Source organism: Gasterosteus aculeatus, chromosome 20 (assembly GCF_964276395.1).
Source record: "Gasterosteus aculeatus chromosome 20, fGasAcu3.hap1.1, whole genome shotgun sequence".
Taxonomy (NCBI): Eukaryota; Metazoa; Chordata; class Actinopteri; order Perciformes; family Gasterosteidae; genus Gasterosteus; species Gasterosteus aculeatus.
The window spans coordinates 16056093-16179565 of NC_135707.1; the positions used below are offsets into that span (position 1 = coordinate 16056093).

At 45.9% G+C, this 123473-nt stretch overlaps 1 protein-coding gene and 1 long non-coding RNA gene across 47 annotated transcripts; one reads left to right on the top strand and one right to left on the bottom strand.

The window, feature by feature from the left end:
* Positions 1 to 12591: 12591 nt before the first annotated feature.
* On the bottom strand, positions 12592 to 109872 carry plecb (plectin b). Of its 46 annotated transcripts, none has more exons than XM_078095375.1 (37): positions 109374 to 109872; positions 107794 to 107995; positions 44902 to 44963; positions 43217 to 43234; positions 42426 to 42515; positions 40990 to 41067; positions 40812 to 40904; positions 39710 to 39876; positions 37305 to 37420; positions 37078 to 37181; positions 36340 to 36459; positions 35612 to 35707; positions 35385 to 35512; positions 34804 to 34897; positions 32994 to 33148; positions 32540 to 32840; positions 32366 to 32443; positions 32104 to 32265; positions 31867 to 31971; positions 31671 to 31766; positions 31423 to 31548; positions 31171 to 31323; positions 30922 to 31076; positions 30519 to 30645; positions 30029 to 30212; positions 29904 to 29927; positions 29330 to 29487; positions 28618 to 28796; positions 28386 to 28524; positions 27917 to 28273; positions 27727 to 27810; positions 27531 to 27635; positions 27340 to 27438; positions 22232 to 25585; positions 13767 to 20819; positions 13471 to 13587; positions 12592 to 13304 (listed from the first exon to the last, which is right to left on the bottom strand). In XM_078095375.1, the coding sequence occupies exons 2-35, from the start codon at positions 107981 to 107983 to the stop codon at positions 14667 to 14669; spliced, it is 13650 nt and encodes a 4549-aa protein (XP_077951501.1). In that variant the 5' UTR covers positions 107984 to 107995; positions 109374 to 109872; the 3' UTR covers positions 12592 to 13304; positions 13471 to 13587; positions 13767 to 14666. The 46 variants fall into 46 exon arrangements, with proteins under 46 accessions (XP_077951501.1, XP_077951500.1, XP_077951494.1 ...); XM_078095374.1 differs by having other exon boundaries at positions 40800 to 40904; XM_078095368.1 differs by lacking the exons at positions 107794 to 107995; positions 109374 to 109872 and adding exons at positions 62883 to 66227; positions 66365 to 66892.
* On the top strand, positions 50964 to 51845 carry LOC144389746 (uncharacterized). Its single transcript, XR_013453897.1, has 2 exons — positions 50964 to 51100; positions 51223 to 51845. It is a non-coding gene; the product is annotated as an uncharacterized LOC144389746 (long non-coding RNA).
* Positions 109873 to 123473: the final 13601 nt, after the last annotated feature.

Sequence of the window (123473 nt, forward strand, 5' to 3'; positions counted from 1 at the left end):
TACGTTTATGTGCCTTTCTACTGGGATTCCTGTCACGTATTGCCTCCACTGGAAAAGACCCAAACGCAGATTTGTTAGTCACCATGTATTTTATTCGTGAAAAGGAGGCACCGGACTAGGAGGTGGCGGGGTGGTGACGGCGGTCCCGGATTCCAGAGGTGGGGGAAAAACAGTGAGCGGGATTCCCGGGGAGGTGCGTGGGCCATGCGGCCCGTTCAGGTGCCTGGGTGAAAAGAGGAAGACAGGACACTGGTTAGTTTTAGAACAGCGGCCTCTGACTTCTTGCTGTTCTTCGACCTGAGTTATCGGTCTGACTCACAAACAAGACTAACAATCCGGCGGGGAAGAGGCTTCGGGGCCGCTCCTAAATACCTCCCCTGATTGGAAGGCAGCAACAGGTGGGTGATTGTGGATGAGACGCAGCTGGGCCCTGCTCTCACCTCCGTGCTGACGTCCGGCCCCCTCGAGTGCTGGTTGGTGCCAACACACCGACGCCTCCTGAGGGTGGCGACCTGACAGTACCCCCTCTCCGACGGGTGTCTCCAGACACCCCACCAGGCCTGTCTGGCCGACGGCGATGGTAGTCCCTCACCATGACGGCGTCCAGGATCTGGCGGCGGGGAATCCAGCACCGCTCCTCTGGACCAAAACCCTCCCAATCCACTAGGTATTGGGTTCCCCGGCCCCGGCGTCTGGAGTCCAGAATCCTACGCACTGTGTAAGCCGGAGCACCGTCAATGATCCGTGGTGGGGGGGGTCGCGGGGGAGGGGGCAGGAGGGGGCTGAGGAGGACCGGTTTAAGACGGGACACGTGGAAAGTGGGGTGAACACGAAGGGACCTAGGTAACTTCAATCGGACCGCAACCGGGTTGATGACCCCTTCAATTACGAACGGGCCAATGAATCTCTGAGACAGTTTTCTAGACTCCGTCCTCAGTGGAAGGTCTTTAGTGGACAGCCAGACCTTGTCACCTACTTTGTAGGTCGGGGCGGCCGTCCGGTGGCGGTTGGCATGCCGTTGGTAATGCTCAGAGGAGCGGAGCAAGGCCGCGCGGACTCGATGCCAGGTTCGGTGACAGCGACGGATGTGACTGTGTACGGAGGGCACGGCGATGTCTCTCTCCTGGGATGGGAAAAGGGGAGGTTGATAGCCGTACAAACATTGAAAAGGGGACATACCTGTTGCGGAAGAGGGCAAGGTGTTGTGCGCATATTCTGCCCAGTAGATTTGGGAGGCCCAGGACCCGGGATTAGCAGACACTAGACATCGAAGAGATATCTCCAGTTTCTGGTTAGCTCTCTCTGCCTGACCATTGGTCTGTGGATGGTATCCCGAGCACAGACTGACTGTGGCCCCAATGGCCCTACAGAAGGCTCTCCAGACAGCCGAGGAAAATTGGGGCCCCCGATCCGAGACCAGGTCACAAGGCAACCCATGTATGCGAAACACCTCCTTGACAAGGATAGAGGCCGTCTCCTTTGCTGACGGGAGCTTGGGGAGTGGAACGAAATGGGCATACTTGCTGAAACGATCAACCACGGTGAGTACAACTGTGTTACCTTCTGACGGGGGTAGTCCGGTCACGAAGTCCAGTGCCACATGAGACCATGGGCGTCGTGGTATGGGCAGGGGGCGTAAAAATCCGGCGCTAGGTCTATTAGATACCTTATTTTGTGCGCACACTTGGCAAGCTGCGACGTATCCCTTTGTGTCGTCAGCCATGGTTGGCCACCAGAACCGTCTCCTTAGAAATGCCATGGTCCGAGCCACTCCGGGATGGCACGTCAGCCTTGAGCCATGAGCCCACTGCAGGACATTAGTTCTCACATTATCTGGCACAAATAGCCGGCCCGGAGGCCCATTACCTGGCCCCGGGTTGACTCTGAGGGCAGAGGTTACCTCGTCTTCTATTCTCCACAGGGCTGCCCCGACCAAGCAGTGTTTGGGGACGATGGTGTCCGGCTCTCGCCCCTCCTCCTCTCTGGAAAACACTCTAGATAGGGCGTCTGGTTTGGTGTTACGTGATCCAGGTCTGTAAGTCAGGGAGAAGGAAAAACGTCCAAAAAACAGGGCCCACCTGGCTTGACGTGAGTTGAGGCGTTTCGCTGACCGGATGTACTCGAGATTCTTATGGTCTGTCCAAACCACAAACGGTAGTTCCGCACCCTCCAACCAATGACGCCATTCCTCCAGGGCGACCTTGACGGCCAGTAGCTCACGGTTGCCCACATCGTAATTGCGCTCGGCCGGGGACAACCGACGCGACAAGTAAGCACAGGGGTGGAGCTTACCGTCCGTCGCGGTGCGTTGGGATAACACCGCTCCCAGCCCCACGTCAGAGGCATCCACCTCGACAACAAACTGCCGGCACGGATCAGGTTGGGCAAGGATGGGAGCAGACGTGAACCGCCTCTTGAGTTCCCCAAACGCCCCCTCTGCTTCTGGGGTCCACACGTAGGGTTTGCTACAGGAGGTAAGTGCAGTAAGGGGAGCGGCGACACTACTGTAATCCCGAATAAACCGTCGGTAAAAGTTAGCAAACCCTAAGAACCTCTGAAGTTGCTTTCTCGTGTCGGGCCTAGGCCATCCAAGTACTGCCTCCACCTTAGCTGGATCCATCCTCACCTGTCCCTCAGAAATGACGTAGCCCAGGAATGAAACAGTGTCGGCATGAAATTCACATTTCTCCGCTTTGGCATATAATTTGTTCTCCAGGAGACGTTGTAGCACCAGGCGGACATGTTGAATGTGTTCGGTGGGGTCTCTAGAAAATATGAGGATGTCATCAAGATACACAAATACGAAACGTCCCAACATGTCTCTGAGCACGTCGTTAACCAGCCCCTGAAATACCGCTGGGGCATTAGTCAATCCAAACGGCATGACTTGATATTCAAAATGCCCCAACGGTGTGTTAAATCCTGTCAACCACTCGTCTCCCTTACGAATTCTCACCAAGTGGTATGCATTACGCAAGTCTAACTTAGTGAAGATTGTGGACCCTTGAAGTGCATCAAAGGCCTCGTTCATGAGTGGTAACGGATACTTATTCTTGATGGTTATCTCGTTTAAACCGCGATAGTCAATACATGGCCGGAGGGAACCGTCCTTCTTGGTGACAAAAAAAAAAACCTGCTCCCAATGGAGACGAAGAGGGACGGATGAGCTCGGCGGCGAGCGACTCCTTAATGTATTTCTCCATGGCTACCCGTTCCGGTTTAGAGATGCTGTACAGACGACTACTGGGGAACGTGGAACCAGACTTTAATTCAATCGCGCAGTCGTACGGGCGGTGAGGTGGAAGTGATGAGGCCCGATTCTTACTGAAAACCTCCCCCAGGTCATGGTAGTCAGTGGGGACGAGGGATAGGTCAGCCGCGCATTGGGTGGATCCCTGGCTGTTCTCTAGTCTCGGACTTGCAGACCGCAGGCAATGAGCATGACAAAACTTACTCCAGTTGGTTATCCTAGCCTCTGGCCAGTCGATTACCGGATTGTGTTTAACCAACCACGTAAGTCCTAGAACGATCGGAATCTTAGGGGAGGAAATAATTAACAGGCTGATCTCTTCCTGGTGGTTACCTGAAATAAATAGCTTAACGGGCTCGGTTCGGCTGGTGATCCTGGCCAGCAGCCTGCCGTCAAGAGTAGCAGCCTCAACCGCCCCCTCCAGAGGAGTGGTGTTGAGGCCCAGTTGTCTCACCACATCAGCATCAATAAAACTGTCGTCTGCCCCAGAATCGATTAAAACTTGAAATCGAAAAGACTGACCTTTTGTTGAGAGCGTGGCGTGCAGTGGTGCTCTGGGCCGGGGGTTGGGAGATATGGGTACTTGGCTCGCTAGTATTCTCTCCACATCTAGCGAGCCCTCCTGTTTGATGAGCGCCGAGGACAGGAGGAACGGTAGTGTCCTTGTAGCCCGCAGAAAAGACAGCTGTTGTTGTCAAACCGGCGCCGCCGCTCCTCTTCGTCAAGGTGATATCGGCCTAGTTGCATGGGCTCATGCTCGGGCCTCTCTTCATTGTTGGTCCCCGCTGGTGATCTGGCGTTGTACCTGGGAGGTCCCCCTCCAACAGAATATGAGGTTGCTACCCTTCGGGGGAGGGGTGACTCGCTGCGCCTCCTTTCTCTCTGTCGCTCCCGGCATCGGTTATCTACCCGAATCGCCAATTGAACCAGATCCTCTAAAGTCTCTGGTTCAGGGTATGAAACCAATTCGTCCTTGATCTGGCTACTTAATCCGTTATAAAAAACAGATTCTAAGGCCTCATCGTTCCATCCGCTTTCAACGGCTAGCGTCCGGAACTCAATGGCGTAGTCTGCGACGCCTCGGGTACCTTGCCGCAGCGCGTGTAGTCTCTTGGATGCGTCTCTACCACGCACTGGGTGGTCAAATAATTTACGCATCTCTGAGGTGAACATTGGGTAGGTACTTGCCACATTACTCTGTGTCTCCCATACCGCTGAGGCCCACTCTAAGGCTTTTCCACGTAGCAGTCCAATCACAAAAGCAATCCTTTGACCCGTCCGTGGCGAATGAAGTTGGTTGTTGGTCGAAGACCAACCCACATTGTAGTAGGAAGGCTCGACAGCTGCCGAGGTCGCCATCGTACCTCTCCGGGGTAGGAACCTGTGGCTCCCGATGGTAGGGAGGGACTGGCACTGGCGGTGTTTGAGCAGGATCTGGAGCCGGAGCCGGAGGACCAACCGGGGCGCTGAGTCGGTGTTGTATCCCGGCGACACTGGTTGAGAGCTCCTGTAGTCCCTTCATGATCTCCTGAAGTGCTAGGCTGTGTTGATCTAGCAGGGCTCCTTGATTGGTGACGGCCCCGCGGACAGATTGTAGATCTGCTGGGTCCATGTCTTTGGCCGGATTGTTCTGTCACGTATTGCCTCCACTGGAAAAGACCCAAACGCAGATTTGTTAGTCACCATGTATTTTATTCGTGAAAAGGAGGCACCGGACTAGGAGGTGGCGGGGTGGTGACGGCGGTCCCGGATTCCAGAGGTGGGGGAAAAACAGTGAGCGGGATTCCCGGGGAGGTGCGTGGGCCATGCGGCCCGTTCAGGTGCCTGGGTGAAAAGAGGAAGACAGGACACTGGTTAGTTTTAGAACAGCGGCCTCTGACTTCTTGCTGTTCTTCGACCTGAGTTATCGGTCTGACTCACAAACAAGACTAACAATCCGGCGGGGAAGAGGCTTCGGGGCCGCTCCTAAATACCTCCCCTGATTGGAAGGCAGCAACAGGTGGGTGATTGTGGATGAGACGCAGCTGGGCCCTGCTCTCACCTCCGTGCTGACGTCCGGCCCCCTCGAGTGCTGGTTGGTGCCAACACACCGACGCCTCCTGAGGGTGGCGACCTGACAATTCCACCATGCAAGTAGATATTTCATCTCATAAAATATAATATAATCAATACCACCCACTCCAGTGTAAAGTGCCTTCTGTGTTACATGTGAGGGGAAAGATCTTTAAACATGTCAATGCAAACACGGTTTATTGAGCAGGAAATGTGTGCAGAGTCCGGATTTATTCGTTTTTGGTCTGCAGGATAATGATGTAACTCCATTAACAAAGTCTTAAGTTCACTATATTCAACAGGAGCTTCATGCAAGGTTTGTAGCTTTCAGGATTCCAAATACAGTATACTGTTTAATTCAAATACAAATGTTGGTATGACATCAGTGAAGATTGAATACTGAAGATTGTATTGTGTCACAAAAACAAGCAAATAAAATGTTTCAGATCGCAGAAAAAAGTCACAAAATGAATCACGATACTGTCCTCTAGCTAGACAGTTAACAACATATAGAACTTCAGTGAGCGCCTTGCAGCTGCTTCAAGTATCCAGAACGACCCTCAGCCCCCTTTCTCTTACCGTCCCATTTCTAACCCCCCCACACACACCCGCCAACCCACAGCCTTAATTTATACAAATAGTGGCCAAAAAAAAAAGAAAAAGGGAAGCAAACTGAAAATAGCCGTGACTGTGGCTGAAGAGAGAGAGAGACAGAGAGTGGACAGAAAAGACCCCTGTGGGGTCAAGTTATTTAACCCCGGAGTACTCCAGTGCTGACGTCTCTTCCTGATCACACCGACATCTCTTGCATCTCACAATAGTACCGCGACCAGGCGATGAGGATCATATCAATATATAACCAGCACTGCCTGCTGAAAACACACAGCTCCACACACACAAACTCAGGCAGAGTTTGTTCAGGTCACTTGGAGAGCCAATGTCTTTAGCTGTTTAATGAGAGTAAATTCCTGCACCCCCCCCGTCTTTATCTAAAAGCAGCTGGCTTCACCACTATTCCAGAAACAACAACGCTGTCAAAACCACGACACCTGATCCCGGCTTTCAGCAAACCTCCAGCTCCCTCTGTACTAACGAAATGATTTAGCCAAATATCTCTCATTTCACGGTCGGTGCACACATAGAGTTCTTAGAAAGAGCTGAAGAGAAGCTGGCACGCTGAGCTATGCGCTGATGCAATGAGCAGCTAGCTACTGGTGGGCCGAAAGAGAGCTCATCCTTCAGTCAGCGGCCTTCATCTTCCTCCCAAAGAGCATGCGTCAATGGAGAGGACACAGGTCGGGAAATAAAGTGATTCCAAATTACTGCCTTTACAGGCTTGTTTTCCGCCTCCTCTGCTTTCCCAAACTCTCTGCTACCGTAAATAAGACCTCAACGGCTCCTCTGCGGATCATGGTAATTAGCCCTCTTCATGAGGAATGAAAAAAAGAAGGAGGGGTCCCTTTTGAGCGCCATTCAGAGTGCACACGGTCATTTATTACCCGAAGAGGTTGCTTTGGGATGAAAGGCCGATGGGCTCCCCCGCTGGGTCGCCCAAGGCCCTGCTGGGCGGCATGGATGCTGGAAATCACAGTCGGATTTTGCCACTCGGGTGTAGAGGAGCTCGACTCATCATCGACGCCGTGTTTGATTCGTGCGAAGACGGGATTTACTGCCGTGGGTCCGCATTTAGCGCTGAGCACAGGAAGCCGAGTGCAATAAAGCAAGAGGCCCTGCGTTGAACCATTAACCCTGATAAACTGTGTGAATCAAAACACCTCTCAACGGAGAGATTTCCTCAAGTGCTACGAGACGAAAATCAATTTGACACGCCGCAAGAAGTTAGGTCCGCGGGAGAGAAAAGTTGACTTGGCCGCCACCTCTGCATTCTTCACTCGTCATCCTCTTGTAGGTGATTCACAGCGTTGACAATAAGCAGCCTTCTTTCCCAAAGGTTATGACGGCATCAGAGAGCGGGGATGCTGTTTGCTAGCTTGTCAGGAGCAGAGAGGAGAGGATAACAGACTGTGACCTCTCACCCCTCTTTCCAAGGCCTGTTTTCAACTTGTGTGTACAAGACGTATTTGGGATGCAGCATCTGCCGCAGGCTGAGGAGGGAGAGACCTTTCAGACACAGAGAGCCTTTATGCAGAAGAGCCTCACAGGCAAACAGGAAGAAGAACTTTTCACCTCCAACTAACTGTCCAAGTGAACTAACATATATTTTACTATCACTCAGGAACATGAGGACTTTCTTTTCACAAAAATTGGCAGGTGCATGATCATTTCATGAAGTTAAGTTTACAAACAATTGGCAACAGAGTCTTGGTCATTGCCATGGATTGGTTAAGGCGAGGTAAAAACACTCGACACACATTAGTCTGAGTCCATTGTTCGTATTTTAGATTTTATTAATTAAACGGCGATTGAATCAAAGGTACTGCAACGTCCATCCAGATGCTATTTTGGAGTTTCTTTAAATACATTCTCAAAGGGCAACTCTATCAGCTGAGGAATGATGTGTGATACCATTGGAAGCTCCAGCGTGGAATGGCTACTTTCAAATCAACTTAAATATGAAGTATTCTGTGAGCCTGATCAGTTGGTGTTCTAATATCATCTTAGCATAAGCTTGCTTCACAGTTAACAAATGATGCAAACATGCACAATTGGTGAAGTAATGACTTGTTTTCTGAGTTCCTGCTCTATTAATACTGTTGGATTTTTTTCATATTTATCCTAGTGCTCAATCCTAAAAAAAAGTTGTCCGGTGCACGCCTTGTGTTAAGAAGCAGGTGTGTGCCTCTCTCCTGTGTATTGTAGACGTCGTATGGGTGGGTGGGGGGCTGCTGCTGAGGGACGTCCTCATTCATGCAGCTAGCTAACGAGTCCCTCAGGCCTAGACTGAAACCAGCAGTGCAGCAGACTCAGAGGATTACCATGACAAAGGTCTGTGGTCGGATGCAGTGTGATGAAGGCATGGTTAAGATGAAAAAGACACTCGCTGTATTCACACACTCTCGTTGGGGGTCAGACGACGGCTCTCCAAAGCATCTGAGCTTTCACGACGTGGTAGGACATGCCTGTGCATCTTAGACGTCGGTCCCCAGGGAAACGGTGGCTTTATTCAGACGGAGACTAAATGTGACACAGACTCGTTTTTTTTTTTTTTCTGAGAACATTCCCTGTTGAGTGTTTTCTCTTGGCAATCAGTGGATTCCTTCAACGGTCATGCAGTTCAAACACACAACGTATGTTGTCAATTTATACCATAAAATCAATTCAGCTCGTTCCGTTAGGACGATGGAACGCATCTACATCAATGGACCACATAAACCAAAATCAATTCTTACTGTCACAATAAAAACTTTGTGACCCTTTTATCAAAACTGATTCCCAGCTCATTGAAGAAAGTGCAGACACCCTTCACTAAGAATATTTGAATAAAGATTACCGTACCAACTTGCTGCACTACGGAGGAGTGACAGGTTGGTGTTTTTGTGCGTTTGTGTGTTTTTGTTTTTGTGCATGAGCATGAGATGAGACATATTAGTGGCCTTTTATTGTACTGATTAGCAATTACCAATCAAAATCTCTTTAGTAATCCAAACGTTTAGAAAACATTTCTCAGATTACGTGTGCTTTGGGAAATACGTAATCTGATTCGTGCCGTCAAAGCTGAGGAACCTAATCACAACAGGTTTAATCAATCAATCACGAACGGTGCCTGACAATAGCGACGCCACTGCTACGGTTAACTTGTTGGCAAACCTGCTGACCTGCCGACACCACAATTACATAAATATAAGTAATCAAGCTATTTCGTTGTAATTAAAGCCTGTCGTTAAGTACTTGCCCAAACAGTTGTTTTGACCTAGCTGGTAATATAATTTCTGGCTGAAGCTTTGAACGACAAATCTTTGTTCAAATATTGCTGTAAATGGTACATGAACAAATCAAAAGTTAGCGATCAATAAAAGCCTCCGTAGTCTCACCCCAACGATCCTGCCTTTTTTTTTTTCCCCTGCCCTCTTGGCCCTTCCACCCATCTGAGTGTAATGTCTTTTATGCGTGTGTGCTCATGTGTGCAGAGGGCCTCCAGCGCCGAGCCCTTCGCTAGACCGGCCGTCCAGCCGAGGCACAAAGGAGCCTGGTTCCTCGGCCCCTCTGTGGTCTAAAGAAGTCTCCCTGCACGAGCAAAGGAGGACCACCTCAGTATCAGTCTGACTATGTCGGACATTGAAAAAAAACTCCACAGTCCCTTTCTGCTTTTTAGCGATGCTCAATTAAGTTCAGTGTTTGTTCCCTCACCAGCGTGACTCGGTGGTTCACTTTGCTGTTTAGGTTTTGAACCTGTTACTTTACTGGGCCCATGTTTTACTGTTGAGACAATCTCAGTCAATCTGCATGGATCTCCACAAAGGAGTTATGATGTTGCTCTATGGAAAATGGCAAGATGCTGGAAACCATGCTAGATGGTGGAAAATACTTATAACAATACAATAATTGTTTAATGTTTGTCATTTAATACTGATCTGTATCTGTTTATCATTTTCTTCTTTTTTATTTAGTTGGGATTATTTAAAGTTACAGAGAACTATTTTAAATGTATTGGTTGACAAATAACCAACAACTCAAAAAATGTGAGGCTGCAAGTAGCGTTCATCTTGATCTTAATGGCAGTGTCAATATTACTGTCAACAACATTAACTCAAATGTATCAGGAAACTTTTGTCGTGTTTCAATTTAATGTGGAGTCATTAACTATATTTCCTTTATTTCAAAATCCTATACGATGATTCATCTTTTAGCCTTGTTTTTGTGTGTGTGGCTGGAACACTAAAGGCATATCACAGAATCCACTCATCAACATTGGAGAAGGCAGCTCGTGGATTGGATCAAGTGCAGGGGACTTTGACTCAACCAGAGGAGAGGCAGGAGAGCCTGGAAGGAAGGAAAGAAAACCCAGCTAGAACCTGAGGGCCACTCACTACCCAGCCCGGTGCCGGCTGTACCGTCGGTGTCGCGCAGTTGGATCGATGCGACGAGATGTTTGCCTTAGAAGGAGGCAAACATCTCCTGTTGGAGGAGACTGAGAAAGAGAAAATGCCTCCGCTTGAAAATAAAGAAGAAGGAGACAACATCTTTGGAGCTGCCCTCTGGAAAGCTGGCCAGCAGCTTGAGGGACACGGCGTCCAGGAGCAGGAGCGGGAAAAGACCACACAGGTTCCGGCTGGAATTTCTGAATAGATTGGGAAATGGTGATGAAGGCCGAGAGACAACAGAAGGCAGCTAACTCAACTAACCCTTTGGTCCAGAGGAGGCAGCCTCATCTCCATACTCGTCAGCCACTCTCTCAGTGCTGTGATTTGACCCCTGAACTCACACCGCCATTCACTCAAGTCTTCCGCGTTCCTCCTAAAACAGAAAACAAATCAGATGTATTAAATAGTAACTTCAAAAGTAACAATGTAGTTACAAGAAAATCAAACCAAACAATCTATGAACATTGTCTTATTATTACTCCATTTAAAAAGAGATAGCTTAATGTTTTTCTTTTTTTGAACTGTCTTTTGGTTTGGTTGTCTATTTGGAGAATAACAGTAGGACTCTGAATGCAAATTCCTACTCGTGACGACAGGAAGTAACAGAATTCAGGGAGACGGGACAAGCAGCAAAGCCGAGGCCTTGAACTACAGCAGGCGGAGGTAAAAGAAAACCTTTGAGAATACAATCAGGGCTTGGAAAAACATCTCGTTAGGGAGACATGTGCTCTCTCTCTGCCCACTGGTTAGGAACCTACGCTTTTTGTATCAGTATGTTTCAACTGGATGGTTTACACTCTGCTCCCTTCACAATTCATACCAGCTATGTCTTTGTGTTGTTGGCAAAAGACTCACCGGTCTACAAAGCCGATACAATTGAGCTACTGTCGTCATGAGCTGTGAATTTATTTTAATCTGACTGTTGGTGGCCACTTTCAAAAGTCAAGTTGTATTGCAATACTTTCTTAAAAAGTATCCACATGTGCGATGGGACATTAGTGCTGATAATTCACATAATAAGTATTTATTTCAGGTTGGCCATTTAAAATACAAATGATTTAATTCATGAAATAATCATGGATGAAAGTAAGATATCATGACAAGGATGAATGTTCATTTCATAAATAAGCCTACCCATATCTCATATCCTGTGATGTGGGTGATAGCGGTCCAGACAAAGTACTTCTTCCATCCTGCAGGAGAGAATTCAGACAAAATCATCTTTGCTTCTGTGTTTTACTTACTGGTATTTCCAGCTGCTTGAGCTGACACTGTTTGTCCAACAGTTCGTTGATATGATGATGCACGTGTTTGTACGCTGGTCTCTGTGTTCTTACCTCCCCGTCTCCAACCCCCGACGCAGGCAGCGCTGGGAGGGACAGGGTCAGATCAGAGTAGTCAAGGGAGCTGGTCGAAGAATTCTGGGAGGTGAATGGTCCATTTCTTGTGTTGGGAGGCTCCGCCATCGAACCCAGCGGCTAATGTCGGCACATAGAGCAAAAAGCGTTTCTGCTTCTGATCTTAATTTACATTGGCTGTAAATCCACGTGCATTCCAGCAATGTCCAATGGAGAGGTGATTTCAAATTATTATCAGAATAATGTGCTTATTTTAAAGCGAGACACACTTAAATTTAACTGGGTTCAAAATATGATCACTTGGATAGCAGGTGTTGGACTAAGCTCAGACCTGATTCACGGCCTCCTTAGAGAAGTGTTGGTTGGTGTAACATTGCCCTCATGTGGTCAACTACTGCTTTCCCCCGAAGGACTGTTTAGACTGATGCAGCGTAGTAAAGAAGGCAAACATAAGGTAAAAGATAGTGTCCTTCTAAATTCAGTATGTGAAAGAAGGTCACCTGTAACTTCTCTTTGCATAATTATCCTATAACAAAGCTGGATTCACACTGTTGACTAAATAGCCTGAACAACAATAAATTAGTTCATATTACCATACTTTTGCTGATGCGGATCACATTTGCTGTGAGGTACTTCAAACAGAAATGTTTTTTTTCCCCAAAACAGCCGTAGAAACCCTAATGTTAGCTATGCTACAACTACTGTGCTCTAACGTTGTCATTTAGGTTTTGGAAATACGCATTACGACAAGTGTCTTACTTTGGTTTTCTAGTGATCATTAGGGCTCTTATATGTTATTTAAGAGAGCAGCACTAAAAAAGCATATTTTACTCTGAAATGCATTGAGTATAGAGTATGCATTGATGATGATGTATGAATGACACGAGGGCCTCTTCAGAGCATATTTATTTACAACGTAGTGTTAATAGTCAGAACTTAAAACATAATCCACTCCCCACACCATTCAAAGTGCAACCCATAAGCATAACAAACCCGTTGGTTCGAGAATTAAGCACAGCTACATCTGCAGTTGTCTTTATTTTTCATTATCATCCCAAACAATCCTTGCTAAAGTTGGTAAAACATGCAAAACAAATTCATGAGCTATCCAAAACGTGATGAAAACACATGTAAAAGATTTGAAGAGGTAAAACATACAAAACAGAAGTATTTTTAAGGCAAAATATAGCATCAAGCGCTTTTCAGTTTGCAAAGAAAATCAGAGGTTAATTTGATATAATACATACATTCATGCAAATTGCTGCAGTATTAAACATGTCAGTGTATCTTTTGAGCACTTTGGTAGGACTGGATTTACAGAGAAATAATACAAAAATATACTCAGCGGACCCACTTCAGTTAATGCCAATTTAACAGAAATAGTACACATGCAGATGTGTTTATGGTTTGGGAGTGTTCTCTAAAAAAGAAAAAAAATCAGGACATGACCACACAAAAATCACTATCAGCATCTAAGTAATAAATATATGAAAAAAACAATGAATAGTGCTCCTAGAAAGGTATCCCAGGATGGTTTCATGTTGACTCAGCTCTCATCAAATGGGACGTGCAATGAAAGAAAGGATTTACACTATGGCAGATCTAGAAATAAAAGAAAATAGCCATGAATTAAAATCAAAAGAAACTGAACCATGCAGCAGGAAAAATAGAAATAAAATGAAAATTGCAACACAAATACTGATGAAACTTCAACTTTTGTAAAATAAACTAAAATAGCTACATTTTCAAAAACAGCTATAGACTGTACCTGTGTAACTGCGTGAGGATGACATGCGCTCACAAATCCTTCCAAGTTGAGAGGAGTGTTTGCTGCGGCCAACTCAGTGTACGTGCTCGTATGTTGGAGGCTGTGGGACTGAGGCAGCTGTAAAAAACCAAGATGACAAATAAACTGTCAATCAGCAGTATTAAGAACATCATAGCAGTTCCCTAGTGACGTCATTATGTGTGGGATGGGAAAAAGAATAGCATAAATAAATGACGTCATATTGGCTACGGAATGCAAAATCAGACAACAAAAATTAAAACAAAAAATCAACTTACAAGAAGCAAAAGGACAGGACGCAGGTCTGTATGGGAGAGCAGGGTGAAGTCTGACATCATCTTGGGATTACCCAGGAACACTTGACTGATGGTTACTATATATATATATCATCTTGGAGTGTGTAAAACAATGAAACCCAAGGGATGTAAAAGTCCACTAAATATAAATGGGCATGGCAACAAAAAAATGACGGCTGTAAAATAATTTGAATTTTGTTATGTTTTATTTTTGTATTCTTGTAGCGACCTATAATGTGGCGTCTCACAGGTGTATTCTTACCGGGTATATTATTTAGTTACCCAGTTAAGTCTCAAATAAAAACATTACACATAATTTGTCTATTCTCTAAACAAACATGAGAAATATGTATTTTAGAATCTGTTAAAAATGTTAGCACTATATCGACATACAGCCTCTCATTAAGTAGTGTGTCGAGAAAGATAAAAAATAGACAAATATCCTTAAATTTTAAAGGAATACTGGAAAAATATCTCTCTCTGACATACATGTACTATATATTAGTTTCAGAAAGCACAAGTGTACAACTTTTTAACAAGTGTAGAATGAAAACTATAAAGTCACTTAAAAAACAGCAGAAATGTCATGCTTTGCTCTGAATAATATAAACTGGCTTAGTAATTAGTACTGAGGAAAAAAAACATGGTATGCATATCTATCAATTTTTGCTTTTATCTCCATGTATGAGGCGTGTTTTCTGCTATATGAAAAAAACAATAGCTTTGTCGATTCTTGTGATCTCATACGGGAAAGAATGAATAAATAAATGATATTTGCTTTGTTACTGTAACTTTGTTTCCTATGAAAAATACAACTGTAAAGTACATTATTGCTGTTAATTCTTAGACACCTCGGCTATTGTTAGGAACAGATCTAGATAATCAGAATCTGCGGGTGTAGCCAGTTGAAGAGGATGAGAAGGAGGAGGAGGAGATGCTCAGGCCGAAGCCAGCATCAATGCTGCCTCTCCTGGAGCCTGATCGGGATCCGGTCCTCGAGCCAGTCCGGGAGCCATATGCAGATCCAGGTTGGCTGGCATTGTAGGGACTGTAGAGGCCTTTGCTGGATTGGGAGGAGGCTTCCAGAAGTCTCAGGCCAGATTCTTCCTCGACCATGCTCTTGTCCATCGCATCCTTGAAGGAGATTTTCAGTTTGGTTTTTGGACATGTTAGGTATTTAGAATATGCACCGACATCTCTCAGTTTCTGGGCTGTGCGAGCATCAATTGTGCCCTTCCTGATAGATTCATCTAGTGTCACTCTGCTCTCGACATCAGGCTCAATAAGTCCACCGGTCAGATATTGGACTTCAAGAAAACGCTGCCCAGCTTCATAATACAACCAGCCTTTCTTAAGAGCCTGGGAGGCAGACATCTTTACTTTAGTTCTGGGATCCTCAAATCCATTAAAGGCTTTTTGAGCCAGGTTGAGGCGATCAACCATGATTTTATCCAGGAGGCCTTTTTCAGTCGCATCAGTGAGTGAGAATTTCTCTCCAGTTGTAGGATCAATTATTCCGCCTGTGCAGGCTTGGGCCTCCAACAATCTTTGGCCACTGATGTTGTCTATCAGGTTTCTGTGTATGGCCTCGGTAATAGACACCTTCTCCAGTGTGTCTATATCCAATATTCCAGCTATAGGGCCAGTCTCCTCTGCTGGGTCATTCCATATGACTGCAGGGGGTTTTATGGAAGGTATGGGGCTCATAGGAGAGGAGTAGGTAGAACCGGTGGTGGAACCAAAAGAGGATGTGCGCGAGCGGAAGCCTCCCGCGTTCCCACAAAGCATATCGGCAAATTCTGTGATGGACAAGTTTCCAGATCTGTACGTATCAAGGGAATTCTGGTCAATGAGGCCACGTAAAAGAGCATCGTCAACATCGTACTGTCTGCCGGACCGCCTGTCAATAATAAGTGATTTGACAGTACCATCAGAGGAGGTCATTGTGATCTCTTCCCATTCACACTCCTGCTCAGCAAGCTCCAGGTAGGTTTGGTTGTCAATGAGTCCCTTCCTGTAGGCCTCGTACACAGTCATTTCTTTACCAGTCTCAGGATCTACGATGACAATTCTGCGTTTGCGGACTGAAGATTTCGATGAGGTTTTCGTTTCCCGCTTCTTTTCTTTCAAAAGCAGGAGCACCAGGCCAGTGTCGGGATCAGTGATGCACCTTTCCATGAGCTGTAGGTACGTTAGGTTTTCTTCAGTGTTGGGATCAAAGAAGCCTTTGGTGTCATCAGATGGATCTGTCAAGATCTCATTCATTTCCTCATCAAAGAAGCCACGGTTGTAGGCGACCTCCACTGGCAGACGGTGACTTTCCTCTGGGTCAATGATTCCACCGGTTGCAATCTGGGCTTCCAGGAGACGGATTCCATGATCTTTCAAGATGAGCCCCTTTTTCATGGCCTGGAACAGGGAGATTGTCTTGCCTGAATAAGGATCTCTGTATCCTGTGACTGCACGTTCAGCAGAAAGGAGCTTGTCTTTGAATTCGGGTCCTACGATGCCCATTTTCACTGCATCGTTGACAGTCAGTTTAAGGTTTTTGATGGGATCAATAACATATCCAGTGGATGCCTGTGCCTCAAGGAGTTCAAATGCTGTGCCTGGTCTAATCATGTTCTTCTTCATGGCCTGGTAAATTGATAGACGATCCTTGGTGGACTCTAAAAACACACCAGCAATACAGCTTGTGCCCTCAAGGTACCTTGATAGTCTATTGCTAACCTCCTCCACTGAAATACGACCTTCATTCAGTTCAGTGACAGTCTGCTGGTCAATGATTTTGGAGCGGAGCAGCTCTTCCATTGTGATCTTTTTCCTCAGACCCTGGAACATCACTCTCTTGTCTCCCAGGGAGAGTAGGCGCAACCCATCACGCAACTTGCATCTCTTGAGCAGCTCTGCATATGACAGGTTCTCATCATTGACAGGGTCAATGAATCCCTTAACTGTTTCAGTCAGCTTCTCATTGGTTTCCTTGTTGATGTAACCTCGCTGCATGGCAATGTCTGTTGGCAGGTGGAACTGGAATTCTGGATCAATAATACCACCAGTGGCGTTTTGTGCCTCTAACATCTTTAGCGCATAATCCTCCAGAACAAGATCCTTTTTCATGGCCTGGAAAAGAGATATGATTTTCCCACTGTACGGATCTTTGTATCCTGTGACTGCTCTCTCAGCTGAAAGAAGTTTATCATGCAGCTCAGGGCCGACAACTCCCTTACGGACAGCTTCGTCAACCGTGAGTGTTTCATTTTTGACTGGATCAATAATGAATCCTGTAGCAGCTTGTGCTTCTAGGAGGCTCAGGGCTAGTTCTGGCTTGATGAAATCTTGTTTCATTGCTTGGTATAGGCTTATCTTTGAGTTTGAGTCTGTTGTGACCCCAGCAACACAGCCTGTGCCATAGAGATACTGTTTCACAGTGGTCATCTCCATTATATCGCGGATGTCCCTTTTGCCCTTTTTAAGGAGGTTGTAAGTCTCCAAGTCAATGATGCGAGCATTGTACAGCTCCTCAATTGTTATCCGTCTCCTTATAGTCTTACATGAAAATGGATCATTCCTGACGATCTCTCTCTGCTCCATGATCTCGATAATAATGATGATCATCCGCTCTTTAGTGATTTTACCAGAGCGATATTCGTCCAAGAGCTTCTGCCTCTCTTGCTCTGGAAGCAAATTTGAGTTCATGATTTCCCACAAGTTCACTGGTTTATCAGCAAAGCCCTCGATTGGAATGTCAATCTGGGTGTCGTTCAGGTCACTCTCCGTTTGCTCCTCTGTGTAGAGATATGTCTTTTCCACAACAGTTGGAGACTGAGGCTTGGAGAGGGGAAGGATGAACAGCCCTGTCTCTGGGTCCCTGCGGCATTTGTCTCTAAGCTGTCTGTAGGTAACCTTCTCATCCGTTTCTGGATATGAGAAAGCCTTGTTATCATCAGATGGTTCAGACAGGGTCTTGGCCATTTCTTTGCTGAAAATGTTCTTTTGATATGCAACATCTGTTGGGACACGGTGGCTCTTTACAGGGTCAATAATTCCTCCACTAACCATCTGTGCCTCCATCAAAGGCAGGGCGTGTTCTTTCAGGAGGAGATCTTTTTGCACCGCCTCAAAGAGGGAGATTTTTTTGCCTGTGAATGGATCTTTATAGCCAGTGACAGCTTTTTCTGCAGAGAGAAGTTTTTCATGTAGCTCTGGACCGACAAGGCCTGACTTCACTGCCTCGTCGACCGTTAGGCACTGATTCCTCACTGGATCTACAAGGAAGCCAGTAGCAGCCTGGGCCTCAAGAAGTGAAAGACCTGTGTTGTGTCTAAGAAGCTTTTTCTTCATAGCCTGATATATGCTAACTTTCTCTTTGGTTGGCTCCAGGTAGATGCCAGCAATGCTGTCAGAGCCCTGGAGATATTTATTCACGTCAGGATTCTCACTGACTTGTTTAGGTGTCGTTTTGCCTTGTTGAAGGAGGTCAAAGGTTGGTTTGTCGATGATTTTGGAATCATACAGCGAGGCTGCTGGAACGGGAGCTCTGAGGCCCTTGAAGCTGGACTGTTCTCGTTTCTTGTCCTCTTTCTCATCTACAATTGTGATGATAATAGTGATTATCTTTTCAATTGTAATCTTTCCTGACCTAAACTGTCTGAGCAGCTCAAGCCTTTGCTCCTCAGTGAGATATTCAGAGTTGATGATTTCCCAGATGGTCATCTTCCTGCCCTTAAATGGCCCAGAGTCCAGCTCCACTGTTGCCTGAGTCATAGCCTCTTTAGTCTGGGCATCAGTGTATGTTGGCTCCTCCTTTGCATTAATTGCTTCTTTAGAAAGAGGCAGAAGCTGGAGACCTGTTTTCTTGTCAGTGACACATCTCTTGAAGAGCTGTGAGTACGTGACATTTTCCCTCGTGTTGGGGTCAAAGAAGCACTTTGTTTCATCGGTGGGACTGTTCAGCATTTGTTTCATTTCGTCATCAAAATAGTTTCTCTTGCAGGCCACCTCATGGGGAATGTAATAGCTCTTTACTGGATCAATGATACCGCCAGTGGTCATTTGGGCATCAAGCAGTCGGATTCCTTGTTCTTTAGGTATGAGATCTTTTTTCATTGCTTGGAACAGAGATACGGTCTTTCCAGTGTAAGGATCCTTGTAACCTGTAACAGCTCGCTCTGCCGACAGGAGTTTTTCATGCAGCTCAGGACCAACAACACCTGCTTTGACAGCTTCATCGACAGTGTGCTTCTTGTTGTTAACAGGGTCGACCACGTAGCCTGTCCCTGCTTGGGCTTCAAGCATATTCAAGGCGAGCCCTGTCCTCATCATTTCTTTCTTCATAGCTTGATAGAACGACATTGTCTCCTTGGATGAGTCAATAACTACACCTGCAATGCAATTTGTACCCTTCAGTGCTTTGCGGACAGGCTCAATTTCAGACACCTCTTTGACTGTCTTATTGCCCTTGTGCAGTTTATTGTAGAGGTCTTTGTCAATGATTTGGGATTCCAGGAGTTCAGTGGCAGGGACGGGTGCTCTCAGACCATCGAAGGTAATCTCATTCTTCTTTTCTTTCTCCTCTACCACGGTAATGACAATCTTAATGATCTTTTCGATTGTGATTTTTCCTGTCTTGTATTGACGGAGAAGGTCCTTCTTCTGGTCCTCGGTGAAGTACTCAGAATTGATTATTTCCCAAATGGTGACAGTCTTCCCCTTGAATTGTCCGAATGGCACCGACACGGTCGTTTTGCTGAACACATCCTTCGTCTCCTCCTCCGTGTAAATACTTGAGCAGTGGGCGGCTTTGTCTGTGATCGGCAGGAGTAGCAAATTGGTGTCAGGGTCTGTTTTGCATCTCGCCATTAGCTCAGAATACGTCAATGGTTCCTGAGTGCTGGGGTCAAAGTATCCCTTTGCGTCATCTAAAGGTTTCTCCATAATCGTATTCATTTCACGATCAAACTGTCCCTGTTCGTAGGCAATTTCCTTGGGCACACGGTGACTATTGTTGGGATCGACGATGCCACCAGTTGCAAGCTGAGCCTCAAGGACTCTGAGCGCATGATCACGTTCAATCAGACCCTTCTTCATGGCCTCGAAGACAGAGATCTTTCCACCAGTGTATGGATCTTTGTAGCCAATAACCGCCCTCTCTGCGGAGAGCATTTTGTTGTGCAGTTCGGGGCCAATCAAGTCTTCCTTGACAGCCTCATTTACAGAAAGCTTTTGATTCTTGATGGGATCTAAAATGTAACCTGTGGCTGCTTGAGCTTCAAGAAGGATCATGGCTGTGCCGGGAGTAATCTTCTTCTCCTTTGATGCTTGATAGATGGACATTTTTTGGTCAGATGGTGTCAAAATTCCAGCAATGCAATTCTTTCCTCTAAGAGCTGTTTTAAGTTTGTCAGTCTCACCAAGCTCCTGAACGGTTTTCTTGCCTTTTTGTAGCTGTTCAAACTCCTTCTTGGACAAGAGGCCAACCTGACGAAGTCTGCTTGCTGGTACCTTGTCACGTATGCCGTCGAAAGCCAAGGGATCTGGTCTCTTCTCGACATTGTCTACTGCATCACCGGCATTTTGTCCATTAGGAACCGTTGTTGTGACTGTTGTGACACTGATGAGGTGTCTCTCAGGGAATTTATCAGTCTGTGCTTCCTCCAGCTGCTTCAACTTGTTGCGCAACTTCTGGTTTTCTTCTTCGAGGATCCTCTCTTGTTCGAGTCTCTTCTTCTCCAGTTCCTGCATTTCTTTTTGCTGGTTAAGCATATCTTTCTCAGCCTCTTTTTGCTTGCTGAGGGCCATAGTCATGTTGATGTGGAGTTCATTCTTCTCCTCTTCCATCAGTTTTCTCTGGCGTTCCTGTTCATCTTTGAGAGCTTTGGCCTTTTTGACTTCTTCTTCAAACTGGCTCTCCAGCCTTTTCTTCTCATCTTCAATGAGCTTCTCCTTCTTCAAAAGCATCTCCTTTTCTGTCAGGAAGGTCTGCTGCAGCACTGTCTTCTCATGTTCAATTTGTTTCTGCTGTGCATCAGCCATCTGATGAGAAAAGAGAAAAAGTAAGTCACAATTTTTGTATAGGTGAGGAACACATGTTATTCTTCTTTATGTAAATTATTTAATTTTTTCATGTTAAATCTGTACAATGCACTCTGCTTATGCATATGGAGATAAGAAATTGGTAAAATTTTGCTGTGCAGTTTGCTTCTATGTACTTTTAAAACATATATGTACACCCAGAAGACCCATAATAACGACTTTCCTCAACAAATTAATTTATTTGATTAAATCCCATTTTACAAGACATTTAATGTAAATGTCTTGCCTGGAATCATTTGAACGGAAATGTATCTGCATGGATGTTAAATTTATGGGATTGATAGTGACTTTCAATTATTTATGAATGTAATGTATGTAGAGATATAGACACAGTTCAGCATCTTGCACAATTCACAACTACTTGTTGTAGACTGTATAACCTCATAAAATCTGCAAAGTAAATAAAAAAATAAATAAAGGAATTTGTAGGTTGCTACATTTTATCTGATTTTCTGACTCGATTGACCAATGACAATAACTGTCAATAACTCCACAAGCCTAGAACCATGGCAACTACAAGCGTCCCCAGGCAATATTATTACATTTTTGGTGTTTCCAAATCTGGTTGCTTTCTCCACTTACAGTGGGTTTCTGTTTTTGGTTCTCTTTAAATATTTTCTCTTTTTGCAGTGCGTTGAGCTCTCAGGCTTGTTACAGATCAGCTGAGAAAAGTCACTCACATCACGTCAATTTTGATAATGATGAACTAGATGTGATGGGTTCTAGTGTTTGTATATATCTAGAAAGATTTTAAAACTGCCAATGAAATAATACGTTGTTTCAAATTGAATTGAACAAATTTTGTATTATTACATATAATAAAATATATAAGATTCTCTCATCTTTCACCAGAGGATATGGATAAACTGAGGGGTTTGGAATGTGAGGCCTACGTGTCTATTGATGCATTTCGCTGCACAAATGAGGTGATTTTCTTAGCCACTAATGGATTGGTCTTTTCATCCTGCAACTACAGCTAATACACAAAGATGTGGCTATCATCAATGATGGATGCAGTGGAACATTCCTTTAATACCCATTGCCCCCCCTCTAACCTCCCTTGAGGCTTTCTCGCTAATCACAGTAAGGTTTTGAAGCATTTTATTGCTTTTTTTTTTAAGCATGTCTCAAAATGAAGAAAACATCCAGGATATGTGGGGACATTCGGGATATGATCTGCATGAGAAAAGTGCACTGTAAAAAAAAACATATATTTAAAATCAAAGATGTGGTTTGATGATTAGTATGATCAGAGAACGGAGGAGAGGAAATATGAAGGAAGAAGGGTGTTAGTTTCAGAAAGAGTTAACAATGACATAAGCTGCTCGTTTATGCCATTTTTGACACAATACCTCTTTAGATTTATTTTGAAGCTCTTCTGCCTCCTTTTTCAGTCTAGCCTTCTCCATCTTTAGGCCTGCGATTGCCTGGTGTAAATCGTTAGCCTCTTTGCTGGTATGTAGTTTTTCCAACTCCAGTTTTTCCATCGAAGTCATTTTTTCTTGAGTGTCAATTTCAGTCCTTTGAAGACGAGCAGCAATACTATCAGCTTGTTTTTTGAATTTCTTAGCCTCCTCCTCGGCTTTGGCCTGGGCTTCACTCAGCCGAGAAACCTGAAGCTTGAGTTTTTCCGATTCAGCTACAATCTCCAGTTGCCTCTTCCTCTCCGCCTCGAGTGACTTCTGGTATTCCTGCGTCTCGTCTTGCAGCCGTTGCTGCATCAGCTGTTTGTCCTCCAGCAGCTTTTGTGCCTGCTCCTGAGCCAAGTCCTTCTGTCTCTGGAGCATCTCGGCCTCAGCTCGAAGTCGAGAGGCCTCCTGTATGGCCTGCATTTTCTCTTTGAGCATTTTCTCTGCGAGAACTCGCTGCTGACTGAGGTCTTCTTCTGCGATCTGTCTCAAGCGTGCAGCCTCCTGAGATTCTACACTGAGTCTGGCGGCATCCTCCGCGAGCCTTTTCATGATTTCCGCCTCCTCGGCGAGGAATTTCTGCGTGTTGTCTTTGTCTTTCTTGATGAGGCGTTGATTTTCGTCCTCGATTCGGAGTTTCAGTTTGAGCAGCTCCTCCATCTGAACCTTGACTTTGAAGAGCTCCTCCTCGACCTGGCCCCTTTGCTTGACGGCATCATCCACCTCGTCCTTCAAGCGCTGCAGCTCTTCATCCAGGACCGATTTCTGTTTATCGGTATCATCGAGCTTGAGCTTAACCTTTGTGAGTTCCTGCTCCACTTGGAACTTCTGTTTTAATGTCTGCTCCGCCAGTTTTTTGTGCTTTGCCATTTCAGCATCGGCCTGTTGCTTCTGCTTGAGTGCTGAGGTCTCCGCTTGTGCTCGCTTGGCAGCTTCAAATTCGGCCTCCTTCCTCAGCCTTTCGGCATCCTCCTGAGCTTTGGCTTGAATTGCAGCTTCTTGCTCAGCCGCCACCTTCTGCCGTTCTGCTTCCTCCGCTTGTTGACGAAGCAGAGCTGCCTCCTTCTCGGCCTTCTCCTTAGCAGCCTCTGCCTCCTTGGCCAGCTTCTGGGCTTTCTTGAACTCCTCCCTGAGCGTCTTCTGCATGATGCTGTCTTCCTTCTGTTGGGCAAGGACACTTTGGGCTTGCTGCTCAGCCGCACTGCACTTGAGGGAGGCTTGTTCGGCCGCAACGACCTGCTTTTCCGCTTCGATGTCGGCCAGTTCTTTCTGCCTCCTGGCCTCTTCTGCCTTTTTCTTGAGACGAGCGAGCTCCTCTTGGGCGGCTTTGCATTGCCTGGCTGCCTCTTCCTCTGCAGCGGTGATCTTCTTAACCTTCTCCTCCGCTTCCCTCCTCCTCCTCTCCTCCTCAAGGGCGAGCTTCCTTAGTTTCTCTGCCTCCTCCTCTGTTCTAAGTTTGCTCTGTTGAGTTTCCTCGGCAATGTTCTTCAGTTTGTTCAGTTCCAGCTCCAGGTCAAGTTTTCCAGACGAGGCCTTCTCAAAGTTGAGCTTCAGAATTCGGATTTCTTCTTCGACAACGCGCCTCTGTTTCAGGGTGTCATCCACTATGGCTTTTTGTCTTTCCATTTCGACCTCGGAGGACTTTTTGAGTTGGACGATCTTTTCCTCAATCTCTTGCTTGTGCTGGCTAGCCTGGTCTTCAAGAGCCTTCCTCTGGTAAGCCTCGTCCTCAGCCTGCCGGCGGAGCCTTTCGTTTTCCGCCTCTTTCTCTTTCAGGGCAATTTCCGCCTCCGTTTTCGAGCGAGTGGCGTCGCTGATGGCGGCCAGCTTCTCTTTGAGAATCCTCTCGGCCTCCGCCCGCTGACGAGCCGCCTCTTCCTCGGCAACCTGCCTCTGATGCTTGGCCTCCTCGGCGATGGCTCTGAGCTTGCTTGCCTCCTCAGCCACGTCCCGCATCTTGCTGGCCTCGGCCTCAAGAAGCTGCTTGCTCTTCTCCGTGTTGGACATGGTCTCCTTCTCGGCTTTGGACTTGAGTTGAATGAGTATGTCCATTTCGCTCCTCACTTTGGCCAGCTCATCCTCCAGCTGTTTCCTCTGTTGTTGCGCGGCAACGACTTCATTCTTCAGGCGGTAGAGTTCGTCCTCGAGGAGGGACCTCTGCTGTTCTGCGTTGTCAAAGTCGGCCCGAAGGCGAATGAGCTCGTGTTCTGCGGTGAGTTTCTGCTGAGCTGTGCTCTCAGCGACCTTCCGCTGCCTCTCGAGCTCTTTCTCGGCCATGTCCTTCTGCTTGAGGGCGGACTCTTCAGCTTTGGTTCTCTTCCTAGCCTCACGCTCGGCCTCCTCCTTTTGTTTCTCAGCGTCTTCTTGGGCGAGGCTCTTTTTGTGAGCTTCCTCCTCAGCCTGGAGTCTGAGACGGAGGGCCTCGTTGGCTTTTTGCCTCCACTTCTCGAGCTCCTTCTCCGCCTCTTCTCGGGCATTCACGGCGTCCTCCTGTTGTTTCTTGAGTTGGGCTGCTTGTTGTTGCAGCTGAAGGACGGCGCCGTGCTCTTGTTTGAGGGATTCTTCCAGCTTCGAGGTCTTTTCAACAAAGGAGGTCTGCTTGCTCTGGAGCTCGGCCGCGGCGCTCTTCTGGGCCGCCACGTGGGCGACCTTGATTTGTCTCTCCTTTTCAATCTCGGCTTGCTTCACTTGCCTTTCAGCCTCCTCGGCCTGCATCTTGAGATTTTCCAGGTCTTCCAGAGCTTTTTGCTTCTGCTTCGCAGCTTCTTTCTCCGCTTCAGATTTGCGTTTCAGCTCCTCCTCCGCCGCACGCTTTTTCTGGGTCTCCTCGTTGACTTGTCTGTGGAGCTTCTCGGCTTCCTCCTGGGCGACCTTTCGGAGTCTCTCAGCTTCGGCTGCTCTTTCGCGAAGTTGATTTAGTTCAGATTCGGCGGAGGACTTTTGTTTGACTGTTGTCTCCAGTTGGATCCGGATGAGGTGGATTTCCTCCTCAATCTTGGTCCTGCTATGAAGAGCCTCGTCCACCTGTTGGCTTTTGGACTTGATCTGCTGCTCCGACAGATTTTTGAGCTCATGTAGTTCCAGCTGGATGTTGTGCTTTTGCTTCTCTGCGTCTACAGCAGCAATCTCTCTCCTGCTAACTTCTTCCTGCATCCGGAGCTTCAGCTCTTGAGCCTCTTTCTCAGCTTCGGCAATGGCCTTTGCATGAGCTGCAGCTAACTGCTTCTGTTTGTCTAACTCAGCCTGCATCTCGGCCATTTTTTTCTGCTCTTCTGCTTTGAGTTTCTTTGCAGCTTTCTGCATTAGTGGAGGCAAATGGTAAAGAAAAGATTATAATCAAGCATGATTTGTTAAAGGTAGGACTGTACATTAACCAGCTCAAAGGGTGTGGATTAAAATTGTAATTGCTACGGTAATCACAGCCTAATCACACCGGAATGAGAGCGGTTCAATGTACTGTATTACCTGGGCAATGTTAATGTTAAGGTTAGCTCAAAGGTCAAGGCAAAAGGTCAATCACTGGACACAAATTAGATGCACATTAATCAAAGTGATTGTTAATTCAAGATGCGATTAAAAAATGAATGACAAGACAATTTTACGAAAACAACGGATGACGGGGATGAATGAATGAATGTATGGAAACAAAACATCACTTCACAACACAGCAAGAAAAGCATATGGCATGCGACTGTAGCTGCTTCTAACTTTCAAAACGGCCTCATAATTGTTATTCCAATACAATATTCTATATGTACAATTTAGTTTCAATTGAAAATTGTTTGATGAAGTACTTTTTTTCAAGATGTATTGCATAAATAAAGGGACAAGCCATTTCTATGTAAGTAGGGCTATTTTCAACACGTAGTTTATGTCGCTATTTCATTTTTGTATATTTTTATTCTAAATCTATTGTGTTTTTTAAGTGGGTTTCTGTTGTTTCAGATAAAACTGTATTTTAAAAACAACAACTGACTGCTTCACCTCATTCACTTGAGGTGAGATTTTAAAAAACGTCTCATCCGGGCACTCTTGGGTTCTTTAATTCACCATAAAGCCAGGGAGGCCAGGTTCAAACAACGGAACCCTTTTATAGAGGCAGGAAGTGCAAGAAGCCCTGTGACGTGGGTTTAAAAGATCACTAAGTACACAGCGAGAGTAAGGAAGTCTGGAAGCTCCTAGTTCAAGAAAAGGCTGCAGTGAAAGCAAGGAAATAAATATGCCACAAAAAGCCAAAGTGTGGTTTGAGAGACACAGATGTTAGGATAACAGAGGGAATAGTAGAAACACTGAATAATTTACCTCTTTAATGCTCAAACAAGTTAAGCATTCATCATGGCAAAGCACTGGCAAGCAGTTAAGAGAAGCAAGAGCAAAAAAAAAACAAAAAAAACATTGGGGTTAGAAAATAATGTGAAACTTGAAAACGTGTGTTAATTTAGGGGGTAGGAGGGCTGACGACCATGAACAATAGTCTGAAACACCTTGGTTTTAACCCCAGGAAGAGAAGTGGCCAGAAGGATACGAAAGGAAAGGAGAATCTTAGTGAAAGAAAGAACCCGTAACTCCTAATCCTCAAAATGCACAGCATGAATGGAGATGGGGCAGCGAGCGAAGCGCTCTGTATTTGTTTGGTCTAGTTTCACACTGATATTCAGAATCAATGTCAACGTCTCAATGAAGCAGAATAAGTAATCTTAATAAAACACTGTTTTCACTTGAATGAGACGACACTCAAACCTCATGAAGATTATTGCAGTTTGCAATTCTTAACTTGGGTGTCTCATCAATCCCGTATAGAAGTCCTTCTCAAGCCTATAGATCAGCTACAGCGCGCCAATGTTTCAAGCGTAACCAGTGCAAAGGAACTGTTTGTCACCCGTACATTCATGGGAAATGTGTGCGTGTGCTTGTGTGTGACACACAGTGCGCGCATGCGTTCGTTTCGGGAATCGGCGGGGAATTTTGTTGGTCGGTTGATTATTTGGCCGGCTGGTCGGGTGAAAGTTAGAATTGAGTTTGTTTGGGATCCTCAGCCAGTTGCCACGCACCTCCTCGTCCTCCAGGCGCCGCTGAGAGTCGGTGATGAACTTGATGTACTGACTAGTCAGAGTCATCAGCTCACTGTAGCGCGTCCTCAGCGTTACATACTGATTCAGGGAGAGACGAGCAGAACATCGGTCATTTACAATGAAACGAGTTAATGCTGCAGCCAACGGGTTTTTTTTTTCGGGAAACACACCTCCTGAATAATGTTGTCAGAGGCAGAGTCCATTTTGGATTTCTTCAAGGGAGAAGCAAGGGGATCCACCTGGGCTTGGTAGGCAACCACCTGGAGTTCATAGTCCTGATGGTGAAAAGGTCAATTCTCCATTATTGATGCTTCCAATTACAATATTCACAACAATGAATGAATGATGTTGTTTTTTCATGCTCACCTTGATAGTATTAATGTACGCTTTAGCATACTTTTGACACTCATCGACTTTGCCTTGGTTGCTCTCAATCTCCTCCAGCAGTTTCTGTTTAGAATATGGGTTTGAATTTAGTTACTTGAGCTCAATAGTTCCATAGGAAATTAATTTGAAAATAAACACTAGTGCCAAGAAATACCGGCACTGGATTTACCTTCTCCTGGCTCAGTTGTTCATTGAGCGTTTTGCTGTCGGTGATGAGCACGGCCTGGATCTTGTCCTGCCTTTGCTTGGCGTCAGCGATCCAGTGGATCAGCCAGTCGTAGCTCTCGCGATAGTAGCCCAGCTGGCGGCCGAGCTGCTCCAGCTCTCTCTGCCGGACGTCCGTCTGGGCGAACACGGCCTTCCAGCGCTCCTGAAGGCCGGACAGGAGCTGGCGGTAGTGGTCCAGCTCGACGTCCCGCTCGCTGTGCACCCGTGACATCTTGTCGCTCACTGCCTTGGCCTTCTTCAGTTCTTCTTCCAGGCAATCGAACACTGGCTGTTCGCCCTCAGCCTCCTCTCGCATTGTCTGCAAAATCACAGTGAGCAAACACGGTCGAGATCACCGCTCAGGCTCAATATGCTGATTTGAAGATGCTTTGTATTGTACACAGAAGTTGACGCCTTAAACAGATCTTTACCTTAAGCATTTTTCTGTAGGTCTCTACTTCTTTGCAATCGCTGGGCACGGTGTGAACCTCCCGCAGAATGTTCTCATACTGCTTGAGAACTCCCTCTGCACCCTGTGTGTTACGGATCACCATTTCCACGGTCTTCAGCCTGGGAAAAGCATTATTAGGTTACGTGCATTAGCGGGGCAAAGGGGGGTGGGTGCATTTTACTCATTCCCACTTTGCTGCACTGGGGACTCACTTCTCGAGGTAAACGGAGGAGAGCACGCTGGCATGATCCATCTTCTGCACGGTGAGTTCAAGCTCTGAGCGCAGAACAGGAGCTGAGACAGACTGCTGAGGGGAAGCCAAGACCTCTTGTGTCCTCGAAGAAACCTTATCAAGGTCCTTCTTGAGGCTCTTCAGCTTCGCCTCGACTTTCTGCACAACACAAGAAGACAACATGTCAGAGGGGAGTAAAACTTGTTCAACATGAGGACAAAGAAATCCCAAGCAAAGTGTTATAAGGGAGCAGGTTGCTAAGACGCGCTCGAAGGCACCTTTAACATTTAAATGCACAGTCTCACATCAGCAGGAGCCTGAGCAGCTGCTGTTGGAAAGCAGCCAGAAGTCCTACTGTAAAATTCTGCAACTCTCTCTTAACGGCTACAAATGTAAGACCTGAAGCGATTACAATTCTCTGCGGCGTGTGCACACCCAGAGCTACACTGAGTGCGGTACTACCACTTCCATTACCCATTGCCCGTTATGGAATTAGTAATTTCCCTCTTTCCTCTATGTGGCTGGATATGTTTGGCCTCCAGGGCTCGTGGGTTGCTAAGAGCCTTGCTCGACGTCTGTAGATGTTGCCATGCAGGCTCAATTGACGCCCAAAGCTTAAGCCCTTGGCCATCGGATTCCAGCCCGTGTGCATTGGTGTCTAACTAATCCGGTCCCATTGATGTGTGCAGTACCTGCTGGTCTGCTGTCTTCTCAGCGCATTCTTTCAGAGGCTCCGTCTCCATAGGTTTGCGTATGCGAGCCACGGTGCCGGCCTCGCAGGCCTCTATGATCACACGCAGGTCCTTGATCTCAGATATGTAGTTCTTACAAAGGGTCTCATCCTGTTGACCTGTGTAGCAAAATACGTATTACTTGAGGACAGCAAAATAGGATGAGGATAATAATAATACGTTTTGGTGCATTCGAGGGCTGAGAACTAAGAAATACTGAATACTGTAGATAAAAAAAAAGTACGTAAGTCACAGTGTGTTGTTGATGTTAATGGGAAACTGCATGTATATTTCACACTCAAATCATAAGCAGGGTGATACGTGCAGCTCATTATGCGTCGGGACACACGCAGCTCTACATAAGCTACAATCCTAACGGCAAATAGCAGGAATGTTCTACCCAAATAAAGAAGTGCAACCAAACCAACATGCAGTCACTTAGAACTCTAATCACACTGATGTCTTTGAGCAGCTCATTCAAAGCTCAAAAAGCGTGTTTATACACTTGCTTGGTGACGGCTTGCCATCAACTCACCTTTGAGCCTAACAACCATTACTCCTGAAAGGTGATGCATTACAGTCTGTGAAGTTGGGAGTAACGTGTTGTACGCTCCCTTCCATGAATCTTTTGTTGTTAAGATGAAGATGAATCAAAGTTACCTTTCTCCATGGAGCGGATCAGGTGGTCGAAATGCTGGGTGGACTTGGAGTAGTCTTCCTCGACCTGCATGCGGTCACCGGGGCCAAAGAGCTGCGAGTCCTGGCTTTCGCGCATGTAGTCCTGGTAGTGGAGCTCCAGGTTCCTCATTATCAGCCTGTATTCCTCTGATTTCATGGTCTTCAACTGCAAAGGATGGAGAAGAATGAGGGATTTGACATTTTAGTCAGACAAAAGATAGAGAGAGAAAAATTGCTCATTTTAATAGCACACTATTCAGAGCTATAACATGATCGTACAGCAACTGGATGTGAGACCAAACACTTAACGTAATCAGACCCTTCCCTGTATCGCCTGCTCTTAAAACAACAGATGAGTTTGAATATGAATATTTATTAATACAAAAAACGATTAATATGCTTTGTGTATTTATCTCTTTTTGTCACATAAAGATCTAATTTACAACTTTCATGCAAAAGTGTTCACGCCCACCGTTGTGATGTTCCAGGAGTGTATCTGGGTGAAGTCTTTCATCAGGTACTGCCAGGATAGCAAGCTCTTCATGTCTATGTGGAGCGTCTGCCACATGGACACCATCTGCTGATAACCTGAATCCAGACTGGAGAAGGAGAGGAACACAGCAGGAAGTAAGAAACGGAGGTTTAACCTCTCCAGGCCACGTTCAGTTTATCTTTAAACTCATTGTGTATTTGCTGTAATTGGATTGGACCGGTTCACGGAATGAAGCACAATTTGCATTCCTTAATTAGTTAACAGATGAAATTTATCGTTATCATTTTATCATTGGCCAAATAGATCCGGACACCCGGCTCCCTGACCCCAAAAAAGAAATATTAATATATAAACCCTGCTGGGTGTCGGCATGTGTTCTCACCTGGAGACACTGTCCACGGCCTCCTTGTTGACGGGAGGCACCATGAAGCAGACGGAGGGCACCACCGCCTCGTGTCCAGAGTGGTTCAGCACCTTCCACTTGAAGGGCTGCGAGTTGTTGAGCAGCGCGCACTCGTCTCCTTTGTGGACGGTGATCTGAAAGACCATCGCCGATCGCTCGATTACACACCCATTCAAGAGGGTCCTGCAATACGTCGGAAGCCCTGTGGGCGAATCACAAGCGACTGACCTCCTGCTGCTTGAAGTCACAGACGGCCTGGACGGGCAGTTTTCCTTTGATGGGGGTGGTGGGGTTGCGGGGTTTCAGCTGGATGATGGACTTGGCTCTCTTGTTCAGGCCGGTCGCAATGGTCTTGAATTCATTCAGCTGTTCTTTCTCCTCCTGGTGGAAAATAAACACATTCAATTGAAATGCATATATATATATATATATATATATATTGACGTACATTTTATGAAGCTCCTCTGACATAAAACTCACCACAGTATCCTGCAGCAGATCCTCCAGCCGCGTGGCCGTGGTGGAGCGATCGCAGCTGTATTTCTTTTTCATGTTCTCTTGCATTTTGTTCATCTTATCTTGAGCCTCTTTCACATCTGCAAAGAACTGAAAGGGAAGGACACGATGGGGGACAGGACATTTGAGTCTTTGCTCTATGGCCGATGGATGCACGTACAGTGTTATTGGAATGCCGCAGATCAGTTTTAATTCCCATAGCCGACCCATACCTGGTAGTAGGCTGTGTTTTCTTTGAGATGAGCCTCGATGCAACAGCACAGCTGGAGGATCCAGCTCCACTGGGTCTGCAGGGCGGCTGTGAAGGACTGAAAGAGACAGAGGAGACATGATGACGGTGCATTGGTGGAGGCCGCACTCTGTAAGCTTTTACACAGCATGTGGACTTTGGCTGTTTAAAGTAATTACTTCAACGGTCTTCTTGCCGGGATGGCCGTCCCTGACAAGCCTGTCCCCCATGACCTGGAGATCACTGACTTTCTTCTCCCTCAGCTCCAGCTCTCGCATCAGACCCTGGATGATCAAAATAAGGCTATTAATGGCAATCTTGGTAGGAAAAACAAAATACTGGTTACTTTTTATGTCATTATTGGAGACCAGATGTAAGAGCTGGTACGTGAAGGCGGGATTTGCCGTAAAACGCACCGAGTAGTTGTCTTTCTTAGCCGTCATGTTGGCGTTCCTGTCGCTCCAGTCGAAGTTGACCTCCTCTTCTTCTTTGTCATTTAACCACATCATTTCCTTAGTGGCAGCGCCGATGAAGGTGTGGAGTGAATCCAAGTTCTTCAGGCGGGACTTGGAAGAGTTCTGAGTAAAAAAACAAAAAACAAACAAACAAACAGCTTTCGAATACCTACAACTTCAACTTGAGGTGAATTTGTTCAGTTTGAAATGCAACGTCTCTTACCAGTAGCTTGCCGTACTGCAGATCCAGTTTACCCATGTACTCCCTGTACGAGCCCTTGCCGATAGGAGAGAGCTGACTCTGCAGTAAATGAAAGATGCAACGGGGGTTAACTTTTTTAAAAATCAGCAGCACAGCGTCGGACATTGCACGATCCTCCGCCCACGACGGTGCTACCTCGTCGGCCCTGGCGCGTTCGATCTTGGAGCGGAAGTCCTCCACAGTTTTGTGCAGGCCTCTGTGGCTGCCCAGCTGGGACTCCACAGAGGGCAGATCGGAGCCCCACTCCGCCCCGTCGATGCGAAGCTGGTTCTCCTCCACCCAGGCCAGGAGGTCTTTGACGTAGCGGATGGTCACGTCGTCCTGCTCAGGTCGCACAGACTGCGTCTGAGGAACCTGGGTAATCTTCATAGAGGACTTCAGGCGGAGGTTGTAATCGGTGCGCAAGTTGACCAGGCGCTCGTGGAGGCAGTAAACCCTGTGGGGACGAGAAACACGGCACTCTTATACTGATGAGCTTTTTTTTTTTTTTTCTTCTTTTAGATTCAGACCTGCGCCTTTTAACTGTTTTTGTAGAAGATGTGATGTTTATGTCCGAGGTTCCCCTGGATGCAGGACGCGTCGAACCCACCTGCGGTACATCTGTTCCGCCTGAGGGTGGCGCCCATCTTTGAGTATCTGCACATCGTTGAAGAGCAGGCGGATGGCGTTGTCGGCCTTGTCCAGCTCCCGCTCCACTTCTGCTGTGTGCTGAGCTGGTTTCCCCGCTTTCAGGAGACGGATGTCCTACAGCAGGGGTGTCAAACTCAATTGAACAGGGGGCCAAAATTCAAAACACACTTCAGGTCACGGGCCGAACAGAATAAACATTTATTGAACACACTAAAACTAAAAGTTTCTTTTAACATAAATATAAATACAAACAGACAGGAATGTTATTCTGCAATAAATAAACTTAAACTTAACTTAACTTAAAATATCTTGCTCTCCATAAAAATATATCCAGTCAAAATTATACAAGTTAGAAATATGAACATGCTGCAAAAAAACGCCTGAAAAAATAAAATAAAAATTGTGACAGTGCTTGCGCTTTAAGTAAACTTTAAAATAACAAATCAAAACATTTGAGTTTCTTTGCTTTTGTCATTTTATTTAAAAAAAACTGATTTTACTCTCCATAAAAATATCTCCTGTCAAAATTATACAAGTTAGAAATATGAACATGCTGCAAAACAAAACAAAACCTGGAAATATAAATAAAATTTGTGCTTTTCAGAAATAACAAATAACGATGCAAAACATTCAGTTTTCTTTGCTCTTATGCCATTTTATCGGAGCTGGATGCTTTGCATCTTTTTCTGGCAACAAGTTGGTTTATGTTTGGCGCGAGGTCCTGTGTTGTGGAGACTCAGGATGGACTGAAGGTTCATCAGTGAGACGACTCCTGTGTGCTGTTTTGTTTGTCTTCACTGAGAACAGCTTCTCACGCAGATATGTGCTACCAAACATGCACAAGGTTCGATGTAGACGGAGCTGGGACATTGCTGCGGGACTGGAGTGAATAAACAGTGTCGGACTTTGTCTTTAGTGTCCCATTACACTGCAGCTAAATCAGCTGAATCTGCACAGGTGCAGTTTCCACGTCGACGGCAAATGGGTTGCGAAACCACTCAAAATATTTTTTTTGTTCCTCAAAATCACCAAAGCGCCGCGCGAACTCCGCGCGCAATGCGCTCAGTTTATCAGCAACGTGCGTATTTGGGAACACCGCTGTGCCGCATTAGTTGGCAACAGGGAAAGTGGGGCAAGTTGCACTGGTGCATTTGTGTCTCCCATGAAATCAGCTTCACTGGAAATGCCTTCACTGCGTCATACATGTCAGTGATCATGCGGTCACGTCCCTGGAGCTGGAGGTTTAAGGCGTTGAGACGAGCGGTTATGTCAGCCAGAAACGCCAGGGAAAGCGCTCGGCAAGGCAGCTGAAGGGCTGCATTATGGGATCTGTAGTTTATTTTGTTATCAGCGCTTCATATCGTCGGGCCATTAGTAACAATAATATAAAATGATCTCGCGGGCCAGATATAATTGCATGCCGGGCCGGATATGGCCCGCGGGCCTTGAGTTTGACATATATGTCCTACAGGGTGGACAATCAATATTTTTTTACTTTTCTGTAGCTTTTCATGATATAGTTGGTGGATAACCTTAAAGGCAGTATTCTCTTCGGTGGTTGTAAGATGTCCATAGTTAGTTTTTGTTTCTTTTTGTTTACTTGAGACATAAAAAGAGCAAATTTATCATTTTTCTTTATATCGAAAAACGTTTTGGTCACAATGAAAACTAATTACAAGGATGGTCTCTAAACTGTTGTATGGATTCTTTTGTTTTGTGAACACCAGCAAAGAGCAGTATTTCTAAGGTGAGACATGAACAGCACTCACTGTCTGCAGAAGGGTCTCCAGGTGGCTGAGCTGGCCGTCGTACGTCCCCGACTCCATCTGGACTTTACTGAAGATCCTCTGGAGTCTCTCGAGTCTGGATGAGAAGACAATAGACCAGTAAGACATCGACAAGACCAACAGAAGCTGCATTGCAGCAACTGCTCCGATTCATGAGGGCCACTGACAAATGTCACTCCTCAACGCTTTAGGGAAAGACCACGAGAGAGACGGTTCTCATCGTGTCTTCTGAAAATAATCTGCCCACGTAGTCGAAAATGTCCTACGACAAAGACATCCTGTCTGCTCCTTCGCTCATTCAGTCAGTTCAGATGACCGCAGCATCTCATGAAACCGTCCCATTATCCAGGCGCGACACGCCGCCGCTCTACATTATGAGGAACGCAGGAGCTATTACCAGGCCTCCATGGGATCAGCGCAGTGGTGTTGCAGGTAACACAATAACACCCCCTCGGACTAAAGCTGGGACACGAGCTAATATTTGAACCTTTATTCCTCAACTCTCGTTTTCACAACAAAATGAATCAAATAATATACTGCGGCACATGGCGCGCTGTCCGAACCTCTCAAACTCTATCCTGAGCAGCCGTTCTCTCTCCAGGATGGCCACGTGAAGTCGACCCCATTCTTTCTCCACATCAATGGGGTGGTACCCTGGAGGGACCTTCACCTGACCAGCATGCACGGCACTCTGCGGGCAGGAGGGAGCGACATCTGTGAGCCGGCGCTCGACACAACGGAGCGCAGTGAAACAAACAAACGAACGGAGAGAACGTCGGGGTCAGCTCGCCTCAAAGGACTGGTAGATGTGCTTGGACCGGTTCTTGTCGGACTCTTTCGCCGGCAGCTCGGTCTCTTTGAACTTCAAGAACTGCCGCCAAAGAATCTAAAGGAAATATGAGGAAAAGAAAGATTGAAGGAGCATTTCTTCATTTGATTTATCTCCTGAATGACGTACTGTTTTGCACATTGAAATTGATTTAAAATCCTACTTTCCGAAATAGCATAAGCGCATTAGCACGTTAGCAAATCAGGTTACAGTTTTAAAGTCTCTACACAATGAGGGGCATTCACATGACTGGTGTAATATTGTGACTTAAACAACCTCACTGCCTGTTACTCGCTCTCTAAACAGACTTTAAAAAGTAATATCTGACCTTTGCATAATACTCTGATTTCAGAGAGAATTAAGGAAAATGCTGAAGTCACGCTATGCTTTTGTTCTGCGGCGCGGACAGGGAGTGGCACAGTGATCATGCTTCTCGGGATTAGGTCCAGCATGTCCTCAGCACCCACCCTGCCCCACCTACAGCACAACAATGCCAGGGGACACAGTTCTGTCCCTAGTTAGACATTGTCTAGGCGCGTTCCTCGATCCAACGATAGAACACTTTGATGATTAGGACACGCGATCTGTATTAATTGTGCATTAAGATGCTCTTGAGTGCTGCTCAACTCCGAGCCTAAACAAAAGACTGATATTTAATAGAGCGGCGTCGGACCAGCGCATCGTCTCACCTCTATCTCCTCGTAGCTGGCGGGGAACTTCCTCTCCTGGAAGATGGTGACATGGTGGCGGTTCCACTGGAGCAGAAGAGTCACCAGCTCGTAGTACTCCTGCCAGCGCAGCTCCAGCTCCTGCAGCCGCCACAGCAGAGAAGGCCAGTCGGGAGTTTAACAAGGACACACGGGAGCGCGCTTATTCTCCCTCGTCGCACAGCACGCTAAACTCAATTAGGCACCAAACAGCCCAGGCTTTGTGTGTGTGTGGAGGGGGGCGGGGCTAAGGAGCCAGAGTGTGCAGCAGGTCGCGTCATTAAGTAAGTAATATCTGACCAATGGCTGGATATGAATATATGGATATTATATTGAGAGAATTTCTGTATTTTGCATTTGATATATATATATATATATATATATATCGACTTTCATTTGTTATGTTTGAATTGTTTGAAATAACAAGTGTATAACCTACTACACTGTATTTATGCATGAACATATGTTACGTGTCGACAACACCGGTTGCTAATTTCCTGTGACAATTGGTTTCACGAGACGTCTCGCGGAAAGCAGGAGTAAATTTAGCTGAAAACAATAAAGCGCTAATTGAAAAGCAGTCACAAGACCCGCAAGTCGTCAAGCATTAAATCACATCCAATCAGAGCAAACGCTCGCGTCCACTGAAGCACATCCATTGATTTCTGTCATCAGTTAAGCGTCAAAGAAGAGTCGTGCGATGGGAGGAGATCTGCTCACGTTCGCTCTGGCGCCGTCGTGTGCATCGAGCCGCGGCATAGCGTCGTACAGGGATGACACGTAGGTGATGATGGACTTCTCATCAGGGTGTGGGACATCGACGTCTGAAAGGACATCTCGTTAGTTCTTGTTGCAAATGAATGCTTGCGAGCCAAGAACTGGGAATAACGCTGCAAAACACAATATGCAATATAATTACGATTAAATTGTCTCTGCGCCAGCCTTACCCTCGGGGTCCAGCAGGCGGGTCACCCCCAGGTCGCTCTCTGCCACGTGGAAGGCGTGTTCCAGGTTCTGCAGGTTGGTCTGTCGGTACACTTGGCCCATGTCGATGAGCCTGGGACTAAGGGAGCACAAAACATGGACAATTAATCTCCAGCCGATAAATTCAGTGACTATAATGCATTTTGAGTCTTTATAACAAAACGTACATAATATATTTGATAACAGCAAATTAGAGCAGCTGTAAAGCTGTAATTAAAAGCAGAAGCGTCACAAATTGTGTTGTATTTTCAGCCTCACAAAGTAAAAATGTATTTAGAATTGAGGGCTAAGTGCAAACAACATTAACATTTTCTGCCACCGGCTTTATCAAACTCGTCCCACTTTCTGACAGACGTGTATGAGCAACTGCATTTATGTCCTCTGGCTGTTTGACTCTACCCGGCAGATGTCAAAGAGTCCACAGCTGGAATGACTCCCCGGGCATTGAAACGTCTTAAAACTGCAGAACTGAATGTTTGAATACATCTGCCGCGCACGCATACCTGACTGAATTTCTTCATAATATAATTTAGCCGTTTTAAATGCACGTATATCCCCGCCGTGCTGATTCGGATACTTAGTTTGCAAATCCCTAATGTGCAGCGAGCAACAGATGCAGCAGGTTCATACAGCTCTCTGATGCATAGCGTGGAGCGGCCTCCCGTCGGTCCGCGGGCAGGCGAAGCCTCCGTTCGGCGGATTCCTCGCACCGAGCTCTGGTTCGCCGGCCTCGAGGAGCTGCTCACGCTCCGTCCTCTTTTTTCCTGAAAGCTACGGGAACTACACCCGTGGCACAGTTTGTCCCCACCGGCCAGGGCCCCTGAGCTCGTGGAGCCCCGCCCGGAGTCCCCGGACGATCCCTCTGATGGGACATCCTCGCACACCATGACCACCCGGTCGGCCGAGTCGCTGAGAGATCGTGACGCGCTTCCCTTCTTCTTCTTGGAGTTCTTCCTCATGCTGAGCATCTGGAAATCCGCCCAGAGGGTCCTGGTCCAGTCGCTACTGGATGGCCTTCCGGCTTCACAGGTCTGTCGGTGGCTCGATGGTTGCATGTGAATCAGTCCATCGCATTGTCTCAGTTGCCTATCGTCAGGTGAAGATCCACTTAATAGTTCCGCAGGGTTTCTGGGACGCAAAAGCCTCCTACTGGTAAAGCTCAGTCACTGCTCCTTTCCACATGACGACCAAGTCGACCGTTGCAAAGTCAATTCGTGACCCTTCACACGGCTCTACATGAACCCTGGTCAATTATCTGAATCGATGCAGATTCTGCAGCCGGCTGCTCTGAACTGTGCCGACACACCGAGCAGCGACGCGGTTTTCATGTAGCGGCACAAGAGCGCCACAGTTACGCCCACACACCACACCCCCGGCCGCTATGAAAGGCAGAACTAATCCAGCCTCAGGTGTCTCCAATAACAGGGCGAGAGAGAGAGAGTAAGATTTCAGCTGCATGTTCCAGTTTAAAAAAAAAAAACGTGTCCCCGCCGGCCTTCCTTTATTTCGGTGCATAATGGCTCTGATGCACTTTGCATTTAACTTCTCTCTCTGGACTCATCTGCACGAATCCTTTTGTTAGAACTTAAAAGGAACCAACCAACAGCAAATGCCTTCACAAATCTTCCTGAGAAATAAACGTTTATTCATTTCCCAGGATGCTCCCACACAAAGCGATCCTTAACCACTAATTATATGACATAGACACACAACAACTGTAGAGGAATTTACATATTTGGTAGTGAGCCCTAAGGACTTTATTATCTATTAAGCTCATCATCTTTAATAGAGGAATTATCGTCTTTAGCTGGTAGACTGACTCATTGCCACCGCTATTAGTGGTATTTGTAGCCCGAAGGCTTGAAATGGAGAACCATCAATGCAAAGCAGCATTACTAGCAGGAGCAGTAAGTAGAAAATAGGTCCAAATAAGAAAATAAGATAATCACGTTTTAGTACCTGATTAAACAGATAAAGGTAAATTATTAATTTGGGCATTGTGATCTAGACAGTTAAAAATTGTATTTTAATTTAATGGACATCTGACATAATTTAGACTGGAATAGACACTTGCTGTATGTGATTTAATAACATAGTTATGCTCAATCTGGCCTTATGAAGTGTAATTTGACACTTGGAAGCTTAGCAAAGGGGCCACTCCTGCTGCGCTGCAGTTAATATATTTTAATCAAAACTCCCGATTGATGACATGTCATGACAAGACACAGAACCTCTAGTCCTATTACATAGTCCCGGGCTTTTTATAAAACGTATTTCTATTTGACAGTGAACACATTCTAACGGATTCCCCTGCCAGTGCTATCGTTTCACATTCCAATAAATAACCAGCAACAAAAGACCCACTCACTGGTGTTTGTGTATGACGGCGTTGAAGAGCTTGCCGTCCCTCCAGCTGGTGGTGAAGTTATCACAGCGGATGCCCTGGTAGCCGTTGGTCATCCTCTGGGACCAGATCAGCAGCTTCTCCTTGGCTGTCATGTCTTCTGACTGGCCGTTGATCTGGATATCAGAGATCTGTGAAAATATGTAAGTATATATATGAATATATATGTAAATACAAATACATACATTTGAGAAAATGTGGAATAGTCTTTATTGGAAACCGTAGGATGTAATTTGAATCGAATCACCAGACCCCCATAGTTCATTTTAGAATAAAACATCCAGAAGTCTGTGCTGGTTCGTCTACTCAACTAGCAGGTTCTTCAAATGAGGAATTTTCAAATAAAGTGATGGGATGTCACCTCTTTTGCAGATTTCTTTTCACATTCTTCTATGAAAAGCACTTAGGCTAAATGGACCACTCATCCGGGTGTTTTGATCATGCCTATTTTTGGGCAACTATTTCATTTCTGTTTTTGAACCATTAATTGCTTTAGAGCATTTCCTTCTCATTTCCGCAGTAAATTAAATGAATCAGGAGATTTAACTTGACTGGAACTTTCCTCTCTCCCCACTCGACTCTGACTCACCAGCGGACTGAGCCCAGACATTTTACCTCTCTTTTGTATGAAAGTATAAAGACTCATTATGTGGATCTACAGCGTCACCAGATCACCACTCTCACCACCAACAACATCTGAATCATTTTGGATACGAGAAGGTGTGGCTCTGCCAGGGATTTCCGCCGGGAGAGAAGCAGGACAACAGGCTGTACACTCGGCCTGACACCCCCTCCGTTGGGAGTGACTCATACGTACACGCCCTGATTGGCTTTTATTCCCTGTGTGCTGCCCATAAATCAGCCGAAGCACACCAGACTTGTTAGAACTGTTGACATTTAGCGGTGAAAGCTTCTGGAATTTAAGTTTGGAACGCGTTCTGTTTTGATTAGAGAGAGAATTTGGAGAGCAGAATCCATTCCGATTGGTCCCAGGAAACCGCAGATCCCACAGGCGGTGGTACGGGGCGATAAAATAACGGAACAAAGCACTGACAGAGGAGGAGACCTGGAAGTGAAGGATGATGGTCCATATTAACCCCAGCGTGAGCTTGGGGTTCCCATCTGCTATGTCATCGTTTCTGATGTTGACCAGCTTGACCTGAGAAGACAAACGGGAGTGGGATTATTTTCCTGACTACAGCATCTCGTGAACGCACAAGCATCGACCCTCATGTGTGTCTTACCTGCCGGTGTCTGAGGAAGTCCAGGGCTATCTGTACATTCTGCAGCTTGTGGAATCGCATGCGTCCCTTCTCTCTGGGCTGGAGAGAGGAAGAGGGGTTTAGTAACATCTAGTAATCGCTTGAGGAAAACTATAAGCATTCAATCAAAACAGAGACATGAAGGGACGTAAAACAGAAAAGCATATAGACAGACATTTAAACAGAAAGAAGGGAGGGAGAGAAGGGAAACAACTGCTAAATTTTGGATGCTTCTAGGATTTCTTGTGACTCATTATTTTGATTTAGTCCTGTTGTTCCCAAATATGGGGGAAAAAAAAAGAAAATATGCTGTAAATAACAATAAGCGAGGCCGTTCGTAGTTTTTGTATGATTTAAATCAGCAAGCAATGAAGAACTCATAATGAATAACGTTAAGTTATATTAGTTCTCTTTGAATTTAAAATGTAAATACGACATTAAAAAGCTATATAAATAGTTCCCAACCAAATGTCACCAGTCAAAATACTGCTGTGCAAAGTACAGCCCCAAACAGCCAAGTTGGTTAATGCAAGTGTCAGCAGCACTTATTCATAACTAAACATGTTCCAACAGCCAAAATGCTCAATGCAAGCAGGTCAATGAATGAAAGAATGGAAAGAGCAAACAAAACACTTCGCCAACGGTAATGAAGGGTCTGGCTACCATGCACAGCGACTCCCTGAGTGAGTACAGATGAATGATAACAATTATAATCCTAATAACAAATAGAACTAAAAGTTATTGACCCACTCACCAACCGAGCGCTGCTGACCACGTCTCGCTCCCTCGGCTAACCCCAGCAAGAGCAGTGCAAAGAGAGGAGGCCGAGATCCCCACACAGACAGACAGGGGTCACAGCGAGGAAAAGAGGAGGCCAGGGGGTTAGGAAGAGTGTGAGGAGGAGGAGGAGGAGTAGAGAAGTGGATAGGTACGTCAGATAGCAGTATAGTGCGCGCGCACACACACACACACACACACAGGCCAAAGTGGTGTTAATGTATCAAGGCTATGGAGGCGTTCAGAAGCAGAGCTGGTGGAGGGAGCAGTGCACTACAGCAGCAGAGCAGCTTCAGTACGGAGCCTGTTTGTAAACCCTGAGAAAGGGTAACGTCCCAGCTGAATACAATGGTTATGCATCAGACAGACGGCTGGGAGAACGGAGAAAGGGATCCTGGACCCGAGTTGCTAAATGAGGCTTTTGTTTGGCAAGTAAAGCCCATAATAAGCTCCTGACTGACAACGTGGCTGCGACTGGTCACGACTTGTTGCCACGGGGACGACATTTTTACCAACCGACTGAAGACTGAAGTGCTGGATTAGGTTTTGGTTTGCAGGACGTCTGGGAGCTTAAAGAGACAGGCCCCCCGTTTTGCGCCCCCCTCGCCTCGGCCTCACGTCAGACACCGGGCGACACTTACCAGCGTGTCCCCGGAGAGCACCTCCAACAGCGAGATCAGGTTGTGTCCATCTCGAAGGTCTTCATACAGGTCGGTCACGTGCCGCTGCGACTGCCGAGACAAAGTAAACGAGCACGTCACAAGGATTCAAGAGGCAAGCACTGCTAATAACAGTTATTCAGGACTAACAGCTGGGACATTTGTTTGAGTGACTGAAGTGGAACACTAAGTCAGGACGTATTTAACACATATTCAATGGTCTTCCATCAAATCCAGAGACCGGTTTGTTATTTTCATTTGGGCTGTTTTGCCGATGGACTTAAAAGGCCCTTTAAGTCGATGGCAACAACCTGCGGCGATAGAAGTGCTTTTCGCCGATGTGATATACGTGTGCAGTTGCTCAGAGCGTTCTCTGCACTGGCACAATTCCACCCAGGTCAGGAATGCATCGCCCTGAGCGCGCAAGCCTGACTCCAAACTCCAAATGTCTGCTGTCATCCCTGACAAGTGATAGATTGGACCGCATAAAAGCCAGAGCAGTGCAGGGGGAAAAAAAAAAAAAAACACACACACAATAAAACACAAAAGAACCCTCATGGATCCTGTGAGAAGTGCAGTCTCTGGTTAAAAAAGTGAGGTGTGGTGTACAGGCAACCAGACAAAGAGGGAGGATGTTGTGGCAATGCCAGAAAACACAGGATTCAAAAAGGTGGGGTGGGGGGGAATAATCATTTGAGGGACTTCCATGCAAAGTCATCCCCCAAGACCAGACACATTGAGTAGACTCCCCGCTGGAAGGTGGCGGTACCTACCTCTGCCCTCCGATGATGCTGGGTGAAGAGGGACGCAAGACGGAGGAGTGAGAAAAAGACGGATGAGCGACGGACAAACAGAGAAGATGGAAACGAAGGGAGAGAAAGACAAGCAGAAATAAATGACCACTAAATGAAGGGCAAAGTGTTTGGTGTGGTATGTAGGTGGACGGGCGGATGAACCCATCTGGCTGCGTTCAGTCACGTTGCCGAAGGAGGCCACGGCCCTCGAATGGAATGAAAGCGCATCTCCCTTGCAAGTTACAACACTGGCTCTTTTCATGCGAGCAACAATTTATGACACAGTTCTCCGAACCTCCGACGCGCTCCGCCCTTCCGGCGGGGCCGAGGTGAACGCGTCTCGATCCGACGCCGTCGCCACTAGGGTTCACTGTCTACTCATTCTCAGCAGGCCACGGCGCCTGCTTTGATCCACCTTAGCAGAGTACTGACATACAAACATCTGTATTCTTGTTTGCACACCATTGCATGACACTTTTAACACATTAATCAAATTGCTGTTAAGTTCCTTGGATCGAATAGAGGATTTTTTACGGATATCTTGTGGTGGATCCCTTTAGTGTTTACTCAATAGCCAGCTGTCATCACCCCTCGATTACTCGAGGCCCTGCATTCTGCCTCGGCTGAAAGGTAGGTGCTATGCTACTAATCGCCCTCCGAGACGTACAAAAAAAAAAAAAAAGCTGCTCTGTAAACTTGTCACGGTGAAATTGGTTGTAACACATGGCTGACAGCACGTCATCGCGCAGCTTAACATGCTTCGGCTTTGATGCTTTAACATCATTCATCTAGAACTCCTAAGGGGATACTTTAAATAATAGTTAGGTATGATGATCAAAACAACCTACAACATTTTTCAACTAGTATTTTTGCAGCTGGTGTGGCTGTATAAGTATAAATAGTACTATTTACTGCGCTGGGGAAGCCCCTCAGTGGCCCTTTGCATGGCTACACCCAACCTGCGACTTACCAAGCCTTCCATTCAGCCCCTAAATCCGTTCAACTTCACGCTGACTTGTTTAGCGGCTTAATGTAGGTGGAGATGATGATTCTTTTCTTGTTATTTGTCTTCTAATTAAAAGGCTGAGTTACGTGATCGGCTCTCTTATAGTCTACGCGACTCCCCCGTGCATCGACAAACACATGTGCTACCGTTGGCCACGGGCTTTGGGCCGAGACCAGAATTGGCCTTTTTCAGGAGGAACTAAGTGAGTCCAGATGTCTGTGACTCCCCCTTCCAACATTCACAGTGATCGCTTGAACAAGAGGAACTACAGACTACTACTATGTTCTCATAACGAGGCAGTAGAGTATTCTACCATTCAACTAGCGTGTTGAAGCGTGGTGTACACAGTCTCCCAGGCGAAGAGGGACAGGACTTTTTATAAGCCGTGTTAAAGACCAGGTGTGAATGAGCAACTGCCAAGCTAATGAGGGGGTTAAAAGCTCATCATTTCCAATGCACAAGTAAGGGATGAATAATTTCACTGCAAAAGAAATCCTAATTATAGCATAATTATATGCTATGATTATTACCAGAGGAGAAAGTGAAACTTTTGTGTGCCCCTTGGCAGTGTGTAAATGGCGCCGTAGGCATGCGAGAGCTTTAAAGTGCCGTCAGGGTTTAGAATAAGAAATAGAAACAGTCAAGGACGGGTCCTCACCTTTATCAAGTGCTTGTTCACCCATTTGGTGAAGGTCTTTTTCTGAACTCGATCCCGTTCATCTGCAAAACAAAGGGTGCAGTTAATCATCAGACAAGTGTGAGAAGGAAAAAAAATCAACATTATTTTTGTGACTGCAGTCAATACAGACAAGACTTTGTGATGATGGATGCATTGGCGGGTTGAAGCTTCATATATTTGGCATAAAAACAGCAAAGGAAAGAGGAAACCCCCAGAATGGCAGACGTGTATGATGTCTGTAAGAAAAGCTGATTCATCAGCAGGTAAAAATGCCTCTTCGGGCCGCATCAGATCACAGTCACTGGCAGCAGATGATGCTCCAAATGTCTGGGTCACGTCTGGACCCAAACATTCATCAAAGGATCCCATTGTGAAGGACGGATGTGTGCTGCTCCGCATGAGTACAACAGGACATGGCGTATCTATAAGGTTTTCCTACAAGAAACAACAAGATCTTGGCAGGTAGGCCGCCCACTGAGGCAACCGACCTGCATAAACCCGATTGTTATTGGAGTTAAGGGGAAACCCACGAGGTGTGGTGTGGTGCTGCAGCATTTGTGGTGGAAGAAGTGGAAGGATCGGGTCCGTTTTTGTCCAACACCTTTCCTTTCAAAGCATCACAAGTTAAAAAAAATCAGGTATTTGTCTTTCAATGCATTTTTACTGTGACTCATGCAGGAAATTAGATCCATTAATTATGGTTAGGGATACAAAGTCTCCCGTCTTATCAGTTTAAAGGGAGTGATTTTAACAGTCTACCTTACAGAGACGCGCCCGGGGAAAGAAAAGCAAAGGGCAGTGATTCAACCTTTAAAATAGGCGCCCACGGGCTGCCTTTGCTCACGACGGTGCCAGCATGACTTCCGCAAGCATGTTATGGAACTACGTCTCCATGGAAACCGTGTAAAGACAACGCAGACATTTAACCCCCTCATTTATCATTGAAGCCCAGCTCATAACGGAGTGACCTTGGTGGCTGTGCTTCGTGTGTGGGTGGGATAGTGGCTCACACGCAGGCGCCCGTGGACCGGAGACGTTCACCGGCGGGACCTGCACCTTGACCTGTTCGGTGCCCGCATTAAGGTCACGTTAGCAAAACCGGTTTGAGCTGCTGTTAGGGGACTCATTGCTCCTCATTGCTCCTCATGAGTGCAGGAGATAGAGTGAACTTCAAGGATCAGATGTCAGCAGACACAAACAGGTTTCCGTGAGGTGTGAAGTTTGCAACCAAAAACAGCAACCGGCCAACAGTATTGGTAGAAAGTGCATTTACTGTAATTTTCCAAGTAGCTCAGATGATTCATCTCAAGATTGCACACGCGAAACATACTGTACAACAAACATATGAAGCATTATCCAATGTTATCAAGGGAATGTACAAGCAGCTCCAACATCACACGTTAATAATGATGCAATTAAACAAGTTAGTTTTCTCCGTGAGACGAAAGCTAGATTTAATGGATGGAACTCAAACTTTACAACTTTTACTTGAAATAAAGTTTATTTTTTCATGGCTGTTTGATTCCTATTCTCCCAGAAATACTTTGTCCAAAGCTCAGGGAACCGGGATAGAATCAAAGTGTGTAGATTTGGAGAATATTTGACTCTGGTCAACTATGGTAAAACAGGGCATTCCTTTTAAGGAAAAAAAAAGGGGAACACAGCGATGTTGAGGGTGGGGGAGAAGAGATAGAAATTGTGACACCACCATTCATCCGGTCTCCAGCGCCAGTTAAGGCAAACAGACTACAGCTGCAGTGACTCATTCACCCCCCCAACACATGCATTCTACCCAACACAAGTTGTGAATGGGCCTTGCTGACCAATAGGCAGAGAGAAAGCTGCTGATGCAGCAGAAAAGTACCCTCCTTTAGTCCCGAAGGTGAAGATCCACTGGACACGTCAGTCAAATCGGAATAACCGTTTCCATTGAAACTGGCCTGTGACAACACTGGACACCGTGGCAACCATTCGTTAAACAACACGCCAAGCCCAGTCGAGCTCCATCACATGAACCTCTTCAAGCTCATAGTCAGAAACGCATGACACCTGAACAATGACCAACCTCCCCATCACATCTTCACGTTGAAAGCACTTCACTTCAGCCCGGCGCTGCCTCACACACACACACACACACACACACACACACAGGAACAAATACATTCCCGCAAACAGAGCCGTTTCACCGACGACTGCCACCACACTGGTACCTTTCCTGCCGTCCGTAGCCTTTAGCATCCCCCGGTTGTAGCCGTCGTCAGAGGGCATCCTCTCCCTGCCCTCAATGTCAGGCGAGAAATTCCTGTACCTCTGCTGCTGAGAGTTCATCGTCACGGTTTGTCGGAGCGCAGAATAATATTCCTAAAAATGAAATATCCTCGGCGGCCTTTTCTGCCGTGTATCTGGCCTTCGGGTTGGTCCCGGAGCGTGCAGTGCTGCTGTCACAATCCTCTCAGCACTTCCCAAACCTGCGATTGCTCTCCCTCTCACACGGCTCACTCCCTCTTTTCGGCCTGACCCGGCCCCTCTTTTATTTTTTCCCCTCCCTTCTTTCTTTTTGTCTGCTGCTCACTCCTTTCATAGCGAATGGTGCCTGTGGGCTATGAAGTCTGGGCCTGTCCGGGTGTGTGCCATGAGCGAGTGTGTATTGAGCGGAGGACACGGTGGGCGGGGCTCTAAACGCGCCCTTTCCTCTTGCAGAGCGCCCTGCCTCGCCGGGGTGTGGTAACCTGGACTATCACTTAATCGCTTCGTTTGCGCAATGCATCACTCTCTCACACACACACACACACACACAGTGGGTGAGTCTCGAGGTGTAACAAAACAAACACTACAAATCCACGCTGTTCGGTTGTTAAGAATGTATGTTCTTAATGAATGATGCAATACAGACCTAAAAAAGTAAAAAGTAGTTAGAGAGTCAGACTCTCATATACACACATCTTTAAGTTAGTCACTACTTATTCAGAGCTTTCCTCAAACATCTCACATTTCGGAGAAGAACGAGAATCAAAAAGAGGAAGAGACGGGGGATGAGATAGTTTTGGGAAGGGCGGCTTTGGATTCCAGAGAGGGATGAATCACCACGCCCCGAACGCCACGGGAGCACTGAGCGCGTGCGTAGAGACAGACTGTGTCGACACACGCATTGAGGCATTGGCGTTTAAGTTATTATAATAATAATAATACATTTTATTTTATAAAGCACTCTTCATCAACAGATCTGAGTGTGACAGAGCCGGTAAAATAAGTTAAAGTAAATTGTAATGCACGCACTCAAAATAACAGGTTAGATTTTGCGCGACCGTTGACATTTCAGCTTTTAGCTCGGTGGCGATCGCCGAAAAGAGGCCGGAAACACCAGAAATGATCGGTTTGGGGCAATGGGAGCCTTCGACAATTAAGGTGGACGTCATGAGAATGAATGAGGTGGTGTGAGATCTTGCAAGGAGACCCAATGCAGTTTACAAGCACGTACGGGGACGGGGTTTTTCTCTAGACTAGTGAAATGCGATACACGTTTGGTGGCTACAACTATTTTGTGCTGAAAGGCAGCTATTCAAGCACTTTAATTTAGCTGGCAACCGTAATATAAAAGCAAAGAGGTACTTGAGGCAGTACTTTATCTTCAATAACGCAACAGCTCGAGGGTTGCCAGCAACGCCCTCAAACTGTTTATTGTACTGTTAGATATGTACATATATGAAGATAAAGTACAGCCTCTTATATCTTATTGCTTAAGAAAAAGCTAGAAATCACATGGAGGGAAAAAAAAACACTTACATAAAACATAAAATAGAGTAAAAAACGCCTTAAGTCGGTTTAGAGTTCCTTTCTTAGGCTGTTGATTCGCGCCGCCATTATTCATGAGCCCAACTGCACATTTCCTGCTTTGTGGTGGCCAATTCTAACAAATTGGGGAACCACAAATGCATCACTTCCTTGCTTTTGGGATGATGGATTCATGATGGTTTGAAGCTACATATATTTGGACGGAATAAATTGGCAAAGGAAAGAGGAAACCCCTAAAATACCAGACTTGCTTGATATCTGTAAGAAAACTGATTCATTACCATGTTCATCAAAATTCAGAAATAGTCATAATATTCAGTCAGCAATGCACACAGCAATGGAGATGTAGCTCATTTTAGTATAAACCAGAGAGGCTGTTGAAGCATGGTGCAACGTACAGTTGATTACTTCAACTGCTCTTGTAAGGAACATCGTGTTTCATTTGACACGGTAACTCTCGCTTTGAAGCTTCTCGCCAGCATTCGGTGTCGGTATTTATTTAGTGTATCCGAGGAGTCTGGGGCTTAGTTACACAACTTCCCCTATAACTGTCTCCTATACGGCCAGTGCTGGCGGATGAGCCTGAGGGTGGGTCCCGGGCCTCTAGCAGTAAGGATCCCATATCCCATTCGCCCTCGCTGACTGACTAGATTTAAATCAGGCATCCAAAAGCACTTTTTTTTTTCCAGAGCTCGGGGCGCTGAACACGACCTGTAGGAACATGAAGGTGCCTCATGTGTCACTGTGTGAGTATGCGAGTGCGATAACTCATTTACTGCCACGTTAGCACATTGTGGAGGCACACCTTTGTAGGTCCATACAGTGTCTAGGCAGGCCAGGGAATTAAGGAGTGGTATGTGGGCAATTAAAGGAACCGAATCATACCGAGCACAGAACTCTCATTTCTCCTCGCTGTTAAAACTATAAACGTTGTAATTTGAATCAAATAGTTGCAGCATGTAAGACTTTAAGGAATGCAAATGTAATAAAAATGAAACAGAACGGTAGACGTGAACTGAGAACTCTGGCGTTCTGGCAGTAAAACGCGTGCGGACACCTTGAGCTTCCTTAGCCTCATGGGAAACACTAGAAAGAGGCCGAAGTGGGAACAGGAAAAAAAAAAAACGGAAAAAATAAGCGTGGAACATCTCAGTCATGAGATCTTTCCCCCCGAAGAGGGGACATATCATTAAGGTCTCAACATGCTTATTACTCTGTTGCCTCATCTGGCCTCATCAAAACCAGATGGGACAATTTGGGCTTTTTATATGAGCCGAGAGAAACTTGGTAAAAGAAAGAAGAGAAAGTATTTCCTCTCTTAATGACGAGTTTGACCATTGAGTTCCAATGATACTGATACTATTTATTTATACGTTGGGACATCTAACAGTGCTTTTATAAAAGATGGCGCTTTGGTGGAGAATTGGCTTTTTATCAGCCTCATTGTGTGAGCGTTACCTCCTTAAAATCTGCATGACAGCATTGTGTTTGAGCATGTTAGCATGCTGACGTTAACATTTAGCTCAAAGCAGTGCTGCTAGCGTGGCTGTAGACAAAAATACCTGTAAAACAAAAACAAAAAAAGGATTTGGTAGAATTACAACAAAACAGTGCTGCAAAAGTACGTTAGAAATAGAGGCTGTGGATTCGGCGAGCTAAACCCACTTAGCGTTAGCTCTCTCTCCTTCAGCGCGAGCCGGGTTGAATCAGACTACATGAAGCTGAACTATGTTGTTGGTGAAGTACAGTTTGCCTTCAACACTGACACACGCGTGGCCGAGCGTGCTGCCTTTTACCGCTCACCTCAAACAACCTGAGGACGCAAACGCCAAACCAAGCAAACACATCGCAGGACAGTCTAAGAATACGTCATCGCAGCTTTTGAAAGCGCCGAACCGCAGAGCAATTTCAAGGGTTTACTCAGCGGTTTAGACGGACAACACCTTTCATTGTAGGGGGGGGAGCAGCAGAAAGGATTTGCCTCCTTTCCTTTAATCTCCCAGTCGCTCATGGTCAACTTGGGTGAACATGTACGAGAATTTACTGCGAAAATATGGCCACCACACCCCGCAGGGAAAGGAATGTTAATAAAACTAAACACACCCTGTATTAACACCTCAGTTGCTCTGGTGAAGGAGGAGGTGGAGGAGGGGGTGAAGGAGGTGGAGGAGGCGGAGGCAGGGCATTAGTGCAAGCCGGATCGGATTTCAGATCAGAAGCAGTATGATCCGCCCCGATCTGCTCAGGATATGAGACACTCGCTTGAAGTGCGGTGAATTTCCAACATGTCAAGGCCTCTTTCATGAACCTCTTGATGAATGAATTGTTTTTATTGAAAAAAAAAACTCCCCGGAAATAAATTGTGATGGTGGCCTTTTCTTTCTAGGTGAGTAGCAAACAGCTAATGAGCTATTACATTTCACCAGATTAATTTCAATCAATATTGTATTTCTAATCATGTCCTATAATAGGATGCGTGTCAGATGCGATGTGTATTATTATCCACAGGGAAGTCCGGCCTGTCGGCGGACTCTAGATAACGTCGTCAGAATTGGAGCTCACGATGAAGCTTCAAAAGCCGGTTAAACTAACGGGCCCTAACGGGAGTTTTAAAACAAGCTCAGGGGTGAGCTGAGGATTTTAGAACTGCATGTGTCTCCCTCTGCAGGTGAAAGCAGGTCAAGGTAATGTCCCTGGGCTGAAAATGTAAATGCAAAAAATAACACATGAAAAAGGCAACTTTTGGGAATAATTTATCAAAATAGGTCAAATGTAATAAAAAAAAGGGCACTAGGTTTCTTTTTTCTCTGTATTAGAGAACATGTTTTAACACTATTTAAGTGGTTCACAATACAAAAGAGCCTAAATTATTTTACAATAGGATTGGTGGTGTTTGGAGTGAAAGCGGTATTTTCAATGACGAAACATACATGTGAAATAGATGTGACTACAGGTGTGGACTTTCATTGCCTTGTTTACTTCAGTCCATAAAGGGAAATATCTGATCTCAATAAAAAGCCTAAATACACACGTCGTCGTTGTCCTTTGCGTCCTGCTGTTCCGCCATGGGCTATCACTGCTCTACTTCTCCTTTTCAAAGACAAACTAGAAACCGCAAACCTGAAGTAGATCACCTCACTATGTACAGTCCATAGAAGCATTTCCTGGTAGAAGCTATAAGTTTGGAAAATGACAATAAAAGCATTTAATTGCAGATTTCATTTTCTGTAATAAGGCTACTTATTCAAAACTAACTAAACATGTGTCAAAAAGAGAGAAATGAACAAAAGTACACAAAAAGCTACTTGACTTGAACGGTTGACATTTGCAACAATATCAAACCTTTGAATAAACTGAGTTCCCCCTTTTCTCATGTGTTTGATGAATCCATCATTCTGACGTGCGGTATTTCCACACGTCGCCTTACCGTTGCAGATGTGGAAAAGGGGGAAACTTGAGCATGTTGCTATGACAACAGCTATAAACACAACGAAGCACATGCAGTGGGAGCTGTGAATGACTCTTACTCATAGCTGTATTTTTAGACACGGGGGTTTCTCTTAACCGACGGAGGAAAAGAAAACTCCATTTTCCAGCCGCTACGCCACTCTCCCCACTGGCAGAATGCTGTACATCGTCTCCGCCACTTGGTGGCACCAGCGGGCAACCACGCCCTAACTCTCCCCCAGTAGAGTCTGCAACTAATGAACTTGAGGGAAAACAATCTGCAGACATGACGACGGACAGCTAAGCAAATATTGTTCCCTCAATAACACCGTAAGCTCATCCAGTCAAAATTCCTCTTTGTGTAACATAGGTGGGATTACATGCTTTATAATTCAGATTCTTATATGGCTGTCTAAGAAAGATAAACTAAAAATAAAATAGTAGTAAAATAGATTTTCTAAATATAGATTGTAACAGACAGTAATAGCTGTACAATAGCACCAAAAGCTCCAAGCAGAGGAGTTTTGTGGCTGTGATCTTTATCGGGAGACACAACTTCACAAGTCAAATATTGCTATTTGAATTTCACCTCAGAGAAGTGAAAACTTTTGCATAACTTGTAAATCAGTTTGAGAGAGGGGCTCCATCAGGACTGAAATAAATGAAAAGCATAGGCAAACCATGATATTTCTGTCTATGTGTGTTTGGGGTGTATAAAGTATATTAAATATATATTTATTTGTGTTATGTTAAGTTCTTTCCAGCTGCTGAGCAAGTATAGCGCCAGGACTACTACACGTTAAACGGCGCCGTCAAAAGTAACGCAATGACTGACAAACACATACAAGTGAGTCAGTTATATACAGATACACGGACAGCATAATCCCTTCTTCAAATTAACATGAAGGAAGACACACACGCTGGCGACACACACGCTGCTCAAACCTTTTTGTGTCCAAACCAGAGTACACACCAACTCTAAGCACGTTTGGGGTGTGTCGAGAACAACAACACTGGGGTTACAATAATTGCAATTTACAGATAATTTCTTAATCTGCTGTGAAACAACAGTTTAATGTAAATTATTTTATTTATAGATGCTATTATAATTGCACTTAAATATATGAGTAATAATGAAAATGGTAACTAAAATAATGCAAGCCATAATTACCACAACAATCATAATCATTAGTATAATTATTATTATTAGAAGCAGAATAAACTAGAATTGCACTTTCTAGTAATGCATAACCAAATACTGGAATACAGGTAGATTGACCATAAAACGTTGAACCTCTGTTCGGTCTCTCTGAATGTGTCGCTGTCAGTAACAACCATGTGGTTTCACCACACTGAAAACACTACAGAAGAACAAAGCCACTCCCTCTCCACCATCCTCCACCTACGGCCCGTCGGGTCTCTCCACTCACCGACACAACACATCTTACTGTGCAAATATCTGCGTCGTTCTCCGTACGAGCCCATCTCATGCAGATAAGTCCCTCGCTCATGATTCCACATCGTTGCTACTACGAGCCCGACTTTTGTTCCGGGCGCGCTGTGCCAGCTAGTATGATGGGAACAGGAAACACTGCGACAGATGAAGGGCGGACAGGTGGCCCTGCCCACAGGTATTCAACATTACTTTCCCTTTGCTTTGTCCTATTATCCTCCATGCTACACAGCCATGCACGGAAGCTCGTTGCTTTAATTATTCTTAATTATTTTCAGAAGAACATACGATTAAACAGCAGGATGGAAATGTACTTTATTATGAAACCTGAAACTGGACAATTGTTTGGTCCTGTATGAACCTCAATGGAAATATCTTTCTGAGGCCTGTAAGTGCTTCTCTCATCTGGGCTTCAGTACAACCAATCGCAAAACACAGCAGCGCAGCTTTCATGAGAAGTGATATATTTCAATAAGACGAACACTTTTACTGGGTTACAACAAGTGATGATTTGGTTTGCGTTTGAAAGCAGCAGTGCGTCAGCATCTCCGGCTCACACGCACCTACCGCCGCCCGTCAATTTCAGCATGCAACAATTTACGACAGGCCACAGCTGAGCTCTTCCCAGGTCACATTTGGATGGGAAAGTGACCTGAACGTGCTGATCTCATAAGACGCCGACCTCTGACCATAGACCACACTGGAGGCTCCTGGATCTCCTTAAATGTTGACACTGGCAGAGCAGCATTTTTGGAAGATCTCCATTGTCTTTTTACAATTACATTTTATCATCGGTTATCACTTATTTTTCAAAAACAAATGCAATTCAACTGTATCCAAGAATTCCAAATTTAAGACTTTCAAGGTTGTCTTAATAGTGTCTAGAATTAGTTTGACGAGGCATCGTATTCCTGCAACCTCCAAATGTATAACTGCAATTTAAATAATAGCATAAATATCAAGGGATAGATATCAATGCTATAAATCATAAAGTCATACAAGTCCGTCAAAACCAGACGAGTGGTCGGAACAATTTCTTTGCCTTTAAGCTTCAACATTCAGGGAACTATTGATGGAATAGTTTGATGTTTTATACACGTATTTGCTTCCTTGCTAAGAGTGAGATAAGAAAATTCACACCACACTCCTTTCTTATAATTCAATATGAAGATACATTGCCAGCAGCTGGTTCGGTTAGCTTAGCATAAACACAGAGGAAAAAATGTGCGGGACTATTTCTTGGCCAGGCACGATTACTCAGTGCGCAGAATCTCGGCTGGTTACAAACCTCACGGTGACGGCACTCAAGAAAAACACAGTTTCCCGGCCAACGTCTTATTTCTTTTGGACAGAGTGGAGCGAGCTTCGCGTCTTTATGCTAGCAAGCTGACTTGCTGTAGCTTCAGCAGAAAGGAGAGTGGTGTCAGTCGTTGCTCTTCCAACTCTCAGCAAGAGAACAAATTATATTTTCAGAATCACGCTTTTGTGACAGCACTGACTGAACAGAACACATATTTTGGTGATCTAGAGAACGGGCCAAGAAGTCATAAAATTGACTCAGAACTGATGTTTTCGCTCACATTAAATCACTATAACTGCATACAAACACTGTAGTATTAAAGTGACATAATAGTCTTTAAGTGTTGATGAAGAAAGAAATGATGGAGAGCACAAGAGGTCTAAATTAAGTCCCAGTGCAGGACCGGATGTGTATCTACGGTCCCTGTGCTGCTCATGGAGAGTGATTCCATGTGTCTTTCTGTCTCTTTTGAGTTTGTTTACTACACCCAGAGGATGTACAAGTATTCACAGTCCTTTTGGGTTCCTATGAGGCACAAGTCCACTGTTTATCTTATGACTCATGGACACTAGTTTGTCAGTGCTAATCACGGTGGTGTAGTCCATCCAGGCTGTTTTATATCCTTAGAATAGCACACACACACACACACACACACACACACACACACACACAGTGGTGTACTGTAAAGTTGCTCCACAGTGGGATTTGTGGCTGTTTCCAGGAAGAATGCTGACTTTTCCAAAAACTAGGCCAAAGCCTAGTCAAAGCTCAACCACCACAGCTCTGTGTGTGTGTGTCTGTGTGTGTGTGTGTTTGTGTGTGTGTGTGTGTGAAGAAATGGCATTCGTGGCCTTAGCCACCCTTTAATAGCATTGTAAAAGAAGAACGTTGACACATTCTCAATTCTCAGTAAAGAGAGATGGAGTGCAAGCTTACTTTAGATAAAAAGAGCCTCCTGTTAAAGCTAGGAGGGTGAAACAAACAGTAGAATGGTCAATGTTCAGCAAGGTGATGCACATTGGGTGTGACACATGTGAGTATTTACAGTCCAACTCAGCTGTGCCCCCCCACATCCTGGTGACCTTTCAGCTCACCTCATTCCCACGTGCTCCGAGGGGCATGTTATGATCCGTGTTCCCACCCATGCGCACAAACCGCAGAATCTGAAGCTGTTCTCACCCTCGTTGCGTGCGATAGCTCGGGCCGAGGGTCTCACTAGAGGACAGAGTTGGCCATCGTGTTTAACGGATGCCAGTGAGCAGAGGACAGCTAAGACCAGAACGCCCCAAGAGCACAGATTAACCAGGGGCAGCAGCTGCATTCTACTCTTCAGCATCAGACAATAACACATTAGCGAACGGAGCGCACTAATGTTGGGGTCATGGAAAAACTGTGAAATTGATTGGATGTTAAGTATATCAAGGCACTGTTCACTCTTTTCAGCACTGTTTAGAACATCTTTATTCATCTATAGTTAAGTGATAGCATATTTAAGTAGTATCAATGATCCCAGCATTGGCTTTACCAACAGTTTGGCAAATATGCCCAACCAATTACCCCCACATTCCGATACAGGCTTATTGTTACCCCACTCATACTAAATCCAGAGTGACAGTCTCCTTCCATTGAACTATAACTATCTCAGATTAGATACGATTATAACCACGCTTACGTGACACACCTGCTCATTTGATAAATGCTCTCAGAGACAGCTTACATTCTGAGGTTTTGAAAGTGTCAAGCACATCCACGTCTTGCTACCATTTGACAATTAGCCAAGACTGATGTAAATGGAATTAGTTCAGCAGAGTTGGACCAATTCAAAAGTTGACCTTACAGCTAAAGGAATGGTCAGGACATGATTAATCCTCTGGGGACCGTGAATGTCTGTACAAAATTCCAATGGCAACGGACCATTTAGTTGTGGAGATATTCCAGGTAGAAGCAGACGGACTACGCAAACAACGCTACCGTGGGTAAAAACTCAAGATGACTCATTGAGTAATACGTCAAACAACGGCTGGATCGAGCAGCTAATTGTTTATCTACAGTGTGGTGCAAGATATCTTTTAGGGAGTGGTGGTTCAAAGGCTGGCATCCATCTGGAGAGACCAGAGGACACCGACAGAGCCGCACCCAACCTTGGATCAATCACCCAACTTGACTAGACAGGTTTGGGACGAGCCCAATGAGCAGCTGTCCCACCAGCACTTCCGTTCAGCAGCGCAACAAGTGAGCAAGTGAGCTAAGTTACATTACATTTATTGTAATGTAATTTAGCTCACGCTTTCATCCAAAGCAACTTACATTAATTGCATTTCAACCATAAGGATACAAACTCAAAAGAACAAGAAACAAGAAAGTGCAACTTCATCAAAGTTCAGCTTGACGCACTCCAAACTGGTTTGTATCAATACGCCGCGACATGTCAGGAGCCAGACCCGGGACACCGACTACAACCGCCAAGTAGAGACGGCCTCCAACCTTGTGTGAGTGTAAAGGGGGCTAATCTCTTTGCCTTGGCAAGACTGGCACGTAAAGGCCTGGTGCCAACTCGGACCGGTCCCAGTAGCCCACGGCCGGCCGGTCTCAAGGTTACACGTCAACGTGACTAATGCACAGGGTAAAGATGCCCCATGTGATGTGTGTGAAGCATTAGAAATATGACCCGTGAACATCAAAAAAATCATAATAATAAAGAAACAGGCGGAGATCCAGTAAATAATACAGTGTCTTGGTTAAACTTCATTTAGACTGAGAGAGCCAGAGATAAAGCAACACTGCTCTTGCATTCAAGACTTTCACGTTACTCTCAATGCCTTCTGAACCTTAACCTTTAATCAACTCTTGTACTTTTCCTTGTGTTGCCACAAGCGGCAGATTAAAAGTCAGGGTGAACTATGTGCCTTAACACCACTACGGCAGGGAGGGTACATCTATTTGTTTGGCAAGAGGGAGATAAACAACAGGGGTTCGGGCGATGAGCCCGGACTGCGTTGACAGGTGGGTCTTTGCTGGGAGGGAGGAGGGGGGGGTGGATTGGTGTGGGCGTGGCAGGGACGTTTAAAAAGAAAAAAAAGGACGCATTCCTGCTGCTCTCGTCTGCAGCCATTACTGGTCTGCTGCTCCTGATATGCTCAAATATCTGGTGTTTTTTATGTTTTTCTTAAAACAGCAAATAATTGCCCTTAATCCATTCTTCTTAACTCTCTACGTCAATAAACATGAAGAACTAGGGTGGATCTTTGTTGCCCATCAGATGCACCTTGGTGACCCCCTCCATCTTTCAACAGCTACCTCAGGTCATCCGCCAGCATGGGCTCGTCATGTGCATTCTTGGCGGATTACCAGTTGCTGGAGAATTGGGTCCAACCCATTGGAGCAATGACAGGTGTTGACGCAGTCCGCCTACAGGGACTATTACTACACACATCAAAGGCATCCCTATTGACTCTGTATAGACAGTAACAGAGAAAATAAATAGGTAAGAACCACTACAAATTCAAATAACACCCCTCCTCTGTGTAGGTCACCCATGCGTGTTGACGTCCATCAGATGTCCGGATCTGATGGTGCACCTCACAAGGACACAACAAGGCTGTCCATCAGATGTCCTGATGGACAGAAAAGACACCTCCGGAAGGAAGTAAGGCGGAAGGAGACGGGCACATTTCTGTCCTCGGCCCCTGCCCTCACCCACTTCTATCTATGTGCCAAATATCAATATCAAATGAAGGAAATACAGAAGCCAGCAAGCCTTGTGAGTCAGGTCATCCACGTTGTAAACATGTTTAAATTTGGCATAGAAACTGTGCTGAAGGTTGCTCTTCCTTAAAAGTGTTTTGCCCACCTCCGGAGAACTGAGCGAGACTTCACACGGGGGCATTTGCCAAGAAGAACTCCCCCAGCGGTGAGCGCCACGGACGGACCAACGCATTTAGACACAGACGGACACGCCACGGCAACTCAACTCGATGGACCTACCAGGTATGATCTTCATCTAAAGAGACGGTACAGGCGGGAAGAGGAAGACGAGGCCGGAGAAAAGGAGCTTTAACAGAGGGGGGACGAAGAGGACAGGAGAGGCTCCCGTTTGTTTGCTCCGAGCCGCCTCGCTTGGCCGTTGTGTTGGATTTCGACAGGCTGCGCCTGCTGCTCGGATCCGTCAGCCTGCTCTCCCCTGGCCCGGGGGAGGAGGGACGACACGCCAGGACAGGGGCGAGGGGGGGGGGGGGGGGTGTGAGGGTCTGACTGAGGGTTATAAATACCCACCAAAGCCAGATGATCACACAGTGTCGCAGTTAGTAACTGATGGGAAAGCTCTGGCGGGACACTTGGCTGCACTCGGCCCATGGAGACGACCTCCACAAAAACAAGCCGCCCCCCCCCCCGTCCCTCCCACCCCGTTTCTCTTCTACGATGATTATGACGGCTGGATTATTTCGGCCAAATCACGTCGCGGCTGTCAAGCAGAAAAATGCTAGACCATGATTTTGTCGATGAGTTTGATCCTGTTATTATGTTAAACTTCTAACAATATAACTGAGAAATGAGGTGGGTTGACTGGATATATAAAGTGCCTTTACAGAAAAAGGCACCAGCAATGACACCAAGTGGACAAAAATAAGCCGGTAAATATAAAATCTGAGAATTAGGACAGATGAAACAATTAGCGATGCAGAGTTTAGTGATGGACAGAGTGAACAGAGTCTAGCTCTCAATGTTCATCCCCAATTGCCTTTGGGATGACGGCAATGCACAACATTCTCTAAGTATAGTGGCTTCTAATATATGCACACGGCTCAGTGATGACAACTGGTTCCATTTCTCTGTAACGCTAAAAGCAATTCCACCCAGTGTCTGGAGAGCAGAGGTGGGATTGTCTCCACTCATGAAAGCATGGCCACTATAGACGGATGTCCTGCGCTATACTGAGAAACCACACATGGGGGCCTTATGGAGCCTTGCAGGGAATTCCTCCGTGGAACATCCTCATTGCCGCCACAAACTCCTGAACTCATCATTCACGTTCGGCCACATGGCCCCGAAGCTATTTGAAGCCCGCGTTTAAAGGGGAATAAACAGCACCTCTTATCTCAAACTACACTCATATACCCCTGAAGCTGTCTTTGTGCAATGAAAATTGTCAAAATTAGATGAGGCTAAAAAAACAGAACTGAAGCAGAGTTAGTCAGCCTCTTTAACACGGCCAATCATGTGTTCAGGGAAATGACTAACCTCAGAACCATCCTGACCAAACCCTCCATATATTCCACATGTTATCTTTCCCTCGTGTTTCAAGGGCTTGGCCCAGAGTAAGTTGTCTTGCTGTAACCGATTTCTTATTCTCTTAGTCACCGTCACGCCTCAACTCCTTGTGTTGCAATGGACTGCTATTTCATTTGATCACACTTTGTGCTCGCCAATGTGGAACATTAAACTCCAGAGTTGGAGGATCGCAAACAACCCGCCCATAAGACCCGGGGGGGGGGGGGGCACTTTGGTTTCTAATTACTTTTTGTCAGCACACTTAATTTGCTTCTTCCAATAAACTTCTCCATTCTATTCTGACACCACGAGGGATTCTTGTTTTTTTTATTTAAATTCTGAATCAACCGGAGCATTACAGCCGCCTGTCGAGGTTACATTCTCACTGTGTATTTTGTTTGCTTGGTATGCTTCTGTCGCGGTTTGTGAACGCTGGGCCGGTATGTTCTGACACCTACGCGGGCAAAAGCATATCAAGTGATTCAAGTGATTCAGCAGTAAAAGAAAGTAAGTGACCTTGGCTGTCGTGTCCTTCGCTGGCGTTCGACAGACCAAATCAGCAGACTCTTAAGCCTCACAACACAGACTATTGATAGATAGCATGAGATTGAGCATTAATAATGTCCCCATGCGTTCCTTTTTTTTTTTTTTTCCTAACTCAAAGGTCAGGCTCATCGCCCGAGCTTTGGGACATGAGCGCGGCCCGGGTGAGTCATAACATCAAAATGACGTGCCGCCATAATGAGAGGCACAGAGCTTCTGCTGTTCATTTAACCAATCACACAAGAATGCGTCGGGCATGATTTCAGAGGTAGAAGAAAAAGGCAACATGGAGGACCCCAGTGCTATGTCTGGGATATGATTTAGTCTAATTGCCGCTGGTGCCATGAGTGGGCAGACTTCAAACCGCGTCTCGTGAAGGTCATTTCCTTTCAAAGCACGTACAGCTCCCTCCATTCAAGAAAATCAAATTGTGCCCTTTGAATCAAAACCAGTCTTTTTTTTTCCTTTAAACAAGCAAAATGAAATGTTTGTTGCGCAAGATTTTTTTCAAATCCTTTCCTTTTTCCGGGTTTCCACATCAATGTAATGAAAGACAGATTGTAGCAAGACAAAAGCAGACGTGCCTTACGTGCTCTCCCTGCGTGTAACTGCGTCTGCTGACAGCTATTTGGTTAGCTAAAATACCTAGAATACCACACTCAGGAGGATCAGGAAGATGGTACAAATAAACCACCACCGTGTCTTACATCACAAACTGCTTGGACAACAGTGCAAAGAAGGCAAAGCTACTTGATGTGAAATGTGCTGGTGGTGCAATAATCAGGACTGATTTTAGGACTATTATATATGATCAATGACGGATGACACTGGTGTGTCATGGACAGCAGATGTCAGCAGTGGGTCACTCAACGCTGTGGTCATCTGATAGACTGGCATCGCTCTGTCCAAGGTCTGATAGCACCGTAGAACTCCATAATTCAAAATAAAGATGTTCCTCATAATATTTCTTTGTGTGTTGTGTAGTACCACAGATTGGATCCCGGGTCCAGGCTGCTAATTGAATCCACATTGGCTGTCACGTGTGGAACCAAACCCTGAGACCTGTGAGGAAACTATTCCATCTCCCAGACATCCATTTCTCACGCCCACAGAAGACAACGCCCAAGTCTCTGCTATGCACCCAAACACAAATGATAGTCACCATGACACGCGTATCACTTTTTAAAAGTGGGGACACGTTAGACATCATCCAAAACCACAGAGTCACGTGAACGTGCTGGAGAATGGTGATTCACTAGTTTCACTTCAGCAAAGCCAACATCAAATGGCACCGTTTCCAAGGAGGTAATCTCCAGATGCAGCAGAGGAATCCATTGCATGCTGCTGTTATCACATTGTCTTCATAACTCCCATATCCCACCAAGGGAAAGGCCCTACCGCTTATAGACAAGACAAGCTGAAAAGAGAAATGGAGATGCAACCACATAATATAAACCACATCATATGAAACAGTGCCAAGAACACAGTACTATTGGGGCAAAGGGAACAAATGTTCCCAAAAGCACCACACCTCCCTGCCTCTGGCTTTCGCTCGCACACAAGCGTCTCTGCAGTGAACGGGCGAGGCAAAGAGCCCCACCTTGCTGGAATGACTTTAAGTCTGCACAATATCATCATCAGGATGACACTGTCTTCTATGACACGTGTGCATAGTTCAGTGTATCACCATTTCCCCAAACTTTTTGATGATTTTGTGGGTTTGTTATATAAAATTATTAAATTCAGTTTGTACGTAATGCATAGTTTACAGATTTTTAAAAAAGATTTTAAGTATAACTTTTCCATGTTAAAATGTCTGCGTGAAATCTAACAATGTCTCGAACACTAGTGACACTCGATCCATATAAATACACAGATAATTTACACCAAGACACATTTTCAACTGAACCACTCCTAAAGAGAGAAAGTGGAGACTGAGCTCCATAGCATGTATGCAGCTTCAAGCCATGAACTGTGATCAAATCACCCCAAATAACACAGTGGAAGAGACGTCAGCTTTAAGCATATGACAATGTGAAGAATAGCCCCCTTTAAACACCCAACGTAAGATCTTCATTGTGAGAGCAATCACGTCCCATGCAAAGTGAAAGTAAGATAAGGCGGGAGGTAGGCTAATTGGCAGGCATTCCAACAAACCTTCAATGAAGTGCGGCCATGTCTTCTCTTCTGGGTCCTCCAGAGAGTGGTCCCAGGTTCCCTCAGGCGAGGCTCCTTGCACCCTGGCCCCCGGCGGCAAAGACAAAAGTGCCCGCTCTAAGGCGATTTGTTCCAGCACATCCAGGTCCAGTTCCTCGCCGTCGGGTTGCACAGGTGGAGGAGGCGATTGGTCCTCGGTGCCCTCCGGACTAAGAACCTGCTTCACCTCAACGATTTCCTCAACCACTACGATTTTCCTCTTCATGGCGTCTCCGTCTGTGTCGGGGCTTATGCGCTCGCCGTTGTCCCCAAGGTGAAGCTGGTCGAGCTGGGCCGCTGCGGGCGTGGCAGGGGCAGAGGGTGTGTCCTCCTCAGAGTCCCTCTTCTTCGCTTCCTCCTGCTTTAAAGCGCCACCGAAGGAGAGCCTTTTCTCTGTGCTGCGCTCTGTTGCCTGACTGGCCAAGTGTTGTGCAACTCCGGGAGGCTCCTCTCGCTTGACGAGGGGGCCGGCCTGTGCCTGAGCTGCAGCTGCCTCTGGTTTCGCCGCTGGTGCTGCTGACGCTAATTCTCCGGCTGCGGGTTCTCCCCTCACAGAGGAGGATGTTTTTGCTTTTGGAACCTCCCGCTTGATTTTTCCAGCAGAGAGCCCCGATGGCTCCACCTCCCCTTTGTCTGCCGGGGCCTCACAGAGCACAGCTGCCGCTGGCCTCGCTTCCTCGCTGCACATTCTTTGAGGGGTGTTTTTTGCAGAAACGTTCAGTTCGGTCTCTTCAGAGGTTGCAACAGCCCTTTCTTTAACTAGCGCCTTGGGCAATGATGTAATGTTAGAGGAGGGCGATGCCTCTGCTTCAGGCAAAAGCACAGGATTTATGGCGTCTGATACTGTTGCTTGAACCTGCTTTTTCCCCCTGCCTTTCTTTTTACCTTTTGAAGACTCCTCTGCAGGTTTCCCTGTATTATTAAGGGATTTGGTGCCTGTGGTTGTCTGAGATTCTGACGCTGCTTCAGGGCTTCTGTCCTCAGGGTTATAACTTGATTGGATGAGTTCCACTTGAGTTATTTTCTGTACTGTCACTTTTTCCACTTTAGTAACAGTCATTCCCTCAGTTTTAACTGGATCCGTGTGGGGCAGTTTAGCTTTTGTCTTGTCCTGTGAGCATGACTGTTCATGTACTGCATCACCAACAAGGTCCACTGGGGGCACTGCTGGAATCTCATCGATTGGTAGGGACGGTCCTTCAGAAATCTGGTCCTCAGTTTTTCTAGGGATTTCCATTATTGGCTTCCCTGTAATTTCTTTGGAGAGTTCCTTTTTGTCTGTGCGAGGTTTTTCCTTCACCAACTTCAAGTCAGGCAGTTCCTCAGGGTTGATAATCTTAGGACTGTCCCCTGGAGATTTGTTTTTCTTCCTTTTTGATTTAGAGCTTCCTTCAACTATTTGTTTGGCTTCCACAACCACCTCTGTGGTGGTTTTCATTTGACTGAATTCAGGTTGTTTGACATCATGTAGTGGAACTTTAAGCGTTTCTTCTGGTGCATTTTTTACCTCTTTCTGGACATGAGGAGTCACCTTTACATCAGTTTTCTCATGTTTTGCAGTACTCTCGGTTTCTGTAGCCCGCCCCTTGATGGGTTTTGCGTCTTCAGAACAGACCAAGGGTGCTGAGAGAGTTGTTTTAGTAATGGTAGTTTTAACTTCAAGTACTGAGGACTCGGTCACTTCAGTAGTTTTCTGGGTAGTTTCATCGGTTTTGGGCTCGCCTGAGAGATTCACTGTGGTCACTTTGGCATCAATGGCCGCCTGAGTGACTTTTACAACAGAGATCTCCTTTTCGGGTTTGCTGGTGGTACTGTTGGGCTTTGGTTTGCTGGTCTCCTCACTGACAGATTTCTTGACCTTCTCACAATGCATTTTGGATTCGACTGGGGTCTTTGCTTCGGCCAGTTTAACAGGCTCCTCATTAACCTTTGTTCTTTTAGCTTTCGGTTCATTGACAGGTTTTTGGATGACAGAGGCGGAAGCGGCGGTGTCAGCCGGGCGTTTGGAGGTTTCCTGAGCAGCAGAGACTGCGATAACCGTCCGGGCCTTCGTGTTATCAGTTACTGTTTGAGCCGTAGCCTTGACTTCTGCAGACTTAACTGGATCCACTGTCACCTTTTTTGTCATCTCTTCCTTGACATTTTCATAGGCGGGTTTTGTGTTTATAGAGGCAGCAGTGGCAGGCGGGAGACTGCTGTTTTTTCCAGCACCGGTTATTTTAATAACTGTTTGGGGCTGTGCTTTATAATTTGCCGTTCCAGCTGTAGCCTTAACCTCTGCAGTCGTAGGATCCACAATCACCTTTTTAGTCTTCTCCTCTTTAATCTTTGTATCAGGAAGCCTTGTGATAGCTGAACTGCTTGTTGTAACATAACCAGTTGAAGCTTTTTCATCAGTGGTCTTGAGCTTCTCCTTTTTGTGTGAAGAGGGTTCAGCTGGAATCTTTGATGTTGCAGCACCTGAAGCCACAATTAATGGTAGGGCTGTCTTGGTGGAGCCTGATGGCAGAGTGGTCTGCGGCGCATCCTGTCTCACAGCTGCTCTCTGATTCTGGACGGACATCGGCGCCTTCTCCTTTTGGACCTCAGACACTCGTCTCTCCTGTGATGTTGCTGCTGGCTTCTCACTGCTCACCTCAGGCTGCTGATGAGAGACTCTTCTCACCTTGGTCTCCTCCATCATCCCCGCCTCACGGTCGTTCCCTCTCCAAGACCGTTCCTCTCTTTCCTCATATGATGCTTTTGGCCTGACTGGTTCTCCGGCTGGTGGACGACCCCTAAACCTGGGGGTCCGATCCGAGTAGCTCTCTTTTTCTCCGGGAACCATCATCTTATGCCGGTAGCCTTGGCGCTCAGTCATCGCCTCCTGGCTCTCTGCTTCGCCCCAGCGGCCCGGCTTGGGAACATAGGATGTAGGACCTTCTACAGATTGGACCCGTGGAACCCGGTGGCCGATGGCCAGTGGCTTCCTGGTCCTCTGCAGGGAGGCGGGGACAATCTCAGCGGGCAGGCGGAGGTAGTCGCGTAGGTAAACGATTCCCTCATTGGTCAGGTACCAGTAGAAGTGTCTCCAGGCAAATGTCTCCTTCACGTATCCCCGAGACTTAAGAGACCCCATGGCGCGGATCACTTGCAGGTTGCTCACACATTCTAGCTCAGGGTGCTTGATCTGAGGCCTCTTGTCCTTCTTGGCCACCATGACACCATCTTTAAACAGGAGCTCATAGATGGCCCTCAGTTCCCTCAAAGGCATCAGCATTCCAGCAACCATTGTGCTTTATGTCAGTGTGCTCTCTCAAAGCAAAACTGAAAATCACAACATGAAAGGACCGTAAATAAGACAATCTGACCTGTCAAAGAATCGCATGGCAAAACCTCACATGCTTCTGAATTCAATTAGAAAGCAAACGAAAGAAAGAATCCTTGAAATCCTTTTATCTTACTTTCTTTTTCTTGACGATCCTTTGGATTTTGTGAAGAAAAACAGGAATATTCCTCTCTGAAATCGGACTTCAGCAAAACTAAGCGTATGCTGTTCCCCCCCACCACCTTTACGTACAGCGTGGCTGGGAATGAACAGTCGCCGCTCTGCCGAGATGGCAATGACAGAATGGAAGAGGGCGCGTGGTGTGTGAGCGAGTGTGAGAGAGAGAGAGAGAGAGAGAGGCAACCTTCGCAGTCGGGCTCCTCCTCCCTCCTCACTCTATTTCTTGTGAAAAAAAACCTGGCATGGAAAAAAAGTCTCACTAAAGTAAATAGTTCTGCAGGAAGAAGGAAGCAAGCAAATTAAGATCAGGCAGTAACGATTGGAATCGAGGAAGCAGAGTCAAAGGAACGGAGAAAAAACGCCTATGAAGAATGTTTCAGCACAGGCTCTGCAGCTCTGTGACTTACACAGAAACACCCAACCCCACAGGAACCCACACGCCTCCTTCATCGTGTGCGCACACCTCCAAACACACACTTTGACTGGCAAACAAACACCCTTTGGAGTGTCACACACACATAGTAAATGGGCTGTTCTAAAGAGAGATTAGTTTAGAGAAAGGCAGCCCCCCCCCCCCCTTGGCATGAATCAATCGAGTATGGTGTCTAGTCTTGCACATATGCCGATCAGGTATCACTGGGGAGCTCTTGCCCTACGCACAAGGTGTGGCTTTTCGGACCACATGTCACGCAGTCCTTTGCATGTCTAATGTTGAAGATGCCATTTGAGGGAAACATGTGCAAATCAGCAGCAGAGTGTCAGGAGAATTACTGCCATGATAGTTTGACTCACACACTGGCAGTTTGAAATGAACCATTAAATATTCAAATATATTCTAACAGAGAGAGTGAGAGAGAGAGAGAGAGATTCATATCTGCGTTTGTTGTAATGTTACCAAAACACCAAGTGAAAGAAAAATACATGAACTAATCTTTCCCGTTTTCATTAATCAGGAAACATTTAAAGTGATGCAACAGGCTGTAAAGCCCCCTAAAATTGTGTTGTTGCTTCAGACGGCTAACATTCAGCCTGGACTTGGCTGGAAAGATTCTGTCTCGCAAAACTATATAAAGAGCCTCGCATTATAGCTAACCTTTTCAGTGCTCCCAGGAACATGATATCACATTTCTATTCCAGAGATCACTTCTCCCTTCTGGACATCTGTCTCCCATTCGTCTCTCTGTGTCAGGGTGAGTGTCCTCTCAAGCCCAGTGTCCCGAGACAAACTGAAAGGAAAACTAACCATTGTTGAAAAAAAAAGAGCAGGAGTTCTTGTTCCCTCTTTCCATTGGAAAGAAAAGAAGCGTGTACTGAGAAGTAGAGTAAGTACATGGTTTCACGCTGCGGGAACACAGCTATCCAGTTGCGAAATTGTGGCGGCGATGAAATGATGCATTCCGCCTGCTGGTTGAAACCACACGCGCTTTTACACATCCAAACACTGGCACAACTGTTTTCACTTTCTTTGCCATGGCAACAGACAAAAGTAGTAAGGCAGTTCTGAGTCAGACACATATCTGTTTAATTCTGAGTCAGACACATATCTGTTTAAGTTTAATTAAGGGCTGCAGCAGGGCAGAAGTGGGTACAGCTGGACAGTTGGAAGTTGGACAGAAGTTGGACTTGACTGTCATCAATCAGACATCTTAATCAGTGCTGTTTGCAAAGAGACACTGGGATCTAAACAAAAAAACTATTAGCAAATTGTCAAATGCTTTTGATAGCAATCAAAATTACATTCTTATGTGCGTAAAACCACAGACACGTGTTAAAGATGAAAATGATAAAAACAGTTTTTGGCTCCTGTGGTGACACGTACAGTACCAGTCAAACGTTTGGACACATTTTCTCCTTAAATTGAATGAGAAAATGCGTCCAAATCTTTGACTGGTACTGTGTGTCTACTAATAGTGTCATAAAAAGAAGTCATTTAACAGTTGGTTAACAGTCAGACTAGTCGACCATGTACTCCACCTATAGCAGGTATGCTGCTGTACATGTTGTGAAATATTTGGTTGTCTAAGGTTAAGGACTCAGGCTGACAGTTTGAAGGCGTTTTCAGTAGAGGAACTATCCTCAGGCTCATTGTATAAGACGGCATTCCTTTGTATTGCAAAACGTTTTATGATTGACTTGGGGCAGTTATGTGACATTGGAACAGAGGCGGTGGTGGAGGTGGTGTGAATGTGTGAATCTGCAGACGTGGGCTTATCTAGGAAGGGAGTGGTACGGGGATGTATATGAAGGATTTTATTACTCAATCCATTTGGTAGCTTGTGGCAGTTACAAAGATCATGCAAAACAGTTTAAGGAACTTATTAAAAAAGTAACACAAATACATCAGTCCCAATTATACGACAGTCCACTAAGTGTTAACATCGGGGTAACCTGCATCGCCATGCATGGCGTTCTGATCTCCTAGCCCCGTACCAGTGTGATTTCATGCACTGTTTGTGCACAAAGTGTTCAGTGAACTTCAAACTTCCCTCCGTGACCCGTATTCTGGCTCGGGGCCCAGTCCCCTTCAGCCCTGCACATATTAACTATGCCCGACTTCCAGAGAAATACAGTATTCTGACGAAGCCTGGCTATGAACACGGCGGCCGCCGCTTTTAACGGCGACCCGGTGGCCACAATAGATGTGTGAAGGCTGGACGGTAGCAAGATAATAAATCATTAGGGAACGCTCAATATAGAACTAATACGGTCCGATGTCATTATGTCTATAAACAGCAGCAGGCAGCTGCAGATGGAAACATGATCTGATTGATTGAAGCAGATAAAGGAGTAATACGACTTTGGGGAAGCATAGTTTCCTGGTTAAGAGTCTACTGCCGCTTTGACGATGTCCCAGAATAGACTTGTCCCCGCCAAACTGTGGAGGCCTGCCGCTCCGTGGTCCATTGGTCCTGCACCCTTGCCCTCCATTCTGTTATCAGATCCAAGCCACCTCGGCCACTTCCAGGGAAAGCAGGTGTCAGCAGAGCCCTTCTTGCCCACTGATGTGTGCGCTGACACTAACAGAAGTTAGTGAGAATTTAAAACTGAAGACGCATGTCAGAATGGTGAGTCCTCCTAAAGAATGGAACATGTAACTCCAGTGTAAGCGTCAGCTTTACATATGCACGTCCCTGCCGTCTCCCAGCCATTGAAACCTTCAGGCTGAGCAGCAGAAACTGATTCTTTGAAGTGCAGCACGCTGCCCTGAAAGTACGGTCCCAACTGTTAAGCACTTATTGTAAGAGCTAATGAGGTGGATAAAAACACAGAGAGGTGCTTCAACAGCTTCTTTTGAACGGTTGGCACCAACATACCTGCCCTTCATCCTGCAATGCAAGAGACTTATCTTTTTATCGGCGCATTATTCATTTGGGAAGCTTGTCCCCTGGCTGGATAGAGAGCCGCGAGTGACCCGCTCAGGGAGCAAGTGACCCCCCTCGGGGAGGGACAGCTGTGGCCCCTGACAGGGCTGACCACAAGGATTGTGCTAAAGATAGACATGCTTGTAAGCGGCTTTAAATGGAGCCGGGGGTTCTCCCCAAAGCAATAATTGGCCCGTCTTTCCCGTACCTATTTATTTTTTCACTCCTCGCTGCGCACGGCAGTTCCGCCTACACACGTGCGCGCACACAGGGACGCCATGGGGTCCGTTCGCCCTAAGTAGACCCGACTCACCTCCCCGTCGACCGGTCCGTTGGCCCCTGCAGGGTGGTGAACCTATAGGGAAACGCTGATCGGCCGCCCGCTTTGTCAATTCTCCTTAATTAATAAATGAATGCCTCGGCTTATTATGAAGTAATGAATCAAATGTAGCTACTGCAATACAAACACCTACACTAAACCAGTGGGACCTCACAATAGACCAAAAGAGCACTATGGTGGCAAATAAGAATCTAATCAACACCGTGCCTGATTACGGCACCAGCGAGCTGTTCCTTTTTAAATCCACAAAACTCGTCCTCTTTTATTTTATACTTTGAATTGTCCAGGACCTTGAAACAGCCCTGACTGGTCCCCGGCCACTCTGTGGGTAATTGGGTTGATCTAGTGGTTAAACATTAGTGATCCGTGGGGACCCGTGAGTTGCATTCAGAGCCAAAGAGACTTGAGCTTATTTAGGAGGTGGCAAGTACAAAACAAATGTTACTGTTTAAACAAACAGAAAACAGACAGAAGTGTCTCAAACCACAGAATGGCCTGAGACAAAGAAGCTCTGTGTGTTAGAGGCTACGGCGCATGAAAGGAGACTGAGAGGTGTCTTTGGCATCCTTTGCGCTGCTGAGAGTTTAAGTAATCAACTGTTCCTGGATGGTAAGAACGAGGGCCGAGTCACAGCAGAAGGAGGAACATTCTGAGCTGTGGTCAGAGCGGAGAGGCAAGAACAATAGACAGAGTAATGGTCTGAAATCAATCAAGGCGCTGTGGCAACAGCTCTTGCGCCTTTGCCAACACTTTTTCCTTCCCCGTAAATATCTTTTGGAGTTATATAAGACTTGTTAAAAGCAATTGCAGATCAAGACTTCTTTGTTTCATAAAATAAAGTCCGTGTAACTGCGTAAAAGTCTGACCAGTACACTCATAACTGCACATGGAAAATCTATCAACTGGTAAATATAGAAATGTGCTCTCAACTCCTTCGAGTCCCGGTTCACACCGACTTCTCCTTTTCCAGAGTGGAAAAGAAACCAAGTCACAGATTATGCGTCATTTCCCCCACTTTACCGACCAAAAGCAAGCAGGAGCAGCCGAACTGCGTGCCAAGTCCCTTTCGCTCTTACCCACACTCTCATGTGTTAGCGCCGGCGCCCCCACCTCACGACCCCCCCGGCCCCAGCCTCTCAGCCTTGGACGTGTGCCCAATCCGAGAGGGGGCGAACGAGGACGGACCGGAAGTAGGAGCGGCGACATGACCGATGTGGCACGTCCAACACTGGGCAGGACATTGTCCGCGGGTTAATGATGTTCCCTATGACGGATGCGGAGGATGCCAAAGTGTTCCTCCCTCCAACCGTCAACATCTACGCTTTCAAAAAGCACAATATGTTTTATTTTCCATTCGGAATTAAAAATCAGCCTTTTGTGCGGCGGCGCGCTGCAAACAGGCTGCACAGCAGTGGGATTTGAACAGAAAATTCAAACCAGCCCTCGACTCTCTTGTTCCTCCTCCTCTGGGAGAGACGTGCGCCAGCTCGGCTAAAAGGCGGCCAGGGATCCGAATCAGCATGCAAGAGAGGTGTAACACAATTTAGGCGCAAGAAAAGACTTAACCGTCGCGGAATGAGCCGGATCGTCCCGATTTAAACCCCCCACGTGTGAAAGATGAGTTGCTGCCTTGACGTGTGCCACACATGGTGGGGACAAAATCCTCCCTTCACTGCCCCCTGCTTCCTTTTCCCCCTGTAGCCGTTTCTCCGTATTTGCCACATACCTTTCTTTGGGCTGAGCCAGAACCGATCTCCCAGAAGATCTCCTCCGTCCATGCCGCTTTTATCCGATTGCACAAAGGCCTCAGTGGCTCCAGCAGAAACCAACACCTTGTTTTCTGCTTCCACCACCCAGTCCACCCCACACTGCTACTCCTTATTTTCACCCCTGTGAGACCCGCTGCCTGGCCAGCGGAGTAAGATGGGTCTGAGGGAGAGGAGGAACGGGAGTTGAGGGGTGCCTTCAGTGCAGGGAGGGTGTTTGTGGGAAAAGAACAAGGGCATCTTTTCATCTGTGGCCCATAAATGCAGAGGAACATCTAAACCATAAATTTTAAAGGCCCTGCCAGCCTGGATACATCCTCTGTGCTGCCCCGGATACCCTTCCCCACGTCCCATACATCTAAGGACGCCCACGCTTCAATCTGACAACAGCTAACTGGGAGACACACACTGGGCGCCTTGTTCCCAGATACCACACAAATCACAGCCCCAGACGTTACAATGAAGTGGACCAGGGGAAAAAAAAGAACTAAATAACTACTATTCGGACCGCCAAAATTCACTTCCAAGACATCCACAAAGAAGCCCAACAACAACTTTTTCTTATTCCTTTCTTTATGGGGAGCAATTAAGCTATTTAAGACTACTGAACGCTCCAATGGAAATTAATGTTGCCACATTTCAAGAGCCAAAAGTTCACAGGTGACAGCTGACACTGTTGAGTGTTGTCAGGGCTGACTTGACTTCAAGAGGTGGACTGGCCTTCAGAGGAGACGCTGCAACACGATGTTCAGACTCATTTGGGGGGCGCTGAACCTGACAAATCGTAACCATCCTTGTGTTAAAAAGGCAATCCCCTTGAGGTGAAGCGTTTTGAAACACAGATCTTGACTAGATAAGCAAAGGAGGGTTTGAAACAAATAAGCGGCACTTCACGCACCGATGTCTTGAAAAATAGATTCAGCACAGAAAGAAAAGTTTAGTAATTAAAGACTGATATGATCCAGAGTTAGGACGGTGGATTTTGTGTCATCTTATCACATTTGAATCAAACAGTTTAACTTTAATTACGACTGTTATATTGTAGTATTATATTATTTAAAATATGCTCCGCTCATGGAAAACCCTACAGCAGCGGCCTGTGAACATTTTTCTGTGAAAAGTAATATACTGTATATTAATGAGCAAAATAAAAAATGAACTGAATTTTTGTGAAGAGGGTGCTTATTTCAAGTCTCCAGGAATGAAATAATAGTGATTAATAATAATGATTTTGATTATTATTATGCCCATAATTGTGCAGGCTTTGCTAGGAATAAGAAAATACAGATACAAACATGTGAGTTTTGTAGTTTATGTGAACCTATCCATTAAGTATTAGTTATTTGGAGTTATAATATACTATAAATGGAGGTGGACCTTCACAAAATGGAGGTCCAGTCTGGTTAGTGAGGAGGGTTTAAATTGGCTGCAGCAACAGGTCTGGCAGTGCCGGCCGGGGAAAACCAGTTTGTGCCATACAGACACACAGACTTATGACGGAGCCCAGTCACACTTCCTTTAATCTGCGTTTGTGTGCAAAAAGCACAGTAGAGGAAACATCTGCTTAAAGACAACATACATATCCGAAACAACGTCTTCAACTGTTTAATCAATGACTCAGCGTCTGCAAAGCACACATGGGTGTGGCCATGCCATGCTTTGGTTGCTGTAGCAACGCAGCCCACAGGTTAGTCAAATACCATGTGCCCATCCGCGGTTGAGGTCTCTGGGAAACGTGGGGCCGGCTGCCGTTGCCACGGGCGACCCGGCAGTCAAACAACAAAACCTGACACAGGATCCGGGCTGCGACTCTCCTCGCTGCCACAACGTGAGGATTTGCATTGTAACCTGAAGAGGGTGAGATGTATTTATAGACAGGCACCCTGACGGTCAGCTTCTAATCGCACCCACACACACAAACACAACACAGGTGACTACTCGCGTACGAACACCAGCATGCGTGTCGCTACGCACGTACACACACAGCGACAGGTTTATTGTATATTATTTATTATCCTCTCCACCATTAAACGGCTCCATCTGGAGAGAATGAATCAGTTGCATTCTTTCTTTCCTCAGAGGGAAGAGGGCGACGTCTGTTCGTGGCTGAGAGAAGAAAAGGCCCCTTCTCCCATAGGCAGCTTTTTTTTCAGATTGAAGTTGCACCCGCCGCTGACTCACCGTCGTTATAATCTGTGACATTCGTGAAATGAGTTGAACCACCCACAAGAGGGCTCGTGCGACTCCAGCGTGGGGGAGACCATGACGGTTTGCAATCAATGCTGCTGCTCACTGAAGCGCTGGAACATAACCGGGAAGTGTGTCTTATCCGTTGATCCTAAATCAAGATTTACTTTCCTGAAATCCTGCCGCCTGACAGAGGCGAGGACACACTGGGCCCGCGGTACAATTGCAGACAGGTATGCAGGAAAAAAAAAAAGTTGCTGAAAAAGGGGCAGAAATGAAACTTAATAAATCCTCAACACTCCCCTGACGATTCTTTCTGACTAAATGCTTGTGTGTTTCACAGGAACTCATGAACTAAAGGAACTGCTCTTGTTGTGTGTGATTGACGGCCCCTTGTGCAGCAGAGTATAATTAAATTGGGTGAACAACAAAAAAGCAAACTAACGTGTTCTTCTTCAGTTTGAGTCGGTGCTGGACGCGAACCCGCAACACCACCAGGATGTTTGCTTTTTACCTTGAAGTTCTAATTCCAAGCAACAGGGCTGAACTTTCATTTCAGAGAGCGTTGTCTGTGAGACTGGCAGGAGTCCAACGGGAATGAATACGGCACACCCAGAGCGGCTCCGCTGCTGGAACAATGCGCTCTGTTAAGGTGCATGATCAGAGTACAACAGCCTGCAGGCATGGACAAACTAAGGCGTCGGCAAGGCCTAACGATCGAGTTGCCGTGTCAATTGTTATAAATTTTCTATCAAATTTAGTCTCATCGAGTTTCCATTCAAGTGTCCTCAGTGCCGCGGGAGATGGCTTTTTGCTTTTCCTTTCTTTTCTTACTCTCGTGAGCATTGCTGAGCTGACTCCACATCCTGTTTTTCCACCGTGACACCTACAAAAAAAACTCCTGCCTTTGGCAGAAAAATAAAAGCCCGAACAATGGGAAGCTTATTTTCCCAAATATTAACTAGGAGCCAGTGAGCAGGAGCTGCTCCAACACTGAACAATACAGTTGAGTCATTTAGCATGAATAGTACCAATAAAAAAACATAAAAACCCTCCTATAATGAAAACCCTGACAGGTAACAGTCAGTAGTAACAGTTTGGCCAAGTGTGTGTGGGGACTAAACAGGAGAAACACGCATTTGGATCCATCAGTGAACGCACCCATGAAAGGATCTGTGGGGACGGTTGAGCTGCGTCCACTCATACGCATCCAACGCACATCAGAACAAACAGTTCACCCTGAGGGCAAAGCCAAAGCCCGACGGCGCGCTGCAGGGGAGTTACACCCCGCGCAGGCGGCGGACGGGCTCTAATGGCCGCCTGCTCTCTGAATAGAAAGCCAAACCAGTCGGATCAGCTGGAATGATGATCCATCTCGCTTCCTGAAGAGCGCCGGGGGCAGAGGGAGATATCTGCACCATCACATGGCCCGCCCTCGTTCCAACCACCCACAGCGAGACCGCCGACACGAGTTTGCCGACTTTGAACACCACACGCACTCACACGCACGCGCACGTGCACACACACGCGCACACGTTGTTGGCATTTCTACTTTATGAATAACGTATCTGAGCGGGCATTGTCCCCCCCCTCTTCAGCAACATTCACGTTCACTGCAGCAGTATATGAAGGCATTTCTCCTGTAGATATTTACACAGAGACTCCCCCCGGGGATTAAGATGCTTCCTTAAACACCGTGAGAAAACACACTGTCGTACGGGGTAAGCTACACCCGGGTTATCACAGATCACCGCTGGTTTATCAAGACTTCTAGATAGATGTACTAATGAGAAAAACCATGGCCTGTGAGTGAAGGTCTGGACCGAGCTCTGCTCAGCAATTAAAGCAGGTGTTGAAGTGAACGAATGATGGAATGATGGTTTAAAGTGGTCGGCACAGAACACATGTCACTGACCTGGTGATGCAACCATGTCATTAAGGGAAATGTGACATTCAAAGCTTAAACAAGAGTCTTAAATTTGAGCGGAAGTTCACATTCCGGATCATCCTCCGACAACGCAGACACCACAGGAGGAGGAGAGGCACTCACCTGAAAGACAGAAAGAGAAACAGGTATGAGTACACGCCCAGTGAAGAATAAAAATAGGAGTATGCCATGTCACATAACAGAAAGTATGGGTAAAGTTACTACATCTCTCATGGACACATGTGCTGAACTGCAACCTGCAGGGTTGAATCATAGGCCGAGTGTTTTGCATTAGCAGAGGCCTTTGCAAAGACGCTGGAACACTGAATGGCCGTCCGACAAAGAGCTCAGTTACACATTCATCACCACGCTCTTGGACCCTCGGGGGACCTCCGCGGCAGATGAAGCGATTTTTGCAACAAAGTGAGGAGAGACCTTGATCTCTGGGAATTTGGCTGCACAGAACATTACGTGAGAATAATCCCTGGATACGAATAACACGCCCAGGAGGCAAAGTCAAGTTTCCTGGGTAATATCACCATCTACTGGGCATGCAGAGCAAAAGCAAGTTGGGTCCTGCAAAGCATGATGGTAAAAACTATTCCAGCAGGGTCACCGTACTCACAGCTATTCCAAAGTCCTTAGCACTATACCTTTCAGACTCACCTATGGTATGCAGAATAATTCATGCAGACAAACTGACACATTGATATCTTATCAAATATGATTCAAGCTCTCATCAAGCTCGGTTAGAGGTAACATTGGTGCCAAATATATTCACAGCTCGACCCGCTGTGCGAATCAATTCTAATGGAGCCGTCATTGGAGGAATGTAACGAAGGTAATTTAATAATATTAATTGTACAAAATGTATTTGTACACCTTGGTATTTACATTTTAAAATATATTACACTTTCAGATTCAGGTTCATCATCCCCGCCCTGTCCAGTGAAAAACCTCTATCTCCAAGTGAAGATGCTGCCAACATGAAATGATTATTTTGATTACACTCTGTAAGCATATAAAAGGAGTTCAACCAATATCTGAGCAGCGATATCTATATAGATATCTATAAAGATATACCGATCACACTTTTACACAATGCAGAGCTTGTAGTGGATCTTCCGCTACCACATTTTAAACGATGAGAAAATGATTACGAGTGCAACGCAGGAAAAACAATAAAAATCATCCGCAAGCTTAAACACTCGGACAGTATTTCTAAAGAAAGGCTCCGATTTTACTGCTGTCCTTCACACTGGGGTCATTCCACTCGGCCCCCCCGAGCACTTACCACCCACCTCGCTGCACTACTGTGTGGAACATTCCCAACATGAACACCAGTACGGTTTCCTGTGCACGTGAGACTCATGTGTGCACCATCAGCGCTATAGTGTTTCTCCTCAGTAACCAACACGGAGTTAAATCTTCACCTCACGACATGGGCCTTCTAAAAAAAGGGCCGCACGAGCAGCTGACTGTCCCAAGTGTTTATGGTGAATACTCGAGGTAGATATTTGACACATTAAACTTCTAAGTTATGGTGAGGATCATTACATTTTAGCGGCCCTCTTTAAAGGTTAGATGGATTTAATTTAAGCCCCTCGTGCCTCACATTTTGCAGCTCGTTTTATACGGTTATGTCTTCTTCAGGATCTACTGAACAAGAGTCCAATCATTTTACTACTTCATTCAAGACGTACTCGATGACCAATAGGAGCAGGAAAACAACTCTCAACACTAGCTGCTAATGGTTTGCAAGTGCAAGTGATTCACCCGATGCTTTTATTGATGTATTAATTAATTTGGTTTAAGATGACGATCAGAGGCTCTAAATAAAATTTACTGTTAATCAATTGATTTATTATCCAGCCCCATTCCTATTAATATCACAAACCATATATGCATTAGATAGTGTGTATGGTAGGACATTATTCCATAAAGGCGGCATTTTAAAGTGAGGAGAATCGATTAAAAAGTTTTATTTAAAGAAGCTGGACTCTGACGACGGCACTTTAGCATCTTCACCACGAAGGATAGAGAGGAATCTACAGTAGTTATGTAACATGTCACATTATTTCCAGGTAACAAAGCTGCTTAGTGTTGCTCGTATGACACGTTACATGTGATACCAAATCGTGTTGTTAGCTTGGGGATGATAATCGAATGAATACACAGAACAACGGGGTGTGAGAGGGAGCATCCTAAAAGAGCAGCGGCCAGGGTCCCATTTCCCGGATGGACGCTCTGCTGTCGGATAGTGATGTCTTCAAAATATGTGTATCAAGGACAACGTCGTGGGACAGGAAAGCACTATTTTGTTAGGAAAGGGACGGCCATTTATTAGTCACGCCATGGCGGCCAGAGGTCAAAGGTCGGGCTTTCGGTTCATTGAGAGGACATGTCTACCACAAAGTCGGACCAAGCAGTGCATTCTGTTCTGTTCTGTCAGTCCATTGTGCTGATTGTTAAAGTATACGATTGTTTGGTGATGTCGCTGCGTTTCTAGAGGGACTCCGCTCTGCTTCATTAAAGTCAGGTAGAGGTAGTAAAAATCTGTATGAAGATAAAAAAGCAATTGCACTTAAACAAAGTTGGATGTCTTGCAAATCACAGAGGCAAATGCCTCTGATAGTCACTAGTCCTGTCCCGAGTGTCGAGCATGAAAACCACTGGATCCACCAACGCAGCTCAGGACAGTCAGTCTATGGATCCTCCCCCATCCCGTCCCTTTCCCATCTCCACACTCAATTTACAACACGGGACCTCTCATAAATATTTGGTGTCGACCAGAAGTCAAGAAAGAGGACTTGATGACTATCATCGGCAATGACAAACCCCGGCGATACCCTCAAAACACGTTATTTTCACGGACTGACCAACTAACTGAAAATGAAAAGGCCGTCATCCGTAAAATAGTCTCAGTGCCGCTTCGACAGTATTTCGGCAATGGCCAATAATTGCTCCGAAATGATGGAACGAGCTCTCTGAAGACAGCAGGAGCGCAGAGAGCCTTCACATCTTCCGCCGCAAACTAAAGACACACCTCTCCAGACTCTACCTCCACTAAAACACTAACAAATTGTAGCACTTAAAAATTGTACTTATGCCACTTATCTTTAGCACACTTTAAATTGGCTTATTTGAGGAGATTGCACTTTCTTGCTTCATGCTCCCCTGAGTTTGTATCCCTATGGTTGCACTTATTTTAAGTCGCTTTGGATAAAAGCGTCAGCTAAATGACATGTAATGTAATTCTACAGTGAGTAGTGACATTTTGCAGCGATGTGGACTCGTGGGAATCTATTTCGACCAAGTCTGGGGACAGACTGCACCTAACACACGTTCCAGCAGTCCACACTGTGCTTTAACACCTCAGTTCAGCAGTCACCGGCAGACGGACAAACCTCCATGGGCCAGACACAGACATTAACTGACAGCGCCCGACTTCTTCCTCGCTCTGTGGGACGTCTTTGAATCGTGCTGCGGCCTGATGGAAGCCCAGTGGGAATTTCTTTCACGTTAAATCGCAGAGAGTGTGACGGCAAAACGCCTTTGAGCGAGAGGTAGAATCGCTTCCCCCGTGGTCTCTGGACTGAGAGTCTGCAGCATGGCAACATCGCACGCGGCAGAGAGCACGCGGCATGATGCGCGTTAGTGCATAAACTGGCCATTTAGGGAGCCGCTGGAGAAGAGAAGCGGCCGCAGTCAGCATCCATTGACCTCGAAAGCTTTAACTCATCTTTGATGCTGCATTATGAGAACAGACATTAATGCAGAACGGGGACACGGGGGAAACGCTCTCGGGCGCGGTGGGGGGGAAATATGTTGGGTCAAAATGCCATCTGTTTATTTCCATCTCTTAATGTATTATCAGGACCGTGAACCGTGTACAGAGTAGAAGGTTTTCTGTAGGAGGTTCAGGGTCACGATAATACTGAGATAATGATAAGTGCTGAATGTACAGCAGGATGGCCATGTTACTACCAGCTAAGGTGCTACGCCCAATACATGCTTTCATGATTATTAAAATTATCATCTAATTTGGTCAATTGTATATTATATTTTGGGCTGCAAATTGATGAATTGATTGATTCTCGAAATGAAATGAAAAAAATTATAAATTGTACTTCTCAAAATATTCAAATGGCTTGCTTTGCTTTATCCAACAAACCGTTCTAAATATTCAATTCACTCTGATTATATAAAAAGGGATCTGTCATGATTGAACAAGCAAATATTTAGGACTTATTCCTTGAGAAATTGCTCAAACTTATGTTGTCGACGCTCATCAGTTAATTTTTTCAGTGCTGGTTATACAAATGTCAAGACAGCAGGTACAGTATACCCCGAGGGTACCCTGGCACGTATGTCAGTGTTGCTGCAAGAATATCTTCTGTTACACTAGCATAACATACTCTCAATCATACTGTCAATGTATGATGTCATGACCCATGCTGACCCCATTCTGACAAAGTTACATTGGCAACAATAAAAAGGTTCCGGCTAACACAACAGAAGTGAAAATCAACGACGGAAGAGTCTTCCCAGATATTCTCCATCACGTGCACACATGCAAACATCCGCTACGCATTACCTTTTTATCTCAGATTCTGTATAACTATAATCTATATGTTTTTGTCTTTAAAGGTCCTGATCTTAACAGATTTAAATCATATTAGAGGTCAAATTGCTTTTGTCTAATCGAGGTGCAAAAATGAGTCAGTCCAACGCTGCCGGGAAGCCGTCCAGATTAGTGATTTGCGAGTTACAACTCTGGCCAGTGACCCTTTTCCGTCGGGCACACAATGTGCCGTTTCCCGGCACGTTTCCCGAGCCGACAGGTAATGGTAGATTCAGACGGACCCCTGCTAGGCGCTTCATGCAGCTGTGTAGCTCTGTGCAGTCCCACCCACAGCCTACTGCGAACGCTCTCCACCTGTATCACTTTACCTGTTCGCTCCTTTTCAGTTGCACTTCTGCTCACTGTCAAAGTGCACACGACGGCTCGCTTACCTTTGCTCGAGCAGAAGGACTCCATGCTGAACATCAAAAGTGAAGAACTTTGCCCCCCCACCCTCTTTCCGACAGCTTTTTCTCTACTCCCTCCCTTTTTTGATCAGAGTGTGTCACGCCGGATCCCTAACTCCCTCTCTCTCCTTCAAACACGTCCCACTGTGTAGATCAACCGATCCCACAGACCCACCCCACCCATTGCTTCTTCCCAGGTCACGTCCATAATGACACTCCCGTTTGTGTGTGTGGTTGTACCAGTGCATGTGTGTGTGCACACGGCTGAAGTCTTTGAAACAAAGAGTTAACATTTTTGAAGCTTCAACAAAGGCAAACAAGGGCGTCAGGTTGAAAGGGAACATGAGAGAACATGAGCGCAAGGATCAAGTTAAATGTGACACCAGCACCGACTAAATGTCGGATAGAGCGATTAAAGTCACTTGCCGATTGTACCTGGAGGCTAAATGCAAGGTTTGTGTGCAGCTTTCTGCGTGCGGAACATAAAAGCATGACGGATGACCAGAGTCCTGCAAGAGTCCTACACAAGACTGAATGTGCGGGTTAATGATTAACACGTGTTCTTTAACTGCAGCATAGCACCACACACATTAACCCAACCTGGAGACTTCAAGTGGACCCAGGAGACAGAGAGCTGTGCACGAAGACCCGTTTTCAAGTTGCTAGCGGCCATATTAATTAATTTAGTAAAGATGGTGCACGAGTGAATGCTTTTAAAGGATGATGGCCCTTCTCTGTTTAAATAGTACTTAAATAGTCGGACGTGAAGGTTTCAAAAATAATAAACTAATGCTTTCTGCAGAGGTTGATGCCTAACAATTTTGTTGATACCTGTCTTTTCTTTATTGGCAAAATGATTGCATGTTGTGCATAGTGTAAGATGCTGATATTAAACATGTAAACCTGCTCTAGACATTATCTTCACATTGACAATGGAGCGAATGGCTGTGTTATATGGTGATGAGCCCACAAGGAACCCTCTCTGGTCTACAAAGTGCGTTTCTTCATCCTTCAGCTGCCTGCTTTGGTTCACTCTTACCATCACTACCAAGTTTAAGATGAACCCACTTTGCACTAAAGTCAACAGCCAGCTTGTAAACAAAGCTAAAGAAACAGGAGTAGAAAGTAAATTGTAATCATATCCAAGTCCCCAAAAAACAAGCTCTTCCATATTATCATATTATCGCTATTGTTGCATTAGTGTGTTTGTTGTGTGTATCTCGCCAACTGTTTGCTAATAATGTCGCGTTGACAGATTGTTTGGAACCGTGCAGGTTCCTCGCGGCCTCCGTCTGGTGGTGCTCGGCACAAGGGAGACACTTATTGGAATCACAGCTGTGTGGTCAGCCCAACTTTAAGGTCTCCTGCGTGTCTCACAATCACCAAAAATAGCTCGAAAACAGAGAGGGGAAACTACCCATGATGCATTTCCTCGCAGGGATGTCGGGATGACGGCGTCAGAGGAATGTCCTGAATTGTGTGCAGATCGCCGAAGGGACTTTGGAGAAGCGGGTGAAACGGGATACATCGAGCATGTGCTGATGTGCAGTAGTGAGAATAACAAGGTGGGAGTTTTCAACGCGGGAAAAATGCATCACAACAGCAGGAGAGATTCAGCTACAACAGTACAGCTGTAACGTGATTCCCTTGGGACGGACTACCAGGAAAAAAAGGGAGCTGCGGTGCCAAAACTCAACAATAAGTCGCACAATCCTTTGTCCCGCCCTATTTTCAGATCTTCAACACTCCCCACACAGTTCAGACCTCACAGAAGCCAACAGCCGGGTGACAATCAGACATTATTCCGGTGCCAAAAATTGTTTTCTAATTGCCTACTTTAAAGCGGTTGCTAGCATGACAAACCGATAAGAGATTTATCCCTCCATCCCGGCAGGTTTGCTCATCTAAACGGAGATTAGCACCTTTTTTGAGCTAAAGATTTATTTTTCCATCCGGAAACTTTGGGATTTTTGGACATGCTGCGGTATTTAGCAGCCATAATATCTCCCTCAGTCGCTCAGGAGGAGAGTGAATATTCACCATGTTGACACAATCCAGATTCAAATGAACGAATTGCTCTTTGTGAAAAAACTTTTCTTTTTTTTTTAAACTTCTCTCGTATAGTTGTTATCGACTTGATTAGCGAGCTAAAAGTGTAAAACATAGACGGCAAGTTATTTTAAATACGTCCCTGATGAATTGATGCTGTGTTGAAGCATTGCGACATCACTCGATTGAGATGCCGGCAGCAGAAAAGCCCTCAGGATTACAACAAATATTCTTCTCTTTTCAGAAGGGCAAGAGAAAAGATGAGTGCTGGTGTATAGAACCTATCCAGTTCACCCAACCTGGCAATCATTGCGCTGGTAATCAGTGAGTCCGTTTAGTAGGTATTATTAAGTATTTGATTATGGTAAAAAAAATGTTGTCTTTGATTCAATAATAGATAATGTTTCATAAAGAAATGTAAATAAATAAACTTAAGCCAGCCAATCACTTCCTATCTGAACAAACATCTATGAAGCAGTTCCTGGGAAAGTCAAACACTGGAATGGATGCAGACTGCGTCGGACTTGTTTAACAATCACACCAGCGACTTGTACAACAGTGACTTTTGTTCACACTTCAAGTGGCCGGCTGCCTCTAAGGTCAGTGAAATAATGAACTCTCCCTTCCGAACTCGTTTCTTATTCTCACCCGAGGCTCAGTTAACCCGAGACTCATTCCATTCCCATCACACGCTGCTTTTGTCAAACAGTCTGTTGCCTTTTTTGGCATTTTGGGCAGCTGGATGTCTCTGATCAAAGACAAGAAAATAACATCACGTCTTACACCGGAACTGCAGCCAAGTTGGATTATTTTGATTTTATGCAGGCTACTGTAACAAACGTTTCCATCTCAACGCAAATGAGCAGTAGTATTAAACTTTATTTAATTTCAAGTAATATTGAGATGTACTTGTACAAACTATTTTCATTCTATTGACCTTTACCAATGATGCTCAGAGGGTTATTTTCATGCATATTTATTTTGAAGCTTTAATTAGCGTCTTTGTTTGTTATTATATTGTGTGTGAATCTTAATCTTAATCTTAATCTTATTCCACAAATGCATTTCGATGTATTTACATTTAACAGCTGCAATATCAAAGTAATACAAATCAAATTGAATGAATAATTATTATTCTAGAAATTTTCACCACTCTGATTTTGGTCATTCACCACAATGAACAAAAAAATGTTGGTATTTTAAGAACATAATGCGAGTGATTTTTTACTTTCATTACTAAGTAATCGGTCTCCATTAAAGCAACCACAACTCTTCCAAAGCCTGCTGCAACTTTTCCTTCCTTTCTAAGAGATGAGACGTGGATCCAATGTAGCAGCACTTACAAGAAACAAAGATTTTACAACAGCATCTGGATATAATGTTAATCACAAGATATTGACTACTGGCTGTGGACTAAATAAACTCGTCATTTTGAGAAAAAACACTGAATGCTTCTATTCAAAAACATTCACAAATGATTCTAAATTCCTAAATTATTATTCATGTTCAGATGGGGTACATTGCCGTACAGCACATAACAGGAGAAAGGAACTCAATAATAATTTTACATGGTCCAACACGTTGGTTCATCATGAAATCCCTGCAAAAGCCCCTTCAGCCCCACTCTGTTTAGAGCCATTTAGCTGGTGTTGACATGCTAACACAGCGATAGGGAACAATAAGACTCCTTTACGTCACATGTCCTCCTCAGGTCCAGGAACCGTCCTGAATGCAAACCCCGTTAATCAGCAAACTGCTAACAAAGTGGCTGCGCGGTTGGTTACTGGCACTTCTCGTAGCTCACATGAACGCACCATCGCTGCACAGCAGCAGAGAAGGACTCTTCAGCCCTTTAAACGCTGACACAACGACATTCTGGGAAAATGGCTTTTGGGAAAACAGTTTGACCCTTTGTCATCCCTGATTGCATCGCTACCTACAGCGTCTACTCTCGTCTACCATTGTCCCTCGCTTCAGGCACAGAATGGCACCTTTGCCCCCGAGTTGTTCTGGTCAGGAAACAGAGGTGCAGCAGAGTCTGACATGAGGAAACAGAGTCGACTCGGGCTGGACCGACGGGCAGGTCAGTGACCGACGTCGTCTGGCACAAAAAGGTGAGGGAATTCCCTCTGACTGTGACGTGTGTGTTGACGGCACAAAGCGTGCTGTATGTGTGCGTGCAGTGTATGTGATGGAGCATAGGTTTAATGTAGGCTGTAAGGGATAACGTTGTCTTTCCAATGCGTACAGCTGGATGGTTTGTGTAATCACGCAATCAGTCACTTAAAGTAAGAAATAGCACGAGTTCACACAGCGGTGTTTTAGCAGGCTGCTGGACAAATGGTCAAATAGAAGTCAGACCTAACATCCAGTTTTCTTTCCAAACATGCTGGAATTCAGACATACACCATCCAAAGAGCCCGTCCTGCATAATAAAAGGGATTTCCTTCAGACGGCGGTGGAGGGGAGGGGGCACGCACGTGACCCCACGTCCTCACTCATGGGCAGTAAATATATTATATATATACACACACACACACACACACACACACACACACACAGTGTAAAATTGCAATGGCAAATATCTTTTGAGAGGAGAAGTAAAATTATCATTATTATATATACACTCACAAGTTTTGCCCATTTTCACGGCTGTTGTCTGAACCCTGGAAGGAAACTGGTGCTCCATCAAACACAGCTCAAATGAGAAAGGGCATTTCTACTTGAAGGAAAGGTATAATGTTTTTTAATCACATATTTCACCTGAAGCCAAAAGGCCAAAGGAAACGTACACGTCTGCAGATCCCACCCAGAAACTGAGACTGAAATCGATACCAGGACGAGACACACACGCAGAGACAGAGATAACATCATTATTTAGACACGCGGTACGATTGACAGCTTCCTGGAATCGTACCCCCCCCCCCCCCCCCCCCGCCTGCTTCTTCTTTGGGTTGTTGTCCGACTATTGCACCGTGGTGAGATGTAATAAATAGTTTGCTATTAGCGTGCCGGTGTGAGAGACGCCGACTACGGAGAGAGAACCAGAGCGCCAGACGGTGACACGGCTGTAATTACAGGAGATTCATTCCGGTGCACCGATGGGACCCGACAAGCTCGACTTATGCGGCCGCCTCTGATGTTTCGGTCGGAAATGCTGTTGGGCTTTCAATCAATTCATTACGTGATTTGATATCGCCCTCATATTTGAGCCTGCGTGTTTAGTCAGCATTCAATCCTCCACAGGATATCCATGTAACCACCTCGATCCTCCGCCCATTATTAGAACCACTACATCTCCCGGACAGCCACCACCACCACCACCACCACCCAGGCCCTGAGGAGCATTCCATCTTCCTTTGCTTCTCCATTATTTGGGACTTCCTTTGGAGTTTTTCAATTTCATGCAGAAACGCAGCTGATGATCCTGTTGATGGAGGCAGTGCTCCACTGGCTGCCCGAGAAGGCAACGTCTCCGTTAAAACACCCTCTCCTGGGGGTTCTGCTGGGTTTTTTCTTCTTCTTCTTTTGACTTGATGCTAATAGCTACGAGGAATGTTTTGACCCATCACAGGGAACGTTTGATGCGACCCACCTTGTGCCCTTCCTCGCGGCTAAACTGACTCAAGCTTCTTGGTCCATTCACCCGGTAGTGTAAGAAGGGTAGGTTGCTAAGCGATACACCTCTCAACTCAGACATGTCACACCTACGCAACACCCTCCACCCCCACCCCACCACCCCCCATCATCACAGGCAACAGTGCACTCTGATGATGTAATTCTTAGCATTCCCTTGTTGAGAGAGCAGAAAGTGGTGCGGCGCCGGCACATAACTTGGTCTAAGAGGTAGAACCTGAAAGACCACGTAAGTGACTGTCACTATGGGAGACTGTGATGAAACAAAGAAAACAAAAACAACGGATCGCAAAACCAGCACGCCTCTCCTCGTCATTGATGCACACGCTGAAACACACTCGCAGATGAGTTGCTCATTCATTTATTAGGCAAAGCTCCACTGCTAATTTCAGGTGAGGCGCTATGAGGTTTGAATTTGCACGGTGGGGTTTTTGCATAACAAATGTGAGGCCAAGGTGGACATTGCTCCTCCTCTGCTTTACTATTTGTCTGCTGCGTTTACACAAGCCGGGATGCCGTGCGACACTTTCCTGTGTCAACAGCACAAAAGCCATTTGACGGCGATGGAACACAGACGTTTATTCTCTGCTTGTATCCACCTAAATTCTTGGGTTTCAGTTCAGAATGTCGTTGTTATAAAGCACAATTAGAAGTGTCTGAGCTTAGTGGATATTTTGAGCTTCCGCTGCTTTTCGAACAATGCCTGTGACACCCCTCCCCGCCTGCTTTTCTACTTGGGCACAAAAAAAATCTGCTTCCCGCTCTGTACGGTTCAGCCTGTTCACGTCCTTTCAATCCGCCCCCGTGCAGGCAGTAAAGTACCCAAATGTTTGATTCTTAATGTAGAAATACCTTTGAGAGACGCAATCTCGTTTTGGATAGACCGGGTGTAGTCCATGCTCCCTCCCTGGCCTCCTTGTGACCAACGCTGACAGTGAATGTTGCAAATCCAGATGTTTAGCTGAAGTGAGAGCTGAGGTCTTCTCTGAGTGGATTCCTGTGTCTCAAGTGGCAGAGCTGCAAAGTCACTTCAGTAGCTGTTTGGTCACTTTTCTCCTCTGCTGACCGGCAGTCTGCTCTGTTTTGGTTCCTGTGATACATCATGTGTACACACACACACACACACACACACACACTCTCACAAACATTGTGTGTGTCCAAGCATCAGAAGAAGCTCCTCCCTTGTCCCCTCCTCTTTTCCATTCCACCTTCGTTCCCACCTAAAAACTCTTTTCAGTCCCGAACACACAGATTCAGTAAGTCAAACAGCCACCTGCTTTGCCACAAACCAGCCAATCAGGATAGAGAGAAGTTTACCTGTAGAACAACCGTCACAGGAGCCGAGGATACAGATATATTAGATATATAAAGAGAAAGTTTGGTTCACTTGTTGAACAAAACAGAGAAAAAGATAAACCGTGTGTGTGTGTGTGTGTGTGTGTGTGTGCGCTCATGCAGGGGAACAGAATTGCAGAGCCACACCCAGATCCCTGCAGTAAAGCCCAGGATGAGCCTGCTGCTCACCCGGGCCGAGCACAGACATAAAGGGGGGATGCAGCCGCTGTCTCGCTTGAATTCCTGACCAAACTCGCTCAGTGCTTATTAAACTTTTACCAGTTGTCTCTTTCCCAGCAGCACGGTAAAAAAACTTGGAGAAATGCAAAGAAGCTTACACTCTTGGGTAACATCGTACAATATGATGCAAATCAAATATTGCGTTGGTAGTACTGGTGAAAGAAAGAAGAAAAATAAAATCTTACCATATATTTTACGAAATGCCTGCAACAGACTTGACTGTTGTGACATTACGATATCCAATATTTAAAACAAACAATGTCTTGTCTCTTATTACAATATTACATGGATGCATCCCAGCTCTACCGTGAATGTTAAATATATTATGTCTGCATATGTAATGTTAACATATATGCTATGGCTCAATATGTATCTAGAAAACACAAGAAATTATATAACAAATTCACGTTGAGCCTCAAAAAAAATCTGCGTCATTTTCATCCTATAGCAGAGTAGAGATCCTCACTGATTATCTACTAGCTAGACTGAGATGTAAAAAAAACTACCATAAAACAGCAGGAGAGGCAGCTTCAATATAATAGTGACCTCCAGAGGCATTCCAGACATTCAGTATAAAAAGTACCAAAGGAGAGGAATCACATCTGGCTTTACCTTTTCTGCTGCTATGATAAAAATCTATTAAACAAGTGTCCAACCTGTAGGTACCATCAAGGCTCCTTGTGCTCTGTCGTAGGGAACACACACACACACACACACACACACACATACACACACAGACCTGCTGTTATTTCTTGTAGCCTTAGAATTGACTGTGCTCAATGAGAACAATCAGACGACTAAAAGTAAAATCTTTAAACGGGAATCCTTTACATCTCCAGTTTGTTGGCCAAACTATAAACCTCCTATTGTTCCGTGCAGCCGAAAGCATTAATTATTCCCTAAAAACCTGCTGAAAAGCTTTTAATGTGGGAATGGCTTGAGGGACTAACGTGGCTCTGTCGACAAACAATCTGTGCCCAGTGCGCACAAATCCCCAGAGTCAATAAACTACTGAGCATTAACATCAGCTGCTAGTGGAGGCCCCTGACATCACGCAGCCAGCAGCACAGCAGACTAGAATGGACCAGATCAAATAATATATAACAAAGAAGTAATGGCAAACCAACCAGTTACCGCCCCCTTTGTTCTTTGCTTGTTATTTGGATTCAGCTCTTTCGTGGCCCGTTGTACATAATGGACGTCTGGAGGAAATGACTGACACATTTTTGGCAGCGGGGGAAGTCGGGCTGTTCTTCACAGTGAAGGAGGATTCCATCCTGTGTGTTTGTATGCGTTTGTAAATTGATGCTTGGATCTGAGTACTTCTTGGAGGTTTTGTTAAACAACAAGCAATACTTATACAACAGGATGTCGCGCACGCACCCGCACACACACACACACACACACACACACACCCACACACACACACACACACACACACCCGCACACCCGCACACACACACACACACACACACACACACATACCAGCTTTCAGGCTTTCAGGTTTTAGCTGACATCAGCAAGCCTCTGGACCCGTGTCCATCCTTCTCCACCACGGAACAAGCGCCATTAGTGAAGGCCAGACAACATAACCAGCGATGTACTGTGTATGTAATTAGTTATTAGCAATAGGCAGGACAAGTACTTCACGCATCTCATTGTAAAGGTTTTTTTTCCTCCTCAGCCATAGAAGCTTTCCTCAAAAGAAGGTGATGATTCAACTGGCAACATAATGTGAAGAATATTAAAAGTAAATAGAAAGCAACCAGTAGGTATCCAGTCTTACAATTATTATCAATAATTAATGAAATAATTAATGCAGAATTAACAGATGCATCTTTAAAACAACACATCACATGCTCCTGTTCTTGAAAGGAGTAATTAATATCTTTAGAGACCAAATTCATTAGTAATCCCAGAGGAAATTAAGCCAGAGGGCTCCGGAACCGAGGAGCAAAGAACGCTGACACTGAGCACATTTGGGCTGATGGAATTCCAATATTATCATGAAGCGTCGAGGATCCTTCACTCACCTTTTGTGTTACCATCTGGAAGAAAGAACTGAGGCTTAATATGACAACAAAACAAATGACAACGTCTTAAGGGAATGCTTTGTGTGTATGAGTGCTGGGACAATAATAAAAGATAAACTTATGCAATAACACGCCATGCAACCATAGAAAAAACATGTAAGTTATAAACTGTTGTTGCTAATCCAAAGACTAAAATGTAGCTAAATGATCCTTTTTTTGTCACAAAAATGACAACAACACAAAAGAAATGGATAAAAATGTAATTCCAAAAATATATTTTTGAACAAGATGGCAGTTATTTTTGTTTATGATCATTTGTGGTGCATTCGTCACACATTCAAAGAATACCAAACTGAGTCAGAAAACCAAAATGAAAACATTAATAAAAGCATTAGGTGCCCTGAAGGGGGAACAATACTCTTTATCACATCAGGAAATGAGCAATATGCCGTTGCTCCTGTCTCGCGTTGAATTGTTTAGTAATGAAATGATTTTGCTGTGTCGTGGTCGACAAACACCACCCGCAGTGATGCGTCGCCTGCAGCTGATATTCAGCCGCAAATAAAGACTCTAATCGAGGAGTAAATTCCCCGGTTTACAGCGGGGATCTAATAGTGGGATTCACCGGCAATCGTTGGACGCAATAAACGCTGTGAGTGAGTTGAGCCTTCATTTATTTCAGATTTATTTCATAATGCGTAAAATGTTCAAAGACAATGTTGAGATTTTCATCATCTAACGCTACCTCATCCTAACATGACATCATCATTCTACTTCAGCATCCATCACCCAAACTATCCCTTTTATCGCCGTGCACGCAATTTGGATTGCACCAACTGTCCTCCGTCACCCTTCGTCAAATACAAAACCACCACGGCCGGTCAACGTTATAAGGTCACGTCTTACGAGGTCACGTCTTCCACCGGGCAGCGTCTCATGTGGGTCTCGTGAGGAGTGGGAGTGATTTATTTGCTTCTGTTGCCGTTTGCGAGGAAGCCGCCAACCTACACGAGAGGTCACCGGCGGCCGGAGTGAATTGCTGAGGTTCTATTTGCCGAAGGCCCGCTATGGAAATCTTCTCCGAGCCTCCGACTAAGCCACCTTCCTCCGCATCCGTGATGAGCGTATCGCTGCACAGCCAGACGACTAGAACCCTGAGGGGTTTTTTTTTTTTTCCCCCAGTGTCCCACGGACACACACATGACAACATGACACGTACTGTTGACCCGCTGATGGTTTCACGCTATTCCACTGACAAAACAGCTGGTGGCAACGTGCCGAGCCAGTGAAGATGAAAACTGTGAAAAAACTCAGCTCTGCGATGCATCTTGTGGGGGAAAACAGCAAATGTCTGATCCAATCGTTGATGAAGATACTAGTAACTAAAGAACTCAGCATCATAGGGATCAATGTCAATTTCTCAGATTATCGGTTGTTCGCTTTCTTCCAATCACTGAGCTGCTGTCAGATTTAGTCATCATTTTTGCACATGGACAATCGTTATAAGTGGCTAAACCACAGTACTGGGCTTACTGGCCCTGTTTGCTACCCAGTACCAGTGTCCAGGGACGCAAACTGGCTCACAGAATTTGCAGCATTTCTAATGACTCGATTTCGATCCGTTTCTTTCTCCGTGTAGTCGTTCAGGACGAAGCCTCACTGACCCTCCTCATTGATTCCTTCACCTGCAGACTCTCGCTGGCCCCACAGGCCCCGCTGTGCGCATCCAGACAAAACATTCCTTCTGTCTGGAGTCACCCGGCCACTCAAAGCCCCGGCCCGACGCGCCGGCTTAGAGCCAGGAGAGCGGCCTCCGCGGCGAGAGAGGAGCGCACGCCACGTTAGCCTGGGATAGAAAAGTTAATCCGACGCATTCAACGCAGCAGGTCACAGGCTTTGTGCTGCGCTGAAAACAAGTTTTGTTAGACATCAGCTATGTCAGCTAGAATTTACCGAGAGCCACCTGACGGTTTGTTAAATAATCATTTGATCTGCTTGTAATGTGGTGTAAGTGCACGCAAAGATAAAAAAAAAAAAACACAATCCATCCGCGTAAACTGCCAAACACGCAGCTGTTCAAACCCTGACGGGGGAGCTGACCTTCCGCCCGTACTGATGGAAGCGTGACTGCTGAGGAATTCTGGGAGTTCGGACGAGTGGGAAACAGGGCACGAAGCAAATGACCCCCTGTGGGTTTCCTCCCATGCTCCACCCAGAAAAAAACACCCAAGAACAGGTCCCGCTGGGGGCTTTTAAGTCGTGTGAAGTCACTCCCTATAAACAGCCTCCCGTTGTGAGTTTTTGATGAATCACAGCAGAGAGGGGAGGCGCTGGAAGGTTCTGCTCCGACTCACATCCTATTTGCAGAAAGGGGGAGATGGACGGTGCGATCTAGAGATTTCTGCGGTGGATAAGCAGCAAGTTACGGCCCCAAAGGTCCCCACCGGGCCCCTCCCAAGCTGTGACTCATTGGCTCCTACTGACAACCAGCTGCCGGACCAACACCATTACAGGAGAGATGCTGTCATTTCATCTTTATTTAGATTCAGCTACCGGGGGGGAGAAGAGAGGAGGTTAATCCACCTTGAACGGAATTTAATAATTGAATTAACTGTCAGTACAGTAAATGTTCCGACAAGTTATTCTGCTTTTTCTGATGGTCAGGTCTGGTGTTGTGAGGACAATGATCCACTAGGGGCTGTGCTTACCCTGTGAAGCCCAAAAAAACTCAACCAGGAGTTATCAGCAAGCTTAACACCTCAGCACCAGAACGTACAGTCATAGAAAGCTCACGAACAATCACGAGAAGAGCTGTGGTGAAGCTCAATGGCAGTTGAAGGCTTCCGTCTAATATGAACGTCACACTAAGTAATGCTCCTACAACGAGAAGCCTCGAGAGGCCGGTGACCTGCAAGCGCTCACGAAGCTGGAAACGCGGTCTTTGCCAAGCGATGCCTCCCGTGGGCCTTGGAGGGGGAAGTACGGGCGGCTGCCAGTGGGCGGGGATGGAAAAGCGTGACACTGCTGCTGGCTCTCGTCACCATTCGAACCAGTCCGAATGCACTGGCGGGGCATGCCGCTGGCGCTTTGTTTAATGCTGCAGGTACAGCGGGGGGAGGATGACCTCGAGAGCCGAAAGCTCAAACCGCTTCTGGGAAGGGCACCGGATGAGAGGCGGCTCGTGATGTGTTCCATGTGGTAGAAGTGAAAGGGAAAATGATCAACATGAATATCAGGCGGCGTGTCCTTGAATTCGCACAGGCCGCCTTCGAAAGCCACCGTGGATCCACTCACGGCAGGAGAAAAGAAGCCCACTGTGAGAACGGCCCTAAAAAAAAAAAAAACTTTTCCAGTCCAGTCTATCCTCATAGCTAGAGGAGTTTTATAGGACTTTCAACTGGAAGAGTACTGCCACTTTGAACTCAGTATTCAGCTCCACGTTTGTATTTGGGGGATTTCTCGGCCTTTTTGAGTCTTCTTGGGAAACACTCCGTAATAAGGGAGGCGAATGTTGTCAGAAGCCCCCGCGTGTCTCCATGTCACTGTGGGAAATCCCTGTGGGAGTACTTTACGTCAGCTGAGCGGGTGGAGTCATGTCGTTACCAAGAGGCCATCGCGTGAAGTCCAGCGATTGCTGATTCATACCGACGGTCACGGCTTTCCGGCCCCCCCCCCCCTTCTCACGCGAGCTCCTTCTCGTGCCTTCTAGTGCCTTCGCTGTGACAACAGCTGCAGCGACAAAGTGAGAGCAGGGTTCACACGTCGCACACCCTGGTTTCATTCCAGGCAACCGCACTTTTCAAACGCAGAACCTTGACGGGATGAAAGGTTTCACGGGGCTACATACTTTGCTCGTGTCGTAGTGCAGCTACGGCACCACAGGAAGGCCACAATTAACAGTGATTTGAACTTTGGGATAGGAAAGCAAACATGGGGCATATTTATACGGTTGTCTTTTTTTTTTTTTCCAGGGTTGTATTTTGACCCTCTGTCTGCTCTGAGACCCACCGACGCACCGGAGGCCCTGCTTGGATTCCTCTCCTCTCAGGAGCTGCTTTGTCTCTCACACAGATCATCCCTTTTATGTAACGCCAGTTTGCGCAGCCCTTTTTAGCGAAACCATGGAGGCGGCCACGCCATCTAGGGTAGTTTTTCACCAACTGCATCTTCTATCAGAGCCGGGGAGAACCTGTCTGCGGAAGGTATTCGGAGCTGCTAACAAGCTTTGGTATCTCGGACCCCAAAGAGATCAAGTGATGTGCCAACAGAGTAGAATGTAACAAGTTGTTCCTCATGACGTGTCTACAGTCCCCGAGTGTGTGTGTGTGTGTGTGAATTTCAGTTGTAAGAAACTTCAAGTAGAGACTGTCAGTGTGTTTTCGCAAGTGTGTGTGCGTGTGCTTGTGGGGGTCAATCCCCCCCCGCTGTCAGCTGTGTGGGGCGACCTGCCGGGACATTCCCGGCCTGTGTGGTGACGGTCACGGCGAGCGGCTCCAGTTGCCCTGAATGCCACCGACCAGCAATAAACTCATTGGCCGTCAGTGTCAGGAAGTGACAGCAGGATGACTAAGGAACAGGCCGGCACCACCGTAAGTCATTAGCAGGTAATTCGGCGCGTCAGAGCGCGCCATCGGGGTGTTTCCATTAGAACTCGTGGTGAATGTAATAACTCAGAAGTCTATTTAAGTACCGGGGGTAATAATGCGGAAATGTTTTCCACTTCTTCTGGCTTCCAGAATTCCAGAATTCAATTTAAATGAAAATTACTTCAGCAATCAAAAAGGTTCTTGTCTCCTCTCAACAGTGTGGTCCTTCACAGCGGAGACAGTGGTTTCTATCAACTCGAGCTCCAGTGGGACGGATTTACTATCATCCCTCTAAAAGTGTTTCAGACAGCTTGGCCACTGTCCACTTTCACAGAACCCGGCCCTTATTCGTCTGCTTTCTTTCAAACCGAAAGATTGCTGGGTGTTTACATGGAGGCAGATCCCTCTCTGACCAGACACACTGTACGCACATCGTTTTCCAAAATAAGGGGATGGGACGGAACTAGATTCATGGTCGTTTTGAAAGCATCAAATGTTGGCAAAACAGCTACAAAGAAAATCTACACGGACGGCCTCGGGATGAAGCCTGAACACGGGGAGAAATCGCTGTAGTCTGTGGTTTGAGACACTCGGATCTCTTATTCACAACATACACGACTTTGTTTGTTGGAGATACAACAGTAAGCTTGTAGATGCCGGTTGGGAGATGTCTTTAAACTTTGGCCACGATTGTGTTCAAGCACACGCATTTGCAGCCACTTCAGTCCACTTCCATGTGTTATCTGCGTGGGGAGGGGTGAGGAACGTGGGGGAGGGAATGTTCTCCAAGCTTTGGAGCTGGGGACTCCTCCGGCTTTTTGAAAAGACCTCTCCATCTACAGTAGTATGCTACACCAACGGGTGCGCGTGCGTTAGGCTTGAAGCAACCGACCCAGACTAACGCTGGACTTGGAGCACCGTGCAGCAGAGAGCGAGCACACAGAGAGTCTTTGTATTTTCAACGCAAATTGGTTTTTCCAAACCGAAGTTCCAGCCCTTGTGCGAGTCGAGTGGAGACTCCACGGGGCTTTTCGGTTTCTGTTTTTACAGGTCCAACGTTGGCAAGTTGCGGGGCGGACGCTTCGGTGCCCCAATGTGATGCATTACGATGATTTCACGAAACAAAAAGCTGCCTCTCGTTCTGCTGGTTGGGCATTTTGTCGCGCGGCTCAAAAGGAGACGAGATGTGCGATTGATGTTCGATCGTGACGGACGTCATCGTGTCGAGGACCGACGCGCAGCAGCAGGCAGTGAGAGAGCCGATGTGCATGCGTCCCACTCAGCAATGCCACACACTCGCTCAGGGTGCACACACGGACGTAGCAATCCAGCAGCATGTCAAAACTAAGCACTCGCACACACACACACAAACACACACACACACACACACACCCGCACACGCACACACGCCCTGCACAAGCTTTACATGGCGCTTCATTGCTATAAAAAAAGGGAAATATCATAACAGCAAAGTTCCATTACAGAGACTCGCTCACACACACACACACACACACACACACACACACACTAAATCTACCGTCTTGAACCAACGGCCTACTTTCCATAACGGTTCACCTGGCGCTGTGTGTAGCTGACATGAATTCAGCGGTAGCTATTAGGGGGGGGGTAGCGGCCAGGAAAAGGAAAATAAGCTGCACAGGTTGAATCGATCCGACCGGTGGCGATAAAACGGTCGTCATATTCATGAAAGCTGCGTATTAGGGGGCCGACTCTCAGTCTAGTTCATCTCCTTGCAGCTGTAAAGAAATTCTAGCTCGGACATCAGCGTAGAATGACAGTTAGTGGAGATGCAAATCCACTCAGAGTCCATTCAGAACTCTCTACTCTTCAGCGAAGGGGCATTGTTAGATGTAGCTTCTCCCATCCTTCCCTTCCTATTGTTAAGCACTGCGTCTTTTATTGCTGCATCAGTCTCTCTGCCATGTAATGGAAGTACTGGAAGGGGCGGCGAGTGTTTGGCATCTCAATGAAACAGAAACTGCTCGTCTCTTTTTGGGAGTAATAAGTGAAAAATGTCGGCCTCGCATAAGTGAGTGCTGTCCACTCATCGCGGGTCAAGGGCTTTTCTCACGGGGCGCCTCCTGCAGAAGTTAACACTTCTCGCCCTGTGGCAGGCAGCCAACACACTCCGGTGAAGACGCGGCACGAGGGGAGCGCCGCGCTTTCCGAGACGTCTGCCACCGCTCGCGCTCGGGAGCCGAAAACAGCTTTTCAAAGTGAAATCATGTTTCATACTGCAGCAGCAGGAGGGGAAAAGTAAAGGCAACACTGGCCTCAGCGCCAAGTTGGGATGCGACGGTGAGCCTGCAGGCGACTCACTCACTCAGTCGCTTTGACAAGACACGCATGACTTTAGCATGCAAACACACACACACACACACACACACACACACACACACTTGCTCAGACGCCTCTGGGCTTTTTAAAGATTCATTCAGTTCTGTGCGATGAATCTCTTGCCCTTCCCACCTCGCACAATGACACACTGTTAAACACAATCCCTCGTAGTCCTTCACAAAGATAGATACACTGCGTGGCTGTATTGGGAATGATAGAATGAAAATCATTTTTATAGTCGTTCCTGGTAAAAAGTATAGATAAGATCTCCCACGGTTAATATTCATGTCACACAGTTTCTTTTAAGCACACAAATGCTAGACTTTGCTTAATAATTTACATTTTTTGTATCCTTCTTCCCCAAGAAACTGGAATTTAAATTACCCAGAGCAGACAATCCGGCCGGCTAAAAATAACCTCTATTTGGCCGGCAGAACATGGTCATGGCTAAATCGATGCGTTATTTTAAGCCCTGCGGGGCACAGAGCAGAACCCTGCAGGACACAAGGCCGGGGAGGACGGGGAGGGGGGAGAGAATAGGGCAACCCCCCTCCTCCCCCCATCCTCCCCGCTCGGGCAACATCGGCATCAGCTGCTTGCACAAATTGCACTAGAGGACAGCGGGAAGACGGCCAGGCTTTCACCCACCAGCCGGCTACAATTAGGAGCATGAGACAGCGGCGAGGACCATTACAGAGCAGCCCACCGACTGATTGACAAGAAGCACATTTTTACCCAATTGGAAAGTACTATATGTGTGTAATCCAACAAGGTACTTGTCGGTTGTATGCCGTTTCTATTTGTATTCTTGGTGTTGTTGTGTCAAATATCTTCCATGAGGAAACCAGGACCTGTAGCACAGTATGCTCTACAAATAAGAATGGAAGTCTCTAGATTTTTCCTCTTCCATTTACAGAGATGAGGGAGATAAAAGCCTTCATCTTACCTTCTGCAAGGTCACGCACAAGACAGAGGGGGAAACTTTCAGATGTTTTATTCAAGAGAAATATGTGAAAAAGTCGAAGCTGCACCGGCAGGATCGCAAATCCAAAAGGGCGGCTCTGAAGGGCGGCGGCGTGCGGGAGAATCAACTCGATCATGGAAATCTAAGCCATGCTAGCAGGTTGAGAGAGGCTTCAGTTTAGTGTTGTAAGCATGCGCACAATTACCCTAAACATTTCTATTCAATTCATATATTTCCATTAATATTGTCTGGAACAAATCCAAATGTTCAACTGATGATGGATTAAATGAAACGGATGGAAAGTCATCGCCACCCATCCAATAGTCGACGAAACATTGTCTTTGGGAAAAGTCTCCCCCCGGGAAGTCCTGTGATTACGTAGGCAAATTGTTACTTTGCATGGCTGCATGTTGAAGATACCACGAGGCAGCGTTCTAACATCAAATAAAGGTTTTTACATAATATCAGATTGCAGACGGAGCCACTTGACTGACTTTGGAACATCGGATGGCCGATAGAAACATTGGTTGCTCCGTGCCGGTACGAAGGACTATTTCTTCATCTATTGAGAGGTCTCTCGGATATTTAGTTAGTTAGTTGTATTGTGGTGCTATAAATATGATTGTGAGCAACACGGGGACTTTGGTACTGATGAGTGACTTGAGAACGTTAACAAACCAAATGCTTTCCATTGTGAAGCATCAGGAGGTAGATCCAAACACACACACACACACACACACACACACACAGAGCCTGTGGTGATCTATTCTGACACCTTCAGATTCCAAACAGAAGGAATAAAGACAGCCGAGTGTTTGTGTCATGATGTACACGGATCCTACAGATTGTACATACTGTATATTTATGTAATCATAAATAATCAGTATTTCGATAAACCTCTAAAGAGTAGAAGGAGAACGTGACAAAGTCCAAACGGTACGACGAGCTCTCACATTGGCTGTGTCGTCCGTGTGCCTTAATAAGGAGAGCAGCAACATCTGGAACATAAACACCTGCCACAGAGGCTGCTTCTGCTTCCCATTACCTCCTGGTACACAAACACAGACATCTGACACATACATTCCGGTAATTACACATCCATTAGACTGTGGTCAGCAAAGGATGGCGGTGCGCGTCACATCAAACAACGCATTTCCCACGAATCCGGTTGCTTATCGCCTTACAGAGCAGGTTGGTCAAGTCAGTTTCCTATCAGTCTTTCGCTGTTTCTGCAACGCGACCTCCAAAAAAAAAAAAAAAAACGAAGCCTTGAGCGCTATTTGAACATGATAACAGCGCCTTCCTGGTCTGTGTCACAGAGCAGCCTACTTTTCGTCCTGTGGATTTCCTACGAAATCCAAACGCAGCGACACATGACGCAGAGGAGGCCGCCTTTCTGGCAATGACGCTGTGGAGGAGATAGGAGACATGCAAACGAAGACACCCACTGACCAAGGAAAGAGAAAACTTACACGGGGAAAATAAGCGACAGTAATTGAGCTAAAGCCCGGGTGCCAGATCCTCAATGAGGGCGAGAGAGAGGGATGAAAAACAGAAAACTGGGGCAATATTTATAGAGGAGCTTTTTCTCTTCCTGGTGATCGAAACAGATGCAGATCTGCAGGAGGAAAAAACATCTAGCGGCGGGAAGAGTGAGAAAATAATACCACCAGATATGGACAGGAGGGGAAACCTGAACCAAACGTGGAGATGAAAGCGCCTGAAGGACGCTGCTGGTGAATGTAGGTGCAGAGGTGAGTCCTCATCCTTCAAATGGCTGCTTCACCTCTGCAGCACGCTCTGCAAGACTCCCAGAGGAAGTAAAGGACGCGAGATTATCCAGCGAAGGCACGCAAAGGCAGATTATAAGATACCTTGAGACAAACGTCCAAGGCCACTGCGACGAATGAGTAACTTTCAAAGCAGCGCCGCGCCACCTGTTCACCTCCGCTGTGGGCCGGATAACAATCAAGACTTGAACCCCCCCACGAGGTCAGAGGTCACACACACACACGCGCAAAGAGAGGCAGCGTGAGGGAATGACAGCGAGCACACAGCACACGCGGCGGCACGGCGCGAACGCGTGTCTCCACCTGTGCAGTCAATAAGAAACAAGCTCTAGCAGACACGCGGATGAAAGCCTCTCGGCCAACAAACGTGCGACGACACCTCGTCAGTCAGCACGTGTCATCACCGTAACCGGACCCAGGCGCCCACCTTTATACTTCTCCCGGACGTTTTCATAGGCCTGGATGAAGTCCTGCTCCTCGGCGTTGGGAGGCAGGAAGGCTGGCTCGTACACGGCCATGCTGCTGCTCTCACTCTCCTCCTCCTCCTCCTCTTCCTCTTCTTCTTCTTGGTCTTCTCCCCGTCCTCCTGTCTGCTTCTTTTGGGTGAGCTCGCTGCGCCGTTGGCCGAGTGTGTGTGTGTAAGTGTGTGTGTGTGCGTGTGTGAGGCAGCTCTGTCCTCAGTCTGCTCTCTCTCTCAGCTGTGTGTGAACCCTCCACAGCTCCCAGCTTCATTCCACAGTCCACAGCCCCCCCCCTCACCCCTTCCCTCCCCCCTCCTCTCCCCTCTCCCATAGCCCGGCTCAGTAAAAATAATATAAACGTCAGGCCCCTCCTCTTAAAGACACACAGACGGGGCTTGCTTGCGCAGCAGCGATGGAGAGCAGAGCAGCCTGACAGTAGCCGTCACAAGGTGCCCAGAGGCCCACGTGATGGAGTCAACTCAAGACTCAAGTATGCCATCATAAGTCGATATTAAAGGGATGGTACGGTCTAAGTATCCACAAATAGCCGCTACGCCGCAGACGTTGGCTGGGCTCTGTGATCTGTGGTTTGATGAAAACAGGTGGGAGTATATCTGTGATGAATAAAACGTATTAAATCTCTAAAAACGATTCTTTGTGAGCAGAAATTAAAGAGCAGCCCTCACATATAGGTTAAGTTATGTTGATATTAGTATATACTCCATTAAAATTTTAGTTTCCCTGTTTTTTCTTGTATTTAAAGTCATAAAAGGCTTGATCCTTATTGTATCAATGTGGTTTTTTCACATTGTTTTACTACTAGAACTGTTAATTACACTTTTGTTGGCTTGTTGTCATTGGTCTCAAGTCCCTCTAAAGAGAGAAAAGAGAAACAATCTATCCATTAGCTCAAAGCCCCAACAGTCTGAAAACTCAGCCATCCTTTATTATTTCAAAAGTAAAGTCTTAATGCCTCCATTTAATCACATTTGGACAGGAAGCACCCAGTCGCCGCAGGACATAATCTCATCACAAAGAAGATGTCCGACCGGTTTGTGCCGCAGTGACACACGCCAGCTGCTAGCTTTTGTATTTTCAGCCGGCCGACAGACAAAGATGATGCCTGCAGCGAAATGAATACATTCAAAGTTGAGATGTGCCCTTGATATCAACGTTCACTGTTGAATATTCAATATATGCCCTGAGAGGTCAACCTGATGACAGTCCGCGTCGGAATAAATTACGGTGGCCGTCTTCTGTTGTTGTGTCTTGATTAATATCAACGCTATAGGTGGCATTAAGAGGATTAATAACGGTGTCCGTCAACACGCAGAGACGTGGTGAGCGTAGGCGCCGGCTGAACAATGAGAGCAGCACAGACGATGTCGCTCTCTGCACTATTTCCATGCTGGCCGGCGGAGGAGAGTCACAGTCGCAGCTCAGCACAGCAGATTTATACAAAGGAAAAGGAAAATCCCTGCAGGTCCGCCTGTGTGTGTCGGACACGTCTTCGGCCGCGGCCTAAATGACATCAGCCAGCACTCTTTCCTGAGAGGAAACGCGATAAGGCCGCTCCAAACTCTCCGCTGCTGCAGAGGGGAGTGTGTGTGTGTGTGTGTGTATCTATACAATCTCTCAAACAGGAAACTGTGTTAGAGAAAAAACAATTAGGCACGCACTCGAGCAGGTTTTCTTAATAACGCAACTCAGACACCATTACCATTCAATTCCATTAAATGTTTCCACGTGCTTTTCAGACCTTACTAGCACGGCGTCCTGCTCCTGGTGGTTTAGGTCTTCGTCTAAACCAAGACACTTTTATTGAAATGGCAAATGATGTTCCTAAAAACATGTGAATACATCTCAAATAAGGGCAAGATATACTGCATAGTGTGTTTGAGAAACAAGATTCAAATCAACCAGTCAAATGCTTGATGTGATATTATAACTATAATCTTGTGTGTCCATGTTGCTGATGTTCCCCATCAGGCCCAACCACGTGCCCTCCTGCCCACGTGATGTGAAGCCCGTCCAAAGTGATGCTAGTTCATACAAAGTATTCTAAAAACTGACCGTTTAGCACCTCAGCGACTGTCAACACTCACTCACACCGGATCTCTACACGTCGCGTTGCCCGACTCACACAGTGGCGACACGAAGCTTAATGTCTACTCCTAAATAGCTGGACAACCAAATGTGGCTCCAGCACATCTGTTTATTTACTCAAGCTGCGACTATAACCGGCTCATGGTTTTATGATCTGAATGAGAGAATGTGAAAAGTGTTTGTGTGAGTGTGAGCTGTGAAAGTGGACTTTCTGGTGCTGCATTCTGTGCACCAGACATGTAAAATAAATACACACTATGTATATGTATGGTCCACATTGTATTAAAGTCAGAAATTGAGCTGACTTGATTTATGTCCACACCAAACATTGAAAACAGGAGTTTATTGCCTCAATTGCTACTTTTTAGTCCTCTTCAATACGGCATCATGTTAATTTAATAGACGATGGTCTAAAATTCACCGTAAAGCAAAGGATGCTTTAGGGTGGGGCCAGATTTGGATTGACAGTTTGCCAAAACAGCGTTGTCTGGTCCGGGAGTTGTCTTTTTTTTTTTTTTTACAAAATTGAAGTGGAAACATGTCTTGGTTACCTAACAATGACTTATCCAGTGTGCGGTTGTACTTTGCCGTGTACATGTACGTACTTACGCGTGTGTAACTTCTGATTGCAAAAGGACAAGATGGGAAAGAGCCAACATAGCATTTTTGTACTTATAACGGCTCTTATCTAAGTTGTAAACCAGCTTATTTCATGGATTTGCACTTTCTTGTCTGTGGTTCTTAGTTTGTATCCTGAGGGTTGAAATGCAAGTATGTAATGTAAAAACCTGAGGCTACAAAGCTGCAGTAAACACGCCAAAGTGTAACATCACGGTGACCACGTCATCCCAAAATGTCTTTCCTTAACACGTACATTATTTCTTAAACTATAATATACATTTTAACTTTTTTAGATGATATTTTTATGATAAATTATTACATTTTTAATCTATAATTATAGATTTTGCAACATTCAGACCATTTATTTTGGATGCAGCTGGCCGGGTCTATTTTTCAGGTGAGTTTTTGAGTTTGATATTCTAGTGTGTCTGACTCTCAACACAAGAGGCGATAGATCACCTTTTGGGGAAGAGCTTCTCCCATATGGGTGGAGAAAACGAGCCGGAGCCAACTTCTAACTGGACTGTTTTTATACGGCTATGGTCACTTTTTCTGTTATGGTTTTGTGTGTTGTATTGATTTCTTTCTTATATAAACTGGTTTTTACACATCAGAACCCTCACAGTGGTTCCCCCGTATCCTGACAGAAAGAAAGCCATCTGAAAGTTATTACACACGTCATGGAATGATGCCATTTTGATGCCATTCTCATGCAGGGTCGCGAATAGTAATAATGTTGTTTTTCACAGCGTTCTGCTGTGACGATGAGACGAGGCAGTCCTCACGAATCACAGCACATCTCTTATGCTTAAGGGGGGCGTCTGAGGGGGTTACTGATCGCACCGCTGATGGAAAAAACAGATGGGAACAAATGCTGTGCTGCTAACACACAAACACACACACACACAACAGGAAAGTCCAGACAACCCACATAAACACACACTGAGCTAAGAGTCTAACAGTAGCCAACAGCTGTGTTGACAGTGCTCCTTCGGGAAGATGAGAAAACTCTCAACTAGAGTGTGGCAGCTGTTATTAAAAGGAGAATTTATGGCCGGCTCCAACTAAAACAGAACTTATCTTCTGCTGCCATTTTGATGGAGTGGAAATGACTTTGTCCGTGGAGACGTGGTTGGAAAGTCAATGCAATCTCTCTTTGATTATTTCCTTCCTTGTGTTTTCAACTAAAAGTCTCAATGCTATAAATCACATCTATTATGCACAACAGTGAACGTGTGTGCCATTTTTAATAGCAGACAGTAGACGCAGATTAATAGTGCTGCAAAAGTCGCCGTGCTGCTTTAGTAACCAGACCTGCCTACATGGTCAGGACATCCACCGTTTGACTGGAGCGGACTGACGCACAGCGGTGATAAGTGATCGAGTCTGTCCATTTCGCTACGGCTCATTTACAGAATTTCAGCATTCCATCCCCGGTTCAGCGTGCAGGGGTGAAATCTGCAAGAAATGAAGCCGTTCTGTCGAACACCCCCCTTCAATGAGCGTGACACACAAGGAACACCCTGTGAGGTCAACCCTATTCAGGACGAGAGGGTGGCGCGTGAGGGTGGACGGGGTAAATGAGACATATTTTCCACCAGCAGTGATGACTTTCTAGGATGAACACTTTCAGGCTGCCAGCGTCTTGAGCAGAAACTGCCATCTCCTGGGCAAACGGCTCATTGCTGTTTGAAGGACTAATGGCTGAGTTAGTTGATGGTGGAGAGCTCAGCGTCCCATTAGAGGACATTTAATAAGCTATTGTAGTACGACCGCAGTCGAGGTCCAAGAAGAGGTAACGGCCGGCGATTGTAAAGAGAACAACAGCCCCGGGCTTAAGTTCACGCTAAAGACAGCTCTTCATAATGAAATCCGGTCCGCAGACGGCAAACAGCAAAGCATAATATGATGAATGCATTCAGCGCTAAAGCCCCTATTAAAAAAGGTTTTATTGCTCTATCGTGAAAGCCGCCGAAGCGCGGGGCTGTTAAGTCTGTGGCTACTGAGGATTTACGCCCTATAAAGGGGGCATCCTGTCACAGGGGTACTGGTAACATGGGCAACAGACAGCCAGTGATAAATCAGCTAAGGACCACTGAGATAATTAGGGCTCTGTTCCTCTACACTAATCATTTCCACAGTAAACCTGTACAGCCGCGGCGTGTGAGAGAGTCTCTGTGCGGCGGCGCGGTATCAGATCATATCCTCGCCATAATGAATAATTGAGGAGGGCTTTGCAGGGATGCGAGGAGGAGTTTAAGTACAGCTCAGCCTCTCGTGGACAACACTGGAGCACACACACACACACACACACACACACACACACCACAGCTGCAAGGGCAACTAGTGAAACAAAAGACCGCAATTACCCCATGTGGGATTTTACTTTTAAAAGTAGTGAAAAACGGTACGTGTTTTACCAAAAACCACATTTCTTTGTAAATTGGGTAAAAAGAAGCTTTAAAGATTTTATTTTTTTTCAAAACAGGAGTCAACCACCAGGTGGCAGTATGGAGAGTTATGTTACAGAACATGGTGACGGCCCTTGAGTGCCCAACCCCAAGTACACATCAGAGATGACCTTTGAACTCCTTTATAAAAAACCTTTTTGCGATAAGAGGAGGAGGATGGAGGCAGGAGACGACATGCTGCGGGTCGATGCTGTCAGTACTCAGCATTGGTAACCAGGATGAAAGCCAACTGACCCCGTTCAGGTCATCTTTGCTTCCCTCAAGAGAGAAGCAGGAATTCGGCACGTTCTTCAAATGGCCGCTACAACAAAGAGCCATTGCCTTTTTACTTCTGTGACCTGTGTGACTTTCAGCATGTTTCCCGTTGATGAATGGATTCCTCGACCCGTACGGGAGCATGTGATGCTCTTAAGGAACCGCAGATAGTGTAGAGTGCTGCCTCGGCCACGCGGCAGCTAATCACCGAACAGAAACCTACACAAAGTCCACGTGTGATGGCCGTTTAGCGCTCGCTCCTCTGTAAACAGCGGGGCGTTGCATGGCAGCCGCTTAGCCACAATAAAAGCTCAGGCTCGCCCACGGGTGCTGACCCAGCCTGACGTGGCCTCCTGATGGATAGAGGAAGAGCGGTGCAGGATGTGGACGCGGGCCCATTGTAGCTGCTGCAGTTATCCAAACTTCCGCTCAGCCTGGAAAGAAGCGCAGCGGTCCAAAACAAACCAGTTATAGAAATAGCCCCGTTTTTGGGCACGTATATGCCGTATTTATATATTGTGTGTATAAAGCCTTATTATATCAGCGTGCTGAGTTGAGCACTGCTGCACCGCATTGCAATGTGATGAAGTCTGGCCCGCTACAGTTGATAGCATTGACACCATCGCAACAGTTTTATCACCGAAGGTTGATTTCAGTTATTTAAAGTGTCCAGTGTACTTTTATATCACTGATGTAAGTCGTGTCCCATGTTGTGGAGGTGGCACTGATGATTACTGGGCATTTCTAATGATCCTTCGATTGGCTGTTTGCAGTCAGCTTAGCAGCACATCACGGCGATTGGCGCAGCTACCCCATAGTATAAATAAAGCATGTGTTGAACTGGACAGGATCCCAGCCCATTGTTTGAGCGCCTCGCCCTTGGAAAACTACCCTCTCTTGCTACTTCTGCCCTCCCCTTAGCGTGTACCGTGTGCATCCTGCAGCCAAAACGCAGCACCAGTCTGCAGGGGAAATACATGCCAACATGGTTATGTCCTGTTTTCTTTCCTTTTTCCTTCATATTTCAGAACAAGGTAAATTGTTCTCTGGTGAGTTGACATTTTAAGTTGCACTGGACAGGTCAAGGCGACTCGAACTGTCGAGTAGGGAAACAAAAGTAAAAGAGCATCCCGCCAAGCATGTAAATCTGTCCTCAACCCCCACAAAGTCCACGACTTATTACTTACAACAACAACGGTGACGTCAACACGTCTAAACTCCAGGTTTTTGTGACTAGCGGATCAATATCTCCAATCTAGCTCTCTGATTAAATTGTCAATTTCTCTGACAAGTTCCCAGAATGTGAACACGGGCGTTCCCATGAACAGGACGATGGCACTCGCTCAGAAATGAAGATTTGCTTTTTCAGAAGTGGAAAAGTCAACATTACGAATAGTAATGCTTTGATCATGAAGGCTGATTTTTAAGAGGTGAGCAAGCTGGTTTCGTCATCCTATTCAACACCCACTGATGGAAGTGTGAGATTAGTTTTAAATACACACATTATTCCCGCTAACTTGAACCACACTAACTCGCATTTCCAATACTTGGGTCTTTAAAAAGCAATTAACAGCTCAAATGAACTATTGCATGGACCACTTATGGTAGGAAGTCTACGGTCAGATGCACATGTGACCACGCACAACAAGTGGAATCACTTACCTTTGAAGAACGGATTTGAGAGGGTTTTTTTTTTTTTTTGCTGTGTCCGACCATTCACTACTGCTAAATCACCTTTAGCGGAATGAATCCCAGTGTGTTCCACCTTCTAGTGGTCTAGAGACCAGGCCTTAAAGGTGGCTGGGGTGCACCTCTGCATCCCCCAAAGTGGACGTATACGCGCCGCATCAGCCTGTGTCTGTCCTACCTGCGATACGAATGACGGCCCTCTCTGCGGGATCCAGGACCTCCCCCGAGGCTGCCATCGCGCGTTTGCCCCTCTGGTGCTTGGACAGGTTCCAGGGCAGGGTGTCTCCAGGACGGGGGACGCCGCTCCTCTCACCGCGGCCTTCCTCCGCTGGGGGTCCGTCCCCGCGTCTGTCTCTACGGGTCGACATCGCCTCCCTTCACTGCCAAGATCGAAAAAAAGAAGAAAGAAGTTTAAGAAGTGGCACGCTTGCTGTTGTGTTTATTTTACGGCGCCGTCAGCGCGTTTAACTCGCCCATCGGCCTCGCGAACACTAAACAACTTGAAATGATCCTGGCTTCGCTATGTCCTTTCTGCTGTGACCTCACGCAGAAAGACTTTTAACTGCTATTGAAATGCATGAGCAGATAAAACCCAAAATAGAGGGCAATAAAATGCAAAACGCAGGGACAGACGCACAATGTTCTGTGAGTTCTCCCAGGTGGCGTGTGGCGATGCCAGCGGCAGGGTGAGGCTCCGTGTTCACGCCGCTGCATGGACCTTCACACCCCCATGCAAAATATGCAGACGTTACATTGCAGCTCCACGGAAGTTTGGCTTACGATCCGTCGACCAGGAGATGATCACAGAGCATAAATAAATAATCCAGAGACGATTCCATTCAAATTAGAACCGGATTCCTATAATATTATTGAACTAAAAATAAAAATAAGTGGACGAAAAGTATTTTTGGGTTGAATATAGTTTTGACTCAGTTCTTTTTCTTTAATGAACTATTCTTTTTCAATTTTCACTTATATTTATTTTTTGATATTCTCTGTATTGTACTTTTTCGGTTGCAGATTTTGTTTTCAGATTCAAATCTTTCAAAATATTTTCACTTTCAGATCTTTTGACCGCGGTGTGGCGTAGGGGGGCGGGGCATCAACTGGGAGGGGCGTGTAATAGAAAGTGAATGGAAACCATCTTTGTCACAGTGACCAAAGGTCACTAAATATGGCACCGTACCCTGCCACCATATTCCCCTTTAGCTTCTTTCCACAGCGTTAGTGTGTAGTGACAAGAGACATTTAGAATTGCCCCATTTGCCTTAAAACCCAACGGTGGCTGTTAACAGGGAATTTACTCCCCCTCTCATAGTGACACGTCAATTAACAAATGGCGCTGCAGGATGACAATAAAAGCAACTAATTGGCTCATGCATTTTGTCAGAGGGTCCGAGATATTATGACCTCTTCATCTAATGAGTCCATATTGACAGTAGGTTTATGGGTTGCAATGGATGTGCCATCACCAGTTCGATTAGACTATTCTCAAAGTGAGACTATTCATTCAGGGCGATGGGACAATTTATATCAGGCATGATGAAGGGCACATTCAACATTTTAAACCACACACACACACACACACACACACACACACACACACATACAAACCCACACATATGTGATGACACAGCAAGACACTACAGAATAACCTCACAGTTTTTTCTGAACTGTTTACCCAAACCGACACACACACACACACACACAGACACACACAGACACACACGCAGCAGTGCAGGGCCGGTATCGTCTTACCTTGTGCTGGATGAGCGCTTAAAAGCCTGTCAAACGGTCATGAATCCCGGGGATTCTGTCCTGCAGGTTATCGCCGGCATAAACAGATAAAAGTCGCGCATGGCGCGCTGAGGTAAGCCACTCCTTTTACGGAAGGCAGGGCTGCTGCTGCTGCTGCTGCTGGAGGAGGAAGAGGAAGAGGAGGAGGAGGAGGATGCTGGAGAGGCGACCCGCCGTGCAGAATCCGTAGTCAGCTGCGATGTTTAGCTCCGCAGCGCTCACTCTCATCTACCCCCCCGGTACCACCACACCTTCTAGGAGTCGATCATGCATTCTCAAACTCCCCCCTCCCCCAAGAAAAAGCTTCTAACGGTCATGACTGCAGAGATAAGGTGGAGGGCGGCGTCCACACCACCTTTGGACTTCGCCGTCTCGTGCTGCGGCGAAAAGCCGCACGACTCGGCGCTCGATTGGTCGGCCTGGCGGGCTGTGCGTCCCGGGCCGATGCTTTAGGATGAGCCTATCCGATGGTAAAGGGGGGGGTGGGGGGGGTTAGGTAAATATGTACTTGTTTACAGGTATCACGTGACACGCGTGTCTAATTCCATTAGGTCACATTTAGTTAATGAAGGGTTACAATGGGACCATCTGCTCAGGAAATGTGTTGTTAACAGTTAAAACCTAATAACATTCTGCAATTGATGACACAATCCAACCAATTAATACAAATAAACTGAGAATCATTTAGTAAAATAACAAAAATATTAACAATGAAATAAATCAATATCATAATTTAAATAATAAACCAGTCTGTAAAAATGGGTTTTAAGAGGTTGTTCAAAGGATGTCACTGGGGAGCCCCCACAAGGCCCGCCTGCTATGTGTGTGCTCCATGTTCTAGTGCTCACACTATTAGATTCCTAATTATACATCCTCTACGCAGGATTTTGTGTGAATGCTTGAACATGTTCACATCTCTTTAAATACTTGGGTCAATCAGATCACACAAGGACATTGTTTCATTTAAAAAATGTTGAAAAGCCCAAACCGCCTGTTATTATACAATATAAGCCCTACGTCAATTAATTTTCCCAGTTAGACATTTCTTTTGAAATTCTACATAGAATCTACATTATGTGAGTATTCATTATCTTTAATGAGACACGTGAATCAATGTGGGTTGCAATGCATTTATTTCTGTACTCTTAATCCACCTATAACATCATAACTCCTCTGCATGCACACATGATAAAGCACACTACGACACAAGGTTTTTAAACTATCAGTGCAGGCGGATATCACATCATGTTTTCAGTGGGTGTCAGCTTCACAAACGCTATCTCTCCGCCCTTAACCACGGCCGAGGGTCAAATACAGCCCGGCTTGTTCAAGGATCCCCATTCCGCTCTCCAGACGCGCTGTCTGCGTACCCGCTCACCTCCGCTCGACAAGGAGAACTCAATAATCTTGCCAGTGATAAATGTCTCACTATTCCCTCACAGGCAGGTGTGTACAGCTCGTACAGCACAAATACAGGCCGACATTCAGTGACCTGGAAAGGAGCTTTAGTCCTAACTGCATATTTTGATGTAAGTGATACAAGTTAGGGGAAGACATTGAACACTAAACAAGGGAGAGGTGTAAATACTTTGCCAGAGAATGCAGCGCTAAAGGCGTTATTGTTACACAAAGTGGCTAACCTCGCTCGATAAGCTCAAACTGATGCGGCGCCGCAAGTGCAATTGTTGTCATGGATGAAATAATGGGCTGCTTTGTGATTCAGGGCCTCTACTTGCTGCCGTCAGCTCTCTGCTTGAATGATTGTAAATGCGCTGTTTTGACTCCCTGTGTGAAGTCACAGCTGGCAGAGCGGGCCGCAGTCCCAAACGTTTATGAATTCAACATTTTGGTTTCTGTGAATTACCAACAATAGAATATGTATATACTCTTATTTGAAAATGACTCAACCGTTTCTCCACTTATAATTTTGAATGTGACATTTCTCACAAAATATGCCGATATTTCGTAATGCTTTAGATTAAGGTACGCAGTGTACACTAGAATTCTCCCCAATGTATACTGTCCTTTCTTGCCCTAATCATGTACCTGTAAAGTACATGAACGAGTACAAATACCAACTACACACATTGAGTTATTACGAGTTTTGTTTTTATCTTCATCTTCATCTTTTTATTTTTAAGAGTTTCTATCAATATGTAACGAGTGAGGAACGTTACGTCTCCTGCACAATGTGCAACCTTTGCTTTTACCTTTCTCAACTTAACTATAGAGATCTCTAATGTATTAAGTATGAAGGAACATTGAGTACAGCACGCCCCAAAACACCTTCACCTGCAGCAGCCAGGAATTATTAATGAACCAACACTGCCCCCCAGTGGAAATATAAAGTATATCGCTTTAAAATGACATTAAAAAGTGGGACTCGGTTCAACGCATGGCTTTTTTGATCATTAAACCAATTGGAAGTAACTTTGTTTCATCCACAAAGCCTCAGACATAACATTGGCCACACCAATAGAGATCGTCTTATCCCTGGAGGACTTAACGTGCAGCCAACTACTCCCTCACCCAACGGAAATACCACCTCAGCCACTGTGGGCCCTTTTCTCTTCAAAGCAAATCAGAGCACTCGTATTTTTTTATCTGCTTGTGTGAGGGAAGGCGCATATTTTTCTGCGAGCGTCACACGCCAATGAAGCCATAAAGTAATGGTGGAAATCTGAAACGCTTTGGGAAACGTTACATTCGCTCTATGAATTACATAAACAATAAATGGAAAGACTGAACGCTTGTCCGCAATGAGTCACTGCTGGAGCAGAATGCATCATGGGAGAGTTTGTGCGGGCAGCAGAGCGCCTTGTGTTCGCTGTGACGCACGACCTGTGGGTCAACGATATTAACAGGGTTACATAATGTGAATATTACTGACCACCAAACACACACACACACACACACACACACTCGCACAGTCACTCTGCACAAATGTGCAAAATCCACACACATGGCGGTACGACCCACTAGTCCACACACACACAAAGACAAGTCGAGTGCGAAACCACACATACACACACACACACACACACACAGGAGCCCTCGCTGGCCCTAAACCACATGCATACACACGCGCACACTCCTGCAGCGCATACCTCCCCGCTGCTGGTCCAGACACAGACACCGCATGCCAGTGCACCTCGCTCCTCGGCCCGCAGGCCGCAGCACTGGAGGAAGAAACAGATGGGCACCAGCTGTTTGGATGGGAGCCTCGGGTACACAGCTACTGTACGGCAACTCGCGCACAAACACACACACACACGGATAAATGCACATGTGCAGTTCATGCTCATGCATGCATACATAAGCACGGACTCATTCTAGTTGTTTGAATGCGCCCATTTATGTTGCTCCCAGTGTTTACCCACACGTCATTAACAGGCGACACATCGTTGGCGCTCGGTTTAAACAACCGAAGGCGTGAGGTCATCGACGATGTCACCAGGCGGTGACGGGATCCGGAAGCACGCAGAGTTTATTCAGCACACGAGAAAGGGGAAGACAGAAGATATGGAGACGAGAATATGTGGAACAAATGAGGACGTGCAGGCAAGAAAGATCCGAAGGGAACAAATGGGTTGTAAGATTCAGGCTGATTTGGCAGACGTGGCGTTTGGGATGAAGGATTAACTGTGAGGTTAAAGTGCTGACGTTGGATGTGTTCACATCTATGTTAAACAGCGTGGGAATGGCACGAGGGAACCCAGACGTGTTTAGAGCCAAAAGAGACTTTGAGTTCTTTGTTTTTTTTTACGGTTCTCAACTTCACGCTGCAGGTTCCCTTTCGCTGCTCTCATCAGCGGCTGTTTTTAACAAAAAGCTCCCCATGCACCCCCTTTCCTCAAAGAGGGACGCATTCAGCACTTCAACATGGTGGAGCAGTTAGCAGGTGAAGAGGAATGATTCTCCAGGAATTGGAGTGTGCTTGTTGAACTTGTTCGTAAGTCCGAGAGGAACACAGTTTCACATGAATGTTGACTTGTTGACACAACACACAGAGTGAGTGGGACAAGTGTCCATTAACAAAAAGACATATTTGTCGTACTTTCTTCATACTCGTTGAGGCAATTATCTACTTCAAAGTCCAATGCATTTTTTAATAATTTCATAAATAAGAGAACAAGAAAAAAAAGACACAGAAAAAAACTAAACAAAAACAGACATAATGAATTCAATAGAAAAGGTTTTAAAATAAAATACAACGCTGGGTTTTTAACCTTAATCTTGATCTCAAGCAAACGGCCACACCACTAAAATGTGCCGCTCTACTGCCAGAACATAACGGCTTATTAGTTTTCTCCAAAAAATTGTGACCAAATTGAGCTTTCCTCAGCAAAGGCCGTCCTACCCGTCAGGATTGTCTCCCTCCCCCTTTGGGTTTCCTCCCTGAACCTTTTCTGCAGCGACCTCAGCTGTCGTCTTCCTTCCTATGAGTCAGCCGTGACTTATCGAAACCCAAAACTCTTCCTCCCGATGCTGAAACTGCACGTTCCCCTCCGCCCGACGCCATTAGCTGCAGCCAGCGGTTGTTCCCTCTTATTACGTTTCGCTTTGAACACAATCTGTTCTCATTAGAGGAGGAAACTCAGCATTGTGTGTGAAGTGCAGTGAGATGCAGGCTTTGGGGGCCGCCGCCTATGACATTCCTGCCACTACAAAACGTGACATTAAAACATCACAGGGCGCCATGTGGGCCCCCCGGGTCACCGGCGTCCCCCAGCATCCCCCCCCCCCCCCGCCTGTGACCACTGGAAATGGCGTCGTGTGTCTGGTTGACCGCGCGGCGTCCTGTGATTTCCAGCCTCCACGCTGATGTGGTCTGGAGCCGCGTGGGTTTAGAGGGTAGACCGGAGCACAACGACACGGCACGGTTCTGGGATGCCACAAACCCCGTCCACCCGTCCCCCCCGTCCCCCCGTCCCCCTCCCTCCCTCTCGAAGCCAACAGGATGTCTTTAATGAACCACAGTGTGTTTGAACTGTCGCATCTGACCATAGAGCCGTCCGGCCCTCGACATGAAAAAGGAAGAGGCAGTGAAATAAGAAGCACGCGGGCGAAGAGATGTGGCTGAATCCAGCCGAAGCCGTCTCTCGCACAAAAGCCACAAATCAAACGTTGGCCATCATAAGGGGGGGGGGGGGCGTCGTTTGGGGTAACGTGGTGTGGAGGTTTCAAGTGAGCCCGTGCTTCTTGTTGTGTCCAAGCAAGTGCTTTTCAGTTCTACTCCGCAAACATCTCCCTCGCCATGATTCGACGTGACCACGGAATCAGCTCGCAGCCAATGTGTCCGTGGGGACCGTAGCTGCCTGTTGGCGTATTTTCTTTTCTTTGTTGGAGGTTAAACGCTGTCTGTTCACCACAGGTTCCGCAGCACCGGGCTTGACCCCGCTCTATTGCTCGGTGGCCCTCCGGTGGCCTCCTCCGCTCCGTCCACAAGATGGCGTCGCTGGCGCGTCGCATGCAGCTCGTTCCAGCTGTGGCGCCGGCTATTGTGGCAGCAAACAAAAGGGGAAAACAGGCCTGGCATCATTATCACGATATCTGCAAACTGCGGTGATGGTTCGGTAACTGTGAGTGTTGATGTGCTGCATATTGTTTCAATTACTCCAAACTGTTGTTGCAGGCCGCGCCATATAGGAACAAAAAAAAAATAAAAAATGCTCAAAATACTCCATGTTTGATCTTGTGGGCTCTTGTGAAACTGGAAATGAATGGTGATTAACTATAATGATGATCATCATGGTGAAAGGTTCTGTGCCACAGGTTATTTGACTGTGCGAGCCGGTCAGGGTAGAGTAGGCCTTAAAAAGGAAAGCCCCTAAAAACGATTACAGCTTGTGATTACCGCACGTGGACCTGAAGAGTCACGTCGTAGCGGAGGCAAGAAAACGAGCATTTAAAAAGGCAGAAAATAAACGGAGCGGCAGAGGTTTTGACGCAGTTTCCGTAAACGCGTGACAGGTGGAAACGAATGAACTTTGGGTTGAGTGCAGTTTTATTTGTGTGCGTGCGCAGGGTGTTGTAGCGGCTTTGCAGCGTTGAGTAGGAGGGAAAAAGAGGGATTTGGCTATGATTAAAGCAGGCACTAAAGTAAAGGAGGTAATTAGCATCATAAACACTCACTTTTCAATTTACCTCCGTAATGAAGTGTTTGTGTTTACTCCGAGGAGCAAATCCATCAGACAAACCGGCGTCCGAGCTGGTCCGAGCGACGAGGGGCGCGAACAGAGCACCGCGGCCTCGGACTGATGCGATGTCTTCAACCTGATATTAAGCAGTCAAGTCTAAAGAAATCAAGTTCCAGGGCGCATGAGCTCACTTTCCCCCGTGATAACTGCGGCCCCCCCCGATGCCAGCACTGAGTGGTATCTGCGGTGCTTTTTTTAAACCTCGGTGGGAGCCGCTGCTTACTCAGTCCTTCGAATCATTAAACGTGCATCTTGTTGGAGAGAAATGTCAGCGTGGAAGTGCAAGTACAAAATTGGAGAAGGCTGAAGGCTGAAGGCTGAAGGCACGGTTGAGAGAGACGTTTAATCACAGGAAAATATTGAGGAGAGTTACTTGTTGGCAGGCGTTACAGATTTCTACCTTTTGAAGCTGTTAAAAAAAACAAAATGAAATTTATATAAAAAGAGTAAATCTGCAAACTAATCTATTGGCTTCAGCCTCACGCACGCACACACACACACACACTCACTCAGCCGTGCAAGAAGATGTGGTGTCCTTGTGAACTGTGATCGTAAAAGTGATGAAGTGATAAAATTACTTTTTATCGGCTATGTAAAAAGTAAAACTTAAGTGTCAGGTGTCAGGGTCGATATAGCTTCTTCTCAGCTATACACTCGTTTTCAATTCTTTTGCAATTAACGGATGTGAATCGGTTTGGGAGCAGCCAGGTTCTTGTCATACCCGGGGCGGGGGGGTCAGTTGGAATGCAGGCTGTTCACAAGGTGGGCAATGTCTCATTTGTGAACATATAAAGCACCAAATATGAAAAGCAGCTCCTCATCAGTTCCGGGTGGATTCTCACAGGTTCGACAGATGCTTCATAAGTGTTTAACTAAACGTTACACCCCCCCCCCTTCCTCCCCCCTCTGGCTGCTTTGATCTGTTTGAACATTCCTCTATTTCCCATTTTAAAAGCAACACATATCTTTTAGGCCATCTAGCGTTTTCCAGTTCAACCCCTTTCCCTTCAAACATGGTCCTTCTCGACTTTTCCGCTCGCCCAGTACAAGGAGCGTTAATTCGTGGTAACCCTTTGAAGAGGGGACCTGGAGGAAGCTCGCCAAGTCGGTGTGTTCCCTTTGCCTCCCCAAATCCAAATTCTGTGTGGCATGTTTGACACAGCGAAGGGAAGGAATAACGCAGGTTGTCAGGTCGGAAAGAGCCGGGCTGCGAGGGAAAAAAACTCTGTCCGGCGTTAGGCACGACTTCAATAAAATACCTCCAGTCCTGCTTTTAAAAGCTTTAGTCCAGGGCAAATTAAAAAGTAGAGTGCAATTAAAAGAAATCACTGTGTAAATGTTAGCATGTGGAAGTCCACCCCCCCCCACCCACCACCTCCCCCCTTTCCTCCGAGCTGAACAAAGAATGTCCCAGAGGCAAAGCTGCGCAGCTGCTGAATATTACTACACTACATGTGTTTTGAATAAGACCCCATTATAATCAAAATCATAAAAAAGGTAATGTGGCTCTCTTAAACATTTAAATGTAAGTTAACCAATGTAGAGTTCAAGTCTTAATTGAATCTTGGGAAGAAAGATAATAAGCAACCATCAAAGAAGCAATTATTTGTAACAATTATATTGCTCTGTTGAACGCATTTAAAGAAATGGTACATGTGATTGCGAGTTCTATTCCTGTAAACATTCAGTGTTTGCTCTTTGGACCAGATGGAAATGCCCCGGTTATGAAAGAGTTTACAGAGCTCATCGACTGAAACGCTGTCATTTCCAAAAGGAGTCAACACTACACAGGCTCTGCAGCCGCTACCAATCTTTGTTGCAAGTGTCGCCCCCCCTTCCCCCAAACGCACACACACACACACACACACACACAAACTCACTTTCCACATATTTCCCATCAACAACAGCGCAGGCAGATGGCTGCCAGCCGTCTTATCCAGACCGAAGTCCGAGTGAATCAGCAGGTAGCAAGTCTGTTGTTTACCAGATATTACTAAAAGACTTAAAGCGGTGACCTTAAACACTTAAAGAAGAAGGGAGGAAAAAACATGAAGAGATAACGATGTGAGATACAGCAGTCAGGGGAGCTCACGCGAATTGGATTTGAAGTGAGTTGAGTTCTCAAAGAAACCAGAGGACAGCGCTGCGGACACATTCTGTGGGGCCCTCTGGTCCGCAGAAGTCAGCCACACTCAACCCTTTAGTTAAAAGTCACCGAGGGTGTCGCCTCACACCGGCACAGAGGAGTTTCCATGGGAGGAACGGAGACGTCTGGCCAAATCCACTTTTCACCCCCCTCATTAAAACGGATATTTCCGAGCTGTCAGAGGGTGATGTCTGGTCTTTTCGAAGCGTCTCGCTGACAGTGGGCTTCCTTTCCCCATAGGTTCAATATCTCCTTTGGCTTTCCGTCCCACTGCGCAGCATAGCGGCTTCCCTACGGGTCCCGAGCCAGTGCAGCTCTGGCAAGCTGTTCACTTTTCACTTAGCAGCACACACTAATTTACTGAGACTCAACGCTGTTTTGGGTCGGCGGTGCATTTCCCACGTTCCAGCTGAGAAAATATATCATTAGCTCCTCATTGTGTAATGCTTGCCGCGTTACATTATACCAGTTGGGTGTAAGGCGACGGGGATAAAACAGGAGCAATTTCCAGCCCGCCTCGGAATAAGTGGTGGGCGAGAGGGGGACGGAGCCTCAGTGTTGAAAAGGCCATTTTGCTTACTAAATACTCCTGGGTGGCTGGAAGACTAAGCATTTCCATGGCGAATGTCTCCCATAACGGGTTACAGCCACACGAGTGCGAGTCTTTATGAGCCTGCCTTGAAAAGTTATATGGATTCATTAACTTTCCAGTCCAATTAAGATTCCATGCTAATTGCATTACCTTTAATGAGATCTAAACAGAAGATGTTTAAATGCACAAATAAACCCCCTCCCTGTCTTGTTTAATGCTCCATTAAAAAGACAGGAAGACGCTTGTCCATGCCTCCGAGGGCGGGACCGGGCGGCGTCACAGCAGGCCGTCGCAGGTCTGTCACTCAGCGCGACGTACGTGTGGCTCGCGGGCCGCAAAACAGACAGCTCCGTCACCTCAAGACTGCCGCCCCGCGCGGCCACACGGGACGGCTCCCCCCCTCCCCCCAGGGGAGCCCAGCAGAACGAAAATGAAGAGAAGCGGCCTTTGAGTCTGACTGGCTAGCTCGTGGCTTAATAAACAACCACGGACGCAGCTAATTAAAGGCCGGGTGAAGCTCTTTGAGTGGATGCTTTGTAGGCTTTTCCACATGGCAACCACAATGCAAATGGCCTCTTATATCACTCATCGATGCCTCATTGCACACCCAGTCCACCCCCGCACACACCCCACATGTTTCCTCCCGCTTAGCATTTTCCTCGTACCTATCCGGATCACTTAGAGACCAGCTCCTACACCTTCATCCCTCATTTTCCTTAATTTACAAGTGCACAAGCCAGTCATGTGGCAGCAATCTTTGGCCGGGCCGACACCCAGTGGTGAATGTGCCTGACCCCCTCTCTGCCCCCCCCCCGGCACCCTTTGGAAAGCCACATCTATCGCAGGATCCCTTCAGGGCCCTCGCTGGCGGCCCCGTGAAAGCCAGGCTGTCAGAGTTGTGTGTCTGTTGTGAGGACGTACGTTACTTCAGTCTACTGTGCTGTATTAAAAGACGCATGGCGGTTTCACTATGCCGATTTAATACAAGTAATAAGCATCCATGGCACTTAATTAAAAAAAGTGCCCCTTTGCAGTGGGATCTGCTACTTATGTCTTTTATCAGGATTTGTGAAAAGGGATAAAAGCCTAAATTAAAGCAAAATCCACTTTTTGCTGCTTCCACAGTGGCAGAACACAGGTTTTGTAAGTGCAACGGCTCCCGTTAAGCTCCCGTTAAGTTCTTTCATTGCCACAGCAGAAGCATTGCCCTTTGACTCTGTGCTGAAGACATCATCCGCTTACAAGCTCTCACAATAAAAAACCCTGCGCGCCGTAATAGGCCCGGCTTTGTTTCGAATACATCCAAGTGAAAACATTTATTGGACTAATTACAATGGTCTCCCATTGGATTTTCTTCCTGTGTTACACATGTTTTGGCAACGTTCCCAGTATTGTATCAAAGAGCCTCACTGGTTCTGTGGTACTAACTGCCATGCTCGGAGAGGGAAAGGAGGAGGGCAGAACAACAACGGAAGCGAACAAGGTGAATTGAATTAGAAAGGGGGGCGTCGCGTGCTTCTCATGGATGGAGGGCCGCAATCAGCGCTCGTATTTTTTTTTTTTACACGGATGAAGTGGCGACACTGTTTATGCCATGATCTGGTATTTAAGGGGGATGTAATAATCCCGAGCACAGGAACTCATTGGGTACCTGGTGAGAGAGAGGTGCAAGGAGCAACGTGGGTTGATGTGGTGGGTTTGACAGCAATTAGGCTGTCAAGTTGAGCTAATTCCAAGGAACAGAAATAGGGAGGGAATGGTGGGTGGGAATACTGGAAAGACTCCCAAACAGGATGATGTTGAGACAGGGACAGTGGGAGCCAATGGCCTTGACCAGGGCTGAGAGATATACAGTATTGATTGGGTCAACAGTATATTCATTTGTCCAGAGCCAATGTAGCTGGTGGACGCCAGCTGTAGAACCCAGGCCAAAACAAGTAAACCCCCGGAAAACCCAGGCCTATACATGCCAAAAAAGAAAAAAACACATAAAGAAGAATCAAGATAGATACTCAACTCATGTTGAATTCAAACCAATTGGACTAAATAATGGTCTACATGTTAAACACTGAATACATGTTTGTGTCCTTTAAAGTGAAGAATAAGGCAGTACTGTAGACCTGGTTCTTTATGGACATTAGTTACGGAAACATGTGCCACCGCTGTGAGACACTCAAAATACCGCATCTTTCTGCAAATAATCCTCTTCTGCGTTCACCAATGGAAGTTTTGTGTAAGACTCCAAGACATGGATAAATAACACTGGGCTTGATTTAATCAAAACATCCTACATACAAAAATAAATGAATACACTGTCCAACAGTATAGTGCAATTATGAAGCTATGGGAATTCTCCCCTGTTGCAGGATCGGGAAGGCTTAATAAGGATGTAGAAGTTAATAGAACGCAGCTAAATTCAAATCCTGGAAGGAAACTTGAAAGTTGCAATTTTAACTGTGGTCAATTAAGGTAGGCAGAAAGCCCAAACACTAAGCCAAAGCTAAATGAGAATGGCTTTTTAACACAAATGTGATTGTGTTGATGTGGCCAAGTCCAAGCTCAGACCTGAGCCCAATCCAGAATCAGTGAATGGGTTGTTAAATTACATTCCATATGTGCGTTGACGGAGTTTGAGCAATTTTGCAAACAAGGAGTGGACAGGCCTAAACCCAGGGATGTAAAATGCTGCCAAGGCGAGAAATACTAATGCAATTAAATGCATGTGTTTTTTTAATCACATTTTTTCCACTTGGTTTTCTGGTGAAATAAAAGGACGGAATGAGTTTAAAATTCAGGGCTTCTTTTGACAAATCAGACTGAATGGAAACAGGAGAAAGGGAGGAATAAATTACTGGACATCCCTCTGTTCATCACCATTAGTTGTTTTTTTTAAATAAACATTATGTGAATAAACCTTATTTCCAATAGAAAGATAAGACAAGACAATACTTTACAAAGAATCTGCAGATTCCAACAGTTTGTGGTCTTTTGACACTGATGTGTGACACTGATGTGTCAAAAGACACATGGGGGTCGTTGGGGTGCAGGGGGTGGAGCGGGTGCGCTGGGAACCGCGAGGTTGGTGGTTCGAGTCCCGGCTGCACCCCTAATTGCTCCCCGGGCAAAATGTAAAAAGCCATGGGTTTAAAGTGTAATGTAAGTCTCTTTGGATAAAAGCGTCAGCTACCTGTAATGTAATATAATGTAATGTTGTGGTCCACTAAAGCCAGCTCATGAGCCAGCAGGGTTATCAAATCCATAGCTAGAAGGGGGTTTTGCTTATTGCAATGTATTTGAAACTAAGGCTGTCAGAATGAATGCGTTGCAGGAGAATAGCTTTCTCCCCGTGCTGGTCATTTGAAAACTCCCACGGTGTGTGTTTTTGGGTGCATTTGAATGGCATTGGCTTCTCCACGCATGCATAGCGTGTCTTCATCTTATAACTAGTGCACTTTAGTTACAATACATCCTAAATGATCACAGTTCATCACACTACATCATAAGATATAATACATTCATGTGGTCCAATACCTCAATCGGCTGTCTTACATTCAGTTGCTCATCTACTACCTGACAGGAGAAAAAAAAACTCTTTGGGGAGAAAATTGGGAGGAATCCATAAAGGACGTCAATTAGCATCCGTCCCCAGGTTTTAACATCACATTGTGACAGAATGTTAATGTGTACATTGTTTATATGATTTACATGACTATACATTGTGTTTGATTATATTGCAGTCATTTCATCTAACACGCTAATGAAATAACTAATATTTAACATAACAAAAATTACAATTCTAAACTAAACATTTCTACATGTACTGTAATTTCTATCACTAGGTGTGCACTTCTACTTAAATCCCTAACATGTTCTACTTGATGGTCACATGTTTGTGTCCAAAATACACGCTTTTTAAAGTGATTACTCCTTACTTGTAAGATTTAGTAAATCTAGTCTTTAGTAAAAAAACTAACTTTTAATCGTGATTAATTGCGATTAATGAATTTCTAAATGTAAGATTAATTAGTTACTTTTTTTTAATCTATTGACAGACCTATTTGAAACAACTGAGGTCTTTCTTTATTTACTGTCCATGCCAGAGAGATTCTTTGAGCTTCAAGTGCCGACACTATGAAACAGTCCAACAGGGATATGTTGCCATTTTGGCAGAGATCTACTGTAGTTTGACCCGTGCAGTCTTAGTGTCATAACTCTTAAGGCCTGTCTCATGCAGGTAAAAGCACACTAGATGGAAGGTCTTTAGAAACATTCATGGGTCATTTCATGTTGTTGAGCTAACAAAAAGGCCCGAGGTCAAAAGCAGAACATTTTCAAATGATGCTAACTGCCAGGCCCATTCAGCGATCAGACAGAAATAACTCAAAGTACATAACAACAGTTAATTGATGTTCTTTCAAGTGAAGGAGGTATCAGACAGATCAAATTACATTAACATCAGGAGAAAGCTTGGAACTCGAAAACCGGTCTTCCTTCTTGAGGTAGTATGAGAATGATTTAGTAATACCCTGAAGCAAACCCCACTATAGACGGAATGTTTCAATCTAAATAGGAACATCATTTATGTTTATGAATAGCTGATTTCGAGAAAAATACTAGAATCAATGCTGTCCAATGTCCTGTCAGAGATAGGCTAAAATAACACAACTAAACTCAGATTTTAGCGTAGAGGAGCTGATGAACAAGTTTCAGAGGGCAGAAAACATCACCAACCATGTCGGTGGAGAAATTACTTCAATAACGCCAGCGGGAAAAAAGAAAGCACACAGCTCCAGAGCAGATGCTTGTCACCAAACTCACAATGTCCAAACAAAAATGTGAGCCAGCAGCTTAAGTCACAGAAAATCTTAAGATTCAGGTGAGTCTCCTTTCAGGAAAGTGGAAGAAATGCAGAGGCAGTATGAAAGTATAAATTGATCATTTACATTTATTAATTACATAATAAATATATGATGAAGATGTACATGAATATAAAGATGTACATGAATTTCCAATTCCCCACTTGTTCCTTGTTTGTTTTCAATTGATTGAATCATAATGTTATTTATTTTTCAGTTATAAATTAATTACATATTACTTTACTTTTTCACTTAACAGTTTCATTA

Excerpts from the sequence above, each read along its gene's own strand:
- plecb (XM_078095367.1), bottom strand. The coding sequence starts at position 66,192 with ATGGTTGCTGGAATGCTGATGCCTTTGAGGGAACTGAGGGCCATCTAT. Across the intron at positions 37,182-37,304 it reads CCGCCTGCTGGACCCCGAGG|ACGTCGATGTCCCACACCCT; the intron begins GTAAGGCTGGCG and ends ATGTCCTTTCAG. Across the intron at positions 31,549-31,670 it reads AAAACACAGCCTACTACCAG|TTCTTTGCAGATGTGAAAGA; the intron begins GTATGGGTCGGC and ends CTTCCCTTTCAG.